The following is a 141,691-nucleotide window of genomic DNA, read 5'->3' on the forward strand; positions in this document are numbered from 1 at the left end:
GATCACACAGTTTCATTAGCTCAGCTATTTCGGTGCCAAGGATAACTAGGCAGATGTTTCTCGTCCTGGAATTCCTGGGATAAGGCCGTAACCACATCAATGCAGCTATTTCAGTACCAAGGACGTCTGACTTGATATATGTTTTCTTATCATGGGGTTCCCAGGACAAGGACCAAGGATATCTGTCTTGGCAGGTGTTTCTCTTCTGGAGTTCCCAGGACAAGGCTATAGCTATGTCAGCCTATAGCACAGCTGCATTCAGTACCAAGGACATCTCACTTCTATAGTGGTCAGTCAGCTTCCCAGAGATGTTTCCTGTCTTGTAATTGCCCTGCAGTAAATATGTTCTATACCCTCTGTTCTTATGGTCGGGCAGCTTCCTAGAGAGTGGGTGGGAATGTGCTTTCTGTACTTTCTGTTCTATTGTCTAATGTGTAGGGGCTAAGCGAGGGCCAGCTTAAAAGATTCTCATTCTTAAGAAATGGCTGTACTGATATATAAATGGGGATCTTTCATATCCACTTTCTTCCAAGTCTACCAGCCATCTCAGATTGTTGCTGTAATATGCCTGACAATCAAGGACACAGAAAAATAACTTCATACACAGCAAGGACATGGCAATCATATCCTGTGTCGTTATGTATGCTCTGGATGAGGTTTGTTAAAATGACAATGTTGCACAAAGCTTTAAATAGGACCCATCAAATTAAGGGTCACTATGCACTGTCATAGCTAAAATGGCCTGGTCAGAATCAGAAGTGACCACTGGATAACTCTTCTGTAACTTCACATGAGAGGCTCGTGCTTTTTGTGTTTTTTTATTTTTCTGTATTTTTTCTTATTTATTTATTTATTTATTTATTTATTTATTTATTTATTGCTTTATATGTTGTCCGGAAGATAGTTCAAGTCATGGAACTGCCCCCAAAATCTGAGCTTTGCCACTAATACTGTAAACAGTATTAGTGTATGCATTCAATAAAATAACTTGGTTTTTTTTTTAATATGATAGATGCTTTTGTGTTTTGTGGGGTGATCCATGAAACAGGAGTGAAGATGCTTGTTTCTTATTCTGTCCCCTGAGTTATGTCTCTAGGCTTGTCCTACTCCTTTGGCTGGACCCCCACACACACACACACATCTGCTGACTATTTTATTTTTCAGATGAAATCACACGTTATAGCTTAGAGAGGCCTGTAAGGAATCCTGCTTTGGTAACTTAAGTGCAAAGAGGAGAGCCCCACACTCAGCCTGAGGGTGCATTCACTTGTGGATCCAATATTTCAGTTTCCTCTGCTAACAGATCACCACATTGTTGCCAGGACCATAATGAATGCAATTCTTTCTCCTAAGGAATCTGGTGGCAACTGTCAAATGTTAAGCACAAAGCTTCAGGTTGTACCTATAACACACACCCACATCGCAACCTACCCGACAGGCTATTTCTGGGTGTGATTTCATGCACCTGCACATGATGAGACAGGAGACCTCTTTGGCTACTTATATTAACTGGTGTGATTTCTCAGTAATCTTTAATGGGTAATATTGCTGACTGAGGAGAATTTGAGGTAGGATGAAACATTTCTGTGCAGGGATTGGGGAGGAAACACTCATTTAGATACATAGCAATGACTTAGGTTTTTCCAATCAAGCCTAGAGTCAAATTTGGCTTTGGAAGCATGTGGTGCTCAGTGGCTATGCCACAGGGAAGTCTCCTGAAAAGGGCACATCAGCTTTTGCTCAGTACAGGGAGAACATTAGCAGGGAGGCAAAGTCTGTTCTCCGGGACATCAGCAGTCCCTTCGTGGACATTCTATTGTCTCCTAGAGAGACCTTGGAATCCCTGTGATGTCACCAGTATCGTTGTGACAACCAATTCCCTACTTTTTCTCTTAGTGTCCAAAGGATATATCCACAGGCATGTTTGCCCGTCTTTGTAGGCGCTTTGGGAGAGTTGATGTTGATAGAGAAGAGTCTAGAGTGAAGCAAACGAAACCTAAAAGTAATGATGGACACAGGACATGGGGAATGTGGAGTAAGTTCTGGGCAGAGTATGTTGAGCTTCCTGTCAGGGGTGTGTGTGGGGGTCTTCCGCTGGCCTTTTTAGTAATGGGCCACAACCACTGGAACATCTCCACAGATATTGAATTCCATGATTATCTCAATTCCTGAAAGTCAAGGTTTTCACATCATTAGTTTCTCCATAACCACATGGAGGATATGCCAATGCCTATGCTATTATTGGGTGAACTTCTAGTCTTTACTTTTACAGTGCATTCGGTATGTTAAATTGATATAATAACACCATCAGGAGGCATGGAGGGTATAACTTTTCTGAATTAAACAGGGCATCACTGTACTTCACTTTCATTGCTTCTTTAAATTCAGTGACTATCTGACAGTGGTAAGAGGGAGAGAACTGTGCTCCTGGCCATGACCTTATATTCTTAGAACTCCTCTGAATACCTCTGGCTGACAGGGCCAATCTTACCTTCATATATTAGAGGTTCTGTGTGGCAGATATTTTTCTACAGTAGCCAAACTATATGGAGCAGGTAGAGAAAGAGCCTGTAACCTATTGGCACTTCTGGGGCATTTGTCATTTCAGTAGGGGGAATTAATAAGTCTGTTGACCATGTCCTCCCCCTACATGACTTTTTAATGCAAAGTTATTGGACTAGAATAACAGTGTAGAATATCTGAGTATCCCTGATCAATCAAGTCATTGTGGATGCTGAATTGATGATCTGACTTCTGAAACCAGAGGGGTGAGGGTCCTGAAACCGGGTTGTAGCCTGCGTACCTGATAATAATCCTGGAGAAGGCATCTCTCTGGTACTTGTAAGCCTGTGTGGGCGGGCATAGGGAACACCTGGCTGCTTACATCTCTTGGTCTCTATATAGTAGTGGGGGAACTGTGATCCACTTAGGATGCCTCTTACACATAGACCAAACTCCTTGCAGTGACACTGGCTTCCAAGCATGTTCTCCTGTTTGGACCTCACTGTGGTCTGTGTATGCTCTATGCATTCGCCCCATGCGGGTTCACTTGTGTTCTTCTACCTACAGAGGCCTGCAGACAGACGTCATCCCCTGAAAATGTCCTAAACAAGGTGCAGGCCAACGAGGGAGAGGAGAGGCTGAATAGAGAACTGGAGCTAACTACCAAGGAGAGAAATGAGCTGACAGATCGCCTCCTTTATGTGACAGGTGGATCCATGAGCAAGAGGTATGCATTGCTCCAACCAAACGACCTTGTTCTAAACCTCATCTCCCATAGAGAGGAGATTCAGAACCTGACCCTTACTGAGGAGTGAGTTTGAAAATAGACTCTCTGATTCCGCCTGTTGAAAATCTGAACTTGCGATCTGAGTGAAGATTTCAGGGATAAAGTCACTGGAGCATGAGTTCCCAGTGTACAATTGGAAAGCCCTTGACAGGTGGTAGCTTTGCAAGGTTCTAGGTGCTGTGAGTTTGTGGAGAGTGTTTGTACTTGCTAGGAAGGTGACTGAATGCTATCATCTCATGGCAGCACCCTTAGGTGACAGGTCCCACATTGTTCATATCAATGCTTAACTAGAAGTTCTGAGGCTCTGGCCTGGTCCTTCTTGTCTGTGGGCCTTACACTCTGAGACAGTAATGGTGCATACATTTCTACTGATTCTCATTGTGCTCTTTCCATATTTGTCTCTCTTTCTCATTCTCTGAGTCTGTTTACTTTTCTTTTCTTGTGGGTGTGTCCCAGCTTGTGTGTCTGTGTGTGCACAGGTCTGCATGCATATGCACAACTTTTATATGTTTCTCTATCCCTCCCCCCTTGGAATTTAGGGGTCTGTTTTTTGACCTCAGGATTTACCCGTATAATAGTTTCATGGAGGTGTAAGTGCTTTATTTTGGAAGCCCCACTTTCAACAGCACAGTTCTTTGCCTGTGTGGTCACATTTGTCTATACATTTGTATGCCTTGGGCAGATTATAAGTTTGTGGCAATATCTGGTCTCATCTCCAGAACTATGTGTACTGTCTGCCTCTAGAATATTAGTTAATCGGCTTGTAGCATTCCACTTGTCAAAACAGGAAAAATGAAATCAGAGGTTTCTGAATGTGCATGCGTGTGTGTGTGTGTGTGCGTGTGTGTGTGTGTGTGTGTGTGTGTGTGTGTGTGTGTGGTTGGATAAGCTCTGTGGCCAAGGCTCTTGACAGCATAACAGGTTTGAATGCAGATCCAGCCCTCCTGATTGAAAAAAGTGAGCCAGGGAACCCTTTATCTGGGTGCTTAGCATCTGTTGTCCTGGGCACACAATTCCAAGTTTCTGAAGCTGAAGAAGATCCAAATATGTAGAATTCAGAAAGTGTCCTTCGAGGGCTGGGGTAGTAAAGGACACAGCCTGAGTTCATATAATCCTAAACCCCGATGTTCATTGGGTTCTATCTTCCTGGGGCCAGCCCCTACTTCAGGCCAAATCCATTTTATGAAAACTTGAAGATAAAGGAGAAAGAGGTCATGTCATTACTGCACAACTTAGACACAAAGAACATTGAACATCGTGAGAAATTTCAGGAGCTCAAGAAGGAGATTAACTTCTATCGGTAAGTACTGGTCAGAAGGCCCCATCACTTGTGGAATATCCATTGCTGCCTCTCTTTGTTCTGGACCGGAGTGTCTGCAGCTCTGGGCCCATCTCTTCTGCTGTTTAAATATCACTGTGCCGTGGGTCTTTTGGACTCACTTTCAGTTCCATAAGAGACTGTGACTTCTCAGCACAGTGTCTATGCATCTTTAGAAGGCTCTGGATAGAACTACACTGATTCAGGCATCAGAGTGTTATTAGGCCAACCTGCGGCTCTGGGGTCATACCAGGTTTAACAAAGCTCAATGTGTGGACCACATGGTTTGCATGACCTCCCTTGGTTCTACTGTCCTCTTGTGGTTATTTGCCGCCTACTAATTGATGTTGCCCCGATGCATTGGGCTCTCATGGGTAGTTGTAGATCCCTTGTTCTTTTGGACAGACATGGACTCTTATTAGTGCTTGGGTCACAGAAACAATTTATTTTTCCCTGGATTGGCCGTTTGCTGTTTGTGCAGCAGCCATACATGTATGGAGATGTATTCTATGAAGTCTTTATGGGTATCTGGGTCCTGGTGGAGTTTGTGGGATTTGGCAGTTGGAATGGGAGGAAGAGGCTTCAGGATCTTACTATGCAGAGTGTGTTTCCAGCAACCTGCACAGCCGGCTCCTGATGGACCAGGCATGTATGAAGAAGAAGTTGGTCACATTGAAGCAGGAGAGCAAGGAGTTACAGCGATATTTGTTTGAGTTGAACCCGAATAATGAAGACGAACAGGAGAATACCAGCAACCTCCAGACCCAGCAAAATGTGGTAGGAACAAGCAGCTGAGTCAGATTAACAATGTCTGATACCATTTGCCTATTGGATACAACTTTGTTTCCCCTATCATCTTTCTAATCTCCCCACACCCAGTCAGTCACCCACCTCATGTGATAGAGTTATTCATTGCTCTGTCTATGCACAAGTATTCTGGGATGTTAACCACTCTTCAGAAACTGAATTATGGGCAATTATACTTCTCTGCCCTTTTTGAAACTGCAGTCCAGAAATGGTGACAGAGGAATAACATATCACATGACTGCATCTCCCTATCACAGATTGGATGCTATGAAGAGTTTTGAACGAGTTCTTGGTCGTGTGACAAAGGTCATGCAGGGGTCATGTGATGGTTGGAAGCACCTTGTAGGGATAAGAACCAAGTGCAAATGGCAAATGAGTCCTGGTCATTGGCTTTGCTCTGGGTATCATGTGGCCTTCTCCTTTCTTCCTGCACCCCAATTAGGTCTCTCCCCATTTCCCCATTCTTGGTTTGCACTGGTAGAGTCTGAGGAGCAGCTTGTTCTCCCACAGTACTGTGAGGGTTGCTGGTGATGTTCCCCAGCCTGCATAGATATCAGCAATGATTTCAGTGAAAAGATCAGTGCTGTCTGTCCAATGCAGCTGAGGGGACAGAAGGCAGCAACTTGACAGCTGGTATGGGTGTCCCCACCAAATCCGTGTCTTAATAGCTGCCTTCTCCTCCCAGGTCTCAGGAACTGCAGGAGACATGGCATAGGATGGATCCCAGGAAGACAGCCCCCTGAGGAATGAGTTTCTCTCTCAGGAGTTCCCTGTGACGACAATCCTCACAGTCAAATACTTTTTTTGGGTGAATATTCTTCTTCTCAGATAATTTCCTCAATGTTTAGAGACCCTACATTTATGTATCCGTATGCCAGCCTGTCTGGTTGAGGTCTTTCTCCTTTCTCATACCGACAACACCATTTGAGAGACATCTGAGGGGACTGCTTGATGTCTTGTCCTAGAGGAGAAACAGCACTACAACTGTGTTTCTAAATGTTCATTAAGAAAATGCTGTTAAGAAATGTTTTTGGTTATGATTTTCATTGAAGTTTTCTTTTTGTTATTTCATAGTTATATATTCTTGTTACTGTTTTTCATTTTTATACCATTTTAGTTGTTCATTTTATGCCTGTTTTTTGTAAATTGTATTCCTTATGAATAAAAATTGATTTGTAACTCTTGACTCTTAAGACCTTCTTATTTAAGGGTCCTTTCCACTCCTGTAGACTTAGAACTGACAGCTGGGTATGGATCTTTGCATGGTCCAGGCAGCATGGGTAAATAGGGAATTCAAAGCCACCAAGGGGTACACATGGTGATAGTGTCTTTTGTGTGGATAATGTGACTTTTTTTATGGACACACACTTTATGATGTAATCACTGACATACTGTATCCATGCTGTCATGTGTTCTGCTCATCCTAGTCTATATCAGTCTACAACACACATTCCTTATTGACTGTGTGCACCAGATATTGAGTAACACACACTCATGCCTGTAGAGCTGCAGAAAAAATGACAACTCTCACAAAGGAATATAGAATAATCCTAATGGAGAACCATGTGCCTCAGTTTTTCTTACAATACAGCATTAGTATTAAACCACAAAGATAATGACCATCAACGTCATTTTGGGAAATAGGTTTTTATAGGTGCTGTTTCACTTGATCATTCATATGCTGTGTTTTTTATTGTTGCTGATTATATTTATTTTTATCATTTAACTCAATGGATCTTTTTTTTTCAAATGTATGTCTGGGCCACTCCTGAGTGCATTTCCCTCATGATCCAAAAGAGGGAATAGCATTCCCCATTGTAGATGATTGTTAGGGACCATGTGGTTCTTCTGAGAGAGCAGCAGATGCTCTAACCTGTGAGCCATCACCACAGCTCCTGTAGGTAGCTTTTGTCCTTCCAGGGCATGTGCTATACTAGATGGACGCCATCATCTCCCATTAAGTAGAGAGATCTCAGGAGATGTGTATGTACAGGTGGTTGAGCGGTGCCTGCTCAATGTGGTAGCCTGCTAGGCATCCACACCGGGCTCTGGTGCCTCCACTGCTCATTGTGCATTCAGGATCATCCTCCAGCATCACTCAGTTTCAATTCCAAACAGATCTTTCACTTACTATCGATGATTATATACATTAAGCACATCTGATAAAATACTGAAGAGACTAGCCTCCTTCTACAGGCCAACTTGGCATAATGAATTCTTTTGATAGAAAGCAAGATAATTATCTTAATCTATGCAGGTCAGGGAGGACCTCAAGAGCATCCATATTGAATGCAGACTGCAGCTGGGAACACATGTTTCTTTTCAGAGCACGTCTGTGCAAGCCCAGAGCTTAGGTGGGATAGTTCATGTTTCACCTTTTACATGGAAATCTGTGATTGTATTGAGAAAGTATATTTTCCACGTGACTCATTTCCAATTTATGGAATTAAACTGACTTACTGTGAGTGGAGGTGACTCAGAGAGATAAAGTGAAGAAGAATAATCCAGTATGTCTGCAAACAGATGCTGTCTCATTAGGGCTTTTCAATGCTCAGCAGCTGGAGAAGCAAGGGAGAGGCATTGGTGACTCTCAAGCTTAGGTCCTCTAGTCATTATAAGCTGAGCATGACACAAAAAGGGTCATAGGTATCACACTAGAATGTGGTAACTAGATTTAACCAACCTATCACATTAATGCTGTGTTTGGTGGTATTTTTTGCCCTCTTAGGACCTGGAAGAGACTTGGGGTTTTCTAATTCGACTCATAATTTATTATCCTTCCCAACACTATGTGCTTTGTTCTGTAAATGCTAACAGCGGCATCCAATACCTAGGATATTTTCTACTGACATGTGTGACGTGAGACAAAACAGTCCCTGTCATCCGTCACCTGAATAAACTTCCTTAGAGGACAGTGTAGTTGGAGGGTCCTTCTTTCCTCTCCAAGATCGAGAAACATTTCCAGTCTTCAGACAAGTGTGTCAGCCATTGTCCAGTGACTGTCCTGAGATGTCCACATTGTCAGCTGAGTGAGGGCAGGGCAGGGGATTGGGACAGAGTCCATGAGATGTCAGTAGGCAACAGGCCAGCTGGGGCTAGTGTGGGTACAGAGCTTCTAGTGTGGGTGTGAGAGGAGGAAATTAGGAATGGTCAGATTCTGATGCAGCATATAGGCGGGAAGGAGCTTAGACCATCTCAGTGCCATATAGGGACATTTAGACCCTGATGGGCAGTGTGGGGATGGTAGGGTCCCATATAGTGCTCTCTGCAGGTGTCAGGAGAGCATACAGTGGCTCTGTCAGACTTATGACAATCAGGCAGGCACTGGGTGCAAGTGAGAATCATGGGACAAGCCCTGGGTGCAGCCTGGTTTGGGGACATTCCCAGGTGCCCCATGGACTGCAAATTAAAGGCAAAGGACACAGGGAAGCCAGCAATTCCCATGCACATGACATAAATACCTGTAGATCTTTCTAGAATTTCCATAGACTATCTGTCACTAGTCCTCATTATAGAAGGCACCAACATTCTGCCCTCTACTTCAACTTGATGAGACAGCTATTCTAACTCCAGCAGGAAGGCCTCAGGGAAGACAGTAAGAACTCGCAGGTGACCCCTTTTACTATTGAAACAGGGTCTTCCTATGGAGCCCAGAGTGGCTGTAGGATACTAATGCTCCTGCCTCACAGTGACTAGAATTCCAATCCACCCTCAAGAGCAGTTGATTCATCACTAGATCAGACTAAGGACATGTGAGGCCCCAGGGTGCTAGGATTACCAGGGTCCTAGTAAGTTTCTCCAGCCTAAATTACAACCTGAGTCGGTGCTGCTATTTGGGACAACGCCTGATGCCCAGTGACATCACACCTTGGAACTCTTTGTCAAACATAAGCTGTTACGGGAATGAAGTACCCACACAATAAAAACTGGTCTGGATAGTCCTAGGTCAAGAATCCCCTGTTGAAAATGCCTTGGACCGCAAAATTTTAAATTCTATATCCTTCTGGCTTTTAGAAGATTTATAAATACAAAAAAAGAAAGATGGGCATAGTAATTTAAGCCTATCATCCCAGTCATGGGAAAATGAGTCAGGGTGATGGAAGACTGTAAGTTCCAGGGCAACCTGTGTTTCAAGAAAAAAAAAAAAGGCATGGTGAAGATTCCACTCAAGTAGAAAACAAAAGGGTTTCACATGGGCCCTGCCATCCACTGGTCAGCACTCTCATCACCACAGCCACAGGCAGACACTGGGGAACATTTCCCACTGTCTCTCTTTGGGATGCAATCCACCCCATGATTCTATGTGAGGAATCCCCCAAAGGTTGCATCATGTGAGGGACCTAGAAAGTTCCAGGATTGGGAGAATTTAGGAGTTTATAATTAGGGATGATCTACAGCTGTGGCAAAGCCTTTTCCCAGCACATGGCAGCCCTAGGTTTGTCCCCAACAGTAAAAATAAAATCCCCCAAAATAATTCAAACAAAATGTCGTGAAGCCTGAGCCCTGACCAGTCTCCTCAAAAGTGTGCAGGAACCTGGGTCCACATTTAGGACCCAGCACGACCTCTGTGACCCGTGAGAAGGGATCTAATATGGGAATTAGTACAGTATGACTTATCCTTGTGGATACCTTTAGTGACAATAACCACCTGACCCCTGAAAACCCATCTACCTGGGGGACTCAGCATCATGTCACCCAAAAAGTCCAGATCCTAGGGCCAGCATGGGCAGGTGGTGAAGAAAGTTTGTCTCTCGTGAACATCAGTTGCTGCTCCTGACCTGACTCTATCCTCAGGAGACAATGTCACCCCAGAAAGTGTGGGTGTCAACGGCTCTTCCCAGGCCAAGCCTGGGATACTGCTTAAGTTCCACAATGCACAGCAGTGCTCACTCTAGAGCTAAATGTTCTACAGCTGAAAGGGGTGGGTGCTCTGCTGGCCATGCCCCTCCCCTGCAGTGTTTAGTGCACTCAGAGTGGTGCTTCAGATGTGAGGGACTTCTTGAGGCTACTCCCATGGAGAATGGCAGATTCATCAGAACGGGGTACAGGGTGAGTTCAGAGCACAGCTGGGAGGAATTTAGGGATGCCAAGCCATGACTAAGACCAGATCCTGGGCTGACAGGCACTTGAGCTGGAGAACTGGCATCCAAAGTGTGACTGCCTGAATTCCTCTTAGACCAAAAGCCCTGGATCTGAGCTACTTTGGTGCGTGCTCCTAAGTGGGGTCCCAGACACAGCTCAGAATTGGGGCTGTGCATGGACTTTGGTGCTGGCAGCAGGTGGCTTAGCCATAAAGTGCCGAGCTTTCCCATCTGTGCCCACTCAAATTCCTCTGTTTCATTTTAGGTGTGTTTGGTATAGTTTTGAGACAGGGTATCTTGTAGCAGCCCAACTCGCTTTGAGCAACACTGTAACATAAAAATAACCTTGAATTCAAGATCCTCCGACCCCTCTGTCCCAAGTCCTGGAATTAAGACCTCCAGCTGTGACCATTTTACTGCAGCATAGGATCCATCTGTATTAGAGTGAGCTTTGGAAATACTGGAGCTCCGACTGTTCCTTAGAATTCAGGTTTCCTTAATTCTTAGCAGGAGTTTTGTGATGATGCTGATGAGAGAGTCAGGAGTTACACTGGGAGAGGTAACAGTCCTGGCAGCCCTGAGTGCGCAGTGAAAGTCAAGACAGAAGCCTGCTGATTAGCACCTGAGTGAAAGTGGGAGGATTCAGAGTTCAAGAACAGACTCAGTTACATTCCTAAGACCATATTGCAACATTTTTGTTTCATTTTTGGCTTGTTTTCTTTGAGACAAGGTGTTAATTTATAGCCCTGGCTGTCCTGGAACTCACAATGCCTCTACCTCCCAACGGATGGAATTAAAGGCAGGTGCCAACATGCACTGCCACTAATTAATTTTTAATTAAACATGCTGGCACAATCCAGTAATCCCAGTGCTTAAGAGGCCGAGGCAGGCAGATATCTGGCTTCCTGACAAGTCTGATCTACAGAGAGCCTGTCAGAATAGCCAGGGCCAAACAGAGAAACCCTGTCTCAAAAAACAAACAACAAAATGAATTTGTTTTAAAGAAGAGAGGAACGATTTAACAGAGAATTAGAGGCCAAGATCCAAATGATATTGGGTAGTACAGAGCCTAGCTTCTGAGATGAAACTGGACACCATGGGGTTAGGGTGGGGATTCTCATCTTGGACTGGGAGACAGAGGGTGACTTCAGGCATGGAAGGCTCAGTCAGTCATTAGTCAGGATTCTCAATCAAGAGGGTGTTGTAAGATCCAAAATGTGTGAGCAGTGTTCTGCATGAGACTAGAAGGTCCCACGAACCAATACAAAATAGCCAATAAAGAGTAATCACAAGCATACGTCTGGAGGTCCATGGAGAGGTTAATGTCCACCTTAGTGTGGATTCTTCAGAGCACAGGTGGAGAGAAATAGAAGAGCTGATGATGGCTGAGGCAGGAGAGGAGTTCAGGTGTGAATTTGAGCCAGTAAAGGAGCTTGTAGGTCGGGCAGAGCAATGAGAGGTCTAACAGCATAGCTGTTGAGATCCTTCAGATTAATTTGTCTTAAGAGCCTCATGCCATAGCCAAGGACAGGAGTAGATCTGACTATTGGGTGGGTGGGCTCACATAGCCCAACAGGTTTGGCCTTGCATCTGTGGGATTCCAAGTCTCTCCCTTTAGACACAGCCATGGAGAAGGTGTAGCAGTGAAGGTGGAGATGGCTTTGCAATGCTTGGCTTATGGTGTTGAGTACTTCATGCTCCACAGAGCTAGGAAATGTCCTAGAAGCCAGGGAGGCTGAGCATGAGGAAGACAGGTCTCCAGGAGAGAGAAATGATAACCAAAGTCACTAAGAACTTCCTGAATCTCAGTGTCTTTTAACCATATATTTTATATACTTATTTTTATGGGCCTGAGTGTTTCACCTAATAAATGCTTGTGCACCATGTGGTATGTGTGGTGCCCGTGAAGTCCAGACTGATTCCCTAGAATTGCAATTACAGGCTAATAGGAGCCACCATGTGGACACTGGGAACTGAACCTGGGTCTTCTGCTCTTAGCCACTAAACCAACCATCTCTTCAGCACCCCCCCCAATTGTATTGTCATTAAGATTTACCCATTTAGCCTTCAGTATTTGAATTAATACAGATGTGACAAGAATTATAGTTAACATGATGGTTCAGGCATAGACAGGGAGGCATCTCATTGTATACAAAATATGAATCCTTCCTTCCTTCCTTCCTTTCTTTCTTTCACTTCTTTCTTTCTTTCTTTCTTTCTTTCTTTCTTTCTTTCTTTCTGTCTGTCTGTCTGTCTGTCTTTCTGTCTGTCTTTCTTTCCTTCTGTCTTTCTTTCTTTCTGTCTTTCTGTCTGTCTTTCTTTCTTTCTGTCTTTCTTTCTTTCTTTTTGTTTTACTCTTGGAGACAGTGTTGTTTTTTGTGTAGCTGACCTGGAATTAGCTCTGTAGAGGAAGCTGGCCTAGAATTCAGAAATCTGTCTGCCTCTGCCTCCCAAGTGTTAGGATCAAAGGCATGTGCCACCACCACCACACATCCTTCTGTTTAAAGGAAAAATGTAGTCTTACAGGGCAGCATGAGTTTAGCCCCGGTATAGACATTTTCCTAGGCCTCAGGAGCTCTAGAGTTCATGAAGGATTTGCTGCCTTCCCCTTTAGCCTGGCTAACTATGAGAGCTCCACACACATGGGTGTTTGCTTCATTAGAGTCTGGAGGATGAGGTTCACAGGCTGATGTAACTGTGTAGAGCAAAGGATGCCTGGTGAAGGTCAAGTGGGTAAAATGCTGAAATGCTGAGAGAAGAGGCCTATGGTTGGCGCCTCCTACACCTGAGACTTCCAACCCAGAAAAGCAGGGGGTAGAGAGTGAGGATGCACAGTGCACACATGTCAGGAGAAGGCCATGTTCCTGAAGCCTCCATGAGTGGTGAGCAGGCTCTGGGGCACCATGAGGGACATCAGGAGCTCCTGCACTTTGTAGAATTACAGGGTTCCATGTTGTCTCATATGCCCATGATTTGCCCCCTACTGCAGGGAGAAGCCAACACTAGAAGCCTCCAGCTCCCAGCAATGCTTTTGCCATGTAGCTTTATCCAGAAGAGCTTGGAAGTCCCTGGACATGGAGTCTCAGGTGGTTGTGAGCCACCTGACCCGGGTGCTGGAGACTGAACTCAAGTCTTCTGCAAGAGCAGCAAAGACCCGTGCGCTGCCTGGCCCAGCCTGGGCTGTGAAAATGGTGTTTATTTTCATGCTGAACAAACCCAACAACAGTTTAGGTCCCTAGAAGCCACATAAACCTGGATACAGTAGTGTCTGTCATCCAGCCCTTCCCACAGGGAGATAGGAGCCTAAAGTGGACAGTCTCTAGGATTAGGGGGAAGGGCTAGCCTAGCATACACAGCCATGGACGAGAGGTAGAAGGTGAGGACCTGTGTTCAGGTTGTCCCTGACCTTTACACAGGCACACACACACCTGTACTCACAGAAACGCCATACAGACATACGTGAAAAAGGAAATAAAAACAAACAACATTGAAAATACAATATACTGGGGCTGGAGGGATGGCTCAGTGGTTAAGACCACTGACTGCTCTTCCAGAGGATCTGAGTTCAATCCCCAGCAACCACACTGTGTCTTATAACCATTTCTAATCTCATCTTCTACCCTCTACTGTTGTGTCTGAAAGCAGGGACAGTGTACTCACTCATATGGACAAAATAAATAGTTTTTTAAAATCCTTTTCTTAAAAAAAAAAAACTCTTCTGTGACACATGATCATTGTGTGATTCCAAATGTCGCTAAGTCAGTAAAGTCCTATTGCTACATGGTCACCAGTTGTGTCAGCCTTGGTAGTAGAATGGCACAGTTGAAAAGTTGCTGGTCACAGTGACCAGGCAGCCTAGAAAGCTCACCATGAGCAGAGAAGGCTGTGCTGTGTCCTAGTCCTCTACCCCACACTGCCCCTCATCCTACGAACAGAGCAAAAAGAACAGATGAGGAATGTTCCAGGATTCTTTCCTCTTTGATTGCCTTACTAAACTAGCCCTGTGCTACATGTAACCTTGTCACATCCTCTGTCCCATCCCTAAGCCCTCATAACTGTCAGATAAGACAGGGATCTTGCTTTGGGGGGAAGCTCTGGTCCCTCTCTGTCCTAAGAGGCCCTGAGCCATTGCTGAAAGAGAATCTTCTGAGGATTGAGGGACGTCCATAGCCAGTGCTCTGACTTCCAGGAAGGTTTGAGGAAGGTGGTCCTCTTCCTGTGGTGCCTCTAGTAGGAACAGCCCACACTTGGGCCCAGCTCCCACTGTCAGAAAAAGGCGGGTGGCTCTGGTCTTTGCACAGCTCTCCAGCTGAATGAACAGTGCATCTCTCCTCTCTCTTTTTCAGGAAGTCTCCAGTCACTGGTGCAGGTGCTGTTCCCAAGACAAAGGAAAGGAAAGTGCTAAGTGAGGGTTCCTGGGATCCTTTAAAACATTGTATGCATTGTCTTCATTAATGTTTCTGTTTAATTTTTTATCCCATGTGTATTGATCTCCTTGTAGGGGTGTGCATGCCAAAGCATGAGTGTTGAAGGTGGAGGAAAAGCCATGGGAGTCACTTTATCCTACCGTGCGGGGTCCCAGGCTCTGAACTGGGTCATTGAGCTTCTTTACAAAGAGCTTTCATGCTGAATTTCTTGCTGGCTCTGATTTCAGGGAGAGCATCTCATAGAGCCCAGACTGGCCAGTAAACTACTGATCATCCTGCCTCAAGTATTGCCATCTAGTTCATGAAAGGGTTGAGTTATTGACACAAGGAACTGGGCATGGGCAGAGGTGCATGACTGAGGCTATCTCTGCTCAGTGGCATGCCTTTGGGGACTGATAGTTTTAATCACTGAGGTGTCATTTGAGTGCAGTTCTCTTCTGGCGAGATGGAGTCTCTTTTGCCAGGGCATCAGGCTGTCCAGGCAGGACTTGAAGGTGGAGGTCTGGAGCCCAGGCCTGCATTCCTCTTCAGAAGCTGCAGTCCCCACTCTGGACAGTGCTATAGCACAGGGTCACATATCCAGTTCTACCCTGAGACCTGCTGAGTCACATGCAGTTTGTGCTGAGAAGCAAACTGGGGTCTCCTGCAAGGGCAGGGAGTGCCTCTCAACCACTTACTCATGCTTTCCTTAATTATACACTCGAAGTGGGGCGGGCATGACACATGTGGGGGTCAAACACAAATCAGGGGAGTTTTTTTCTCTTTTTGTATCAGAGAGGGCCTAAGGATCAAACTCAAGCCCTCAGGATTGACAGTGATGCCTGGACCTGGTGTGTTCAGGGTACGGGATGAGGGTTTAGTCCTAGAGATGGAGCCCAGGACCTCACATACGCTAGGCAAGTGCCTAATCACTGAGCTACATCCCCAGCAGATGTTGGTTGCAAGAGAACTTGGGCCCTCACAATGCCAAAGGAGCACTCTATCACTTAGTGGCCCCAGCCTGGTAGTCTTGTTTGTAACCTCTGTTGTGTTTGCATGCTGCCTGAGCTTATTAATATAGCCACATTCTCAGGGTGACAAAAACTTCATGGAGACTCCCACTGTCAGATACCTGAAGACAGGTTTCAAAGAGAACAGGTAACCAGTGCAGAAGTCTCACAGTGTTCATGTGAAGTACATGGAATATAAGTCCTAGATGACAGAATGCTCAGAACACTGGTGTCCCCACTGTTGGAAATAACCAGGACCACAGATCCCAGTCTTTCATCACACCTGAAGACCCCTAGCTGGCATGGTGGCATATACTTCTCATCCCAGCACTTGGGAGGCTTAGTCAGGAGAATCTCCTGAGAACAGGAGTAGGAGAACAGCCTGGCCAACCCATCAGGTGTTACCTGCAGGTCTAGTTCCAGACATAATCCTAGCATACAGTCATCCCCGGCCATGCAGGGAAAGCATCATGGCACACCAGGAAGCCAGTGAGGCCCATGTTGCTTGACTGGGCAGCTACTTGTTAGCCATAAGGACTAGGGCTCAGAGTGCCCAGAGGCTGTGAGACTGAGGGTTTCAAGGACCCAGCAGCAGGCCAGATGGTCTCAGCCTGGACTCGATACTGAAGAAGGAAGGAGCCCTGAGTCCTGGGCCAAAGCTGTTAGTAGCCCCATGACCTGGGCTGCTGGTGGCTGCTGGGGTCAGGAGCAGTGTCTTGGTGGGTCCTGCTGTGGTGAGAGAGAGCAGCAGAACTTCTGGAGGACAGAGAGGGAGCAAAATAGAACAGGAATCCAGTGTAGAGATCTTAGAGTGTTTTTGTGAAGCAGAGCTAGGAAGTGGGTTGCAGGGGCAGAGGAGCAGCAGGCTGTGCCTGTAGAGATGAGTCAGCCCAAGGGAGGAGTTGTCAGAGCCCAGCAGCATGAGGTGGGAGAGTATCTCAGGGGAGGGGCTCCTGTCCTTCCAGGACAGTCTCCATCAGAGACTGAAGGGCTGGGCCTGAGAGGCGAGGGGAATTAGGGATGAGGGAGAGACTGGAGAGATGTGGGAAAAGAATGCACCTAGGAGTGAAGCAGGGCCCCCAATGTGGGATGGCTGAGGCCTGACAGAGTTGGATGTTGCTGATCCTACATTAGGCCAGGCCAGAGGGCCGAAGCTCCAGCAGCCAGAAAGGAAGCCAAAGTGTCTGAGGAGGCCTGCATCAGATTGAGTCTCATGAGGGTCCCACCAATGGCCAAGGCAGGATTTGTTGAAAGCAAGGTTGTGGGTATAATTGTTCTCACCTCGGAAGGGAATAGGTGGCCATGGCTCTCACAGGTACTGACAGTGCAGGGACAGGAGACCTATGGACTGACCTTACTGCCACAGGGCGGCTGAAGGCTCTTGTTGCCTTCAGTTAGTTGTTGTATTAACCTGGTAGCTTCATTTCTTGAGAAGCTTGGGTGGATGAGGTGTAGAGGAACAAGGTCCAGCTGAGAGGAGGGATCTAGAGTGTACCGTGGTTGGCAAACAGGTTCTGAGATCAGGCCTGTGCACTCAGGCCAGTGTAACGGTTTGTCTTAGCTGCAGGCTCAAGAGGGTTGAACTGACCCAAGATCAAACACCACATGTGCCCTGTGTTTTCCAAGCTTTCTCATGGTTGCAAGCGCTGGGCGATCTCACATGGACTTTTCCATCATTCCCTGAGCTCTAGGTGACTCGGATGGATCATGGAGATATCTCTAAGCCTATGCCAGCACAGCAGTGACATCATGGCAGTGTCCTCCAGGGTTCCAGGACTGGATCTTTTTTTTTCTTTCTCTGCTGATATAAGGAATAAGACATCCTATAAAACAAGGCCAAGCTTTCCTAGAGTTGAAGCCCAGAACACACAAGACTCCCCCAGGGATGGACCCATCCAAGAAGGTGTGGGATGTTTTGTGGCTTAGGTTGTTTCACGGTGAGTGAGAAGTGTCTGAGACGCATACATGTAGCTGCTTGGGAGCTGGGGAGGTCATGGGACACCCTAGATCTGATTCTGCAGATGACTGTGAACATCCATGTGCTGGGATCTGAACTCTGGTCCTCAATCACTGAGCCATCCCACTGGCCCCTGGCTATCCCTTCCTAGAATGTTTCTGTATTTCCTCCTACTTGATGCCTTGATGCTGGCTCCTAGCCCAATGGCCTATATACAAGATGAATTCTATAAATGTCTTATAAACACTAAGTATCCTGTGAAGGGTACTAGTGCCCTGTTCATAACAGGAAGGCTGAGGAATCCAGTCTGCAACAAAGAGAAGGCCGGGTGCTTTTCCTGTCATTCAGCATGAAGGGCCAGTCCTGCTTTTCACTGCAGGGTCCTGGTTATGCAATGGGTGTTCCTGGTGCAGCAGTTGTATCCTATGACACACGATGTGTCTCCTGCAGGAGGAAGAGTGGTCAAGTCACAGTACCTGCAATATGACAATAAAACGAAAAAGGTGATGAAGACCTTGACTCCCAGAGCCACTGGGAGTGGGTGAGGTGGAGGGCAAGTAGGGAGACAGTGGAATCCTGGAGGACACTGTTGGGGCCTTTACCAGGTGCCTCTGTGACATCCAGACTTGGACACAGGGATAAGTCTGGGTAGTCTAGCATCAGCATATGTCAGTCTCCATGGTCTATGGCCCCTGCACCTCTTCACTGCTCCTCTTGCTTTGGGGACCTCAATTTTGCCAAGCCTTTTCTTCAGGACCATCCCCTGGATCATCCAGGTGGCTCCTAAGAGACAGGCACTGACAGCAGACATTTGGTATGGATCACAGGCGAAATTGTTATGGGGCTTTGTGCCATCCTACCCAGAATGCTGTGAAAGGCCCCACTTTGGTGGTGGTCAATTCTGGAATATCCTGTGTGATAGTTTCAGCTGTGAATAACAAGGCTAGCAGTTTCTACTGCTGCCCACACAGGCCTCCAGCACCCTGAAAGCTGCAGTGCTCACCTAGAAGGGAAGCACATTCAGGACAGGGAGAGCCCTGAGGAGCTCAGTCAGCTTCCTGGTCATCCCTGCAGGGACACCTCACCCCTGCAGTGTGGTCATCCCCGCAGTGACACCTCACCACTGCAGTGTGTGGTCATCCCCGAAGTGACACCTCACCCCTGCAGTGTGTGGTCATCCCCGCAGTGACACCTCACCCCTGCAGTGTGTGGTCATCCCCGCAGTGATGCCTCACCCCTGCACTGTGTGGTCATCCCTGCAGTGATGCCTCACCCCTGCACTGTGTGGTCATCCCTGCACTGACGCCTCACCCCTGCAGTTTGTGGTCATCCCCGCAGTGACGCCTCACCCCTGCAGTGTGTGATCATCCCTGCAGTGACGCCTCACCCCTGCAGTGTGTGGTCATCCCTGCAGTGACGCCTCACCCCTGCAGTGTGTGGTCATCCCCGCAGTGACACCTCACCCCTGCAATGTGTGGTCATCCCTGCAGTGATGCCTCACCCCTGCAGTGTGTGGTCATCCCCTGAGTGACGCCTCACCCCTGCACTGTGTGGTCACCCCTTTGGTGACACCTCACCCCTGCACTGTGTGGTCACCTCTGCAGTGACACCTCACCCCTGCACTGTGTGGTTATCCCCTGAGTGACGCCTCACCCCTGCACTGTATGGTCATCCCTGCGGTGACACCTCACCCCTGCAGTGTGTGGTCATTCCTGCAGTGACACCTCACTCCTGCAGTGTGTGGTCATTCCTGCAGTGACACCTCACCCCTGCACTGTGTGGTCATCCCTGCAGTGATGCCTCACCCCTGCAGTGCAGACCTTTGGGCCTGTGGCCTTCAGGTTCCGGATTATCTGTTAAACTCAGTTCATAATCAGAATGTTTTGTGTTCAGCCTCTGCCTGGACTGTACTCCAAGAAGAGTTAAAGGGTTTCTGTGTCAACATCTAGCGATTAAGCCTTAGCAAAAGGATTCCCACATCACCCTGCAGGCAGATTCCCATAGTCATCCCTAGTCCATTTAAGCTGCTGCTGAAGATGCCTTGAAGGCATAGCCACAGCGACCCCGTGTGTTCAGAGGTGATGTTTTCGTTCAGTAACCTGATGCTGAGTCTTCTCCTAACCCAGCAGGTGGTCCCTGCATCAGGCTGGAGTTTTGAGTTTCTGTGTTGTCCTGATACCACCTGCTGTGTTCTCCTGGGGCAGAATGGATCTCAGAAGGTCTGGGCCAGTCTCACTGGTTGAGGATTCTTGCAAGGCCTCATCTCCAATTCCTGAGGGAAGGTGTAGGTTAGGAGAATGCCTGGATTTGAAATTCAGTGTTTTCAGATTTCAGGATTGGATGAGGGGTACTCAGCATGTGCATGTGTCCATGTCTCTGTATGCATGCACATGCAGGCCAGGGATGGACACCAGCAACCTTCCTCAGTCACCCTACGCCTCTCACACAAAGGAGCTCTCACACAGAAGCTGTGGCTCACAGATGAGGCTGGTCAGGCTTAGAGTCCCAGAGATTCTTCTGCTGTGCTTCAAAACTTTGAATGTGTGTGTGTGTGTGTGTGTGTGTGTGTGTGTGTGTGAGAGAGAGAGAGAGAGAGAGAGAGAGAGAGAGAGAGAGAGAGAGAGAGTGAGAGAGAGATTCTACCAGCTTGTACAACCATGCATGCACATATGGATGCCAGAGGGAAATTTCCAGTGTCTTCCTTTTCGAACAGGGTCCTAATCAACTATCAGGTCTCTATATCTTAATATCTCGCAGGGGTCCCAGCGTGAGCATAGCCAGGGCATACACATGCTTGGCTGTCAGGCAGGCAAGAGGGAGAGATCTTGTTCTATTTTTCATGGTTAATGCTCTTAGTGCCCTTGAGGGCCTGGCGGACACCTGCCTGGAGACGGCTGGATCTGATGCTGGCCTAGACAGCCAGGGCTATTGATGATGGATGCCCAAAGTGGCCCTCATTCTTGGCAAACTTCTCTCTTCTAGTCCGAATATGCTTGAGTATTTAATGCAAGGACTGGGTTTTAGTTTTCCTCTTCCATCCTGCTGCCTCCTTGTTTTCTCCAGCGGGTCACCTGCCCTAGTGAGGAAAGAGAAGTGTGTGAACCACAGCACCACCCTCCCATGCTTCTGCTTGCTGGTCTGTGGTATCTGTTGATGGAGAACCGTTCCTGTGGCGGTCGGTCCTGTTGCTGTTTGTGAGTTTTGAGGATTTACGTCAGTGTCGTAATGTGCACAGTCATCCTGGGAAACACCACAGGAAGTTGGTCCCCAGGTTTCAGCACACAGAAGCACAGGCCAGAAGAGATGCCCAGGTGTTGAAGGAGGTCCAGTAGATGTGCTGTTAGTTTCCTGTGTCTGATGCATGATTGTCCCTTGCTTATTAAAATGTATACACAAAACTCTTTAAGTGTCCCACTGACCTCTGAGAAAGAACATCAATGGGAAGATGGCTTTGAACTCTTAACTCCCTGTTCCTTTCCTCATAACAGGTTTCTGTAGCAACCAAAGGAGAGAAGCCACCTGAGGGAAGGAAGTCCAAGACAGTGCCTAGGAGCAGAAGTAGGGTCTGGCTGTAGAGGGGACAAGTGGCTGGGTATAGGGACTCTAGGATCAGAAAAGAGGCTGTCTGGCATCTCCCACAGCAACGAAGACAGTCACGCATAGTCATGCTCAAAGGCCAGTCTGATCCAGACTGTCCCTCATTTCCCAGGCGATTATAGATGGTGTCAGGTAGCAGTTGAAAACTGCCCATCAGGGCATGATTCAAGTGTTTATTAAGGTATCATGGCATCAAGGGTTTATGAGGACATAGCCATATGTACACAGAACGACTTGCAGATCCAGAGAGCAAGGAGGGAATAGCCAGGAGCTCCTGCATGCTGCTGCCTTAGGGGTTCTACAGAAATCCAGTGGCACTTGGGAAGTGGAGGCCATATCAATTTGGGATTGTGGCCACATGGGGAGATTGAGGCCAACCATGTGCTGTGGCATCAGAACACTGACCAGCGATGACAAAATGGAACATAAAACACTGGTTGCTCAGCTTTGATACTGCTGACTGCTGGCGTGGCCAGGGGCCATCCGGTTCACCAAAGGCTCAGCCAACAGTTGTCTCTCCACTCAACAAAAGTCAAAGAGTGGCCCAGCTCCAGAACCAAATGTGTGCCCACATTGCAATGGCTCCGGTACTGTTTCACCTCAGCTGCGGAGATCTCAGGATCCTTGAGTGTCCAGCACGCACACACCCGAAAGAGACAGTCTTAGGGGTCTTAGGCAGCACTGAGGGTGGTGAGCCTCTGCCTCACGGCTGAACGGCCCTGACCTTAGCATTGTTTGGGCACAAGAGAGCAAAGTGATGGGGACAGACAACCTGCAGTCTACCATGCTGGAAGGGCATGACTAACACTGATTGATCACATCCATGTGACTACTGAAGCCAATCTGGCCTACAAGAAGCTAGTTTCTATTCTGTATTTTATCAGATGTGCATAATACATATGGTCATCATTGATATTAGGTGAAAGATCTGCTCTAATATGGACACTAAGTGATGCTGGAGGATGATGCTGCCCCACAATGAGCAGTGGGAACACCAGAGCCCTGTAGGGATGCCTGACAACCTAACACGTTGAACACGCACAGCTCAGTAAGTTCCCTGTGAACACACATCTCCTGAGATCTCTCTATTTAATTGGAGGTGATCCTGTCCACCTAATACAGCACCTCATGTGGAATAACAAAAGCTACCTGCAGGAGCTGTGGTGATGACTCACAGGGTAAAGCATCTGCTGCTCTCTCAGAAGAACCACATGGACCCTAACAATTGGGTAAAGCACGTCAGTGATTACATCACAAAGTGTGTGTCTGAGACACAGCCACATTATCCTCACAAAAGACACTATCACACTGGGTACCCCTTGGTGACTTTGAATTCACTTATTAGCCCAGGATCCATGGAACATGCAGAGATCCATCTGTAGCTGTCAGTTCTAGGTCCACAGGAGGGGACAGAACCATTGAGTAAGAATGATGGTCTTAAGAGTCAAGAGATAGAATTCAATTTTTATTCATAACAAATACATTTTTACAACAAAACAAGATTAACATGAATAAATATATTTAAAAATATTTGAAAGTAAAAATAGTAACAAGAACATATAAATATGAAACAACAAAAAGAAAACTTCAATTAAAATCATAACAAAAATATTTCTAAAAGCATATTCTTAACGAACATTTAGAAGCACAGACGTATTGCTGTTTCTCCTCTAGCACACATAATGAAAGGCGGTCCCCCAAGTTGTCTCTCAAGTGCTGTTTTCTGAGAAGAAAGTAAGACCTCAATCAGTCAGGCTGGCTTAGTGGTATATGAATTTAGGGTCTCTAAGAAATGACAAATTAACTCAGAGGATGAATACACATCCAAAAAATGTTGTTACCATTCAGGATGTTGGTCATCAGGGACTCCTGAGAAAGCAACTTATTCTTCAGGAAGCTCTCTTACTGGTGTGTGTCCAATTCCAGCTCTCTTGCACTTTCTGAGACCTGGGAGAGGAAGGCAGTTTTTCAGACACTGATTTGGTGGGGAAATGCAAGCCAGCTGTCAGAATGCTGCCTTCTACCACCTCAGTTCTATTGGATAGTCGACATGGACATTTTAAGTGATATCATTGTTGCTAACTCTGTGGGCAGGGCAAAATCTCCAGAGAGCCTCACAGTAAAGTGGGCTGCCAATATGGGACCCAGACTTATGCCAGTGCAAACCAAGAACAGGGCAATGGAAGGAACCTCATTGGGTTGCAGGAAGAAATGAGATGTCCATATGTCACCAAGGTTAAAGCCAATGACAAGTACTAATTTGACATTTGCACTTGGTTCTTATCCCGGAAAGGTGCTTCCTATACAAGAAGTCGCATGACCACAGAGTGTCATTTGTCAAAGAACCAAGAACTTGTTCAAAACTCTACATAGGATCCAATGTATCACATGGATATGCAATAATATGATATGTTATTCATCTGTCACCATTTCTAGACTGCAGCTTCAAAAAGAGCAGCAAAATATGCTTGCACAATAATTCAGTTTCTGAAAAGTGGTTAACTTCCCAGAATACTTGTGCATAGGCAGAGCAATGAACAATTCCATTACATGAGGTGGTTGGCTGGTTGTGAGTGTAAATTAGAAAGGTGGTAAGAGAAGCAAAGATGTATCAAATTGGCAAATTTTATCAGATATTGTTAAGCTAACACATCTGCTCGTCCCTACCTGATAATGCTGGTTCTGGCCGTTGATGGTCTTCATCTTTCTTGTTGAAGTCAACCAAATATTTCTGGTTCAGTGCACAATCAAGATGTACCTCCTTGCTCTCCTGCTTCAGTGGGACCAACTTCTTCCTACATGTGTTCTCCATCAGGAGCTGGCTGAGCAGGTTTCTGGAAATACAGTCTGCATAGTAAGATCATGCTGGCCCTTTCTCCCATTCCTACTCCCAAGTCCCACTAACTCTACCAGGTCCCACATACCCATGAAGACTTAATAAAATGCATCTTGATACATATAAGGCTGCTGCACAAAACATAAAGAGTTAATTCGGGGAAGAATAAATTGTTTGCTTGGCCTGACACCAATTAGTGTCCACATCTCTGAGAAAGAGCATGGATCTACAACTATCCATGAAAGCCCAATGCATGGGGGCAACATCAATTAGTACTGGGCCAACACCCTCAAAAGAGGTCAGTAGAACCAAGAGAAGGTCATGCTAACCATGTGGTCCACACACTGAGTTTTGTAAAACCTGGTGTGACACCATAGGTCCAGGTCAGCCTAATAACCTTCTGCTGACTTCAATCAGTACTGTTCTCTCTAGAGCCTTCTGAAGATGCCTAGACAATCCTGGGATGAGTAACAGTCTTTTATGGAACTGAAAACTGAGTCCTAATGACCCTGGAACACTGATGTGTAAACAGCACAAGAGATTGAACCAGAGCTGAAGACCGTCCAATCCAGAACAAAGAAAGTCAGAAATGGCCATTCCACAAGTGATAGCCTTTCTGACCAGGACTTACCTAGAGAAGGTAATCTCCTTCTTCAGTTTATGGCTGTTCTCATGGACCTCAGTGTTCTCCATCTCTAAGTTGTGCAGAATTGACATGACCGCCTCCTCCATTCTCTCCAGGTCTTCATAATATGGATTTGGCCTGAAGTGTGGCCTGGCCCCAAATGATAGAATACAATGAACATCGGCATTTAGGAATATATGAACTCAGGGTGGGTCCTATATTACCCCAGGCTGCTGCCTGGATCTTCCAGCACTCAGTCCCCTGCCTAGCAAGTACAGAGACTCACCATAAACTCACTGCAATTACAATCTTGCAAAGCCACCAGCTGTCAAGGGCTTTGCAAATGCACACTGGGAACTCACTCTCCCTGACTTTATCCCTGAATTCTTCATTCAGACCACAAGTTCTGCTTTTAAATAAATGGAAGCAGATGAGTCCATTTTCAATCTCACTCCTCAGGAAGGGTCAGGTTCTGAATCTCCACTATATGGGAGGTGAGGTTTAGCACAGGGTGGTTAGGGAGGCACAGCTTTCTAGAACCCAAAACCTTAATAGGATAAGAAAAAGGTGACCTTGCAGACCCAGGAATGAAACAAGAGCATTTGGAGCGATTCATACCTCTTCTTCATGGATCTCTCCGTCAGAAACCTCAGGCGATCTCTCAGGTCATTTCTCTCCTCGGTAATGAGCTGCAGCTCTTTAATCAGCCTCTCCTTTTCCTTCATGGCCTGATTCTTGCTTAGGTCAGTGTCAGGGGATGATGTTTCTCTCCCAGCGTCTGTAGGTAGAAGAACACAAGTGAACCTGCATGGGGAGAATGCATAGAGTGTTCATAGACCTCAGTGAGGCCTAAACAGGAGAACAAGCCAGGAACCCAGTGTCACTGCTAGGCGATTGGTCTATGCTTAAGAGGCCTCCTTAGTGGATCTCAGTTCTCCCACTACTCTATAGAGACCAAGAGACGTAAGCAGCCAGGTGTTCCCTATGCCAGACATCACGGGCTTACATGTACCATGGAGATGGCTTCTCCAGGATTATTATCAGCTGAACAGGGTACAGCTTGGTTTCAGGACCCTCACTCCTGTGGCTTCAGAACTCAGATGATAAATTCACCATCCACAAAACTTGAGTGATTGGAGACACTCAGATGTCCTACCCTGATACTCTAAGCCAACAACTTTGGATTTAAAACGCATTTCCAGGGAGGATATGTTCAACAGACTTATCAGTGTCCCTATGTGAAATACCAAAAGCCCCAGAAGTGCGAATAGGTTACAGGCTGAATCTTGGTCTACACATTCCAAATAGTTTTGGTATTGTAGAAAAATTTTTGTAACATACAACCTCTAATATATAAAGCAAACGATGACCCTGCCAGTTAGAAGAAATCAGAGAAGGTCTAAGAACATAAGGTTATTTCCTGGAGCACAATCTCTCCCTGTTAGTACTGTCAGATACCCACTGTATTTAAAGAAGCAATGATAGTGATATACATTGCTGCCCTGTCTAAACTCAGAAAAGGTGGACCCTCCATGACTACTGATGGTATTATTATATCAATGTAACAGAACAAATGAACTGAAAAGTAAAGACCAGAAGTTCACAGTATAATAGCATTGGCCTTACCATATCCTCCCAGTGGGGATGGGGAAACTAAAGTTCTGAAATCCTTGACTTTAAGGAATTGTGATATTCGTGGAAATTCAATTCCTTTTCAGATGCTCCAGTTGTTGTGGCCCATTGCTAGAAAGGTCAGCTTAAGCCTGCAGCCACCCTGGCAGGAAGCTCAAAATACACTGCCCAGAACTTACTCCACATTCCCCAGAAGTGCTGTCTTTCTCCATCATTACTTTGAGACGAAAGGCCAGACTCCTTCACTCTAGTCTCTCCACAATCGACGTTCCCCCTCCCAAAACGCTTGCGAAGACAGGAAAACATGTCTTAGCTTGTAACCGCCAGACTCAGACTGAGAGAAACTAGGGCACTGGTTGTCACTACAACACTGGTGACATCACAGAGGATGCCAAGAACTCTCTAGGAGACAATAGAATGTCCAAGAAGGGAAAGCAGATGTCATGGGGAGCAGACTTTGCCTCCCTGCTAATGTTCTCCCTGTACTGAGCATAAGCTGAGGTGCCCTTTCCAGGAGACTTTCCTGGGGCAGAGCCACTGAGCATCTCCTGCTTCCAAAGCCAAATTTTCCTCAAGGCTTGATTATAAAAACCTTAGTAATTCCTATGCATCTAAATGAATGTTTCCTGTCAAATCTTGCCCAAAAAATGTCTCATCCTAACTCAAATTGTCCACATTCACCAATGTTAGCCATTAAAACTTCCTGAGATTTCACACCAGCTTGAATATGCAGTCAAAAGTTCTCCTGTCTCATTCTGTACAGGTGCTTTAAATCACATCAAGAAATAGTCTGCATGGTAGGTTACAACATGGGTGTGTGTTAGGGGAACACTCATGAAGTCATGTGCTTAGCAATCGACAATTGCCAGAAAATTCCTTAGGAGAAAGAGTTGAAGTCTTTAAGGTGCTAGGAAAAGTGTGGAGACCAGTTGGCAGACAAAAGTGCAATATTGGAGCCACCAATGAAGGGAACCTCATGCTGCTTGTGGGGTTCTGCTCTTTGCACCAATGTCGCCAAAGGAGCACTGCTCACAGGCCTGAGTAAGATATACCATGAGCTTTTATCAGAAAAATAAAATACACAAGAGATATAGAGGGTAGCACAGAAACGTCTAAAATGAGGCTATAAACATCATTAAGTGGATAGAGCAAGGTCCCAGCACCTGTACACTGGGAAATGGCCACCCCACCAAACACAGAAGCATCTATCATAGTAAAAAATGAATACTTTATAGAATGCACCCACTAACACTGATTGATCACATCTGTAGTTCAAATTTTGGGGACAAATTCATGGCCTTAACTATCTTTGTCTCAACTTATATAGCAAAAAATAAGAAAGAACGAGAAAAGAAAAAGTCAAAACTAAAAGCTCAAGCTTCTCATATGAGGATTGCAGGAAGTGTTATATGGGAGTCAGTTCTGATTAGGCCATTTTAGATAGAACAGTGCATAGTGACCCTTAATGTGATGGGCCCTATATAAGGCTTTTTGCAATATTGGAATTTTAACAAACCTCATCCAGAACGTACGGAAGAGGCAAAGATGTGATCACCATGTCCTTACTCTGTATCAGGTTATTTTTCTGCATCTTGATTGTCAGGCATATAACAGCAACAATCTGAAATAGCTGGTAGACATGGAAAAACATGGCTAAAACTATAGTTGTGGGTTACACACCTCAACTGTGAAAGGCTAACGCTGTCCGCACAGTACTTCGAGGCCATTCTTATAAGCCTATTTATTACAAAGTGAAAGGAGGTTTATCTGAGCTCAAAGTGATCCTGGCCAGCCAGGTAGAGGGCAACATGTGATACTTGAGACCCTGTTTTAAACCAGCACAGAAATCCACATTTCATTCAAAGCATCATCTACGAATTCTCGATTATTTACCATTCTCTCCCTACCAGTCATTCTGTTTGGAATGGTAGAAAACAACTGGAACTGATCTTTCTATTTTAAGGACCTTGATCTCTCTTTTTTTAGGTCCACATTAAGAGTGCATACAAATGGACATCACCATCTGAACATCTTAGTATTATCTACTCTGTATATATAGCATAATACTGCGCCTATGAAAATCTTAAGCTTCCTTGAGTGTAGTTGCCCCATCAAGAAGTATGAAGTTCTGAGTTCAAACCCTAGTGATGCTTTAAAGGGACTAGAAGAAAGCCATCAGAGATACTCCACTTCTTTGTCCTTAGATTAAATCAAGTTGACACAATGTGAACCTGGTGGGCTATTTAACCATGCATCGTTCTCCCAACCCCACTTCCACGAGTTCAGTCCATGGCAGAATTCATCCCCCACCATCCTAGATATTTCTTTGTATATTTCTACAAGAGCCAGGTTTCTTTTTTTTAATAGAATTAGTTGTAGTCAATCAACTGCTGCCCTATGTGAGAAATGATTAGTATCTATTGCAACTTACCACAGTGTATTTGTGTATACAAGTACATTATTGGAAATCCAGCACTACTGAGGGATTGGAAACCAGTGCTGTGGCCTTGCCTTTCTGTGCCTCTTCCTGGCTCACAGGCAGCAGGGGGCAGACCTTGAGTTCCTCTTCAGGGACAGAGTGATGTTGAATGGGCACTGAGCAGGCAGAGAAACAAAGCTGAGGCAGCTCCTTTCAGTTATCAAACAAATCATCTCCTTCCCATCTTAAGGGCTACTGCTGAGGTCTTGCCCCCGTACCTACCTTAATAGCAGCGAATTTGTTACACAGCAGCCAGCTCTTTCCTATTGTTCTGTAATACGCCTCCACATCATGGATGCCAAGAAAAACACTAACAAAGAACAAAAAACTCTGACGTTGAACTGTGTGGTGCTGGTCACATACCCTGTTATGTTCTGTATGTTATGAGGTTTGTTAATCTTAACAAGTTCCCCAAGTGTATTCTTCACATAGGACCCAATAGATTCAAGGAAAATTGGAACAATTATGTGTAAAATGGCCTGAGTCAGGGCCCATAGACCGAAGCATTTCCAACACTTGTGCATGAGCCCATGTGGATTTTGCAATGAGCAGGGCCTAGCAATGTCCAGTACACAGTTGTGAGCTGTTGCTCTGGTTGAACTGTATTGGTGTGTGCATTAATAAACTACACCTATTTAAATGAATTCAGTGTTCCTGTGGTTTGAATCCAGACCCCTTGACACCAGATCTTCCCTTCTGCAGCACTTGGGAAAAAGGCTAAGTTTAGGAAAGGTGACGTCTTGTCATAAGTTATGTGACAAGAGGGATGGTGAATGATCCCTTGAGATAAGAATCAAGGTTTCCTCTGTGGTATTTAGGTCTATACTGGCCCTGTGCAACAGCTTCAAGAACCCATTTGTGATTTTCCTTGGGATTCCCGTGATGATGCACTCAGACAGGATTGGAAACAACCAAAACGGTGGTCAGACTTGATTTATAAAATGTAGGTAACATTGCAAACTTATGTTGTAGGATATTTGATCATATTGTCATCCCCAATATTGTGTTATTTACTTAGAAAAATACCTTCTGGCTGTGTAGTTCAGCACTAGCACCAATATTTAACCCTAGAGCTATTTTTGTTTGTTTGTTTGTTTGTTTTTTGTTTTTGTTTTTGGATGAACAAGTACTTTCCTATTTTGTGGCCCAGCCCTATCTCTTACTTCTTTGCACAGTCATAGAGAGCCCTCAAATATATACTCAACAAAGCCAGGGGAGTGTATAAAAGGGCCTAAGGCAATACCACATAATGACATTGAAAGTGGGCTCTCTTCTTCATGCACGCCTCCAGCTCTCCTGACATCTACAGGAATTATAACTCCTAATGCAGTGTAAATAATGTCTGCGCTATTGCTGAAGGAATCATGAGAATAACAACTGTAAACATTCCACCATGGATAGAATTTGTGGAAAGAGGTGACTGGCAGCCAATGAGAGGGCTCTACAGTTAAAGGGGCTTGCTGTCAAGTCTGATGAGCTTGACTCAATCCCCAGGACCCACGTGGTAAAAAGGAGAGAAACAAGGGCCAAGCTGTCCTCTGGCTTCCACTCATGTGCTTACATGTATGTGAGTATATATGTATATGTCTGTATGTACGTGTGGATATGAATGTGTGTATGCATGTATGTGTATACGTGTATATGTATATGTGTGTATATGTCTGTCTATATGTGTGTATAGGTGTATTTGTATGTGTGTATATGTATTGTATGTGTGTGTATGTATGTATGTATATGTGTATGTGTGTATGCATGTATGTGTGTATGTGTGTGTATGTGTGTATGCATGTAGGTGTGTATATATGTGTGTGTGAGCATGAATGTGTATAGTCATGTATATGCATGTGTTTTAATGTACATGTATTCGTGTATATGTACGAATGTATGTGTGTATATGTATGTATGGACACACAAAAACACAAAATGTTAAAACATAAAAAGCTCCTTGGAGTATTCACCGTGCCTGGATAAGTGGTGACCATGTGGGGGAAACACAGGTCCATGTAAGCACACCTGTTCACATGTGCTGAGCAATGCCCAGCCTGGTCTTGAGCTCACTACCTGCCCAACGATGAGTTTCTGCCCACCTGGTCTTCTCAGAGCCAGGCGACGATTGTTCCTGCCATTCCAGTTCCAGTTTCTCATGCCACAAACCTTCTAGCTTGAATCTCACCTACTGACACAGGAACCTAACAGCCTCCAACCCAGTGAAGTAAGTAAACTTCTTCCTAACATCCTCAGGCTTGGTGTCCCCCATGAGTCACAGGGAGAAAGGATGGCATGCAGCAAGAAGGGCCATGTGCAAGGAAGACAGGAAACATAAGTCAGTCATCACTGACACCAGCAAAGTGTGTGCTTCAGAGCTGGCTCTGCTCACTCTTGCCCCAGTGGCAGGACTTAAGAGTGGTGCATACCTGTCACCCAGCACTCAGAGACGTCTGAGGCATGAGAACCAGGAGTTCATGGCCATCTTAACTAATGGTGAGATCAAAGCCAGCCTGGGCTGCATAAGACTCAGTTTCAAAGCAGGCAAGGAGGAACTTGCTATATTTGAGCAAGGAAGCTGGCATCCTCCTGGGTTCTAAACATTCACTGCAATACAGAAAGATGCTAGGGCTAGTGTGGCAGAAAGTAGGAGACAGAGAAGCCAGGTTAACCCTCCCTAATCTTCTCATGCTGTGTGAGCTATGAGTAGATGGTGCCCTATACACTGTGGACAGGATGGTCTCTCAGACGGTTCAGAAAGCCATGGAGGACTTCAATAATTCTCCACTTGGGTGTCACTTGAGTCTTATATGTGTGTGTTTACAAGCCAAAATATAAGATCCATAGGTGACTGTGTAAATTCAATATGGCACAGCCATGTGCTGGAATATTATTCAGCCTTACATAGGATTCAGATTCTGACCCTTGAACAGGAATGAGAATGGTAGCCATTCTCCTAAGTCAGACCTCCAGGCAGTGCAAAGACAAACTAACACTGTATGACACCACTGAGGGCTGCAGTGTCACCAATTACATAAAGACAGAAAACAGGAAGGTTTACAGAGCCCCAGGGGTGACATGGAGTGGGGAGGTTGGAGGGTAGGTGTGTAAGTGGGACTGAGCCTCAGAGGAATCAGACATGGCTGCAGAATATGCATGTGGCTGCCTCCCATACCTGTGGGTGCTGCCTCCTCAGAAAGGCAAATACAGCAAAAGAAAGGACCAGAGGGGACAGGCTCTGACCTCCTGTAGACACACACAAATGACGTGACAGAATGTGCACACTGCTGCCTTGCTGCAGGAGCAGTTGAGCTTCCAGAAGGGTTGAAAGAGGCTAGAAGGGCTGAGCATGGCACTGAGTTCAAGGACATAGCTTTAGGTCCTGGGGAACCTATGGTGCCCAGGCCCCATCCTGCTGATACTGATGGACACAGCTGACATTCAGGGTGATGGCTGGGCTGGGCTGGGGAATAGGTGTCCACTCTCACCTGCTCCAGCTTGAAGGTGTGCTGGATGAAGTAGGACTGCAACTGCTTGTTGGATTCATTGATGCAAATCTGCTGGAAGCTATTCTGTTCAAAGTCCTCAAATCTGAATATGGCCAAGACACCAATGGGCAAGCACTGGGAGACAAGGTTTGGTTATAGCTGGGGCCTCCTGGAAAGACTAGCCCTCCTGAGAGGAGTTGCAGCAGAGGGGGTGTGTTTTCCTGACCTGTTTGGTACCCAGTGTTTTTTGCCAAGGGTCCCTTTATTACTTCTTGATGGAACCAGGCCTGCACATATCCAGGAAGCATTGGGGTGGAACCTGGGCTTGGTGCCCACATGCTGGCATCGCTGAGGGTGAAGCCTAGCCTATCACACTCCCAGACACCGAGTGCAGATGCCTGGGTTCCTATAGAATGGCGGTTCTTACCCTTCCTAATGCTGTGACTCTTTATTTCAGTTCCTCATGTTGTGATCCCAACCATAAACTTATTGGAGAGCTACTTCATGAGTGTAACTTTGTTACTGTGAGGAACTGTAATGTAAATGTCTGGTGTGCAGGAGCTCTGAGGTAGAACCCACAGATTGAGAGCAGCTGCTGTAGAGGATCAGAGTCCCCTGCCAGCCCTGGTGTTTGCAGAGATCCCCTGGGTTCCTAGTCTCCATGGCTTTCCCAAGGACAGGGTTTATTCTTGGCCGTCTCAGGGCCCGGGACCTCACAGAAACAGCCTCTCCCATGTCCTTCCTGTTGAGGAGAGCGTGGTTGGTCCTCAGCACAGACCAGTCAAACAGGGCGCTGTATAGACACTTGGCCAGGGGTCTCCTGCAGTTATGGCCTCTGGACAGAGGGGTTTCTTACCTGGGGTGGGGCAACCATGCCAGGTACAGGCAGTGATGCTCAGAGTCAAGACCTAGTTTTGTCTTATTTTAATAGACAAAGTTGCCCAGGCTGGCCTCGAACTTGCCGTGTAGCCAAGGATAATTAAACAACTGATCCTACTGCCTCTACCCCCCATGGCCTGGCATTGCAGATGAGTGTCACCAGAGCTGGCTTGTCACAGCTGCTGTACGGCTCTAAGTCAGGGGCCTCATGTGCAGGAGTGTTATGACTGTGCCATCCCCACCCTGCAACCAGGGTTTTCACCTTTCTCCTGCTGAAGTCTGCTTAATCCTACCCTGGACCCAGGACACAGCAGGTGTGGGAGACTCAAAGCCTGGGGCTTCAGCACAGCATGGGTACACAGCATGGCATGCAGCCTACACGGCTGTGAAAAAGCCAAGGAAGTGCTTCTCAGCTCACCCCCTGTAGGAGTGTCTAGTCCATCCTTCTCTCCATGGACACAGACATCTGCTTCCAACTGCCCGACATGTCCCTCTGGTTTTGACTTTCCTGGATGCCATGTCAATGCCACCACACAGAGTGCTGCCTCTACTGGGGACACACACACAATCTCTCTGGGGGACATCTGAGCCAAGCAGGGATTGGGTGCACTGCAGAGAGGTCAAGTCATGTAGTGAAGTACCTTGTCCCACAAAGGCTCACTGTTCAGGGAGTTGACTGGAAAAGTAAGCTTATGCCCCTGGGCAGGGTCCCCATAGGGAGTGTCCCACACCCTGCTATCAGGTCTATTCCTGGTGCCATGCAAATTCAATTTGCAAGACCAATGCTCTGGAAATGTCAAGAGCTAACGGAAATGTACCAGGAAGTGCACACCATAGCAAAGGGAGAGGATGGCACAGAGACCTATGCTATGGGTTAAGGGGCACGGAAAGGCCACCTCGAGCACAGGGGTCAGTCACCTCTTTCACAAACAAGGCTAATGGTCAATGCTCTCAGCTCTGGGAGCCTAAAGGGCTCTGTGGCTCCTAATCCCTGCAGCTGCAGCCAGAAGCAGCACTGAACAGGATGTAAATGCTGAGGATGGTGATGTCAATAAAACTTTATTTACAAAACCAAATTGGTGGTGGTGGTGGTGGTGGTGGTGGTGGTGGTGGTGGTGGTGGTGGTGGTGGTGGTTCCGGACTGGTTCATTTCAAAGCATGCTGGAGTGGCATGGCCACTGAGCATCGGGAAACACAGAAAGGAATGAGACCGGACGCATGGCTCCCAACTCCCTAGACGTCGACCTATGGCACTGGAACAGGGTCCCTGAAGGTAAGTCTGGACAGTCAGATAAGGTAAGTACATTTTATTACAAGGAAATGGGACAAGATAAATCTTCTCTTCATCTCGCTATGCTTAAGCATCTTTAAGAGTTCAGGGAATTCATGTCTCGTAGTCTGGTTTAGAAAAGTGTTTAGAGACAGCAAGAGTAAACTCCATGATTCCCTGACGAGGGTTCCAGGGATTCTGATATCTGGGTCAAAGTGAAAGTTAAGGTGAAAAAGGCTGTCAGGCAGGGCAAAAAGATTTCAATTTCTGGTCTCTTTGGGCTGTAATTTTTACTGTGTTCAAGGCCATGAATGCAGACAGGGTAATAACGAATACAGAACAAGAAGCTAGAGCTTCATTAAGACAAAACGAAAGTAAAAGTTTTGCCCTCTGCACCACTGCCTGAAGCAGGTTTTTCTAAGTCGTTTCCCGAGGATGGCATGTTGACCATTAGATTCACAAGATGATGATGACAAATTCACCTGCTTTTTCTTTTCCTATAATTAGGCCAGCATTGATTCAAGGTGTGGCCCAACCGACTTATTATAAAGGATGATACTGGTTGGTTGAAAAAGGTAGTAGCTTTCTATGAACCATATATTAAGTTTTTATGTATATTAAAATTAACATTGGAAAGAACAATGGTAGGAGAGGTAGCTGGAGGACAACTGCTGCAAATGCTTGCTTTTGAAAATGCTAATGAAGAGTACAGGAGAGCATTATTACCTATAAAGGAGGCTGGGGATATTAATGCTTATATGAAGGCATGCAAGGGTGTCTTTTCTGAAAATGGAAAGATGCATATTTGGCATGTATTGATCCAGATAGAGTTATTAAATTATATGTTTAAATACTCTTGAATATCCTACAGGCACTTTCGCTCAGGATGAGTTGCCTTTAGAATGGATATAAATTAAATAAAACTTTAACCAAACATTAACAAATTATGAGGAACAAATTTCTTTAATTATTCAGCAAGGCATACAAAGACCTGTTACACTGTGGGGATATGATTGTGCTGCTATTGTTTTCCCATTAAGGAAAGATAAAGTGGAATATTTAATGCAGATGTCTGAGGTTTTTCAATTAGCCATGATTTCTTACACTGGAAATATTGAATTTCATCCTCCCCATAGTAAATTGTGGGATTGCTTTACTGTAGTAATTTTTTTTTCTTTTCTTTTGGAGCTGGGGATCGAACCCAGGGCCTCGTGCTTGTTAGGCAAGCGCTCTACCACTGAGCTAAATCCCCAACCCCGGGATTGCTTTAAAAAACCAAAAAAAATTTGATAAATACACTAATTTCTGTTGATCCATTACCATCAGCCTTTACTGTGTTTACAGATGGTTCTAACACCAAGATGGCTTATTGGACCAAAGATTAATTTTGGGGACAAGAATCTTCTTTTGGGTCAGTACAACAAAATGAATTATTAGCGGTAATTAATGTATTCCAGGATTTTACTCATGATGTAAAAATATTATAGCTGAGTCCGCTTATGTTGTAGGAGTAGTACAGAATATTGCGACTGCTGTTGTTTCTACATCTAGGCCTATATTAAATGTTATTCTCACATATTAAAGGACTATTGTTATTATGAAACTCTAGAATATTCATTACACATACTAGATCACATTCAAAATTTCCAGAATCTTTAACACTTGGCAATCATATGGTAGATCAATTAGTGGCATTTGCTACCCCAGAAGAACACAGTCATAATCATGCCAATACAGGATATTTACATATTAAATATAAGCTTCCCTATTCTTAAGCCAAACAAATTATTGCTAATTGTCCTATGTGTTAGTCTTCACGTATAAAATGTGTTCCATCTCAAATTAATCCCAGAAGGATGCAACTTAATACATCGTGTCAGATCGATATAACCCATATTTCTGAGTTTGGTCGCCTTTCACATATAGATGTAAGCATAGATAATTTTTCAAAATTTGTGTGGGCTACACCATTGCCAGGAGTACGCACTGCTCATGTTATACAGCATCTATTGGAAACTTTTGCTGTTATGGGACTGCCTTCTAAAATTAAAATTGATAATGGACCAACATATATTTCTTATCAATATAAACAATTTTGTCAATGATATCATATTGTACATATTACTGGTACAGAACACAATAAACAAGGACAAGCTTTTGTTGAAAGAATTCACCATACCCTGAAATGACAAATTATAAAATTAAAAAGGGGGAAAAGAGATGGCCTTATGCAACCTGAATGGAGTTTGCAGACCAGTCCCAGGGCTATATTGGCACAAGCATTATACGTTATTAATTTTCTTAATTTACCACAAGGTGAAGTTATATCAAAAGCCGATAGACACTTTGTTGAACTTCCCCCAAGAAGGCATGGAACCGACAGTATGGATAAAAATTGCCCGGGATGCTGAATGGCAGGAAGGGACATCATTGTATATAGGGGAGAGGGTTTTGTCTCATTACAGGATGGGAGACTATTCTGGTTACCCGGGAGATGGATCCAAGCACAGAATAATAAGAACTGCTCCCTACCCTCAAAGGAATCCAGTTAAACCAGCTACATTTTCTCCTGATGGATGTTCTCAGGAGATGAGGAGGTGTCCTCCATTACTGAGGCCCTGGCTTCTCTTAGTGTCCACAAACAACAATGGATAAGGATCCGTGCAGTGACAACCCTATTACCTATGTGGGGTCAGGTGAAGCGATTAAGCACTGAAAGGAATAATTTTGTCTCCTTCAGGAAAGTCCTTTACTGCTGAGCACTTATTCTTAGCAATGTGTGTTTTACTCATGGTTTCTTCTGCTGCGAACAATGCCAGTTATCGGGCTTATATTGCTTATCCTGATGAAATCCTACTACTTGTCTGTTAATAAATATATGGATAATGACACAGAACATGATTGGAAGTTAATTCAAGCCTATTTAGAGGGTAATGAAAGTGCTTCAAAAGTAATTAATGCCTTGAAATATGATGTTTGAATGTCTTCTGGTAAACAGCTGGAAGATACTACCCCTATGGAAATAGCGAAATTATTGGCTGATCAATTGACAGGATTAGATCCCAAGGCTTGGCTTCAAAGGATTTTCCATAGCATGGGAGGAACTAGTTTTGCCATAATCTTATGTACATTATGTATTATGTTGCTTTATTTTTACATGACTAAACCCCTACAAGGACCTTTAGCTATGTTATGTAAAGTGTTACTTTAAAACAAAAGAAAAAAGAAGGAATTGTTAAGACATAGAGATGCAGCTCCCAGGCAGGGTCAAGAAAGGCCTGGTGACAGATTCAAGTAGGGGCTGGAATGCCGCCCTGGAGAAGAAAATGTTTTTCTCACTTGGCCTTAAATTATGTTCTGCTGTGTCCCGTTTCTATGGAAGTGGTTCTAACGCTCTCTTGGTAATGGTGAGTATATTTTGATTATAATAAGAGAGGTTATTTGTTATATGAATATTTTTAGAAGAAGCTTTTGTTTATTCGTCTTTCTTTGTTTAATCTTCCCTCATTGTTCCTGGTATCCTGGGAATAATAATCTTATGGTATCTTGACACAATGAAAATTGTAGTGATGCATATTCTTAGCTTAATAAGGATTAATAAAGCTTGCAACTGCATGCAGTTTCTTATGCCTTTGCTCTGCACCCCCTGTGTCCTGGGGTATGCGACCATACCCAGGGCCCCAACTCACTAGACATTGACAATGGGTCACCCCACAAAACACAGAAGCATCTACCTTAGTCAAAAATGGACATTTTATTGAATGCATACACTAACACTGATTGATCACATCCATAGCAGAGATACTAGGGGCAGGTCCGTGGCCCAGAATACATTCCTCTAAACCTATAAAGCAAAGAAAGAAAGAAAGAAAGAAAGAAAGAAAGAAAGAAAGAAAGAAAGAAAGAAAGAAAGAGAGAGAGAGAGAAAGAAAGAAAGAAGGAAAGAAAGAAAGAAAGAAAGAAAGAAATAAAGGAAGGAAGGAAGGAAGAACAAAAAACTTAAGCTTCTCATATGAACTTCGCAGGAAGTGTTGTCTGGCGGTCAGTTCTGATTAGGCCATTTTAGATAGAACAGTGCATAGTGACCCTTAATGTGATGGGCCCTATATAAAGCTTTTTGCAATATTGGAATTTTAACAAACCTCATCCAGAACATACAGCAGAGGCAAGGATGTGATCACCATGTCCTTGCTCTCTATCAGGTTATTTTTATGTGTCCTTGATTGTCAGGCATAGAACAGCAACAATCTGAAATAGCTGGTAGACATGGAACAAAGTGGCTAAAACTATAGTTGTGGGTTGCACACCTCAACTGTCAATGGCTAATGCTGTCCTCAGAGACCTCGGAGGCCCCTCTTGTAAGACTGTCTATTGGAAATGGAAGCACTGACTTCAAAGTGAACCGGGCCAGCCAGGGAGAGGGCAACATGGATGCGTGAGACCCTGTCTAAAACCAGCACAGAAACCAACCCTTCATTCAAAGCATCATCTATTAATTCTTTATTATTTACCACTTTCTCCCTACCAGCCTTTCAGTCTGGAATGGTAGAAAAGGACTGGGAATGTCCCTTCTATTCTAAGGACCTTGATCTCTCTTTCCTTAGGTCCACATTAAGAACACATGCAAATGGATATCACCATCTGAACAACTTAGTATCATCTACTCAGTATATCTAGCCTAACACTGTGCTATGACAATCTCAAGCTTCCTTGAGTTTCGCTGACCTAGCAAGAAGTATGAAGTACTGAGGCCACACCCCAGTGATCCTTTCAAGGGGTTAGAAGAAAGCCGTGAGAGATACTCCACTTCTTCGTCCTTAGATTAAATCACATTGACACAATGTGGGTGGACTATTTAACCAGACATGTTTCTCCCAACCCCACCTTTCTGAGTTCAGACCATGGCAGAATCCATGCCCCACCACCCTAGATATTGAGTTTAGTGATATGTAATTATTATTTAAACCTATGTATTAAATTTTGTCATTTTGTTAATTTTTGTGGTTTTCACAGTCTTCTTTGATTAACTTTCCTAGTTTTATTAATTTATCCCCTGTGTTCTCTGGTATTTTGTCCTTCCCTTCAAACTAAAGTAATCCTTTTAGGATCCTCTACAGAGCTGTCTTACTGGTTATACATATTTTGTTAAATTTATTTTAGTGTACATTAGTCAGCACAGTAGCTGGGCAGCTGCCTGCCCTCCATGGTATCAGATCTACTTTCCAAACAATAATGCTCAACTCTTACTGGCTGTGTAGCATCTTGGCTGCTCTTTGTTCCACTTGGACAGCCCTCAGGACCAGGCTCTCCTCTCCCTTAACCATGGCTGCTGTCCTCTTCCTCTCTCCTCTCCATCACACACGTTCTTCCTTTATTCTATGGCAGCTTCTTCTTCCTTCTTCCCTCCTCATGATCCTCTCTAGCAAAGCCCTCAAAGTTCACCTCCCCCATCTCTCTGCTGTTGGCTGTTGGCTTCTTTATAATCACAGTTAACTGGGAACAGGGTCAGTTATTTGGGGTTAACCAGTCTTGAGTTCTCCAAATTAGCATTAAAATACAAGCAGCATTAGGCCAATCCACCACAGGGATTTTTGTTTGTTTGTTTGGTTGGTTTGGTTTCATTTTCATTTACCTTTTTACTTATTTTATTTTTGGCTATTTTTATTAATTGGTTATTTTATTTATTTACATTTCAACTGTTGTCCTGCTTTCCAGCCTCCCCTCATCAAACCTTACATCCCGTTTCTGCTCAGCTTTGCCTATGTGACAGTGCTCCTGCACCCACACATATCCATCCCCACCTCACACCTCTAGGATCTGCCTTTGGTGGGGCAACAGGACTCACCTAGAACCATAGAGCATCCTTGCATACACTTTGGCTGGCAGTTTGGCCCCTGGGAGCTCGGGGATTAGGGAAAGAGGATCTGGTCAGATATTAAAGCCAATGATTGCTGCATTCTCTTCTTTTTCTGGTTATAGGTGAAATTATGTTTGTGTGCTTCTCTTTTTTTAAATTATTGAGAGAAGATTAATTTCTTGGTTTTTCTTGGGTATAGTTTAGTTCATTGTCTTGAAGTTTTCCTCCTATTAGCCTCTGTTGTGCTTTCTTACAGAAAAGAATTCTGAAATCCATGACCTTCAGGAATTGTGATATTCATGGAAATTCAATTCCTTTGCAGATGCTCCAGTTGTTGTGGCCAATTGCTAGAAAGGTCAGCTTAAGCTTGCAGGACCCCCACCATCCCTCCCCCTGCCTCAACAGAAAGCTCAAAAGACACTGCCCAGAACTTACTCCACATTCCCCAGAACCACTTTCTTTGTCCATCATTTCTTTGAGACGAAAGGTCAGACACCTTCACCCTAGTCTCTCCACAATCGACATCCCCCCTCCCAAAACACTTCTAAGACTGGAAAACATGTCTTAGGATGTATCTGCCAGACTCGTAGTGAGAGAAACTAGGGCACTGGTTGTCACTACAACATTGGTGACATAGCAGAGGACGCCAAGAACTCTCTAGGAGACAATAGAATGTCCAAGAAGGGACAGCTGATGTCATGGGGAACAGACTTTGCCTTCCTGCTAATGTTCTCCCTGTACTGAGCATAAGCAGAGGTGCCCTTTCCAGGAGACTTTCCCGGGGCAGAGCCACTGAGCATCTCCTGCTTCCAAAGCCAAATTTTCCTCAAGGCTTGATTATAAAAACCTTAGTAATTCCTATGCATCTAAATGAATGTTTCCTTCCAAATCCTGCCCAAAAATGTCTCATCCTAACTCAAATTATCCTCCTTCACCAATATTAGCCATTAAAAATTCCTGAGAAATAATACCAGTTTGAATATGCAGTCAAAATGTTCTCCTGTCTTATTATGTACAGGTGCTTGAAATCACATCAAGAAATAGCCTGCATGGAAGGTTGCAACATGGGTGTGTGTTAGGGGAACACCCATGAAGCCTTGTGCTTAGCATTCAATGGTTGCCACAAAATTCCTTAGGAGGAAGACTTGAAATCATTATGGTGCTAGAAACAGTGTGGAGGCCAGTTGGCAGAGGAAAGTGAAACATTAGAGCCACCATTGAAGGCTCCTGTTGGGCCCTACCTTGGTGTTTCCCTCCCCCCTAGCTGAGCCTTTCAGCCTGCTCTAGCAAGAAATTGTTTACACCTTTGACAGCTGCTCTTAGCACCTGATTTGGGCTGGGATTTTCCATGGCACCCTTTCTCCCCACTGAGCTTTCCTGCTTCTTGTTTTTAAGAAGCTGTTTATGCCCCTGAGTGGGCTGGAACTTTCACCACACAGACTTGTCCTATTATCCTGGTTGGGGATTTTCACCTGCCTTGTTGTTTTTCCACAGCTATTGCCTCTGGTATATAAGGAGATCTCAGTAAAGCCTTGGTGGCACTGGCTAAAAAGGGGTGACCCGTGTACGTGTTTTCTTTCAACCCCACAAACCTACACCCGATATTCACACACTGTTGGCGCAGGCACTGACAATAGGTATCACAATAGAAACTAGTAACTAGATTTAACCAAACTATCCCATTAATACTGTATTTCGTGGTATTTTTTTTTTTTTTTGCTCTCCTAGAACCTGGAAGAGGCTTGGGGTTTTCTAATCCTACTCATAATTTATTAATCTTCCCAACACTATGTGCTTTGTTCTGTTAATGCTAACAGCGGCATCCAATACCTAGGATATTTTCTACTGACATGTGTGACGTGAGACAAAACAATCCATGTCATCCCTCACCTGAATAAACTTCCTTTGAGGACAGTGTAGTTGGAGGGTCCTTCTTTCCTCTCCAAGATCAAGAAACATTTCCAGTCTTCAGACAAGTGTGTCAGCCATTGTCCAGTGACTGTCTTGAGATGTCCACATTGTCAGCTGAGTGTCGTCATCCAGCCTGCCCTGTAATTGTTGTAGACGATTAATAGGGTTCCAGCCCTAGGATTTAATTCAGTGCTACAGTACTTGCCGAATACACTCAAAGCCCTAGCTGCCACCCTAGTCCTGTGTGCTCTAGAGAAAGAAAATAAAGAACCACATTGTCTATCAAGTTTCTCCTCCAATAGAAGGAGAATCTGCATCCGGTCTTTTAAGTAACTCTAAGCCCCAGCTTCCCCATAGCTCCCTCCTTCGATTCCATTATTGGTGCATTTTCAGTAATGCTCACTTTATTTTTGGTGTGCAAAGAATATGCACCATGTCAGTAAAGTGTGTGTGTGTGTGTGTGTGTGTGTGTGTGTGTGTGTGTGAGTGTGTGTTCATCCATGAACTCACTATAAATTATTATTAAATGACCCAGAAGACCGTGTAGAAACCTGTCGATATGCATGCAGAATTATGTTACTATCATTCTATGGCACCTTACAGGGAACACTGAAATAGTGGGCTGCTTTAATAGAGCCTAAAACCAGGCTATGCATGGTTTTCAGTGAGATTGTGATGTGCAACACCACAACAGAGATCCGCAGAAGCTTCATTTATTCCATGCTGCTGTTACCAAGAGGAGGCAAAGCCTCATCCCATAGAGAGTCTGGTAGGATCTGATGAAGGGCAATAAACTCAGGGTTGAAATCAAGCCTTTAGAAACAAAGAGAAAAATACAAAGTCAAGGAACGCAAGAGCTGTCTTTTTCTTTTCTTCCTCTTTTTTTTTTTTTGAGAAGATCCACAAGAGAGACAACCACTTCCTCAAACTAACAATGCACAAGAGAGACAATACATGAATTAAAAATCAGAAATGAAATGAGGGACATAACAATAGACACCGAGCAAATTCCAAAATCATTAGTTATTACTCCCGTGGACTTTACGCCAGAAAACTGGAATATTTATTCGATATTGTTGATTTTGTAGATAGATAACAATTACCAAAGTTAAATCCAGATCTGGGAAGGTATCTGAAAAATACCCCTAAGAAAATAGATACACTCATTAAAGGTTGCATACATTATATATTATATTGCTTTCTTTTTGCATGATTAAACCCCTTCAAGGACATTTAGCTATGTTATAGAAAGTGTTACTTTTAAAACAAAAGGACAAAGAGAGAAATTGTGGAGTCACTGAGAGACACTTCCCAGACAGGATCAAGGAAAGACGGCTGAGAGATGCAAGCAGGTGGCTGGAATGCTGCCCTTGAGAAGAAAATGTTTTTCTCACTTTACCTTACACTATGCTGTACTGTGTCCCTTTTTTGTGGAAGCGGCTCTCATGCTCTCTGGGTTATGACAAGTATATTGTGATGCTAGGAAGAGGGATGATTTGCTATACAGATATATTAGGGAGAAGCCTTTGCTCAGTCTCACATCTTTGCCTAGTCTTGCCTTAGTCGTTCCTGGTATCATGGGAATAACGATCTTATTATATCTTGCCAAAAGGGAAAGTGAGGTAATCCATATTCATGCCTATATAAGGGTTAATAAACTTGCAGCTGCATGCAGTTGCATCTGCCTTTGCTCTGCATCCCCTGTGTCCTGGTTATTTGTGACCATACCTGGGCCCCCAACACACTAGATGTTGACAGGCATCACCCTTCTCAGTGTCAGGTTTATTTTCTTTCTTTTTTGAAATCTATGATGTGGAGGCGTATTACAGCAACAATAGAAATAGCAGGCGGGCATGTATGAAAATTGCTGTGTTTAAGCTAGGTGTGGGGACAAGTCCTCAAAAGGAGCTGTTAAGATGGGAAACAAATAATGCATTTGTTGCTGGAATTGAGTTGCCTCAGCTGTGTTGCTCTGCCTGCTCAGTGTCCATTCACCCTCACTCTGTTTCTACAGAGGAACTCAAGGTTTGCCCCAGCCGCCTGTGAGCTGTGATATGGGCAGAGAAAGGCCAGGACACAGTGGTGATTTCCCACTCCTCAGTTATGCTGAATTTTCCACTACTGTACTTGTAGTACAGTGTGGTCAGTTATTATTGATATTTGTCATTTCTTACAGAGGGCAATTATGATTGACTACACCCAATTCTATAAAAAACAAAACTCAGGAAACCTGGCGCTTGGCAGCAATGAATCAAGAAATATCTAGGATGGGGGGCATGAATTCTGCCAAGCAATGACCTCAGATAGGTGGGGTTGTGAGGAAGATGTATGGTTGAATAGCACACTAGATTCACGTTGTATCATCTTGATTTAATCTAAGGACACTGAAGTGCAGTATCTCTGATGGCTTTCTTCTAACCCCTTGAAAGGTTCACTGGGGTTTGACCTCAGTTCTTCATTCTTCTTGCTGGGGCAGCAACACTCAGGGAAGCTTGAGATTCCATTGGCACAGTATTAGGCTAGAAATGCTGAGTAGGTGATACTAAGTTATTCAGATGGTGATACCCATTTCATTTGTTCTTAACGTGGACCTAAGGAAAGACAGATCAAGGTCCTTAGAATACAAAGATCTTTTCCAGTTCTTTTCTACCTTTCCTGAATGAAAGACTGGTTGGCAGAGAATGGTAAAAATTCAAGAATTGGTAGATGATGCTTTGAATGAAGGGTGGGTTTCTGTGCTGGTTTTAGACAGGATCTCAATTACCCCATCTTGTTCTCTACGTTGCTCGTCAGGTTCACTTTGAACTCAAATAAAGCTGCTTCCACTTTCCAACAGGTAGTCTTACAAAGGGGCCTCCAAGGACTGTGAGGACAGCATTAGCCAATGAGAATTGAGGTGTGTAACCCACAACTATAGCTTTATCTGAAAGACCCTCAGACAGAGGAGACTCTCGCTCCAGTCCTGAGGACAATCACCACCCCATGAACACACAGGACTCAGTCTTGATGTAAAAACAAGAGGTTTACTTTGGGACACCAATGCACTGGGGCTCGACACGGTCCTCACGCTGGAGGGATGTGAGGAACCTCGAACTACAGAAATGTACAGCTTAAACAGTCATTTACGATCACACAGTTTCATTAGCTCAGCTATTTCGGTGTCAAGGATAACTAGGCAGATGTCTCTCGGCCTGGAATTCCTGGGATAAGGCCATAACCACATCAATGCAGCTATTTCAGTACCAAGGATGTCTGACTTGATATATGTTTTCTTATCCTGGGGTTCCCAGGACAAGGACCAAGGATATATGTCTTGGCAGGTGTTTCTCTTCTGGAGTTCCCAGGACAAGGCTATAGCTATGTCAGCCTATAGCACAGCTGCATTCAGTACCAAGGACATCTCACTTCTATAGTGGTCAGTCAGCTTCCCAGAGATGTTTCCTGTCTTGTAATTGCCCTGCAGTAAATATGTTCTATACCCTCTGTTCTTATGGTCGGGCAGCTTCCTAGAGAGTGGGTGGGAATGTGCTTTCTGTACTTTCTGGTCTAATGTCTAATGTCAAGGGGCTAAGCGAGGGCCAGCTTAAAAGATTCTCATTCTTAAGAAATGGCTGTACTGATATATAAATGGGGATCTTTCATATCCACTTTCTTCCAAGTCTACCAGCCATCTCAGATTGTTGCTGTAATATGCCTGTCAATCAAGGACACAGAAAAATAACTTGATACACAGCAAGGACATGGCAATCATATCCTGTGTTGTTATGTATGTTCTGGATGAGGTTTGTTAAAATGACAATATTGCACAAAGCTTTATATAGGACCCATCAAATTAAGGGTCACAATGCACCGTCATAGCTAAAATGGCCTGGTCAGAAGTGACCACTGGATCTCTCTTCTGTAACTTCACATGAGAGGCTCGTGCTTTTTGTGTTTTTTTATTTTTCTGTTTTTTTTCTTATTTATTTATATATTTATTGCTTTATATGTTGTCAGGAAGATAGTTCAAGTCATGGATCTGCCCCCAAAATCTGAGCTTTGCTACTAATACTGTAAACAGTATTAGTGTATGCATTCAATAAAATAACTTGGTTTTTTTTTTTTTTTAGTACGATAGATGCTTTTGTGTTTTGTGGGGTGATCCATGAAACAGGAGTGAAGATGCTTGTTTCTTACTCTGTACACTGAGTTATGTCTCTAGGCTTGTCCTACTCCATTGGCTGCACCCCCTCACACACACACATCTGCTGACTATTTTATTTTTTCAGATGACCTTACACGTTATAGCTTAGAGAGGCCTGTAAGCAATCCTGCTTTGGTAACTTAAGTGCAAAGAGGAGAGCCCCACACTCAGCCTGAGGGTGCATTCACTGGTAGATCCAATATTTCAGTTTCCTCTGCTAACAGATCACCACATTGTTGCCAGGACAATAATGAATGCAATTCTTTCTCCTAAGGAATCTGGTGGCAACTGTCAAATGTTAAGCACAAAGCTTCAGGTTGTACCTATAACACACACCCACATCGAAACCTATCCTACAGGCTATTTCTGGGTGTGATTTCATGCACCTGCACATGATGAGACAGGAGACCTCTTTGGCTACTTATAGGAACTGGTGTGATTTCTCAGTAATCTTTAATGGGTAATATTGCTGACTGAGGAGAATTTGAGGTAGGATGAAACATTTCTGTGCAGGGATTGGGGAGGAAGCACTCATTTAGATACATAGCAATGACTTAGGTTTTTCCAATCAAGCCTAGAGTCAAATTTGGCTTTGGAAGCATGTGGTGCTCAGTGGCTATGCCACAGGGAAGTCTCCTGAAAAGGGCACATCAGCTTTTGCTCAGTACAGGGAGAACATTAGCAGGGAGGCAAAGTCTGTTCTCCGTGACATCAGCCGTCCCTTCGTGGACATTCTATTGTCTCCTAGAGAGACCTTGGAATCCCTGTGATGTCACCAGTATCGTTGTGACAACCAATTCCCTACTTTTTCTCTTAGTGTCCAAAGGATATATCCACAGACATGTTTGCCCGTCTTTGTAGGCGCTTTGGGAGAGTTGATGTTGATAGAGAAGAGTCTAGAGTGAAGCAAACGAAACCTAAAGGTAATGATGGACACAGGACATGGGGAATGTGGAGTAAGTTCTGGGCAGTGTATGTTGAGCTTCCTGTCAGGGGTGAGTGTGGGGGCCTTCCGCTGGCCTTTTTAGTAATGGGCCACAACCACTGGAACATCTCCACAGATATTGAATTCCATGATTATCACAATTCCTGAAAGTCAAGGTTTTCACATCATTAGTTTCTCCATAACCACATGGAGGATATGGCAATGCCTATGCTATTATTGGGTGAACTTCTAGTCTTTACTTTTACAGTACATTCGGTATGTTAAATTGATATAATAACACCATAAGTAGTCATGGAGGGGATAACTTTTCTGAATTAAACAGGGCATCAATGTACTTCACTTTCATTGCTTCTTTAAATTCAGTGACTATCTGACAGTAGTAAGAGGGAGAGAACTGTGCTCCTGGCATGACCTTATATTCTTAGAACTCCTTTGACTACCTCTGGCTGACGGGGCCAATCTTACCTTCATATATTAGAGGTTCTGTGTGGCAGATATTTTTCTACAGTAGCCAAACTATATGGAGCAGGTAGAGAAAGAGCCTGTAACCTATTGGCACTTCTGGGGCATTTGTCATTTCAGTAGGGGGAATTAATAAGTCTGTTGACCATGTCCCCCCCCTACATGACTTTTTAATGCGAAGTTATTGGACTAGAGTAACAGTGTAGGATATGTGAGTATCCCTGATCGATCAAGTCATTGTGGATGCTGAATTGATGATCTGACTTCTGAAACCAGAGGGGTGAGGGTCCTGAAACCAGGTTGTAGCCTGCGTACCTGATAATAATCCTGGAGAAGGCATCTCTCTGGTACTTGTAAGCCTGTGTGGGCGGGCATAGGGAACACCTGGCTGCTTATATCTCTTGGTCTCTATATAGTAGTGGGGGAACTGTGATCCACTTAGGATGCCTCTTACGCAGACCAAACTCCTTGCAGTGACACTGGCTTCCAAGCATGTTCTCCTGTTTGGACCTCACTGTGGTCTGTGTATGCTCTATGCATTCGCCCCATGCGGGTTCACTTTTGTTCTTCTACCTACAGAGGCCTGCAGACAGATGTCATCCCCTGAAAATATCCTAAACAAGGTGCAGGCCAACGAGGAAGAGGAGAGGCTGAATAGAGAACTGGAGCTAGCTACCAAGGAGAGAAATGAGCTGACAGAACGCCTCCTTTATGTGACAGGTGGATCCATGAGCACGAGGTATGCATTGCTCCAAACAAACGACCTTGTTCTAAACCTCATCTCCCATAGAGAGGAGATTCAGAACCTGACCCTTAGTGAGGAGTGAGTTTGGAAATGGACTCTCTGATTCCGCCTGTTGAAAATCTGAACTTGTGATCTGAGTGAAGAATTCAGGGATAAAGTCACTGGAGCATGAGTTCCCAGTGTACAATTGGAAAGCCCTTGACAGGTGGTAGCTTTGCAAGGTTCTAGGTGCTGTGAGTTTGTGGACAGTGTTTGTACTTGCTAGGAAGGTGACTGAATGCTATCATCTCCTGGCAGCACCCTTAGGTGACATGTCCCACATTGTTCATATCAATGCTTAACTAGAAGGCCTGAGGCTCAGGCCTGTTCCTTCTTGTCTGTGTGCCTTAAACACTGAGACAGTAATGGTGCATACATTTCTACTGATTCCCATTGTGCTCTTTCCATATTTGTCTCTCTTTCTCATTCTCTGAGTCTGTTTACTTTTCTTTTCTTGTGGGTGTGTCCCAGTTTGTGTGTCTGTGTGTGCACAGGTCTGCATGCATATGCACAACTTTTATATGTTTCTATGTCCCTGCACACTTGGAATTTAGGGGTCTGTTTTTTGACCTCAGGATATACCTGTATAATAGTTTCATGGAGGTGTAAGTGCTTTATTTTGGAAGCCCCACTTTCAACAGTACAGTTCTTTGCCTTTGTGGTCACATTTGTCTATACATTTGTATGCCTTGGGCAGATTATAAGTTTGTGGCAATATCTGGTCTCATCTCCAGAATTATGTGTACTGTCTGCCTCTAGAATATTAGTTATTCGGCTTGTAGCATTCCACTTGTCAAAACAGGAAAATTGAAATCAGAGGATTCTGGATGTGTTTGTGTGTGTGTGTGTGTGTTTGTGTGTGTGTGTATGGGTTTGTGTTTGTGTGTGTGTGTGTGTGGTTGGGTAAGCTCTGTGGCCTAGGCTCTTGACAGCATAACAGGTTTGAATGCAGATCCAGACCTCCTGATTGAAAAAAGTGAGCCAGGGAACCCTTTATCTGGGTGCTTAGCTTCTGTTGTCCTGGGCACACAATTCCAAGTTTCTGAAGCTGAAGAAGATCCAAATATGTAGAATTCAGAAAGTGTCCTTCCAGGGCTGGGGTAGTACAGGACACAGCCTGAGTTCATATAATCCTAAACCTCAATGTTCATTGGGTTCTATCTTCCTGGGGCCAGCCCCTACTTCAGGCCAAATCCATTTTATGAAAACTTGAAGATAAAGGAGAAAGAGGTCATGTCATTACTGCACAACTTAGACACAAAGAACACTGAACATCGTGAGAAATTTCAAGAGCTCAAGAAGGAGATTAACTTCTATCGGTAAGTACTGGTCAGAAGGGCCCATCACTTGTGGAATGGCCATGTCTGCCTCTCTTTGTTCTGGACCGGAAAGTCTGCAGCTCTGGGCCCATCTCTTCTGCTGTTTAAATATCACTGTGCCGTGGGTCTTTTGGACTCAGTTTCAGTTCCATAAGAGACTGTGACTTCTCAGCACAGTGTCTATGCATCTTTAGAAGGCTCTGGATAGAACTACACTGATTCAGGCATCAGAGTGTTATTAGGCCAACCTGCGGCTCTGGGGTCATACCAGGTTTAACAAAGCTCAATGTGTGGACCACATGGTTAGCATGACCTCCCTTGGTTCTACTGTCCTCTTGTGGTTGTTTACTGCCTACTAATTGATGCTGTCCCGATGCATTGGGCTCTCATGTGTAGTTGTAGATCCCTTGTTCTTTTGGACAGACATGGACTCTTATTGGTGCTTGGGTCACAGAAACAATTTATTCTTCCCTGGATTGGCCGTTTGCTGTTTGTGCAGCAGCCTTACATGTATGGAGATGTATTCTTTGAAGTCTTTATGGGTATCTGTGTCCTGGTGGAGTTTGTGGGATTTGGCAGTTAGAATGGGAGGAAGAGGCTTCAGGATCTTACTATGCAAAGTGTGTTTCCAGAAACCTGCACAGCCGGCTCCTGATGGACCAGGCATGTATGAAGAAGAAGTTGGTCACATTGAAGCAGGAGAGCAAGGAGTTACAGCGATATTTGTTTGAGTTGAACCCGAAGGATGAAGACGAACAGGAGAAGGCCAGCAACCTCCAGACCCAGCAAAATGTGGTAGGAACAAGCAGCTGAGTCAGATTAACAATGTCTGATACCATTTGCCTATTGGATGCATCTTTGCTTCCCCTATCATCTTTCTAATCTCCCCACACCCAATCAGTCACCCTCCTCATGTGATAGAGTTATTCATTGCTCTGTTTATGCACAAGTATCCTGGGAAGTTAACCACTCTTCAGAAACTGAATTATGGGCAAGTACACTTCTCTGCCCTTTTTGAAACTGCAGTCCAGAAATGGTGACAAAGGAATAACATATCACATGACTGCATCTCCCTATCACAGATTGGATGCTATGAAGAGTTTTGAATGAGTTTTTGGTCGTGTGACAAAGGTCATACAGGGGTCATGTGATGGTTGGAAGCACCTTGTAGGGATAAGAACCAAGTGCAAATGGCAAATGAGTCCTGGTCATTGGCTTTGATCTGGGTATCATGTGGCCTTCTCCTTTCTTTCTGCACCCCAATGAGGTCTCTCCCCATTTCCCCATTCTTGGTTTGCACTGGTAGAGTCTGAGAAGCAGCTTGTTCTCTCACAGTACTGTGAGGGTTGCTGGTGATGTTCCCAGCCTGCAGAGATATCAGCAATGATTTCAGTGAAAAGATCAGTGCTGTCTGTCCAATGCAGCTGAGGGAACAGAAGGCAGCAACTTGACAGCTGGTATGCATGTCCCCACCAAATCAGTGTCTTAATAGCTGCCTTCTCCTCCCAGGTCTCAGAAACTGCAGGAGACATGGCATAGGACGGATCCCAGGAAGACAGCCCCCTGAGGAATGAGTTTCTCTCTCAGGAGTTCCCTGTGACGACAATCCTCACAGTCAAAGACTTTTTGGGGGAATATTCTTCTTCTCAGATAATTTCCTCAATGTATAGAGACCCTAAATTTATGTATCCGTATGCCAGCCTGTCTCATTGAGGTATTTCTCCTTTCTCATACTGACAACACCATTTGAGAGACAACTGAGGGGACTGCCTTGACATCTCACGTCCTAGAGGAGAAACAGCACTACAACTGTGTTTCTAAATGTTCATTAAGAAAATGCTGTTAAGAAATGTTTTTGGTTATGATTTTCATTGAAGTTTTCTTTTTGTTATTTCATAGTTATATATTCTTGTTACTGTTTTTCATTTTTTATACCATTTTAGTTGTTCATTTTATGCCTGTTTTTTGTAAATTGTATTCCTTATGAATAAAAATTGATTTGTAACTCTTGACACTTAACACCATCTTATTCAAGGGTCCTTTCCCCTCCTGTAGACTTAGAACTGACAGCTGGATATGGATCTTTGCATGATCCAGTGAATTCAAAGCCACCAAGCTGTACACGGGGTGATAGTGTCTTTTGTGTGGTTAATGTGACTTTTTTTATGGACACACACTTTATGATGTAATCACTGACATACTGTATCCATGCTGTCATGTCTTCTGCTCATCCTAGTCTATATCAGTCTACAACACACATTCCTTATTGACTGTGTGCACCAGATATTGAGTAACACACACTCATGCCTGTAGAGCTGCAGAAAAAATGACAACTTACACAGAGGAATATAGAATAATCCTAATCGAGAACCATGTGCCTCAGTTTTTCTTACAATACAGCATTATTATTAAACCACAAAGATAATGACCATCAACTCATTTTGGGAAATAGGTTTTTATAGGTGCTGTTTCACTTGATCATTCATATGCTGTGTTTTTTATTGTTGCTGATTATATTTATTTTTATCATTTAACTCAATGGATCTTTTTTTTTCAAATGTATGTCTGGGCCACTCCTGAGTGCATTTCCCTCATGATCCAAAAGAGGGAATAGCATTCCCCATTGTAGATGATTGTTAGGGACCATGTGGTTCTTCTGAGAGAGCAGCAGATGCTCTAACCTGGGAGCCATCACCACAGCTCCTGTAGGTAGCTTTTGTCCTTCCAGGGCATGTGCTGTACTAGGTGGACACGATCACCTCCCATTTAGGAGAGAGATCTCAGGAGATGTGTATGTACAGGTGGTTGAGCAGTGCCTGCTCAATGTGGTAGGCTGCTAGGCAACCAACTGAACCCCAGCCCTGCTCCACCTGCATTCTTCGAGGCAGAGTTTCTATAGCCCAGGATGGTCTAGAATGCATCATCTGCCTATGTCTTTTTTCCACTAATGCTAGGATGAGGAGCATATGTCCTCCACACCCTTCTTTCCAAACAATGAACATGCTCATGGTCTGGTTATCACATGGCCATGAGGGAGGTAAATAACACTCAGCCAAAACAGAGGCGCATTCCACAGTCACACAGACAGCCTGGACAGATCTGACACGATCAGCACCAGGTTTGACTGCCACTACTTGAAGCAAGGTCCTCCAGTGTTAGGACAACCATTCAAACAGCAAAGAATGAACCTGTTCCCAGCATCCGAGGAGTGGGAGACCCAGGAACCCATGTGTCAATGTGGCCATTTGGAAAATGGAAGTGGGGAGGCAGGGAAGCAGGCAGAACTGGACACAGTTGCAGGGACCCAGGCAAAGAGGGAATATTGGGGCAGAGTCCATGAGATGTCAGTAGGCAACAGGCCAGCTGGGACTAGTGTGGGTACAGGGCTTCTAGTGTGGGTATGAGAGGAGCAAAAGTAGCAATGGTCAGATTCTGATGCAGCATAAAGATGGGAAGGAGCTTAGACCGTCTCAGTGTCGTATAGGGACATTATAGACACTGATGGGCAGTATGGGGATTGCAGGGTCCCTTATAGTGGTCTCTGCAGGTGTCAGGGCTCTGTCAGACCTATGACTATCAGGCAGGCTCTGAGTGCAAGTGAGAGTCACGGGACAGGCCCTGTGTACAGCCTGGTTTGGGGACATTTCCAGGTGCCCCATGGACTGCAAAATAAAGGCAAAGGACACAGGGAAGCCAGCAGTTCCCATGCACAGGACATAAATACTTGTAGACCTTTCTAGAATTTCCATAGACCATCTGTCACTAGTCCTCACTATAGAAGGCACCAGCATTCTGCCCTCTACTTCAATTGGTGAGACAGCTAGTCTAACTCCAGCAGTAAGGCCTCAGGGAAGACAGTAAGAACTCACAGGTGACCTCTTTTACTATTGAAACAGGCTCTTCCTATGGAGCCCAGAGTGACTGTAGGGTCCTAATTCTCCTGCCTCACAGTGACTGTAAATTCAAATCTACCTTCAAGAGCAATTGATTAATAGCACAGGGGGGAAGATCAGATTAAGGCTATCTAAAGGCCCCAGGGTGGTAGGATTACCAGGGTCCTAGTAAGTTTCTCCAGCCTTAATTACAACCTGAGTCAGTCCTGCTGTATGGGATATCACCTGCTGCCCAGTGATATCACAACTTGGAATTCTTTGTCAAATATAAGCTGTTATGGGAATGAAGTAGCCACACAATAAACACTGGTCTGGATACTCCTAGGTCAAGAATCCCCTGTTGGAAATGCCTTGGACCGCACCATTTTACATTCTGGATCCTTCTGGCTTTTTAGCAGATTTATAAATACAAAAAAGAAAAATGGGCATAGTAATTTAAGCCTATGATCCCAGTCATGGGAAACTGAGTCAGGGTGATGGAAGACTGTAAGTTCCAGGGCAACCTGTGTTTCAAGAAAAAAAAAAGGCATGGTGAAGATTCCACTCAAGTAGAAACCAAAAGGCTTTCACATGGGGCCTGCATTCCACTGGTCAGCACTCCCATCGTCACAGCCACAGGGAGACACTGGGGAATTTTTCCCACTGTCTCTCTTTGGGATGCAGTCCACCCCATGATTCTATGTGAGGAATGCCCCAAAGGTTGCATCATGTGAGGGACCTAGATAGTTCCAGGATTGGGAGAATTCAGGAGTTTATTATTAGGGATGATCTACAGCTTTGGCAAAGCTTTTCCCTCCACATGGCAGCCCCAGGTTTGGCCCCAACAGTAAAAATAAAATCCCCCCAAAATAATGCCAACAAAATATCACGAAGCCTAAATGTCTGACCAGTCTCCTCAAAAGTGCACAGGAACCTGACTCCACATTTAGGACCCACTATGGCCTCTGTGACCTGTGAGAAGGGATCTAATATGGGAATTAGTACAGTATGACTTATCCTTATGGATATCTTTGGTGACAAGCACCACCTGACCCCTGAAAACCCATCTACCTGGGAGGCTCAGCACTCATGTCACCAAAAAAGCCCAGATCCTAGGGCCAGCATGGGCAGTAGGTGAAGAAAGTTTGTCCCTCGTGAACATCAGTTGCTGCTCCTGGCCTGACTCTATCCTCAGGAGACAATGTTGCCCCAGAAAGTGTGGGTGTCAATGGCTATTCCCAGGCCAAGGCTGGGATACTGCTGGTCATCCCCGCAGTGACACCTCACCCCTGCATTGTGTGGTCATCCCCGCAGTGACACCTCACCCCTGCAGTGTGTGGTCATCCCCGCAGTGACACCTCACCCCTGCAGTGTGTGGTCATCCCTGCAGTGACACCTCACCCCTGCAGTGTGTGGTCAGCCCCGCAGTGACACCTCTCCCCTGCATTGTGTGGTCATCCCCGCAGTGACACCTCACCCCTGCACTGTGTGGTCATCCTCGCAGTGACACCTCACCCCTGCAGTGTGTGGTCATCCCTGCAGTGACATCTCACCCCTGCAGTGTGTGGTCATCCCCACAGTGACATCTCACCCCTGCAGTGTGTGGTCATCCCTGCAGTGATACCTCACCCCTGCAGTGTGTGGTCATCCCTGCAGTGACACCTCACCCCTGCAGTGTGTGGTCATCCCCGCAGTGACACCTCACCCCTGCAGTGTGTGGTCATCCCTGCAGTGACTCCTCACCCCTGCAGTGTGTGGTCATCCCTGCAGTGACTCCTCACCCCTGCACTGTGTGGTCTTCCCTGCAGTGATGCCTCACCCCTGCAGTGCAGACCTTTGGGCCTGTGGCCTTCAGGATCCGGATTATCTGTTAAACTCAGTTCATAATCAGAATGTTTTGTGTTCAGCCTCTGCCTGGACTGTACTCCAAGAAGAGTTCAAGGTTTTCTGTGGCAACATCTAGCGATCAAGCCTGAGCAAAAGGATTCTCACATCACCCTGCAGGCAGATTCCCATAGTCATTTCTAGTCCATTTAAGCTGCTGCTGAAGATGCCTTGAAGGCATAGCCACAGCGACCCTGTGTGTTCAGAGGTGATGTTTTCCTTCAGGAACCTGATGCTGAGTCTTCTAACCCAGCAGGCGGTCCCTGCATCAGGCTGGAGTCTTGAGTTTCTGTGTTGTCCTGATACCACCTGCTGTGTTCTCCTGGGGCAGAATGGATCTCAGAAGGTCTGGGCCAGTCTCACTGGTTGAGGATTCTTGCAAGGCCTCATCTCCAATTCCTGAGGGAAGGTGTAGGTTAGGAGAATGCCTGGATTTGAAATTCAATGTTTTCAGATTTCAGGATTGGATGAGGGGTACTCAGCATGTGCATGTGTCCATGTCTCTGTATGCATGCACATGCAGGCCAGGGATGGACACCAGCAAACTTCCTCAGTCACCCTACCCCTCTCACACAAAGGAGCTCTCACACAGAAGCTGTGGCTCACAGATGAGGTTGCTCAGGCTTAGAGTCCCAGAGATTCTTCTGCTGTGCTTCAAAACTTTGAGAGAGAGAGAGAGAGAGAGAGAGAGAGAGAGAGAGAGAGAGAGAGATTGATTCTACCAACTTGTACAACCATGCATGCACATATGGATGCCAGAGGGAAATATCCGGTGTCTTCCTTTTCGAACAGGGTCCTAATCAACTATCAGGTCTCTATATCTTAATATCTAGCAGGGGTCCCAGCGTGAGCATAGCCAGGGCATACACATGCTTGGCTGTCAGTCAGGCAAGAGGCAGAGATCTTGTTCTATTTTTCATGGTTAATGCTCTTAGCACCCTTGAGGGCCTGGCGGAAAGCTGCCTGGAGACTGCTGGATCTGATGCTGGCCTAGACAGCCAGGGCTATTGATGATGGATGTCCAAAGTGGCCCTCATTCTTGGCAAACTTCTCTCTTCTAGTCTAAATGTGCTTGGGTGTTTAATGCAAGGACTGGGTTGTAGTTTTCCTGTTCTATCCAGCTGCCCCCTTGTTTTCTTCAGCGGGTCACCTGCCCTAGTGAGGAAAGAGAAGTGTGTGAGCCACAGCACCACCCTCCCATGCTTCTGCTTGCTGATCTGTGGTATCTGTTGATGTAGAACCGTTCCTGTGGCAGTCCTGTTGATGTTTGTGAGTTTTGAGGATTTACGCCAGTGTAGTAATGTGCATAGTCACCCTGGGAAACCCCACAGGAAGTTGGTCCCCAGGTTTCAGCACACAGAAGCACAGGCCAGAAGAGATGCCCAGGTATTGAAGGAGGTCCAGTAGATGTGCTGTTAGTTTCCTGTGTCTGATGCATGATTGTCCCTTGCTTAATAAAATGTATACACAAAACTCTTTAAGTGTCCCACTGACCTCTGAGAAAGAACATCAGTGGGAAGATGGCTTTGAACTCTTAACTCCCTGTTCCTTTCCTCATAACAGGTTTCTGTAGCAACCAAAGGAGAGAAGCCACCTGAGGGAAGGAAGTCCAAGACAGTGCCTAGGAGCAGAAGTAGGGTCTGGCTGTAGAGGGGACAAGTGGCTGGGTATAGGGACTCTAGGATCAGAAAAGAGGTTGCCTGGCATCTCCCACAGCAACGAAGACAGTCACGCATAGTCATGCTCAAAGGCCAGTCTGATCCAGACTGTCCCTCATTTCCCAGGCGATTATAGATGGTGTCAGGTAGCAGTTGAAAACTGGCCATCAGGGCATGATTCAAGTGTTTATTAAGGTATCATGGCATCAAGAGTATATGAGGGAATAGCCATATGTACACAGAACGACTTGCAGATCCAGAGAGCAGGGAGGGAATAGTCAGGAGCTCCTGCTTGCTGCTGCCTTAGGGGTTCTACAGAAATCCCAGTGGCACTTGGGAAGTGGAGGCAATATCAATTAGGGATTGTGGCCACATGGGGAGATTGAGACCAGCCATGTGCTGTGGCATCAGAACACTGACCAGCGATGACAAAATGAAACATAAAACACTGGTTGCTCAGCTTTGATACTGCTGACTGCTGATGTGGCCAGGGGCCATCCGGTTCACCAAAGGCTCAGCCAACAGTTGTCTCTCCACTCAATAAAAGTCAAAGAGTGGCCCAGCTCCAAAACCAAATGTGTGCCCACATTGCAATGGCTCCGGTACTGTTTCACCTCAGCTGCGGAGATCTCAGGATCCATGAGTGTCCAGCACGCACACACCCAAAAGAGACAGTCTTAGGGGTCTTAGGCAGCACTGAGGGTGGTGAGCCTCTGCCTCACGGCTCAACGGCCCTGACCTTGGCATTGTTTGGGCACAAGAGAGCAAAGTGCTGGGGACAGACAACCTGCAGTCTACCATGCTGGAAGGGCATGACTAACACTGATTGATCACATCCATGTGACTACTGAAGCTTTTCCTGCTCTCTGTAGTGGTGACCTTACAGAAACCATGCACACACGGTTTAGACTGTATTAAAGTAGCCACCATTTCAGGGTTCCCTGCAAGGTGCCATGGGACAGTAGTAGCATGAGTCTGCATGTATCTCGACAGTTTTCACTAGGGACTACACACACACACACACACACACACACACACACACACACACACACACACACACAAACACACACATACACACACACTTACTGACATGGTGCACATTCTTTGCACACAGAAGAAAGTGAGTAGTAGTGAAAACACACCAATCATGGAATTGATGGAGGGAGCTGTGGGCAGAAGCTGGGGTTTAGAGTTACTTAAAGGCCCTATGCAGGCTCTCCTTTTGTTGGATGAGAAACTTCAACTGCAATGTGGTTCTTTATTTTCTTTCTCTAAAGCACAGAGGGCTAGGGTGGATCTCAGGGCTTTGAGCATGTTCGGCAAGTGCAGTCACACTGAATTAAATCCTAGGGCTGGAACCCTATTAATCTTCTACAGAATTATAGAGCAGCCTGGATGAAGACTCTCAGCTGAAAATGTGGACAACTCAAGACAGGTACTGGACAATGGCTGTCAGACTTGACTGAAGACTGGAAATGTTTTGCTATCTCACAGGAAAAGAAGGCCCCTTCCACTACACTGTACTCTAAGGACATTTTATTCAGGATAGGATGACATGAACTATTGTCTCATGTCACAGATGTCAGCACAAAGTATCCAAGGTATTGTATGCCAATGGTAGCATCAACAGAACAAAGCACACAGTGTCATGAAGACATAAATTATGAGTTTGTGTAGCAAGACCCAGGCCTCTTCCAGGTTCTTAGATAGTAACTGAGAACCTCAAATACGGTAGTGATGTGATAGTGTGGTGTAAATCTAGTTACAACTAGTTTTGACACAGATGACACTTTTTGTGTCATGGTCAGCTTATAGTGAATGACTAGACCTAAGCATGAGAATAACCAAATACTACATTGCTTCTCTAGCTGCTGAGCTTCTAAAAGCCCTGGGGTGACAGCAAGCTTTTGTGGACACACTGGATTGGTTCTTCTGTACTTTAACTCTCTGAGTCACCTGCACTCTGAGCAAGTTAGATGAATTCCACAAATTGGAAATCAGTCACCTGGAAAAAATACATTCTCAATACGATCCCAGATTGGCCATGGAAAAAGGGTAGCTTGAACTGTCCCACCTAGGTTGGGCTTGCACAGGCCTGCTCTCCAAAAGAAACCTGTGTTCACAGCTGCAGGCTGCATTCACTATGGATGCTCTTGAGGTTCCTCCCTAAACTGCTTAGATTACAATAATTTTCTTGCTAACAATCAAAAAACTGATTATGCCAACCTGGCCTACAAGAAGCTAGTTTCTATTCTGTATTTTATCAGATGTGCAGAATACATATGGTCATCATTGATAACAGGTGAATGATCTGCTCTAATATGGACACTAAGTGATGCTGGAGGACGATCCTGACCCACAATGAGCAGTGGGGACACCAGAGCCCTGTAGGGATGCCTGGCAACCTAACACGTTGAGCACGCACAGCTCAGTAAGTTCCCTGTGAACACACATCTCCTGAGATCTCTCTATTTAATCATAGGTGATCCTGTCCACCTAATACAGCACCTCATGTGGAATAACAAAAGCCACCTGCAGGAGATGTGGTGATGACTCACAGGGTAGAGAACCTGCTGCTCTCTCAGAATAACCACATGGACCCTAACAATTGGGTAAAGTGTGTCAGTGATTACATCATAAAGTGTGTGTCCGAGGAACAGCCACATTCTCCACACAAAAGACACTGTCACACTGAGTACCCCTTGGTGACTTTGAATTCACTTATTAGCCCAGGATCCATGGAACATGCAGAGATCCATGTGTAGCTGTCAGTTCTAAGTCCACAGGAGGGGACAGAACCCTTGAGTAAGAATGATGGTCTTAAGAGTCAAGAGATAGAATTCAATTTTTATTCATAACAAATACATTTTTACAACAAAACAGGATTAAAATGAATAAAAATATTTAAAAATATTTGAAAGTAAAAATAGTAACAAGAACATATAAATATGAAACAACAAAAAGAAAACTTCAATTAAAATCATAACAAAAATATTTCTAAAAGCATATTCTTAAGGAACATTTAGAAGCACAGATGTATTGCTGTTTCTCCTCTAGCCCACATAATGAAAGGCAGTCCCCCAAGTTGTCTCTCAAGTGCTGTTTTCTGAGAAGAAAGTAAGACTTCAATCAGTCAGGCTGGCTTAGTGGTATATAAATTTAGCGTCTCTAAGAAATGACAAATTAACTCAGAGGATGAATACTCATCCAAAAAATGTTGTTACCATTCAGGATGTTGGTCATCAGGGACTCCTGAGAAAGCAACTTATTCTTCGGGAAGCTCTCTTACTGCTGTGTGTCCAATTCCAGCTCTCTTGCACTTTCTGAGACCTGGGAGAGGAAGGCAGTTTTTCAGACACTGATTTGGTGGGGAAATGCAAGCCAGCTGTCAGAATGCTGCCTTCTACCACCTCAGTTCTATTGGACAGTCGACATGGACATTTTAAGTGATATCATTGTTGCTAACTCTGTGGGCAGGGCAAAATCTCCAGAGAGCCTCACAGTAATGTGGGCTGACAATATGGGACCCAGACTTATACCAGTGCAAAACAAGAACAGGGCAATGGCAAGAGACCTCATCAGGTTGCAGGAAGAAAGGAGATGTCCATATGTCACCAAGGATAAAGCCAATGACAAGTACTAATTTGACATTTGCACTTGGTTCTTATCCCAAAGGTGCTTCCTACACAAGAGATCACATGACCACAGAGTGTCATTTGTCAAAGAACCAAGAACTTGTTCAAAACTCTACATAGGATCCAATGTATCACATGGATATGCAATAATATGATATGTTATTCATCTGTCACCATTTCTAGACTGCAGCTTCAAAAAGAGCAGCAAAATATGCTTGCACAATAATTCAGTTTCTGAAAAGTGGTTAACTTCCCAGAATACTTGTGCATAGGCAGAGCAATGAACAATTCCATTACATGAGGTGGTTGGCTGGTTGTGAGTGTAAATTAGAAAGGTGGTAAGAGAAGCAAAGATGTATCAAATTGGCAAATTTTATCAGATATTGTTAAGCTAACAGGTCCCTACCTGATAATGCTGGTTCTGGCCGTTGATGGTCTTTATCTTTCTTGTTAAAGTCAACCAAATATTTCTGGTTCAGTGCACAATCAAGATGTACCTCCTTGCTCTCCTGCTTCAGTGGGACCAACTTCTTCCTACCTGTGTTCTCCATCAGGAGCTGGCTGAGCAGGTTTCTGGAAATACAGTCTGCATAGTAAGATCATGCTGCCCCTTTCTCCCATTCCTACTCCCAAGTCCCACTAACTCTACCAGGTCCCAGATACCCATGAAGACTTAATAAAATGCATCTTGATACATATAAGGCTGCTGCACAAAACATAAAGAGTTAATTCGGGGAAGAATAAATTGTTTGCTTGGCCTGACACCAATTAGTGTCCACACCTCTGAGAAAGAACATGGATCCACAACTATCCATGAAAGCCCAATGCATGGGGGCAACATGAATTAGTACTGGGCCAACACCCTCAAAAGAGGTCAGTAGAACCAAGAGAAGGTCATGCTAACCATGTGGTCCACGCACTGAGTGTTGTAAAACCTGGTGTGACACCATAGGTCCAGGTCAGCCTAATAAACTTCTGCTGACTTCAATCAGTGCTGTTCTCTCTAGAGCCTTTTGAAGATGCCTCGACAATCCTGGGATGAGGAACAGTCTTTTATGGAACTGAAAACTGAGTCCTAATGACCCTGGAACACTGATGGGTAAATAGCACAAGAGATAGAACCAGAGCTGAAGACCGTCCAATCCAGAACAAAGAAAGTCAGAAATGGCCATTCCACAAGTGATAGCCTTTCTGACCAGGACTTACCTAGAGAAGGTAATCTCCTTCTTCAGCTTATGGTTGTTCTCATGGACCTCAGTGTTCTCCATCTCTAAGTTGTGCAGAATTGACATGACCGCCTCCTCCATTCTCTCCAGGTCTTCATAATATGGATTTGGCCTGAAGTGTGACCTGGCCCCAAATGATAGAATACAATGAACATCGGCATTTAGGAATATATGAACTCAGGGTGGGTCCTAAATTACCCCAGGCTGCTGCCTGGATCTTCCAGCACTCAGTCACCTGCCTAGCAAGTACAGAGACTCACCATAAACTCACTGCAATTACAATCTTGCAAAGCCACCAGCTGTCAAGGGCTTTGCAAATGCACACTGGGAACTCACTCTCCCTGACTTTATCCCTGAATTCTTCATTCAGACCACAAGTTCTGCTTTAAAATAAATGGAAGCAGATGAGTCCATTTTCAATCTCACTCCTCAGGAAGGGTCAGGTTCTGAATCTCCACTATATGGGAGGTGAGGTTTAGCACAGGGTGGTTAGGGAGGCACAGCTTTCTAGAACCCAAAACCTTAATAGGATAAGAAGGTGACCTTGCAGACCCAGGAATGAAACAAGAGCATTTGGAGCGATTCATACCTGTTCTTCATGGATCTCTCTGTCAGAAACCTCAGGCGATCTCTCAGGTCATTTCTCTCCTCGGTAATGAGCTGCAGCTCTTTAATCAGCCTCTCCTTTTCCTTCTTGGCCTGATTCTCGCTTAGTTCAGTGCCAGGGGATGATGTTTCTCTCCCAGCGTCTGTAGGTAGAAGAACACAAGTGAACCTGCATGGGGAGAATGCATAGAGTGTTCATAGACCTCAGTGAGGCCTAAACAGGAGAATAAGCCAGGAACCCAGTGTCACTGCTAGGCGATTGGTCTATGCTTAAGAGGCCTCCTCAGTGGATCTCAGTTCTCCCACTACTCTATAGATACCAAGAGACATAAGCAGCCAGGTGTTCCCTATTCCGGACATCACGTGCTTACATGTACCACGGAGATGGCTTCTCCAGGATTATCATCAGCTGAACAGGGTACAGCTTGGTTTCAGGACCCTCACTCCTGTGGCTTCAGAACTCAGATGATAAATTCACCATCCAGAAAACTTGAGTGATTGGAGACACTCAGATGCCCTACCCTGATACTCTAAGCCAACAACTTTGGATTTAAAACGCATTTCCGGGGAGGATATGTTCAACAGACTTATCAGTGTCTCTATGTGAAATACCAAATGCCCCAGAAGTGCGAATAGGTTACAGGCTGAATCTTGGTCTACACGATCCAAATAGTTTTGGTATTTTAGAAACATGTTTGTAACACACACTCTAATATATAAAGCTAACGATGACCCTGCCAGTTAGAAGAAATCAGAGAGGTCTAAGAACATAAGGTTATTGCCTGGAGCACAATCTCTCCCTGTTACTACTGTCAGATACCCACTGTATTTAAAGAAGCAATGATAGTGAAATACATTGCTGCCCTGTCTAAACTCAGAAAAGGTGGACCCTCCAAGACCACTGATGGTGTTATTATATCAATGTAACAGAACAAATGAACTGAAAAGTAAAGACCAGAAGTCCACAGTATAATAGCATTGGCCTTACCATATCCTCCCAGTGGGGATGGGGAAACTAAAGTTCTGAAATCCTGACTTTCAGGAATTGTGATATTCATGGAAATTCAATTCCTTTTCAGATGCTCCAGTTGTTGTGGCCCATTGCTAGAAAGGTCAGCGTAAGCCTGCAGCCACCCTGGCAGGAAGCTCAAAATACACTGCCCAGAACTTACTCCACATTCCCCAGAAGTGCTGTCTTTGTCCATCATTACTTTGAGATGAAAGGCCAGACTCCTTCACTCTAGTCTCTCCAGAATCGACGTTCCCCCTCCCAAAACGCTTGCGAAGACAGGAAAACATGTCTTAGCTTGTAACTGCCAGACTCAGACTGAGAGAAACTAGGGCACTGGTTGTCACTACAACACTGGTGACATCACAGAGGATTCCAGAACTCTCTAGGAGACAATAGAATGTCCAAGAAGGGACAGCAGATGTCATGGGGAGCAGACTTTCCCTCCCTGCTAATGTTCTCCCTGTACTGAGCATAAGCAGAGGGGCCCTTTCCAGGAGACTTTCCTGGGGCAGAGCCACTGAGCATCTCCTGCTTCCAAAGCCAAATTTTCCTCAAGGCTTGATTATAAAAACCTTAGTAATTCCTATGCATCTAAATGAATGTTTCCTTTCAAATCTTTCCCAAAAAATGTCTCATCCTAACTCAAATTGTCCTCATTCACCAATGTTAGCCATTAAACCTTCCTGAGATTTCACACCAGCTTGAATATGCAGTCAAAAGTTCTCCTGTCTCATTATGTACAGGTGCTTTATATCACATCAAGAAATAGTCTACATGGTAGGTTACAACATGCGTGTGTATTAGGGGAACACTCATGAAGTCATGTGCTTAGCAATCGACAATTGCCAGAAAATTCCTTAGGAGAAAGAGTTGAAGTCTTTAAGGTGCTAGGAAAAGTGTGGAGACCAGTTGGCAGAGGAAAATGCAATATTGGAGACACCAGTGAAGGGAACCTCATGCTGCTTGTGGGGTTCTGCTCTCTGCACCAATGTCGCTAAAGGAGCACTGATCACAGGCCTGAGTAAGATGTACCATGAGCTTCTATCAGAAAAATAAAATAAACAAGAGATATAGAGGGTGCACAGAAATGTCTAAAATGAGGCTATAAACATCATTAAGTGGATAGAGCAAGGTCCCAGCACCTGTACACTGGGAAATGGCCACCACACCAAACACAAAAGTAGTAACACATTTATCATAGTAAAACACATTTATAATAGTAAAAAATGAATACTTTATAGAATGCACCCACTAACACTGATTGATCACATCCGTAGTTCAAATTTTGGGGGCAAGTTCATGGCCTTAACTACCTTTGTCTCAACTTATATAGCAAAAAATAAGAAAGAACGAGAAAAGACAAAGTCAAAACTAAAAGCTCAAGCTTCTCATATGAGGATTGCAGGAAGTGTTATATGGGAGTCAGTTCTGATTAGGCCATTTTAGATAGAACAGTGCATAGTGACCCTTAATGTGATGGGCCCTATATAAAGCTTTTTGCAATATTGGAATTTTAACAAACCTCATCCAGTATGTACGGAAGAGGCAAAGATGTGATCACCATGTCCTTACTCTGTATCAGGTTATTTTTCTGCATCCTTGATTGTCAGGCATAGAACAGCAACAATCTGAAATAGCTGGTAGACATGGAAAAACATGGCTAAAACTATAGTTGTGGGTTACACACCTCAACTGTGAAAGGCTAATGCTGTGTGCACAGTCCTTGGAGGCCACTCTTTTAAGCCTAATTATTTCAAACTGAAAGGAGGTTTATCTGAGCTCAAGGTGATCCTGGCCAGCCAGGTAGAGGGCAACATGTGATACTTGAGACCCTGTTTTAAACCAGCACAGAAATCCACACTTCATTCAAAGCATCATCTACGAATTCTCGATTATTTACCATTCTCTCCCTACCAGTCGTTCTGTTTGGAATGGTAGAAAACAACTGGAACTGATCTTTCTATTTTAAGGACCTTGATCTCTCTTTTTTTGGGTCCACATTAAGAGTGCATACAAATGGACATCACCATCTGAACATCTTAGTATTATCTACTCTGTATATATAGCATAATACTGTGCCTATGACAGTCTTAAGCTTCCTTGAGTGTAGTTGCCCCATCAAGAAGTGTGAAGTTCTGAGTTCAAACCCCAGTGATGCTTTAAAGGGACTAGAAGAAAGCCATCAGAGATACTCCACTTCTTTGTCCTTAGATTAAATCAAGTTGACACAATGTGAACCTGGTGGGCTATTTAACCATGCATCTTTCTCCCAACCCCACTTCCACGAGTTCAGTCCATGGCAGAATTCATCCCCCACCATCCTAAATATTTCTTTATATATTTCTACAAGAGCCAGGTTTCTTTTTTTTTTAATAGAATTAGTTGTAGGCAATCAACTGCTGCCCTATGTGAGAAATGATTAGTATCTATTGCAACTTACCACAGTGTATTTGTGTATACAAGTACATTATTGGAAATCCAGCATTACTGAGGGATTGGAAACCAGTGCTGTGGCCTTGCCTTTCTGTGCCTCTTCCTGGCTCACAGGCAGCTGGGGGCAGACCTTGAGTTCCTCTTCATGGACAGAGTGATGTTGAATGGGCACTGAGCAGGCAGAGAAACACAGCTGAGGCAGCTCCTTTCAGTTATTAAACACATCATCTCCTTCCGATCTTAAGGGCTATTGCTGAGGTCTTGCCCCCATACCTACCTTAATAGCAGTGAATTTGTTACACAGCAGCCAGCTCTTTCCTATTGCTCTGTAATACGCCTCCACATCATGGATGCCAAGAAAAACACTAACAAAGAACAAAAAACTCTGACGTTGAACTGTGTGGTGCTGGTCACATACCCTGTTATGTTCTGTATGTTATGAGGTTTGTTAATCTTAACAAGTTCCCCAAGTGTATTCTTCACATAGGACCCAATAGATTCAAGGAAAACAGGAACAATTATGTGTAAAATGGCCTGAGTCAGGGCCCACAGACCGAAGCATTTCCAACACTTGTGCACCAGCCCATGTGGATTTTGCAATGAGCTGGGCCTAGCAATGTCCAGTACACAGTTGTGAGCTGTTGCTCTGGTTGAACTGTATTGGTGTGTGCATTAATAAACTACACCTATTTAAATGAATTCAGTGTCCTGTGGTTTGAATCCAGACCCCTTGACACCAGGTCTTCCCTTCTGCAGCACTCGGGAAAAAGGCTAAGTTTAGGAAAGGTGACCTCTTGTCATAAGTTATGTGACAAGAGGGATGGTGAATGATCCCTTGTGATAAGAATCAAGGTTTCCTCTGTGGTATTTAGGTCTATACTGGCCCTGTGCAACAGCTTCAAGAACCCATTTCTGATTTTCCTTGGGATTCCCGTGATGATGCACTCAGACAGGATTGGAAACAACCAAAACGGTGGTCAGACTTGATTTATAAAATGTAGGTAACATTGCAAACTTATGTTGTAGGATATTTGATCATATTGTCATCCCCAATATTGTGTTATTTACTTAGAAAAATACCTTCTGGCTGTGTAGTTCAGTACTAGCACCAATATTTAACCCTAGAGCTATTTTTGTTTGTTTGTTTGTTTTTTGTTTTTGTTTTTGGATGAACAAGTACTTTCCTATTTTGTGGCCCAGCCCTATCTCTTACTTCTTTGCACAGTCATAGAGAGACCTCAAACATATACTCAGACAAAGCCAGGGGAGTGTATAAAAGGGCCTAAGGCAATACCACATAATGACATTGAAAGTGGGCTCTCTTCTTCATGCACGCCTCCAGCTCTCCTGACATCTACATGAATTATAACTCCTAATGCAGTGTAAATGATGTCTGCGCTATTGCTGAAGGAATCATGAGAATAACAACTGTAAACATTCCACCATGGATAGAATTTGTGGAAAGAGGCAACTGGCAGCCAATGAGAGGGCTCTACAGTTAAAGGGGCTTGCTGTCAAGTCTGATGAGCTTGACTCAATCCCCAGGACCCACGTGGTAAAAAGGAGAGAACCAAGGGCCAAGCTGTCCTCTGGCTTCCACTCATGTGCTTACATGTATGTGAGTATATATGTATATGTCTGTATGTACGTGTGGATATGAATGTGTGTATGCATGTATGTGTATACGTGTATATGTATATGTGTGTATATGTCTGTCTATATGTGTGTATAGGTGTATTTGTATGTGTGTATATGTATTGTATGTGTGTGTATGTGTGTATGTATATGTGTATGTGTGTATGCATGTATGTGTGTATGTGTGTATGTGTGTGTATGTATGTGTGTATGCATGTAGGTGTGTATATATCTGTGCATGAGCATGAATGTGTATAGTCATGTATATGCATGTGTTTTCAGGTACGTGTATTCGTGTTTATGTACGAATGTATGTGTGTATATGTATGTATGGACACACAAACACACACAATGTTAAAACATAAAAAGCTCCTTGGAGTATTCACCATGCCTGGATAAGTGGTGACCATGTGGGGGAAACACATGTCCATGTAAGCACACCTGTTCACGTGCACTGAGCAATGCCCAGCCTGGTCTAGAGCTCACTACCTGCCCAACGATGAGTTTCTGCCCACCTGGTCTTCTCAGAGCCAGGCGACGATTGTTCCTGCCATTCCAGTTCTGTTCCAGTTTCTCATGCCACAAACCTTCTAGCTTGAATCGCACCTACTGACGCAGGAACCTAACAGCCTCCAACCCAGTGAAGTAAGTAAACTTCTTCCTGACATCCTCAGGCTTGGTGTCCCCCATGAGTCACAGGGAGGAAGGATGGCATGCACCAAGGAGAAGGGCCATGGGCAAGGAAGACAGGATCATAAGTCAGTCATCCCTGACACCAGCAAAGTGTGTGCTTCAGAGCTGGCTCTGCTCACTCTTGTCCCAGTGGCAGGACTTAAGAGTGGTGCATACCTGTCACCCAGCGCTCAGAGACGTCTGAGGCATGAGAACCAGGAGTTCATGGCCATCGTAACTAATGGTGAGATCAAAGCCAGCCTGGGCTGCATGAGACTCAGTCTCAAAGCAGGCAAGGAGGAACTTGCTATATTTGAGCAAGGAAGCTGCCATCCTCCTGGGTTCTAAACATTCACTGCAATACAGAAAGATGCTAGGGCTAGTGTGGCAGAAAGTAGGAGACAGAGAAGCCAGGTTAACCCTCACTAATCTTCTCATGCTGTGTGAGCTATGAGTAGATGGTGCCCTATACACTGTGGACAGGATGGTCTCTCAGACAGTTCAGAAAGCCATGGAGGACTCCAGCAATTCTCCACTTGGGTGTCACTTGAGTCTTATATGTGTGTGTTTACAAGCCAAAACATAAAATCCATAGGTGACTGTGTGAATTCAACATGGCCCAGCCATGTGCTGGAATATTATTCAGCCTTACATAGGATTCAGATTCTGACCCTTGAACAGGAATGAGAATGGTAGCCATTCTCCTAAGTCAGACCTCCAGGCAGTGCAAAGACAAACTAACACTGTATGACACCACTGAGGGCTGCAGTGTCACCAGTTATATAAAGACAGAAAGCAGGAAGGTTTACAGAGCCCCAGGGGTGACATGGAGGGGGGAGGTTGGAGGGTAGGTGTGTAAGTGGGACTGAGCCTCAGAGGAATCAGACATGGCTGCAGAATATGCATGTGGTTGCCTCCCATACCTGTGGGTGCTGCCTCCTCAGAAAGGCAAATACAGCAAAAGAAAGGACCAGAGGGGACAGGCTCTGACCTCCTGTAGACACACACAAATGACGTGACAGAATGTGCACACTGCTGCCTTGCTGCAGGAGCAGTTGAGCTTCCAGAAGGGTTGAAAGAGGCTGGAAGGGCTGAGCATGGCACTGAGTTCAAGGACATAGCTTTAGGTCCTGGGGAACCTACGGTGCCCAGGCCCCATCCTGCTGATACTGAGGGACACAGCTGACATTCAGGGTGATGGCTGGGCTGGGCTGGGGAATAGGTGTCCACTCTCACCTGCTCCAGCTTGAAGATGTGCTGGGTGAAGTAGGACTGCAACTACTTGTTGGATTCATTGATGCAAACCTGCTGGAAGCTATTCTGTTCAAAGTCCTCAAATCTGAAAATGGCCAAGACACCAATGGGCAAGCACTGGGAGACAAGGTTTTGATATAGCCGGGGCCTCCTGGGAAGACTAGCCGTCCTGAGAGGAGTTGCAGAAGAGGGGATGTCTTTTCCTGACCTGTTTGGTACCCAGTGTTTTTTACCAAGGGTTCCTTTATTACTTCTTGATGGAACCAGGCCTGCACATATCCAGGAAGCATTGGGGTGGAACCTAGGCTTGGTGCCCACATGCTGGCATCGCTGAGGGTGAAGCCTAGCCTATCACACTTCCAGCAATGAGTGCAGATGCCTGGGTTCCTATATAATGGCGGTTCTTACCGTTCCTAAAATTGTGACTCTTTATTTCAGTTCCTCATGTCGTTGTCATCCCAACATAAACTTATTGGAGAGCTACTTCATAAGTGTCACTTTGTTACTGTGAGTAACTGTAATGTAAATGTCTGGTGTGCAGGAGCGCTGATGTAGAACCCACAGATTGAGAGCAGCTGCTGTAGAGGATGAGAGTCCCCTGCCAGCCCTGGTGTTTGCAGAGATCCCGTGGGTTCCTAGTCTCCATGGCTTTCCCAAGGACAGGGTTTATTCTTGGCCGTCTCAGGGCCTGGGACCTCACAGAAACAGCCTCTCCCATGTCCTTCCTGTTGAGAGTGTGGTTGGTCCTCAGCACAGTCCAGTCAAACAAGGCGCGGTATAGACACTTGGCCAGGGGTCTCCTGCAGTTATGGCCTCTGGACAGAGGGGTTTCTTACCTGGGGTGGGGCAACCGTGCCAGGTACAGGCAGTGATGCTCAGAGTCAAGACCTAGTTTTGTCTTATTTTCATAGACAAAGTTGCCCAGGCTGGCCTCGAACTTGCCGTGTAGCCAAGGATAATTAAACAACTGATCCTACTGCCTCTACCCCCCATGGCCTGGCATTGCAGATGAGTGTCACCAGAGCTGGCTTGTCACAGCTGCTATACGGCTCTAAGTCAGGGGCCTCATGTGCAGGAGTTTTATGACTGTGCCATCCCAACCCCGCAACCAGGGTTTTCACCTTTCTCCTGCTGAAGTCTGCTTAATCCTACCCTGGCCCCAGGACACAGCAGCTGTGGGAGACTCAAAGTCTGGGGCTTCAGCACAGCATGGGTACACAGCATGGCATGCAGCCTACACGGCTGTGAAAAAGCCAAGGAAGTGCTTCTCAGCTCACCCCCTGTAGGAGTGTCTAGCCCATCCTTCTCTCCATGGACACAGACATCTGCTTCCAACTGCCCGACATGTCCCTCTGGTTTTGACTTTCCTGGATACCATGTCAATGCCACCACACAGAGTGCTGCCTCTACTGGGGACACTCACACAACCTCTCTGGGGGACATCTGAGCCAAGCAGGGATTGGGTGCACTGCAGAGAGGTCAAGTCATGTTGTGAAGTACCTTGTCCCACAAAGGCTCACTGTTCAGGGAGTTGACTGGAAAAGTAAGCTTATGCCCCTGGGCAGGGTCCCCATAGGGAGTGTCCTACACCCTGCCATCAGGTCTATTCCTGGTGCCATGCAAATTCAATTTGCAAGACCCAATGCTCTGGAAATGTCAAGAGCTAACGGAAATGTACCAGGAAGTGCACACCACAGCAAAGGGAGAGGATGGCACAGAGACCTATGCTATGGGTTAAAGGGCACGGAAAGGCCACCTTGAGCACAGGGGTCAGTCACCTCTTTCACAAACAAGGCAAAGGTCAATGCTCTCAGCTCTGGGAGCCTAAAGGGCTCTGTGGCTCCTAAGCCCTGCAGCTGCAGCCAGAAGCAGCACTGAACAGGATGTAAATGCTGAGTATGGCGATGTCAATAAAACTTTATTTACAAAACCAAATTGGTGGTAGTGGTGGTGGTGGTGGTGGTGGTGGTGGTGGTGGTGGTGGTGGTGGTGGTAGTGGTGGTGGTGGTGGTGATGGTGGTGGTGGTGTCGGCGGACTGGTTCATTTCAAAGCATGCTGGAGTGGCATGGCCACTGAGCATCGGGAAACACAGAAAGGAATGCGACCGGACGCAGGGCTCCCAACACCCTAGACGTCGACCTATGGCACTGGAACAGGGTCCCTGAAGGTAAGTCTGGACAGTCAGATAAGGTAAGTACAATTTATTACAAGGAAATGGGACAAGATAAATCTTCTCTTCATCTCGCTATGCTTAAGCATCTTTAAGAGTGCAGGGAATTCATGTCTCTCAGTCTGGTTTAGAAAAGTGTTTAGAGACAGCAAGAGTACACTCCATGGTTCCCTGACGAGGGTTCCAGGGATTCTGATATCTGGGTCAAAGTGAAAGTTAAGGAGAAAAAGGCTGTCAGGCAGGGCAAAAAGATTCCAATTTCTGGTCTCTTTGGGCTGTAATTTTTACTGTGTTCAAGGCCATGAATGCAGACAGGGTAATAACGAATACAGAACAAGAAGCTAGAGCTTCATTAAGACAAAACGAAAGTAAAAGTTTTGCCCTCTGCACCACTGCCTGAAGCAGGTTTTTCTAAGTCTTTTCCCGAGGATGGCATGTTGACCATTAGATTCACAAGATGATAATGACGAATTCACCTGCTTTTTCTTTTCCTATAATTAGGCCAGCATCGATTCAAGGTGTGGCCCAACCGACTTATTATAAAGGATGATACTGGTTGGTTGAAAAAGGTAGTAGCTTTCTATGAACCATATATTAAGTTTTTATGTATATTAAAATTAACATTGGAAAGAACAATGGTAGGAGAGGTAGCTGGAGGACAACTGCTGCAAATGCTTGCTTTTGAAAATGCTAATTAAGAGTACAGGAGAGCATTATTACCTATAAAGGAGGCTGGGGATATTAATGCTTATATGAAGGCATGCAAGGGTATCTTTTCTGAAAATGGAAAGATGCATATTTGGCACGTATTGATCCAGATAGAGTTATTAAATTATATGTTTAAATACTCTTGAATATCCTACAGGCACTTTCGCTCAGGATGAGTTGCCTTTAGAATGGGTTTATATTAAATAAAACTTTAACCAAACATTAACAATTAATGAGGAACAAATTTCTTTAATTATTCAGCAAGGCATACAAAGACCTGTTACTCTGTGGGGATATGATTGTGCTGCTATTGTTTTCCCATTAAGCAAAGATAAAGTGGAATATTTAATGCAGATGTCTGAGGTTTTTCAATTAGCCATGATTTCTTACACTGGAAATGTTGAATTTCATCCTCTCCATAGTAAATTGTGGGATTGCTTTAAAAAACAAAAAAAATTTGATAAATACACTAATTTCTGTTGATCCATTACCATCAGCCCTTACTGTGTTTACAGATGGCTCTAAGACCAAGATGGCTTATAGGACCAAAGATTAATTTTGGGGACAAGAATCTTCTTTTGGGTCAGTACAACAAAATGAATTATTAGCGGTAATTAATGTATTCCAGGATTTTACTCATGATGTAAAAATATTATAGCTGAGTCCGCTTATGTTGTAGGAGTAGTACAGAATATTGCGACTGCTGTTGTTTCTACATCTAAGCCTATATTAAATGTTATTCTCACATATTAAAGGACTATTGTTATTATGAAACTCTAGAATATTCATTACACATACTAGATCACATTCAAAATTTCCAGAATCTTTAACACTTGGCAATCATATGGTAGATCAATTAGTGGCATTTGCTACCCCAGAAGAACACATTCATAATCATGCCAATACAGGATATTTACATATTAAATATAAGATTCCCTATTCTCAAGCCAAACAAATTATTGCTAATTGCCTATGTGTCAGTCTTCACGTATAAAATGTATTCCATCTCAAATTAATCCCAGAAGGATGCAACTTAATACATCGTGTCAGATCGATATAACCCATATTTCTGAGTTTGGTCGCCTTTCATATATAGATGTAAGCATAGATAATTTTTCAAAATTTGTGTGGGCTACACCATTGCCAGGAGTACGCACTGCTCATGTTATACAGCATCTATTGGAAACTTTTGCTGTTATGGGACTGCCTTCTAAAATTAAAATTGATAATGGACAACATATATTTCTTATCAATATAAACAATTTTGTCAACGATATCATATTGTACATATTACTGGTACAGAACACAATACACAAGGACAAGCTTTTGTTGAAAGAATTCACCATATCCTGAAATGACAAATTATAAAATTAAAAAGGGGGAAAAGAGATGGCCTTATGCAACCTGAATGGAGTTTGCAGACCAGTACCAGGGCTATATTGGCACAAGCATTATACGTTATTAATTTTCTTAATTTACCACAAGGTGAAGTTATATCAAGAGCCAATAGACACTTTGTTGAACTTCCCCCAAGAAGGCATGGAAAAGACAGTATGGATAAAAATTGCCCGGGATGCTGAATGGCAGGAAAGGACATCATTGTATATAGGGGAGAGGGTTTTGTCTCATTACAGGATGGGAGACTATTCTGGTTGCCCGGGAGATGGATCCAAGCACAGAATAATAAGAACTGCTCCCTACCCTCAAAGGAATCCAGTTAAACCAGCTACATTTTCTCCTGATGGATGTTCTCAGGAGATGAGGAGGTGTCCTCCATTACTGAGGCCCTGGCTTCTCTTAGTGTCCACAAACAACAATGGATAAGGATCCGTGCAGTGACAACCCTATTACCTATGTGGGGTCAGGTGAAGCGATTAAGCACTGAAAGGAATAATTTTGTCTCCTTCAGGAAAGTCCTTTACGGCTGAGCACTTATTCTTAGCAATGTGTGTTTTACTCATGGTTTCTTCTGCTGCGGACAATGCCAGTTATCGGGCTTATATTGCTTATCATGATGAAATCCTACTACTTTTCTGTTAGTAAATATATGGATAATGACACAGAACATGATTGGAAGTTAATTCAAGCCTATTTAGAGGGTAATGAAAGTGCTTCAAAAGTAATTAATGCCTTGAAATATGATGTTCGAATGTCTTTTGGTAAACAGCTAGAAGATATGGAATAGCGAAATTATTGGCTGATCAATTGACAGGATTAGATCCCAAGGCTTGGCTTCAAAGGATTTTCCATAGCATGGGAGGAGCTAGTTTTGCCATAATCTTATGTACATTATGTATTATGTTGCTTTATTTTTACATGACTAAACCCCTACAAGGACCTTTAGCTATGTTATGTAAAGTGTTACTTTAAAACAAAAGAAAAAAGAAGGAATTGTTAAGACATAGAGATGCAGCTCCCAGGCAGGGTCAAGAAAGGCCTGGTGCCAGATTCAAGTAGGGGCTGGAATGCCGCTCTGGAGAAGAAAATGTTTTTCTCACTTGGCCTTAAATTATGTTCTGCTGTGTCCCGTTTTGTGGAAGTGGTTCTAACGCTCTCTTGGTAATGGTGAGTATATTTTGATTATAATAAGAGAGGTTATTTGTTATATGAATATTTTTAGAAGAAGCTTTCGTTTATTCGTCTTTCTTTGTTTAATCTTCCCTCATTGTTCCTGGTATCCTGGGAATAATGATCTTATGGTATCTTGACACAATGAAAATTGTAGTAATGCATATTCTTAGCTTAATAAGGATTAATAAAGCTTACAACTGCGTGCAGTTTCTTATGCCTTTGCTCTGCACCCCCTGTGTCCTGGGGGTATGCGACCATACCCAGGGCCCCAACTCACTACACATTGACAATGGGTCACCGCACAAAACACAGAAGCATCTACCTTAGTCAAAAATGGACATTTTATTGAATGCACACACTAACACTGATTGATCACATCCATAGCTAAGATACTAGGGGCAGGTCCGTGGCCCAAAATACATTCTTCTAAACCTATGAAGCGAAAGAAAGAAAGAAAGAAAGAAAGAAAGAAAGAAAGAAAGAAAGAAAGAAAGAAAGGAAGGAAGGAAGGAAGGAAGGAAGGAAGGAAGAAGAAAAAACACAAAAAACTTAAGCTTCTCATAGGAACTTCGCAGGAAGTGTTGTCTGGCGGTCAGTTCTGATTAGGCCATTTTAGATGAAACAGTGCATAGTGACCCTTAATGTGATGGGCCCTATATAAAGCTTTTTGCAATATTGGAATTTTAACAAACCTCATCCAGAACATACAGCAGAGGCAAGGATGTGATCACCATGTCCTTGCTCTCTATCAGGTTATTTTTATGTGTCCTTGATTGTCAGGCATAGAACAGCAACAATCTGAAATAGCTGGTAGACATGGAACAAAGTGGCTAAAACTATAGTTGTGGGTTACACACCTCAACTGTCAAAGGCTAATGCTGTCCTCAGAGACCTCGGAGGCCCCTCTTGTAAGACTATCTATTGGAAAGTGGAAGCAGGTTTATCTGAGTTCAAAGTGAACAGGGCCAGCCAGGGAGAGGGCAACATGGGATACTTGAGACCCTGTCTAAAACCAGCACAAAAACCAACCCTTCATTCAAAGCATCATCTATTAATTCTTTCTTATTTACCACTTTCTCCCTACCAGCCTTTCAGTCTGGAATGGTAGAAAAGGACTGGGAATGTTCCTTCTATTCTAAGGACCTTGATCTCTCTTTCCTTAGGTCCACATTAAGAACACATGCAAATGGATATCACCATCTGAACAACTTAGTATCATCTACTCAGTATATCTAGCCTAATACTGTGCTGTGACAATCTCAAGCTTCCCTGAGTTTCGCTGAACTAGCAAGAAGTATGAAGTACTGAGGCCACACCCCAGTGATCCTTTCAAGGGGTTAGAAGAAAACCATGAGAGATGCTCCACTTCTTTGTCCTTAGATTAAATCACATTGACACAATGTGGGTGGACTATTTAACCAGACATGTTTCTCCCAACCCCACCTTTCTGAGTTCAGACCATGGCAGAATTCATGCCCCACCACCCTAGATATTGAGTTTTGTGATATGTAATTATTATTTAAACCTATGTATTAAATTTTGTCATTTTGTTAATTTTTGTGGTTTTCCCAGTCTTCTTTGATTAACTTTCCTAGTTTTATTAATTTATCCCCTGTGTTCTCTGGTATTTTGTCCTTCCCTTCAAACTAAAGTATTCCTTTTAGGATCCTCTACAGAGCTGTCTTACTGGTTACTCATATTTTGTTAAATTTATTTTTAGTATGCATTCGTCAGCACAGTAGCTGGGCAGCTGCCTGCCCTCCATGGTATCAGATCTACTTTCCAAACAATAACGCTCAACTCTTACAGGCTGTGTAGCATCTTGACTGTTTTTGTTCCACTTGGACAGCCCTCAGGACCAGGCTCTCCTCTCCCTTAACCATGGCTGCTGTCCTCTTCCTCTCTTCTCTCCATCACACATGTTCTTCCTTTATTCTCTGGCAGCTTCTTCTTCCTTCTTCCCTCCTCATGATCCTCTCTAGCAAAGCCCTCAAAGCTCCCCTCCCCCATCTCTCTGCTGTGCAGCTGTTGGCTGTTGGCTTCTTTATAATCACAGTTAACTGGGAACAGGGTCAGTTATTTGGGGTTAACCAGTCCTGAGTTCCACAAATTAGCATTAAAATACAAGCAGAATTAGGCCAATCCACTACAGGGATTTTTGTTTGTTTGTTTGGTTGGTTTGGTTTAATTTTCATTTACCTTTTTACTTGTTATTTTATTTTTGGCTATTTTTTATTAATCGGTTATTTTATTTATTTACATTTCAACTGTTGTCCTGCTTTCCAGACTCCCCTCATCAAACCTTACATCCCGTTTCTGCTCAGCTTTGCCTATGTGACAGTGCTCCTGCACCCACACATATCCATCCCCACCTCACATCTCTAGGATCTGCCTTTGGTGGGGCTCCAGGCCTCACCTTGAACCATAGAGCATCCTTGCATACAGTTTGGCTGGCAGTTTGGCCCCTGGGAGCTTGGGGATTAGGGAAAGAAGATCTGTTCAGATATTAAAGCCAATGTTTGCTGCATTCTCTTCTTTTTCTGGTTATAGGTGAAATTATGTTTGTGTGCTTCTCTTTTTTTAAATTATTGAGAGAAGATTAATTTCTTGGTTTTTCTTGGGTATAGTTTAGTTCATTGTCTTGGAGTTTTCCTCCTATTAGCCTCTGTTGTGCTTTCTTACAGAAAAGAATTCTTTAATTTGGTTTTGTCATGAAATATCCTGGTTCCTCCTTTTATGGTGATTGATGATTATGCTGGATATAGGAGCCTGTGTCTGTATTACATCTGCCCAAGATTTTCTGACTTTTAGAATCTCTGTTGAGAAGTCTGGTGTAATTCAGATACGTCTCAATTTATTTGTTACTAGATATTTATACCTTACCCCTTTTAATGTTCTTTCTTGATCTGTGCATTTAGCGTTTTAATTATTATGTGAATGGAGGAATTTTTCTGGTACAAGTAGTTTGATGTTCTGTAGGCTTGTTGTACCTTTATTGCCTTTTCTTTCTTTACCTTATGAAAGTTTGCTGCTATGATTTGTTGAAGGTGTTTACTGGATCTATGAACTAGAAATCTTAATTCTCTTCTCTATCTATTATCCTTAGGTTTCAACATTTAATTGTGTCCTGAAATTCATGGATGTTTTGGATTCAGTAAACCATACATGTTTATCTGAGATGGGTGTTTTGTGCTTTGTGGGATGACCTCCTTGACCCCAGGCTGCATGAAGAATCTCAGCTGACAATGGGGACATAAATCATGAGTTTGTGTAGCAAGACCCAGGCCTCTTCCAGGTTCTTAGATATTAACTGAGAACCTCAAATACAGTAGTAATGTGATAGTGTGGTGTGAATCTAGTTACTCTTCTCTATTTTGATATAGATGACTCTTTTTGTGTCATGGTCAGCTTATAATGACTAGAAGACCTAAGCTTGAGAATAACCAAAGACTACATTGCTTCTCTAGCAGCTGAGCTTTTAAAAGCCCTGGTGTGACAGCAACTTTTGGTGGACATTCTGGATTATTCCTTCTGTACTTTAACTCTCTGTGTCACTTCCACCATGAGTAAGTTAGTTCAATTCCATAAATTGAAAATCCATCACCTGGAAGAAATACTCTTTTTTTTAAAGATTTATTTATTTATTTATCATATACAAGTACACCGTGACTGTCTTCAGACACACCAGAAGAGGGCATCAGATCTCATTACAGATGGTTGTGAGCCACCATGTGGTTGCTGGGATTTGAACTCAGGACCTCTGGAAGAGCTGTCAGTGCTCTTAACCACTAAGCCATCTCTTTAGCCCAAGAAATACTTTCTGAATATGATCTGAGATTGGCCATGGAAAAAGGGTAGCTTGAACTGTCCCACCTAGGTTCTGGGCCTGCACAGGCCTGCTCTCCAAAAGAAACCTGTGTTCACAGCTGTTGGCTGGCTAAGAAAGATTTCACGAGACATGATACACAGCCCTCGGACTTCTGCTCCAGTCATCTGCACAATTTTTCCCGGACGATATCCTCATACCTCCAGCAGGCGGGTGATGAAGCTGTCCACTCTCAGCTCCCCTTCAGCCATCTTGTGGGCACCAGACTCTCCTCCCTGCAGCAGGAACAAAGGCTTCTCCATGGTGGCTGCAGCAGCAGTGGTGGTTTGGCATTCTCACCTAGGAGGCCCTATGCCTTTCTACCCCAGTTCCAACTCACCTCAGGCCCGGGCCTTCCCCCCATCCACTTCCCACGGAGCAGGGAGAGCAGCACCCACTAGAAATAAAAGGGAAGCCCTTGGTCCTGCCAAGAGTGAACCCCCAGTGAAGGGGCTTGTTGGGGGGGGGGAGGGTGGTAATGGTGGGAGGATGAGAAGGGGAACACCCATATAGAAGGGGAGGGGGAGGTGTTAGGGGGATGTTTGCCTGGAAACCCACAAAGGTAATAACAATTGAAATGTAAATAAGATATACCCAATTTAATAAAGATGGAGAAAAAAATAGAAAGAAAAGGCACACATTTAAAACAGAAGAATATGGACCCTAATTTTAAACCACAGCTCTGTCAATTAACTATACCTTAAGGAAGCTCAGAAAAGCAGGCCAAACAATTAATATTTTCTCGGTTTAAGTAAATAATAATGTCCGCTTCTTGCTATTGTGGAGGGAATTAAATAGATAATATGTAATCATGGAAGTTTTGAAGTACCATCCATTTTTCTGTTCATTAAATCAATCTTACTCATTTCATTGATGAAATATGTATGTTTTCCGTTTCACAGTTATATGTATAATAAAACCAGTATAAAAACCTTCAGAATATTCAGTTATTATAGATATTTGTCATTTCTTACAGAGGGCAACTATGATTGACTACACCCAATTCTATAAAAAACAAAACTCAGGAAACCTGGCCCTTGGCAGCAATGAATCAAGAAATATCTAGGATGGTGGGGCATGAATTCTGCCAAGCAATGACCTCAGATAGGTGGGGTTGTGAGGAAGATGTGTGGTGGAATAGCACACTAGATTCACGTTATATCATCTTGATTTAATCGAAGGACAAAGAAGTGCAGTATCTCTGATGGCTTTCTTCTAACCCCTTGAAAGGTTCACTGGGGTTTGACCATAGAACTTCATTCTTCTTGCTGGGACAGCAACACTCAGGGAAGCTTGAGATCGCCATAGGCACAGTATTAGGCTAGAAATGCTGAGTAGGTGATACTAAGTTATTCAGATGGTGATACCCTTTTCATTTGTTCTTAACGTGGACCTAAGGAAAGACAGATCGAGGTCCTTAGAATACAAAGATCATTTCCAGTTCTTTTCTACCTTTCCTGAATGAAAGACTGGTTGGCAGAGAATGGTAAAAATTCAAGAATTGGTAGATGATGCTTTGAATGGAGGGTGGGTTTCAGTGCTGGTTTTAGACAGGGTCTCAATTACCCCATCTTGTTCTCTATGTTGCTCGTCAGGTTCACTTTGAGCTCAAATAAAGCTGCTTCCACTTTCCAACAGGTAGTCTTACAAAGGGGCCTCCAAGGACTGTGAGGACAGCATTAGCCAATGAGAGCTGAGGTGTGTAACCCACAACTATAGCTTTATCTGAAAGACCCTCAGACAGAGGAGACTCTCGCTCCAGTACTGAGGACAATCACCACCCCATGAACACACAGGACTCAGTCTTGATGTAAAAACAAGAGGTTTACTTTGGGATACCAATGCACTGGGGCTCGACACGGTCCTCACGCAGGAGGGATGTGAGGAGCCTCAAACAACAGAAATATACAGCTTAAAATGTCAGTTAAGATTACACAGTTTCCTTAGCTCAGCTATTTCGTGCCAAGGATAACTAGGCAGATGTTTCTCATCCTGGAATTCCTGGGATAAGGCCGTAACCACATCAATGCAGCTATTTCAGTATGAAGGACGTCTGACTTGATATATGTTTTCTTATCCTGGGGTTCCCAGGACAAGGACCAAGGATATCTGTCTTGGCAGGTGTTTCTCTTCTGGAGTTCCCAGGACAAGGCTATAGCTATGTCAGCCTATAGCACAGCTGCATTCAGTACCAAGGATATCTCACTTCTATAGTGGTCAGTCAGCTTCCCAGAGATGTTTCCTGTCTTCTAATTGCCCTGCAGTAAATATGTTCTGTACCCTCTGTTCTTATGGTCCGGCAGCTTCCTAGAGAGTGGGTGGGAATGTGCTTTCTGTACTTTCTGGTCTATTGTCTAATGTGTAGGGGCTAAGCGAGGGCCAGCTTAAAAGATTCTCATTCGTAAGATATGGCTGTACTGATATCAAACGGGGATCTTTCATATCCACTTTCTTCCAAGTCTACCAGCCATCTCAGATTGTTGCTGTAATATGCCTGACAATCAAGGACATAGAAAAATAACTTGATACACAGCAAGGACATTGTGATCATATTCTGTGTTGTTATGTATGTTCTAGATGAGGTTGGTTAAAATGACAATATTGCACAAAGCTTTATATAGGACCCATCAAATTAAGGTTCACTATGCACTGTCATAGCTAAAATGGCCTGGTCAGAAGTGACCACTGGATCACTCTTCTGTAACTTCACATGAAAGGCTTGTGCTTTTTGTGTTTTTTTATTTTTCTGTTTTTTCTTATTTATTTATTTATTTATTTATTTATTTATTTATTTATTTATTTATTGTTTTATATGTTGTCAGGAAGATAGTTCAAGTCATGGATCTGCCCCCAAAATCTGAGCTTTGCTACCAATACTGTAAACAGTATTAGTGTATGCATTCAATAAAATAACTTGTTTTTTTTTTAGTAGGATAGATGCGTTTGTGTTTTGTGGGGTGATCCATGAAACAGGAGTGAAGATGCTTGTTTCTTACTCTGTCCACTGAGTTATGTCTCTAGGCTTGTCCAACTCCTTTGGCTGTACCACCCCCCACACACACACATTGCTGACTATTTTATTTTTCAGATGAAATCAGACGTTATAGCTTAGAGAGGCCTGTAAGCAATCCTGCTTTTGTAACTTAGGTGCAGAGAGGAGAGCCCCACACTCAGCCTGAGGGTGCATTCACTGGTGGATCCAATATTTCAGTTTCCTCTGCTAACAGATCACCACATTGTTGCCAGGACCATAATGAATGCAATTCTTTCTCCTAAGGAATCCGGTGGCAACTGTTAAATGTTAAGCACAAAGCTTCAGGTTGTACCTATAATACACACCCACATCGCAACCTACCCTACAGGCTATTTCTGGGTGTGATTTCATGCACCTGCACATGATGAGACAGGAGACCTCTTTGGCTACTTATAGTAACTGGTGTGATTTCTCAGTAATCTTTAATGGGTAATATTGCTGACTGAGGAGAATTTGAGGTAGGATGAAACATTTCTGTGCAGGGATTGGGGAGGAAGCACTCATTTAGATATATAGCAATGACTTAGGTTTTTCCAATCAAGCCTAGAGCCAAATTTGGCTTTGGAAGCATGTGGTGCTCAGTGGCTATGCCACAGGGAAGTCTCCTGAAAAGGGCACATCAGCTTTTGCTCAGTACAGGGAGAACATTAGCAGGGAGGCAAAGTCTGTTCTCCGTGACATCAGCAGTCCCTTCGTGGACATTCTATTGTCTCCTAGAGAGACCTTGGAATCCCTGTGACGTCACCAGTATCGTTGTGACAACCAATTCCCTACTTTTTCTCTTAGTGTCCAAAGGATATATCCACAGACATGTTTGCCCGTCTTCTCAGGCGCTTTGGGAGAGTTGATGTTGATAGAGAAGAGTCTAGAGTGAAGCAAACGAAACCTAAAGGTAATGATGGACACAGGACATGGGGAAGGTGGAGTAAGTTCTGGGCAGTGTATGTTGAGCTTCCTCTCAGGGGTGAGTGTGGGGGCCTTCAGCTGGCCTTTATAGCAATGGGCCACAACCACTGGAACATCTCCACAGATATTGAATTCCATGATTATCACAATTCCTGAAAGTCAAGGTTTTCACATTATTAGTTTCTCCATAACCACATGGAGGATATGGCAATGCCTATGCTATTATTGGGTGAACTTCTAGTCTTTACTTTTACAGTGCATTCGGTATGTTAAATTGATATAATAACACCATAAGTAGTCATGGAGGGTATAACTTTTCTGAATTAAACAGGGCATCAATGTACTTCACTTTCATTGCTTCTTTAAATTCAGTGACTATCTGACAGTAGTAAGAGGGAGAGAACTGTGCTCCTGGCATGACCTTATATTCTTAGAACTCCTGTGACTACCTCTGGCTGACGGGGCCAATCTTACCTTCATATATTAGAGGTTCTGTGTGGCAGATATTTTTCTACAGTAGCCAAACTATATGGAGCAGGTAGAGAAAGAGCCTGTAACCTATTGGCACTTCTGGGGCATTTGTCATTTCAGTAGGGGGAATTAATAAATCTGTTGACCATGTCCTCCCCCTACATGACTTTTTAATGCAAAGTTATTGGACTAGAGTAACAGTGTAGGATATCTGAGTATCCCTGATCAATCAATTCATTGTGGATGCTGAATTGATGATCTGACTTCTGAAACCAGAGGGGTGAGGGTCCTGAAACCAGGTTGTAGCCTGCGTACCTGATAATAATCCTGGAGAAGGCATCTCTCTGGTACTTGTAAGCCTGTGTGGGCGGGCATAGGGAACACCTGGCTGCTTACATCTCTTGGTCTCTATATAGTAGTGGGGGAACTGTGATCCACTTAGGATGCCTCTTACACATAGACCAAACTCCTTGCAGTGACACTGGCTTCCAAGCATGTTCTCCTGTTTGGACCTCACTGTGGTCTGTGTATGCTCTATGCATTCACCCCATGCGGGTTCACTTGTGTTCTTCTACCTACAGCGGCCTGCAGACAGACGTCATCCCCTGAAAATGTCCTAAACAAGGTGCAGGCCAACGAGGAAGAGGAGAGGCTGAATAGAGAACTGGAGCTAACTACCAAGGAGAGAAATGAGCTGACAGATCGCCTCCTTTATGTGACAGGTGGATCCATGAGAAAGAGGTATGCATTGCTCCAAACAAACGACCTTGTTCTAAACCTCATCTCCCATAGATAGGAGATTCAGAACCTGACCCTTACTGAGGAGTGAGATTGAAAATGGACTCTCTGATTCTGCCTGTTGAAAATCTGAACTTGCAATCTGAGTGAAGATTTCAGGGATAAAGTCACTGGAGCATGAGTTCCCAGTGTACAATTGGAAAGCCCTTGACAGGTGGTAGTTTTGCAAGGTTCTGGGTGCTGTGAGTTTGTGGAGAGTGTTTGTGCTTGCTAGGAAGGTGACTGAACGCTATCATCTCCTGGCAGCAGCCTTAGGTGACAGGTCCCACAGTGTTCATATCAATGCTTAAGTAGAAGGCCTGAGGCTCTGGCCTGCTCCTTCTTGTCTCTGTGCGTTACACTCTGAGACAGTAATGGTGCATGCATTTCTACTGATTCTCATTGTGCTCTTTCCATATTTGTCTCTCTTTCTCATTCTCTGAGTCTGTTTACTTTTCTTTTCTTTTTCTTTTTTTTTTTTTTTGGTTCTTTTTTTCGGAGCTGGAGACCTTACTTTTCTTTTCTTGTGGGTGTGCCCCAGCTTGTGTGTCTGTGTGTGCACAGCTCTGCATGCATGTGCACAACCTTTATATGTTTCTCTATCCCTCCACCTTTGGAATTTAGGGGTCTGTTTTTTGACCTCAGGATTTACCTTTATAATAGTTTCATGGAGGTGTAAGTGCTTTATTTTGGAAGCCCCACTTTCAACAGCACAGTTCTTTGCCTGTGTAGTCACATTTGTCTATACATTTGTATGCCTTGGGCAGATTATAAGTTTGTGGCAATATCTGGTCTCATCTCCAGAATTATGTGTACTGTCTGCCTCTAGAATATTAGTTATTCGGCTTGTAGCATTCCACTTGTCAAAACAGGAAAAATGAAATCAGAGGTTTCTGGATGTGTGTGTGTGTGTGTGTGTGTGTGTGTGTGTGTGTGTGTGTGTGTGGTTGGGTAAGCTCTGTGGCCTAGGCTCTTGACAGCATAACAGGTTTGAATGCAGATCCAGCCCTCCTGATTGAAAAAAGTGAGCCAGGGAACCCTTTATCTGGGTGCTTAGCTTCTGTTGTCCTGGGCACACAATTCCAAGTTTCTGAAGCTGAAGAAGATCCAAATATGTAGAATTCAGAAAGTGTCCTTCCAGGGCTGGGGTAATACAAGACATAGCCTGAGTTCATATAATCCTAAACCTTGATGTTCATTGGGTTCTATCTTCCTGGGGCCAGCCCCTACTTCAGGCCAAATCCATTTTATGAAAACTTGAAGATAAAGGAGAAAGAGGTCATGTCATTACTGCACAACTTAGACACAAAGAACATTGAACATCGTGAGAAATTTCAGGAGCTCAAGAAGGAGATTAACTTCTATCGGTAAGTACTGGTCAAAAGGGCCCATCACTTGTGGAATATCCATTGCTGCCTCTCTTTGTTCTGGACTGGAGAGCCTGCAGCTCTGGGTCCATGTCTTCTGCTGTTTAAATATCACTGTGCCGTGGGTCTTTTGGACTCAGTTTCAGTTCCATAAGAGACTGTTACTTATCACCACAGTGTCTATGCATCTTTAGAAGGCTCTGGATAGAACTATACTGATTCAGGCATCAGAGTGTTATTAGGCCGACCTGGGCCTCTGGGGTCATACCAGGTTTAACAAAGCTCAATGTGGGGACCACATGGTTAGCATGACCTCCCTTGGTCATACTGTCCTCTTGTGGTTGTTTACTGCCTACTAATTGATGTTGCCCAGATGCATTGGGCTTTCATGGATAGTTGTAGATTCCTTGTTCTTTTGGAGAGACATGGACTGTTAGGTGCTTGGGTCACAGAAACAATTTATTCTTCCCTGGATTGGCCGTTTGCTGTTTGTGGAGCAGCCTTACATGTATGGAGATGTATTCTATGAAGTCTTTATGGGTATCTGGGTCCTGGTGGAGTTTGTGGGATTTGGCAGTTGGAATGGGAGGAAGAGGCTTCAGGATCTTACTATGCAGAGTGTGTTTCCAGCAACCTGCACAGCCGGCTCCTGATGGACCAGGCATGTATGAAGAAGAAGTTGGTCACATTGAAGCAGGAGAGCAAGGAGTTAGAGCGATATTTGTTTGAGTTGAACCCGAATGCTGAAGACGAACAGGAGAAGACCAGCAACCTCCAGACCCAGCAAAATTTGGTAGGAACAAGCAGCTGAGTCAGATTAACAATGTCTGATACCATTTGCCTATTGGATACATCTTTGCTTCCCCTATCATCTTTCTAATCTTCCCACACCCAATCAGTCACCCACCTCATGTGATAGAGTTATTCATTGCTCTGTCTATGCACAAGTATTCTGGGATGTTAACCACTTTTCAGAAACTGAATTATGGGCAAGTACACTTCTCTGCCCTTTTTGAAACTGCAGTCCAGAAATGGTGACAGAGGAATAACATATCACATGACTGCATCTCCCTGTCATAGATTGGATGCTATGAAGAGTTTTGAACGAGTTCTTGGTCGTGTGACAAAGGTCATACAGGGGTCATGTGATGGTTGGATGCACCTTGTAGGGATAAGAACCAAGTGCAAATGGCAAATGAGTCCTGGTCATTGGCTTTGATCTCAGTATCATGTGGCCTTCTACTTTCTTCCTGCAATCCAGTTAGGTCTCTTCTCCTTTCCCCGTTCTTGGTTTTCACTGGTAGAAGTTTGAGGAGCAGCTTGTTCTCCCACAGGACTGTGAGGGTTGTTGGTGACTTTCCCCAGGCTGCAGAGATATCAGCAATGATTTCAGTGAAAAGATCAGTGCTGTCTGTCCAATGCAGCTGAAGGGACAGAAGGCAGCAACTTGACACCTGGTATGCGTGTCCCCACTAAATCAGTGTCTTAATAGCTGCCTTCTCCTCCCAGGTCTCAGGAACTGCAGGAGACATGGCATAGGACAGATCCCAAGAAGACAGCCCCCTGAAGAGTGAGTTTCTCTGTCAGGAGTTCCCTGCTGACGACAATCCTCAACAGTCAAAGACTTTTTTGGGGAGAATATTCTTCTTCTCAGTTAATTTCCTCATTGTATAGAGACCCTAAATTTATGTATCCGTATGCCAGCCTGTCTCATTGAGGTCTTTCTCCTCTCTCATACCGACAACACCATTTGAGAGACATCTGAGGGGACTGCCTTGACATCTCCCTAGAGGAGAAACAGCACTACAACTGTGTTTCTAAATGTTCATTAAGAAAATGCTGTTAAGAAATATTTTTGGTTATGATTTTCATTGAAGTTTTCTTTTTGTTATTTCATAGTTATATATTCTTGTTACTGTTTTTCATTTTTTATACCATTTTAGTTGTTCATTTTATGCCTGTTTTTTGTAAATTGTATTCCTTATGAATAAAAATTGATTTGTAACTCTTGACTCTTAAGACCATCTTATTCAAGTGTCCTTTCCCCTCCTGTAGACTTAGAACTGACAGCTGGATATGGATCTTTGCATGGTCCAGGCAGCATGAGTAAATAGGGAATTTAAAGCCACCAAGCTGTACACAGGGTGATAGTGTCTTTTGTGTGGATAATGTGACTTTTTTTATGGACACACACTTTATGATGTAATCACTGACATACTGTATCCATGCTGTCATGTGTTCTGCTCATCCTAATCTATATCAGTCTACAACACCCATTCCTTATTGACTGTTTGCCCAGATATTGAGTAACACACACTCATGCCTGTAGAGCTGCAGAAAAAATGACAACTTTCACAAAGGAATATAGAATAATCCTAATCGAGAACCATGTGCCTCGGTTTTTCTTACAATACAGCATTAGTATTAAACCACAAAGATAATGACCATCAACGTCATTTTGGGAAATAGGTTTTTATAGGTGCTGTTTCATTTGATCATTCATATGCTGTGTTTTTTATTGTTGCTGATTATATTTATTTTTATCATGTAACTCAATGGATCTTTTTTTTTCAAATGTATGTCTGGGCCACTCCTGAGTGCATTTCCCTCATGATCCAAAAGAGGGAATAGCATTCCCCATTGTAGATGATTGTTAGGGTCCATGTGGTTCTTCTGAGAGAGCAGCAGATGCTCTAACCTGTGAGCCATCACCACAGCTCCTGTAGGTAGCTTTTGTCCTTCCAGGGCATGTGCTATACTAGATGGACGCCATCTTCTCCCATTAAGGAGAGAGATCTCAGGAGATGTGTATGTACAGGTGGTTGAGGGGTGCCTGCTCAATGTGGTAGCCTGCTAGGCATCCACACCGGGCTCTGGTGCCTCCACTGCTCATTGTGCATTCAGCATCATCCTCCAGCATCACTCAGTTTCAATTCCAAACAGAGCTTTCACTTACTATCGATGATCATATAGATTATGCACATCTGATAAAATACAGAAGAGACTAGCCTCCTTCTACAGGCCAACTTGGCATAATGAATTCTTTTGATAGAAAGCAAGATAATTATCTTAATCTATGCAGTTTAGGGAGGTCCTCAAGAGCATCCATAGTGAATGCAGACTGCAGCTGTGACCACATGTTTCTTTTGCAGAGCAGGTCTGTGCAAGCCCAGAACTTAGGTGGGATAGTTCATGTTTCACCTTTTACATGGAAATCTGTGATCGTATTGAGAAAGTATATTTTCCTCGTGACTCATTTACAATTTATGGAATTAAACTGACTTACTGAGAGTGGAGGTGACTCAGAGAGATAAAGTGCAGAAGACTTATCCAGTAAGTCTGCAAACAGATGCTGTCTCATTAGGGCTTTTCAATGCTCAGCAGCTAGAGAAGCAAGGGAGAGGCATTGGTGACTCTCAAGCTTAGGTCCTCTAGTCATTATAAGCTGAGCATGACACAAAAAGTCATAGGTATCACACTAGAATCTAGTAACTAGATTTAACCAACCTATCACATTAATGCTATGTTTGGTGGTATTTTTTGCTCTCTTAGGACCTGGAAGAGGCTTGGGGTTTTCTAATCCTACTCATAATTTATTAATCTTCCCAACACTATGGGCTTTGTTCTGTTAATGCTAACAGCGCCATCCAATACCTAGGATATTTTCTACTGACATGTGTGACGTGAGACAAAACAGTCCCTGTCATCCGTCACCTGAATAAACTTCCTTAGAGGACAGTGTAGTTGGAGGGTCCTTCTTTCCTCTCCAAGATCGAGAAACATTTCCAGTCTTCAGACAAGTGTGTCAGCCATTGTCCAGTGACTGTCTTGAGATGTCCACATTGTCAGCTGAGTGTCGTCATCCAGCCTGCCCTGGAATTGTTGTAGATGATTAATAGGGTTCCAGCCCTAGGATTTAATTCAGTGCTACAGTACTTGGCAAACACACTCAAAGCCCTAGCTGCCACCCTAGTCCTGTGTGCTCTAGAGAAAGAAAATAAAGAACCACATTGTCTATCAAGTTTCTCCTCCAATAGAAGGAGAATCTGCATTGGGTCTTTTAAGTAACTCTAAGCCCCAGTTTCCCCACAGCTCCCTCCATCGATTGCACTATTGGTGCATTTTCAGTAATTCTCACTTTATTTTTGGTGTGCAAAGAATATGCACCATGTCAGTAAAGTGTGTGTGTGTGTGTGTGTGTGTGTGTGTTCATCCATGAACTCACTATAAATTATTATCAAATGACCCAGAAGACCGTGGAGAAACCTGTCGATGTGCATGCAGAATTATGTTACTACTGTTCCATGGCACCTTGCAGGGAACACTGAAATAGTGGGCTGCTTTAATAGAGCCTAAAACCAGGCTATGCATGGTTTTCTGTGAGATTGTGATGTGCAACACCACAACAGAGATCAGCAGAAGCTTCATTTATTCCATGTTGCTGTTACCAAGAGGAGGCAAAGCTTCATCCCATAGAGAGTCTGTAGGATCTGATCAAGGGCAATAAACTCAGGGTTGAAATCAAGCCTTTAGAAACAAAGAGAAAAATACAAAGTCAAGGAAAGCAAGAGCTGTGTTTTCTTCCTCTTTTTTTTTTTTTGAGAAGATCCACAAGAGAGACAACCCCTTCCTCTAACTAACAATGCAGAAGAGAGACAATACATAAATTAAAAATCAGAAATGAAATGAGGGACATAACAATAGACACCGAGCAAATTCCAAAATCATTAGTTCTTACTCCCGAGGACTTTACGCCAGAAAACTGGAATATTTCTTCGATATTGTTGATTTTGTAGACAGATAACAATTACCAAAGTTAAATCCAGATCTGGGAAGGTATTTGAATAATACCCCTAAGAAAATAGATACACTCATTAAAGGTTACATACATTATATATTATATTGCTTTCTTTTTGCACGATTAAACCCCTTTGAGGACATTTAGGTATGTTATAGAAAGTGTTACTTTTAAAACAAAAGAACAAAGAAAGAAATTGTGGTGTCACTGAGATACACTTCCCAGACAGGATCAAGGAAAGACAGCTGAGAGATGCAAGCAGGGGCTGGAATGCTGCCCTTGAGAAGAAAATGTTTTCTCACTTTACCTCACACTATGTTGTACTGTGTCCTATGTTTGTGGATGCGGCTCTCATGCTCTCTGGCTTATGACAAGTGTATTGTGATACTAGGAAGAAGGGTGGTTTGCTATACAGATATTTTAAGAAGAAGCCTTTGCTTAGTCTTACTTCTTTGCCTAGTCTTGCCTCAGTCGTTCCTGGTATCATGGGAATAACGATCTTATTATATCTTGCCAAAAGGGAAAGTGAGGTAATGCATATTCATGCCTATATAAGGGTTAATAAACTTGCAGCTGCATGCAGTTGCATCTGCCTTTGCTCTGCATCCCCTGTGTCCTGGTTATTTGTGACCGTACCTGGGCCCCCAACGCACTAGATATTGACAAGCATCACCCTTTTCAGTGTTAGGTATATATTTTTTTGAAATCTATGATGTGGAGGCGTATTACAGCAACAATATGAAATAGCAGGCTAGCATGTATGAAAATTGCTGTGTTTAAGCTAGGTGTGGGGACAAGTCCTCAAAAGGAGCTGTTAAGATGGGAAACATATAATGCGTTTGTTGCTGGAATTGAGTTGCCTCAGCTGTGTTGCTCTGCCTGCTCAGTGTCCATTCAACATCACTCTGTTTCTACACAGGAACTCAAGGTTTGCCCCAGCCGCCTGTGAGCTGTGATATGGGCAGAGAAAGGCCAGGACACAGTGCTGGTTTTCCACTACTCAGTTATGCTGAAATTTCCACTACTGTACCTGTATACACAAGTACAGTGTGGTCAGTTATTATAGATATTTGTCATTTCTTACAGAGGGCAACTATGATTGACTACACCCAATTCTACAAAAAACAAAACTCAGGAAACCTGGCCCTTGGCAGCAATGAATCAAGAAATATCTAGGATGGTGGGGCATGAATTCTGCCAAGCAATGAACTCTGATAGTTGGGGTTGTGAGGAAGATGGATGGTTGAATAGCCCAATAGATTCATGTCGTATCATCTTGATTTAATCTAAGGACAAAGAAGTGCAGTATCTCTGATGGCTTTCTTCTAACCCCTTGAAAGGTTCACTGGGGTTTGACCTCAGTTCTTCATTCTTCTTGCTGGGGCAGCAACACTCAGGGAAGCTTGAGATTGCCATAGGCACAGTATTAGGCTAGAAATGCTGAGTAGGTGATACTAAGTTGTTCAGATGGTGATACCCATTTCATTTGTTCTTAACGTGAACCTAAGGAAAGACAGATCAAGGTCCTTAGAATACAAAGATCATTTCCAGTTCTTTTCTACCTTTCCTGAATGAAAGACTGGTTGGCAAAGAATGGTAAAAATTCAAGAATTGGTAGATGATGCTTTGAATGAAGGGTGTGTTTCTGTGCTGGTTTTAGACAGGTTCTCAATTACCCCATCTTGTTCTCTACCTTGCTCGTCAGGTTCACTTTGAGCTCAAATAAAGCTGCTTCCACTTTCCAACAGGTAGTCTTACAAAGGGGCCTCCAAGGACTGTGAGGACAGCATTAGCCAATGAGAGCTGAGGTGTGTAACCCACAACTATAGCTTTATCTGAAAGACCCTCAGACAGAGGAGACTCTCGCTCCAGTCCTGAGGACAATCACCACCCCATGAACACACAGGACTCAGTCTTGATGTAAAAACAAGAGGTTTACTTTGGGATACCAATGCACTGGGGCTCGACACGGTCCTCACGCAGGAGGGATGTGAGGAGCCTCAAACAACAGAAATATACAGCTTAAAATGTCAGTTAAGATTACACAGTTTCCTTAGCTCAGCTATTTCGTGCCAAGGATAACTAGGCAGATGTTTCTCGTCCTGGAATTCCTGGGATAAGGCCGTAACCACATCAATGCAGCTATTTCAGTATGAAGGACGTCTGACTTGATATATGTTTTCTTATCCTGGGGTTCCCAGGACAAGGACCAAGGATATCTGTCTTGGCAGGTGTTTCTCTTCTGGAGTTCCCAGGACAAGGCTATAGCTATGTCAGCCTATAGCACAGCTGCATTCAGTACCAAGGACATCTCACGTCTATAGTGGTCAGTCAGCTTCCCAGAGATGTTTCCTGTCTTCTAATTGCCCTGCAGTAAATATGTTCTGTACCCTCTGTTCTTATGGTCCGGCAGCTTCCTAGAGAGTGGGTGGGAATGTGCTTTCTTTACTTTCTGGTCTATTGTCTAATGTGTAGGGGCTAAGCGAGGGCCAGCTTAAAAGATTCTCATTCGTAAGAAATGGCTATACTGATAGCAAACGGGGATCTTTCATATCCACTTTCTTCCAAGTCTACCAGCCATCTCAGATTGTTGCTGTAACATGCCTGACAATCAAGGACATAGAAAAATAACTTGATACACAGCAAGGACATTGTGATCATATCCTGTGTTGTTATGTATGTTCTAGATGAGGTTGGTTAAAATGACAATATTGCACAAAGCTTTATATAGGACCCATCAAATTAAGGTTCACTATGCACTGTCATAGCTAAAATGGCCTGGTCAGAAGTGACCACTGGATCACTCTTCTGTAACTTCACATGAAAGGCTTGTGCTTTTTGTGTTTTTTTATTTTTCTGTTTTTTCTTATTTATTTATTTATTTATTTATTTATTTATTTATTTATTTATTGTTTTATATGTTGTCAGGAAGATAGTTCAAGTCATGGATCTGCCCCCAAAATCTGAGCTTTGCTACCAATACTGTAAACAGTATTAGTGTATGCATTCAATAAAATAACTTGTTTTTTTTTTTAGTAGGATAGATGCGTTTGTGTTTTGTGGGGTGATCCATGAAACAGGAGTGAAGATGCTTGTTTCTTACTCTGTCCACTGAGTTATGTCTCTAGGCTTGTCCAACTCCTTTGGCTGTACCCCCCCCCCACACACACACATTGCTGACTATTTTATTTTTCAGATGAAATCAGACGTTATAGCTTAGAGAGGCCTGTAAGCAATCCTGCTTTTGTAACTTAGGTGCAGAGAGGAGAGCCCCACACTCAGCCTGAGGGTGCATTCACTGGTGGATCCAATATTTCAGTTTCCTCTGCTAACAGATCACCACATTGTTGCCAGGACCATAATGAATGCAATTCTTTCTCCTAAGGAATCCGGTGGCAACTGTTAAATGTTAAGCACAAAGCTTCAGGTTGTACCTATAATACACACCCACATCGCAACCTACCCTACAGGCTATTTCTGGGTGTGATTACATGCACCTGCACATGATGAGACAGGAGACCTCTTTGGCTACTTATAGTAACTGGTGTGATTTCTCAGTAATCTTTAATGGGTAATATTGCTGACTGAGGAGAATTTGAGGTAGGATGAAACATTTCTGTGCAGGGATTGGGGAGGAAGCACTCATTTAGATATATAGCAATGACTTAGGTTTTTCCAATCAAGCCTAGAGCCAAATTTGGCTTTGGAAGCATGTGATGCTCAGTGGCTATGCCACAGGGAAGTCCCCTGAAAAGGGCACATCAGCTTTTGCTCAGTACAGGGAGAACATTAGCAGGGAGGCAAAGTCTGTTCTCCGTGACATCAGCCGTCCCTTCCTGGACATTCTATTGTCTCCTAGAGAGACCTTGGAATCCCTGTGATGTCACCAGTATCGTTGTGACAACCAATTCCCTACTTTTTCTCTTAGTGTCCAAAGGATATATCCACAGACATGTTTGCCCGTCTTCTCAGGGGCTTTGGGAGAGTTGATGTTGATAGAGAAGAGTCTAGAGTGAAGCAAACGAAACCTAAAGGTAATGATGGACACAGGACATGGGGAATGTGGAGTAAGTTCTGGGCAGTGTATGTTGAGCTTCCTCTCAGGGGTGAGTGTGGGGGCCTTCAGCTGGCCTTTATAGCAATGGGCCACAACCACTGGAACATCTCCACAGATATTGAATTCCATGATTATCACAATTCCTGAAAGTCAAGGTTTTCACATTATTAGTTTCTCCATAACCACATGGAGGATATGGCAATGCCTATGCTATTATTGGGTGAACTTCTAGTCTTTACTTTTACAGTGCATTCGGTATGTTAAATTGATATAATAACACCATAAGTAGTCATGGAGGGTATAACTTTTCTGAATTAAACAGGGCATCAATGTACTTCACTTTCATTGCTTCTTTAAATTCAGTGACTATCTGACAGTAGTAAGAGGGAGAGAACTGTGCTCCTGGCATGACCTTATATTCTTAGAACTCCTGTGACTACCTCTGGCTGACGGGGCCAATCTTACCTTCATATATTAGAGGTTCTGTGTGGCAGATATTTTTTTACAGTAGCCAAACTATATGGAGCAGGTAGAGAAAGAGCCTGTAACCTATTGGCACTTCTGGGGCATTTGTCATTTCAGTAGGGGGAATTAATAAATCTGTTGACCATGTCCTCCCCCTACATGACTTTTTAATGCAAAGTTATTGGACTAGAGTAACAGTGTAGGATATCTGAGTATCCCTGATCAATCAATTCATTGTGGATGCTGAATTGATGATCTGACTTCTGAAACCAGAGGGGTGAGGGTCCTGAAACCAGGTTGTAGCCTGCGTACCTGATAATAATCCTGGAGAAGGCATCTCTCTGGTACTTGTAAGCCTGTGTGGGCGGGCATAGGGAACACCTGGCTGCTTACATCTCTTGGTCTCTATAGAGTAGTGGGGGAACTGTGATCCACTTAGGATGCCTCTTACACATAGACCAAACTCCTTGCAGTGACACTGGCTTCCAAGCATGTTCTCCTGTTTGGACCTCACTGTGGTCTGTGTATGCTCTATGCATTCACCCCATGCGGGTTCACTTGTGTTCTTCTACCTACAGCGGCCTGCAGACAGACGTCATCCCCTGAAAATGTCCTAAACAAGGTGCAGGCCAACGAGGAAGAGGAGAGGCTGAATAGAGAACTGGAGCTAACTACCAAGGAGAGAAATGAGCTGACAGATCGCCTCCTTTATGTGACAGGTGGATCCATGAGCAAGAGGTATGCATTGCTCCAAACAAACGACCTTGTTCTAAACCTCATCTCCCATAGATAGGAGATTCAGAACCTGACCCTTACTGAGGAGTGAGATTGAAAATGGACTGTCTGATTCTGCCTGTTGAAAATCTGAACTTGCAATCTGAGTGAAGATTTCAGGGATAAAGTCACTGGAGCATGAGTTCCCAGTGTACAATTGGAAAGCCCTTGACAGGTGGTAGTTTTGCAAGGTTCTGGGTGCTGTGAGTTTGTGGAGAGTGTTTGTGCTTGCTAGGAAGGTGACTGAACACTATCATCTCCTGGCAGCAGCCTTAGGTGACAGGTCCCACAGTGTTCATATCAATGCTTAAGTAGAAGGCCTGAGGCTCTGGCCTGCTCCTTCTTGTCTCTGTGCCTTACACTCTGAGACAGTAATGGTGCATGCATTTCTACTGATTCTCATTGTGCTCTTTCCATATTTGTCTCTCTTTCTCATTCTCTGAGTCTGTTTACTTTTCTTTTCTTTTTCTTTCATTTTTTTTTTTTTGGTTCTTTTTTTCGGAGCTGGAGACCTTACTTTTCTTTTCTTGTGGGTGTGCCCCAGCTTGTGTGTCTGTGTGTGCACAGCTCTGCATGCATGTGCACAACCTTTATATGTTTCTCTATCCCTCCACCTTTGGAATTTAGGGGTCTGTTTTTGACCTCAGGATTTACCTTTATAATAGTTTCATGGAGGTGTAAGTGCTTTATTTTGGAAGCCCCACTTTCAACAGCACAGTTCTTTGCCTGTGTAGTCACATTTGTCTATACATTTGTATGCCTTGGGCAGATTATAAGTTTGTGGCAATATCTGGTCTCATCTCCAGAATTATGTGTACTGTCTGCCTCTAGAATATTAGTTATTCGGCTTGTAGCATTCCACTTGTCAAAACAGGAAAAATGAAATCAGAGGTTTCTGGATGTGTGTGTGTGTGTGTGTGTGTGTGTGTGTGTGTGTGTGTGTGTGTGTGTGTTTGGGTAAGCTCTGTGGTCTAGGCTCTTGACAGCATAACAGGTTTGAATGCAGATCCAGCCCTCCTGATTGAAAAAAGTGAGCCAGGGAACCCTTTATCTGGGTGCTTAGCTTCTGTTGTCCTGGGCACACAATTCCAAGTTTCTGAAGCTGAAGAAGATCCAAATATGTAGAATTCAGAAAGTGTCCTTCCAGGGCTGGGGTAATACAAGACATAGCCTGAGTTCATATAGTCCTAAACCTTGATGTTCATTGGGTTCTATCTTCCTGGGGCCAGCCCCTACTTCAGGCCAAATCCATTTTATGAAAACTTGAAGATAAAGGAGAAAGAGGTCATGTCATTACTGCACAACTTAGACACAAAGAACATTGAACATAGTGAGAAATTTCAGGAGCTCAAGAAGGAGATTAACTTCTATCGGTAAGTACTGGTCAAAAGGGCCCATCACTTGTGGAATATCCATTGCTGCCTCTCTTTGTTCTGGACTGGAGAGCCTGCAGCTCTGGGTCCATGTCTTCTGCTGTTTAAATATCACTGTGCTGTGGGTCTTTTGGACTCAGTTTCAGTTCCATAAGAGACTGTGACTTCTCAGCACAGTGTCTATGCATCTTTAGAAGGCTCTGGATAGAACTATACTGATTCAGGCATCAGAGTGTTATTAGGCCGACCTGGGCCTCTGGGGTCATACCAGGTTTAACAAAGCTCAATGTGGGGACCACATGGTTAGCATGACCTCCCTTGGTTCTACTGTCCTCTTGTGGTTGTTTACTGCCTACTAATTGATGTTGCCCAGATGCATTGGGCTTTCATGGATAGTTGTAGATTCCTTGTTCTTTTGGAGAGACATGGACTGTTAGGTGCTTGGGTCACAGAAACAATTTATTCTTCCCTGGATTGGCCGTTTGCTGTTTGTGGAGCAGCCTTACATGTATGGAGATGTATTCTATGAAGTCTTTATGGGTATCTGGGTCCTGGTGGAGTTTGTGGGATTTGGCAGTTGGAATGGGAGGAAGAGGCTTCAGGATCTTACTATGCAGAGTGTGTTTCCAGCAACCTGCACAGCCGGCTCCTGATGGACCAGGCATGTATGAAGAAGAAGTTGGTCACATTGAAGCAGGAGAGCAAGGAGTTAGAGCGATATTTGTTTGAGTTGAACCCGAATGCTGAAGACGAACAGGAGAAGACCAGCAACCTCCAGACCCAGCAAAATTTGGTAGGAACAAGCAGCTGAGTCAGATTAACAATGTCTGATACCATTTGCCTATTGGATACATCTTTGCTTCCCCTATCATCTTTCTAATCTCCCCACACCCAATCAGTCACCCACCTCATGTGATAGAGTTATTCATTGCTCTGTCTATGCACAAGTATTCTGGGATGTTAACCACTTTTCAGAAACTGAATTATGGGCAAGTACACTTCTCTGCCCTTTTTGAAACTGCAGTCCAGAAATGGTGACAGAGGAATAACATATCACATGACTGCATCTCCCTGTCATAGATTGGATGCTATGAAGAGTTTTGAACGAGTTCTTGGTCGTGTGACAAAGGTCATACAGGGGTCATGTGATGGTTGGACGCACCTTGTAGGGATAAGAACCAAGTGCAAATGGCAAATGAGTCCTGGTCTTTGGCTTTGATCTCAGTATCATGTGGCCTTCTACTTTCTTCCTGCAACCCAGTTAGGTCTCTTCTCCTTTCCCCGTTCTTGGTTTTCACTGGTAGAAGTTTGAGGAGCAGCTTGTTCTCCCACAGTACTGTGAGGGTTGTTGGTGACTTTCCCCAGGCTGCAGAGATATCAGCAATGATTTCAGTGAAAAGATCAGTGCTGTCTGTCCAATGCAGCTGAAGGGACAGAAGGCAGCAACTTGACACCTGGTATGCGTGTCCCCACTAAATCAGTGTCTTAATAGCTGCCTTCTCCTCCCAGGTCTCAGGAACTGCAGGAGACATGGAATAGGACAGATCCCAAGAAGACAGCCCCCTGAAGAGTGAGTTTCTCTGTCAGGAGTTCCCTGCTGACGACAATCCTCAACAGTCAAAGACTTTTTTGGGGAGAATATTCTTCTTCTCAGTTAATTTCCTCATTGTATAGAGACCCTAAATTTATGTATCCGTATGCCAGCCTGTCTCATTGAGGTCTTTCTCCTCTCTCATACCGACAACACCATTTGAGAGACATCTGAGGGGACTGCCTTGACATCTCCCTAGAGGAGAAACAGCACTACAACTGTGTTTCTAAATGTTCATTAAGAAAATGCTGTTAAGAAATGTTTTTGGTTATGATTTTCATTGAAGTTTTCTTTTTGTTATTTCATAGTTATATATTCTTGTTACTGTTTTTCATTTTTTATACCATTTTAGTTGTTCATTTTATGCCTGTTTTTTGTAAATTGTATTCCTTATGAATAAAAATTGATTTGTAACTCTTGACTCTTAAGACCATCTTATTCAAGGGTCCTTTCCCCTCATGTAGACTTAGAACTGACAGCTGGATATGGATCTTTGCATGGTCCAGGCAGCATGAGTAAATAGGGAATTTAAAGCCACCAAGCTGTACACAGGGTGATAGTGTCTTTTGTGTGGATAATGTGACTTTTTTTATGGACACACACTTTATGATGTAATCACTGACATACTGTATCCATGCTGTCATGTGTTCTGCTCATCCTAATCTATATCAGTCTACAACACCCATTCCTTATTGACTGTTTGCCCAGATATTGAGTAACACACACTCATGCCTGTAGAGCTGCAGAAAAAATGACAACTTTCACAAAGGAATATAGAATAATCCTAATCGAGAACCATGTGCCTCGGTTTTTCTTACAATACAGCATTAGTATTAAACCACAAAGATAATGACCATCAACGTCATTTTGGGAAATAGGTTTTTATAGATGCTGTTTCACTTGATCGTTCATATGCTGTGTTTTTTATTGTTGCTGATTATATTTATTTTTATCATGTAACTCAATGGATCTTTTTTTTTCAAATGTATGTCTGGGCCACTCCTGAGTGCATTTCCCTCATGATCCAAAAGAGGGAATAGCATTCCCCATTGTAGATGATTGTTAGGGTCCATGTGGCTCTTCTGAGAGAGCAGCAGATGCTCTAACCTGGGAGTCATCACCACAGCTCCTGTAGGTAGCTTTTGTCCTTCCAGGGCATGTGCTATACTAGATGGACGCCATCATCTCCCATTAAGGAGAGAGATCTCAGGAGATTTGTATGTACAGGTGGTTGAGGGGTGCCTGCTCAATGTGGCAGCCTGCTAGGCATCCACACCGGGCTCTGGTGCCTCCACTGCTCATTGTGCATTCAGCATCATCCTCCAGCATCACTCAGTTTCAATTCCAAACAGAGCTTTCACTTACTATCGATGATCATATAGATTATGCACATCTGATAAAATACAGAAGAGACTAGCCTCCTTCTACAGGCCAACTTGGCATAATGAATTCTTTTGATAGAAAGCAAGATAATTATCTTAATCTATGCAGTTTAGGGAGGTCCTCAAGAGCATCCATAGTGAATGCAGACTGCAGCTGTGACCACATGTTTCTTTTGCAGAGCAGGTCTGTGCAAGCCCAGAACTTAGGTGGGATAGTTCATGTTTCACCTTTTACATGGAAATCTGTGATCGTATTGAGAAAGTATATTTTCCACGGGACTCATTTACAATTTATGGAATTAAACTGACTTACTGAGAGTGGAGGTGACTCAGAGAGATAAAGTGAAGAAGAATAATCAAGTATGTCTGCAAACAGATGCTGTCTCATTAGGGCTTTTCAATGCTCAGCAGCTAGAGAAGCAAGGGAGAGGCATTGGTGACTCTCAAGCTTAAGTCCTCTAGTCATTATAAGCTGAGCATGACACAAAAAGGGTCATAGTTATCACACTAGAATCTAGTAACTAGATTTAACCAACCTATCACATTAATGCTGTGTTTGGTGGTATTTTTTGCTCTCTTAGGACCTGAAAGAGGCTTGGGGTTTTCTAATCCTACTCATAATTTATTAATCTTCCCAACACTATGGGCTTTGTTCTGTTAATGCTAACAGCAGCATCCAATACCTAGGATATTTTCTACTGACATGTGTGACGTGAGACAAAACAGTCCCTGTCATCCCTCACCTGAACAAACTTCCTTAGAGGACAGTGTAGTTGGAGGGTCCTTCTTTCCTCTCCAAGATCGAGAAACATTTCCAGTCTTCAGACAAGTGTGTCAGCCATTGTCCAGTGACTGTCTAGAGATGTCCACGTTGTCAGCTGAGTGAGGGCAGGGCAGGGTAGGGCAGCGGATTGTGGCAGGGCAGGGCAGGGCAGGGCAGGGCAGGGCAGGGGATTGTGGCAGGGCAGGGCAGGGCAGGGCATTGGGACAGGGCAGGGCAGGGCAGGGGTTTGGGGCAGGGCACAGCAGGGCAGGGCAGGGCAGGGCAGGGCAGGGCAGGGCAGGGCAGGGGATTGGGGCAGAGTCCATGAGATGTCAGTAGGCAACAGGCCAGCTGGGGCTAGTGTGGGTACAGGGCTTCTAGTGTGGGTGAGAGAGGAGGAAATTAGGAATGGTCAGATTCTGATGCAGCACATAGGCCGGAAGCAGCTTAGATCATCTCAGTGCCATATAGGGACATTGTAGACACTGATGGGCAGTGTGGGGATGGTAGGGTCCCATATACTGCTATCTGCAGGTGTCAGGTGAGCATACAGTGGCTCTGTCAGACTTATGACAATCAGGCAGGCACTGGGTGCAAGTGAGAATCATGGGACAAGCCCTGTGTGCAGCCTGGTTTTGGGACATTCCCAGGTGCCCCATGGACTGCAAATTAAAGGCAAAGGACACAGGGAAGCCAGCAATTCCCATGCACATGACATAAATACCTGTAGAACTTTCTAGAATTTCCATAGACTATCTGTTACTAGTCCTCATTATAGAAGGCACCAACATTCTGCCCTCTACTTCAACTTGGTGAGACAGCTATTCTAACTCCAGCAGGAAGGCCTCAGGGAAGACAGTAAGAACTCGCAGGTGACCCCTTTACTATTGAAACAGGGTCTTCCTATGGAGCCCAGAGTGGCTGTAGGATACTAATGCTCCTGCCTCACAGTGACTAGAATTCCAATCCACCCTCAAGAGCAGTTGATTCATCACTAGATCAGACTAAGGACATGTGAGGCCCCAGGGTGCTAGGATTACAAGGGTCCTAGTAAGTTTCTCCAGCCTAAATTACAACCTGAGTCAGTGCTGCTATTTGGGACACTGCCTGATGCCCAGTGACATCACACCTTGGAACTCTTTGTCAAAAATAAGCTGTTATGGGAATGAAGTAGCCACACAATAAACACTGGTCTGGACACTCCTAGGTCAAGAATCCCCTGTTGGAAATGCCTTGGACCGCAAAATTTTAAATTCTAGATCTTTCTGGCTTTTAGAAGATTTATAAATACAAAAAAAGAAAGATGGGCATAGTAATTTAAGCCTGTGATCCCAGTCATGGGAAACTGAGTCAGAGTGATGGAAGACTGTAAGTTCCAGGCCAACCTGTGTTTCAAGAAAAAAAAAAAAGGCATGGTGAAGATTCCACTCAAGTGGAAACCAAAAGGGTTTCACATGGGCCCTGCCATCCACTGGTCACTACATCCACTCTCATCACCACAGCCACAGGCAGACACTGGGGAACATTTCCCCCTGTCTCTCTTTGGGATGCAATCCACCCCATGATTCTATGTGAGGAATCCCCCAAAGGTTGCATCATGTGAGGGACCTAGAAAGTTCCAGGATTGGGAGAATTTAGGAGTTTATAATTAGGGATGATCTACAGCTGTGGCAAAGCCTTTTCCCAGCACATGGCAGCACTAGGTTTGCCCCCAACAGTAAAAATAAAATCCCCCAAAATAATTCAAACAAAATGTCCTGAAGCCTGTGCCCTGACCAGTCTCTTCAAAAGTGCTAGGAACCTGGGTCCACATTTAGGACCCAGCACGACCTCTGTGACCCATGAGAAAGGATCTAATATGGGAATTAGTACAGTATGACTTATCCTTGTGGATACCTTTGGTGACAATAACCACCTGACCCCTGAAAACCCATCTACCTGGGGGGCTCAGCACTCATGTCACCCAAAAAGCCCAGATCCTAGGGCCAGCATGGGCAGGTGGTGAAGAAAGTTTGTCTCTCGTGAACATCAGTTGCTGCTCCTGACCTGACTCTATTCTCAGGAGACAATGTCACCCCATAAAGTGTGGGTGTCAAAGGCTCTTCCCAGGCCAAGGCTGGGATACTGCTTAAGTTCCACAATGCACAGCAGTGCTCACTCTAGAGCTAAATGTTCTACAGCTGAAAGGGGTGGGTGCTCTGCGGGCCACGCCCCTCCCCTGCAGTATTTATTGCACTCAGAGTGGTGCTTCAGATGTGAGGGACTTCTTGAGGCTACTCCCATGGAGAATGGCAGATTCATCAGAACGGGGCACAGGGTGAGTTCAGAGCACAGCTGGGAGGAATTTAGGGATGCCAAGCCATGACTAAGACCAGATCCTGGGCTGACAGGCAGTTGAGCTGGAGAACTGGCATCCAAAGTGTGACTGCCTGAATTCCTCTTAGACCAAAAGCCCTGGATCTGAGCTACTTTGGTGCGTGCTCCTAAGTGGGGTCCCAGACACAGCTCAGAATGGGGGCTGTGCATGGACTTTGGTGCTGGCAGCAGGTGGCTTAGCCATAAAGTGCCGAGCTTTCCCATCTGTGCCCACTCAAACTCCTCTGTTTCATTTTAGGTGTGTTTGGTATAGTTTTGAGACAGGGTATCTTGTAGCAGCCCAACTCGCTTTGAGCAACAATGTAACATAAAAATAACCTTGAATTCAAGATCCTCCAACCCCTCTGTCCCAAGTCCTTGAATTAAGACCTCCAGCTGTGACCATTTTCTGTAGCATAGGATCCATCTGTATTAGAGTGAGCTTTGGGAATACTGGAGCTCCGACTGTTCCTTAGAATTCAGGTTTCCTTAATTCTTAGCAGGAGTTTTGTGATGATGGGGATGACAGAGTCAGGAGTTACACTGGGAGAGGTAACAGTCCTGGCAGCCCTGAGTGCTCAGTGAAAGTCAAGACAGAAGCCTGCTGATTAGCACCTGAGTGAAAGTGGGAGGATTCAGAGTTCAAGAACAGACTCAGTTACATACCTAAGACCATATTGCAACATTTTTGTTTCATTTTTGGCTTGTTTTCTTTGAGACAAGGTGTTAATTTATAGCCCTGGCTGTCCTGGAACTCACAATGCCTCTACCTCCCAACGGACGGAATTAAAGGCATGTGCCAACATGCACTGCCACTAATTAATTTTTAATTAAACATGCTGGCACAATCCAGTAATCCCAGTGCTTAAGAGGCCGAGGCAGGCAGATATCTGGTTTCCTGACAAGTCTGATCTACAGAGAGCCTGTCAGAATAGCCAGGGCCAAACAGAGAAACCCTGTCTCAAAAAATAAACAACAAAATGAATTTGTTTTAAAGAAGAGAGGAACTATTTAACAGAATTAGAGGCAGAGAACCAAAAGGTAATGGGCAGTGCAGAGTCTAGCTTCTGAAATGAAACTGGACACCAGGGGTTAGGGTGGGGATTCTCATCTTGGACTGGGAGACAGAGGGTGACTTCAGGCATGGAAGGCTCAGTCAGTCATTAATCAGGATTCTCAATCAAGAGGGTGTTGTAAGATCCAAAATGTGTGAGCAGTGTTCTGCATGAGACTAGAAGAACACGCCTACCTATACAAAACAGCCAATGAAGAGTAATCACAAGCATACGTCTGGAGGTCCACAAGAGGTTAACGTCCACCTTAGTGTGGATTATTCAGAGCACAGGTGGAGAGGAGTAGAAGAGCTGATGGTGGCTGAGGCAGGAGAGGAGTTCAGGTGTGAATTTGAGCCAGTAAAGGAGCTTGTAGGTCGGGCAGAGCAATGAGAGGTCTAACAGCATAGCTGTTGAGATCCTTCAGATTAATTTGTCTTAAGAGCCTCATGCCATAGCCAAGGACAGGAGTAGATCTGACTGTTGGGTGGCTGGGCTCACATAGCCCAACACGTTTGGCCTTGCATCTGTGAGATTCCAAGTCTCTCCCTTTAGACACAGCCATGGAGAAGGTGTAGCAGTGAAGGTGCAGATGGCTTTGCAATGCTTGGCTTATGGTGTTGAGTACTTCATGCTCCACTGAGCTAGGGAATGTCCTAGAAGCCAGGGAGGCTGAGCATGAGGAAGACAGGTCTCTGGGAGAGAGAAATGATAACCAAAGTCACTAAGAACTTCCTGAATCACAGTGTCTGTTAACCATATATTTTATATACTTATTTTTATGGGCCTGAGTGTTTCACCTAATAAATGCTTGTGCACCATGTGGTATGTGTGGTGCCCGTGAAGTCCAGACTGATTCCCTAGAATTGCAATTACAGGTTAATAGGAGCCACCATGTGGACACTGGGAACTGAACCTTGGTCTTCTGCTCTTAGCCACTAAACCAACCATCTCTTCAGCACCACCCCCCAATTGTATAGTCATTAAGATTTAACCATTTGGCCTTCAGTATTTGAATTAATACAGATGTGACAAGAGTTATAGTTAACATGGTGGTTCAGGTATAGACAGGCAGGCATCTCATTGTATACAAAATATGAATCCTTCCTTCCTTCCTTTCTTTCTTTCACTTCTTTCTTTCTTTCTTTCTTTCTTTCTTTCTTTTTTTCTTTCTTTCTTTCTCTTTTTGTTTTACTCTTGGAGACAGTGTTGTTTTTTGTGTAGCTGACCTGGAATTAGCTCTGTAGAGGAAGCTGCCTTGAATTCAGAAATCTGTCTGCCTCTGCCTCCCAAGTGTTAGGATCAAAGGCCTGTGCCACCACCACCACACATCCTTCTGTTTAAAGGAAAAATGTAGTCTTACAGGGCAGCATGAATTTAGCCCCGGTATAGACATTTTCCTAGGCCTCGGGAGCTGTAGAGTTCATGAAGGATTTGCTGCCTTCCCCTTTAGCCTGGCTAACTATGAGAGCTGCACACCCATGGGTGTTTGCTTCACAAGAGTCTGGAGGATGAGGGTCACAGGCTGAGGTAACTGTGTAGAGCAAAGTATGCTTGGTGAAGGTCAAGTGGGTAAAATGCTGAAATGCTGAGAGAAGAGGCCTATGGTAGGCGCCTCCTACACCTGAGACTTCCAACCCCAAAAAGCAGGGGGTAGAGAGTGAGGATGCACAGTGCACACAGGTCAGGAAAAGACCATGTTCCTGAAGCCTCCATGTGTGGTGGACAGGCTCTAGGGCACCATGAGGGACATCAGGAGCTTCTGCACTTTGTAGAATTACAGGATTCCATGTTACCTCACATGCCCATGATTTGCCCCCTACTGCAGGGAGAAGCCAACACCAGAAGCCTCCAGCTCCCAGCCCTGCTTTTGCCATGTAGGTTTATCCAGAAGAGCTTGGAAGTCCCTGGACCTGGAGTCTCAGGTTGTTGTGAGCCACCTGACTCGGGTGCTGGAGACTGAACTCAAGTCTTCTGCAAGAGCAGCAAAGACCTGTGTGCTGCCTGGCCCAGCTAGGGCTGTGAAATGGTGTTTATTTTCATGCTGAACAAGCCCAACAACAGTTTAGGTCCCTAGAAGCCACATAAACCTGAATGCAGTAGTGTCTGTCATCCAGCACTTCCCACAGGGAGATAGGAGCCTAAAGTGGACAGTCTCTAGGATTAGGGGGAAGGGCTAGCCTAGCATACACAGCCATGGAGGAGAGGTAGAAGGTGAGGACCTGTGCTCAGGTTGTCCCTGACCTTTACACAAGCACATGAGTACCTGTACTCACAGAAACGCCATACAGACATAGGTGAGAAAAGAAATAAAAACAAACAATATTGAAAATACAATATACTGGGGCTGGAGGGATGGCTCAGTGGTTAAGACCACTGACTGCTCTTCCAGAGGATCTGAGTTCAATTCCCAGCAACCACACTGTGTCTTATAACCATTTCTAATCTCATCTTCTACCCTCTACTGTTGTGTCTGAAAACAGGGACAGTGTACTCACTCATATGGACAAAATAGTTTTTGTTTTAATCCTTTTCTAAAAAAAGAAACCCATCTGTGACACATGATCATTGTGTGATTCCAAATGTCCCTAAGTCAGTACAGTCCTATTGCTACATGGTCCACCAGTTGTGTCAGCCTTGGTAGTAGAATGGCACAGTTGAAAAGATGCTGGTCACAGTGACCAGGCAGCCTAGAAAGCTCACCATGAGCAGAGAAGGCTGTGCTGTGTCATAGTCCTCTACCCCACACTGCCACCTCATCCCTACGAATAGAGCAAAAAAGAACAGATGAGGAATCTTCCAGGTTTCTTTCCTCTTTGATTTCTTTATTAACCTAGCCCCTGTGCTACATGTAACCTTGTCACATCCTCTGTCCCATCCCTAAGCCCTCATACCTGTCAGATAAGACCGGGATCTTGCTTTGGGGGGAAGCTCTGGTCCCTCTCTGTCCTAAGAGGCTCTGAGCCATCACTGAAAGAGAGTCCTCTGAGGATTGAGGGAAGTCCATAGCCAGTGCTCTGACTTCTAGGAAGGTTTGAGGAAGGTGGTCCTCTTCTTGTGGTGCCTCTAGTAGGAGCACCCCACACTTGGGCCCAGTTCCCACTATCAGAAAAAGGCGGGTGGCTCTGGTCTTTGCACAGCTCCAGCGGAATGAACAGTGCATCTCTCCTCTCTCTCTTGCAGGAAGTCTCAGCCTCTGGTGCAGGTGATGTTCCCAAGGCAAAGGAAAGGGAAGTGCAGAGTGAGGACTCCCAGGATCCTTTAAAACCTTGTCTGCATTGTCTTCATTAATTTTTCTGTTTAATTTTTATTCCATGTGTATTGATCTCATTGTAGGGGTGTGCATTCCAAAGCATGAGTGTTGAAGGTAGAGGAAAAAGCATGGGAGTCACTTTATCCTACCGTGTGGGGTCCCAGGCTCTGAACCGGGTTGTTGAGCTTGGCTACAAAGAGCTTTCATACTGAATTTCCTGCTGGCTCTGATTTCAGGGAGAGTGTCTCATAGAGCCCAGATTGGCCAGTAAACTACTGATCATCCTGCCTCAAGTATTGCCATCTAGTTCATGAAAGGGTTGAGTTATTGACATGAGGAACTGGGGATGGGCAGAGGTGCATGACTGAGGCTATCTCTGCTCAGTGGCATGCCTTTGGGGACTGATAGTTTTCATCACTGAGATGTCATTTGACTGCAGTGCTCCTCTGGAGAGAAGGAGTCTCTTTTGCCAGGGCATCAGGCTCTCCAGACAGGCCTGGAAGGTGGAGGTCTAGAGGCCAGGCCTGCATTCCTCTTCAGAAGCTGCATTTACCACTCTGGACAGTACTGTAGAACAGGGTCACATATCCAGTTCTACCCTGAGACCTGCTGATAAAGAATGTCTATCCTGGGACAATGTCTATCATCGGTTCAAGGTGTGGCCCAACCAACTTATTATAAAGGATGATAGTGGTTGGTTGAAAAAGGCAGTAACTTTCTATGAACCATATATTAAGTTTTTATGTATACTAAAATTAACATTGGAAAGAACAATGGTAGGAGAGGAAGCTAGAGGACAACTGCTGAAAATGCTTGCTTTTGAAAATGCTAATGAAGAGTATAGGAGAGCATAATTACCTATAAAGGAGACTGGGGATATTAATGCTTATATGAAGGCATGTAAGTATATCTTCTCTGAAAATGGAAAGATGCATTTTTGGCACGTATTGATCCAGATAGAGTTATTAAATTATACATTGAAATACTCTTGAATATCCTATAGGCACTTTAGCTCAAGATGAGTTGCCTTTAGAATGGATATATATTAAATTTAACTTTAACAAAACATTAACAATATATGAGGAACAAATTTCTTTCATTATTCAGCAAGGCATACAAAGACCTGTTACACTGTGGGGATATGATTGTGCTGCTTTTGTTTTCTCATTAAGCAAAAATAAAGTGGAATATTTAATGCAGACGTCTGAAGTTTTTCAATTAGCCATGATTCCTTACACTAGAAATACTGAATTTCATTTTCCCCATAGTAAATTCTGGGATTGCTTAAAAACACAAAAAAAAATGTAATAAATACACTAATTTCTGTTGATCCATTACCATCTGCCGTTACTGTGTTTACAGATGGCTCTAAGACCAAAGATCTAAGACAGATGGCTTATTGGACCAAAGATAAATTTTGGGGGCAAGAATCTTCTTTTGGGTCAGTTCAACAAAATGAAGTATTAGCAGTAATTAATGTATTGCCGGATTTTACTCATGATGTAAAAATATTATAGCCGAGTCAGCTTATGTTGTAGGAGTAGTACAGAATATTGCAACTGCTGTTGTTTCTACATCTAAGCCTATATTAAATGTTATTCTCACATATTAAAGGACTATTGTTATTCTGAAACTCTAGAATATTTATTACACATATTAGATTACATTCAAGATTGCCAGCATCTTTAACACATGGCAATCATATGGTAGATCAATTAGTGGCATTTGCTACCCCAGAAGAAAACAGTCATAATCATGCCAATGCAGGATATTTGCATATTAAATATAAGGTTCCCTATTCTGAAGCCAAACAAATTATTGCTAATTGTCGTATTTGTGAGCCTTCACTTATAAAATGTATTGCATCTGAAATTAATCCCAGAAGAATGCAACCTAATACATCGTGGCAGATGGATGGAACCCATATTTCTGAGTTTGGTCGCCTTTCATATATCCATGTAAGCATAGATAATTTTTCAATATTTGTATGGGCTACACCATTGCCAGGAGTACGCACTGCTCATGTTATACAGCATCTATTGGAAACTTCTGCTGTTATGGGACCGCCTTCTAAAATTAAAACTGATTATGGACCAACATATATTTCTTATCAATTTAAACAATTTTGTCGGCTCTTCCAGGAAAATGGCGACTCCTGCACGTGCTCCAGAGTTGCCGCAGCCACGGAGCCTGCGACCTCCATGGGCCCTGCTGGGGAACCCTGCCTGCGGGGCCAGCCTCAGCCCATGCACAATGTGCTCCCTACCCCGAGGCTTCGAGCCCCCGGTTCCTGAGGACGTGGGGCGGCAGAGTTTGGCGGAGCTGCGGGAGAGGTTGAGGCGCCAGGAGAGACTTTTGGGCAAAGAAAAATTCATTTGCAAATTGCCCGACAAAGGTAAAAAGATCTCAGACACCACTGCCAAACTGAAAGCTGCCATTTCAGAAAGTGAAGAGGTCAGAGGGAGAACTGAACTACTTCATCCTGTTAGTGATGACTGTAAGCTAAGGCATAAAGCAACCACAAGAGTTGATACCGACATAGACAAGGCCCAGAATTCTGACCTGATGCTTGATACTTCATCATTAGTTCCTGAATGTTCGTCAGTAGACATTGAATCATCTAAAACAACCTCAGAAACTCAGGGACCTACACAGCTCACTCACAAAGGCAATGAAGAGACTTTGGAGACTGGCTGCACAGTGAGTACCAGCCCGTCTGTCCGCATCACAGCCCAGGCTCCCCCATCTGAAGTTAATGAACATCTCCCCCAGCATTCAAGTCAAGCGGAAGAGGTTTCCAGCAGCGTCGACAGTCTGTTTATCACTAAATTGCAAAAGATCACAACTGCAGACCAGACTGAACCCTCAGAAGAAAACACCAGCACTGAGAACTTTCCAGAACTGCAGAGTGAGACTCCTAAGAAGCCTCATTACATGACAGTGCTAGAAATGCGAGCTAGAAACCCAGTGCCCCCTCCTCATAAGTTTAAGACCAATGTGTTACCCACACAACAGAGTGACTCAACAAGTCATTGTCAGAGGGCTCAGTCTCCTGCTTCCTCAGAAGAGCAGAGACGCAGGGCTAGGCAGCATCTTGATGATGTCACAGCAGCTCGCCTTCTTCTGCTCCACCCCCTGCCTGCACAGCTGCTCTCCATAGAAGAGTCTCTGGCTCTGCAGAAAGAGCAGAAGCAGAATTATGAGAAGATGCGGGCAAAGCTCGCAGCACAGAAACTAGCTGAGAGACTGAATATTACAATGCAGAGCTACAATCCAGAAGGGGAGTCTTCAGGGAGATACCGAGAAGTGAGGGATGAAGATGATGCCCAGTCCTCGGACGAATGCTGAAAATGAGCGCTGGGAGATCCCGGGAGTTGACTGTTGAGCTTAAATTGTCTCATCCAACTTCCTAACAAGTACCAAGACAGTGTCAGACCTTGTTGAGGGACAGCAGTTGAAGTTACACAAAGGTAGCTACAAAATAAGAACCCAGTTTGTCTTTCAGGAGATGATCTTCACATGCTTGAACAGTTCAATATTTGAACATTGTGTTTGGCCGTATTGTGTTACAGTTTTGCAGTATATTGTGCATTGGTCTGATATTTTAGTGTGAGTAGAACACACGTTTTCTTTAAGATATCTGCTTTTTCCTTCTTCGTATTCTTATCAGATAGCACTGCTTACACCCCTTCTGGTGAAATACTTTGTTATTCCAGGCACCTAAAGTGAATTAGGAAGGCCTGGTCCCCTCACTCAAGAAATTAGGGGAGCAGTCTAAAGAATGGTACGCATGCTTGCATGGACACGTTCCTGAGACGCTGGATATGAAATGCCGCACACAACACTCGGGAACCACCACCACTGTGTCTGCTGCTCTGTCCTCTCTTGGGGCGACTGCTGTCACCTGTGATGAGGTTAAGGAGCACTTGGAAGAAGTGCTAGGTGGGGAGGGTCTTCTGAGCTGGTGTGGGGAGCTGCTACTGGCTGCCCTAGGCTTGAACTCATTGCCATCTGGGATGATAGGTCCCTGTAGAGGACACTCGTGCTTGGTAAGGAAACCGGTGTTTTTCTAAGAGTTACAGTTGAATTGTCAGTTAATTGCTTTTTTTCCTTGTTAAACCCACAGAGGTGTTTACAGGCTGCAGAAACCTCAGTCCTGTATGTGCACATTTGTGCTGTTTCAAATGATTATATGATCATTTCCAGCAAAGTTAACAATGTTATCAAAAAGCCTCTTTCTATTATGTGGAATTTGTAAAGGAGAAATAAAATACCAATCAGAGCAAAAATAAAAACCATTTTGTCAATGATACCATATTGTACATATTACTGGTATAGAATACCATCCACAAGGACAAGCGTTTGTTGAAAGAGTTCACCATACCCTGAAATGACAAATTATAAAATTACAAAGGAAAAGAGATAACCATACACAGCCTGAATGGAGTTGGCATACCAGTCCCAGAGTAATATTGGCATAAGCATTATTTTTTATTAATATTCTTAATCTTAAATTTCATAATTAAAGCTTCATGTAGGACCAATAAAATTAAAGGTCCATATGAGGGCTGCAGACATGACTCCATGGTTAAGAGCACTGACTTCTCTTCCAGAGGTCCTGAGTTCAAATCCCAGCAACCACATGGTGGCTCACAACCATCTGTAATGAGACCTGATGCCCTCTTCTGGTGTGTCTGCAGACAGCTACAGTGTACTTATATATAAATAAATAAATCTTTAAACAGATAAAAAGTCAGTATGAACCTTTGTTGTCTAAAATGGCTTGAGTCAGGGCTGACAACCAGACAGCCCTTCCAGCACCTGCCTATGAGCTCACAGATTTAGGCTTTATAAGCTGACATAGAAAAATGTCCAGGGTCGTAGCCTGACAAATTCTCAGCTACGTCTCTGATGATCAGTCTTAGGGTGAGCATTCAAAAAACCATCCCTCTCTAAGTGAGGTCAGAGTTTGTGTGGTTTATGGGGCAACTCCTGGACCCCATAAGGCTGGATATTTCAGCTGCTCTTCAGTACATGCAGGAATCCTGAAGAAGTAGGCAAATTAATATAGCAAACTTCCTTCTTCCATGTCCTTGATATGAGCTGCCAGCAGAAGGTGTGGTCCAAACAACAACCAACGGATTGGGTAAAGATCTTTACCAATCCTACAACAGATAGAGGGCTTATATCCAAAATATACAAAGAACTCAAGAAGTTAGACCTCACGGAGACAAATAACACTATTTAAAAAATTGGGCTCAGAGCTAAACAAAGAATTCACAGCTGAGGAATGCCGAATGGCTGAGAAACACCGAAAGAAATGCTCAACATCTTTAGTCACAAGGGAAATGCAAATCAAAACAACCCTTAGATTTCACCTCACACCAGTCAGAATGGCTAAGATCAAAAACTCAGGTGACAGCAAATGCTGGCCAGGATGTAGAGAAAGAGGAAAACTCCTCCATTGTTGGTGGGATTGCAGACTGGTACAACCATTCTGGAAATCAGTCTGGAGATTCCTCAGAAAATTGGACATTGAACTACCTGAGGATCCAGCTATACCTCTCTTGGGCATATACCCAAAAGATGCACCAACATTTAACAAAGACACATGCTCCACTATGTTCATAGCAGCCTTATTTATAATAGCCATAAGCTGGAAAGAACCCAGATGCCCTTCAACAGAGGAATGGATACAGAAAATGTGGTACATCTACACAATGGAATATTATTCAGCTATCAAAAACAATGACTTTATGAAATTCATAGGCAAATGGATGGAACTGGAAAATATCATCCTGAGTGAGGTAACCCAATCACAGAAAAACACACATGGTATGCACTCATTGATAAGTGGATATTAGCCCAAATGCTCGAATTACCCTAGATGCACAGAACACATGAAAATCAAGAAGGATGACCAAATGCAGATGCTTCACTCCTTCTTTAAAAGGGGAACAAGAATACCCTTGGCAGGGAATAGGGAGGCAAAGTTTAGAACAGAGGCAGAAGGAACACCCATTCAGAGCCGGCCCCACATGTGGCCCATACCTATACAGATATTAGATAAGATGGATGAAGCAAAGAAGTGCAAGCCGACAGGAACTGGATGTAGATCTCTCCTGAGAGACACAGCCAGAATACGGCAAATACGTAGCTGAATGCCATCATTAAACCACTGAACTGGGAATGGGGCCCCCTTTGAAGTAATCAGAGAAAGGACTGGAAGAGCTTGAAGGGGGTTAAGACCCCATATGAACAACAATTCCAACCAAAGCCACTACCCAAAGACTATACATGGACTGACCCTGGACTCCAACTCCATACCTAGCAATGAATAGCCTAGTAAGAGCACCAGCAGAAGGGGAAACCCTTGGTCCTGCCAAGACTGAACTCCCAGTGAACATGATTGTTGGGGGGAGGTCGCTAATGGGGGAAGGATGGGGAGGGGAACACCCGAATAGAAGGGGAAGGGAAAGGGTTGAGGGATGTTGGCCTGGAAATCGGGAAGGGGAATAACAATCGAAATGTAAATAAGAAATACTCAAGTTAATAAAGATGAAAAAAATAAAAAGAAAAAAGATGGTGTGGTCCAGATTAGAGGTGGGCCTTTCCATCTCAAAAGATCTGAATTAAAGCTTTATCTTCTGATCTCCAAGATTTGGATTACAAGTAGGTCTTCTTGCTTCAGAAAATTTAATTAAGAAAAAAAATCCAATGGTGCTTATGCCTTTAGCATCAGCATCCAGGAGGTAGAGGCAGGTGGATCTCTGAGTTCAAGGCCAGCCTGGTCTACAAAATGAATTCCAGGTCAGCCAGAGCTACACAGGGAAACCCTGTCTCAAAAAAACCAAAGAAGAGGAGGAGGACCAAAAGGAGGGGGTTGAAGAGAGGAAAACAGAAAGAAGGAAGGAGAGAGAGAGAGAGAGAGAGAGAGAGAGAGAGAGAGAGAGAGATCTTCCCCTCACAGGGCATCAAGCCATTTGGCATTAGTTAATTCCAGGTACACTCAAGTTGACAGCCAAGAACAGCAATCACATTACCCGTGGTTGTGATCTCACCCTGGTAGGCTCCTGAGTAGGAGGCTGAAGCAGGAGAATTGCCATAAGACTGATGCCAGCATGAACTACACACGTGTTCCAAGCCAAGCCAATCTCAGCTACAGTTTGAGATTCTGTCTGAAAAATATGAAAGAGAAAGAAAACATAATTTCCTAGTGCAGTGTTTCTCAACCTTCCTATGGCCTCAACCCTTTAGAACAGTTCCTCATGCTGTGGGGATTCCAACTACAAAATTATTTTGTTGCTACTTCACAACTGTAAATTTGCTACTGTAATGAATCTTTATTGTAGTGTAAACTATCTGCTAGGAGACCCTGTGTGGGTCACGACCCACAGGCTGAGGGCCTTTGCCCTAGAGGTGGTCTTGGCCTAGATTATATAGTTCATACTATAATGGGCTCTCTCAGTTTTTGAAGGTCAAGTATATTCACTTGTACCATCAAAACTTAAAAATTCAGTTGAGCTGCTGGCTGGTACGGTGTGACATCCCCCAGAATACCTTTGCCATTTTGTTCCATGCCTGCCAGCCATTTCATATTGTTGCTGTAACAGGCCTGCTGTCACTGACGAGGAGAAGGGACTTGGCTCAAGGACATGCTGACCACACACCTTGTTTTGTTCTGAATGTTCTGTATGCGGTTTGCTAATCTAGAGAAATTCTACACCTGAAGGATTGGTTCCCTGAAGTGGACACAGGTGAAAGGCTAAGGCAGATGTGTGAAGGAATGTTTCACTGAGGCAGATGCAGGTAAAAGGATGTTCTGCTAAAGCACGCATGTGAAAGGACATGTGATGAAGGGTTCTGCACTAAGGACACACATGCATTTGTCTGCCTTGCATTCTGTAGTTGAGCTGCATTTGTTGGGACTTCATAGAACCACAGCAAAAACCCTTCTGGTGGGCTGTGTGGTTTCTCGCTGTTTCCTTGGGCTCGGGCTGATGGGCAGAGTGATGTCAGCTGAGACAGACACATGTGCTGACGCAGGACACACGCTGAGGCCAGGCCCATGGAGGACCCGGGATATTGAGAGGGAGTTTGGATAGAGTTATGCTTGAGTAGCTTGTTGGTCTGGGGTCTCTGCTGATCTCTGCTCGCCTGAGAGCTGCTCTTACTGACTGTGTAGCATCTTGACTGTTTTTGTTCCCCTTGGACAGCCCTCAGGACCAGGCTCTCCTCTCCCTTAACCATGGCTGCTGTCCTCTTCTTCTCTCCTCTCCATCACACATGTTCTTCCTTTATACTATGTCAGCTTCTTCCTCCTCCTTCCCTCCTCATGATCCTCTCTAGCAAAGCCCTCAAAGCTCACCTCCCCCATCTCTCTGCTGTGCAGCTGTTGGCTGTTGGCTTCTTTATAATCACAGTTAACTGGGAGCAGGGTCAGTTATTTGGGGTTAACCAGTCTTGAGTTCTACAAATTAGCATTAAAATACAAGCAGCATTAGGCCAATCCACTACAGGAGTTTTTGTTTGTTTGTTTGTTTGGTTTGGTTAAATTTTCATTTACCTTTTTACTTGTTATTTTATTTTTGGCTATTTTTTATTAATTAGTTATTTTATTTATTTACATTTCAAATATTGTCCTACTTTCCACACTCCCTTCATCAAACCTTACATTCCATTTCTGCTCAGCTTTGCCTATGTGACAGTGCTCCTGTACCCACACATATCCATCCCCACCTCACACCTCTAGGATCTGCATTTGGTGGGGCAATAGGCCTCACCTTGAACCATGGAGCATCCTTGCATACACTTTGGCTGGCAGTTTGGCCCCTGGGAGCTTGGGGATTAGGGAAAGAGGATCTGGTCAGATATTAAAGCCAATGATTGCTGCATTCTCTTCTTTTTCTGGTTATAGGTGAAATTATGTTTGTGTGCTTCTCTTTTTTGAAATTATTGAGAGATGATTAATTTCTTGGTTTTTCTTGGGTATAGTTTAGTTTATTGTCTTGGAGTTTTCCTCCTATTATCCTCTTTTGTGCTTTCTTAGAGAAAAGTATTGTTTATATTTGGTTTTGTAGGGTTGGGGATTTAGCTCAGTGTTAGAATGCTTACCTGGCAAGCTCAAGGCCCTGGGCTCGGTCCTCCGCTCCGGAAAAAAAAAATTATTCATTAAATTTGTTTTGACAAGAAATATCTTGGTTTCTCCATTTATGGTGATTGAGGATTATGCTGGATATAGGAGCCTGTGTCTGCATTAGCTCTGCCCAAGATTTTCTGACCTTTAGAGTCTCTGTTGAGAAGTCTGGTGTAATTCAGATACGTCTGAATTTTTTTTGTTACTGGATGTTTATACTGAAAGAACCACAAATTTGGTGAGACTCTCGCTCCAGTCTCCTTATGGCTTGCCCCAGGAAACACGCATAGCCGATCTTGATGTAACAACAAGAGGTAGCTTTATTAACAAGATCTCGGGACGACACGTATCTCACGGAGCCGACCTCGAGCCTCTAAAGGCAGGGGTTTATATAGGGAAAGCCAGGGGATTTCGCGCTGTTACACATGATTGGCTGATTCAAATGGTGCACAGTTACTTTTAGTGCGGAGTTACATCAGCAAAGAATACGTGTAATCTAGCATCTCAGCAATGTGGGTAGGGTGACTCATCTCACTCAGCAGGGGGATGACTCATCCTCAGGGAGTGAAGGAAGGGGAGGGGGTGGCTCCAGATGGCCAGTGTCCTTGGGGGCTGATAGCCGGGTCGGTGAACCCTATCTCAAATTCTCTCAGGCATGTAAGCACTTTGTTTGTGACTGACTTTTTGAAATTTAGCTCTTCAATACCTTACCCCTTTTAATGTTCTTTCTTTGATCTGTGCATTTAGTGTTTTAATTATTGTGTGAATGGAGGAATTCTTTCTGGTATAATTAATTTGATGTTCTGTAAGCTTGTTGTACCTTTATGGTCTTTTCTTTCTTTACCTTATGGAAGTTTTCTGCTATGATTTGTTGAAGGTGTTTACTGGACCTATGAACTAGAAATCTTAATTCTCTTCACTATCTATTATCCTTAGGTTTCGACATTTAATTGTGTCCTGAAATTCATTGATGTTTAGATTCAATGAACCATACATGTTTATCTGAGATGGGTGTTTATGCTTTGTGGGTGACCTCCTTTACCCCAACTGTTCTATTTAGTAGCACGTTGGATAATGAAACATGGTCAGCAATGGTGACCTCTTCCCATAAACTATATGAAAATAGGGAGGGGAATTGATGTGTGTCAAGTATCCGTAGTCTCCTGGGTGGTTTTGATTCCCAGTTGGCCACATGCAACAGTTTCAAAAGCCCAGGTTTGATGTTCCTTGGGATTCCCATGATGATGTACTCAGATATGACAGAAAAAGACCAGAATACACATGTGAGAACTTGATTTCTATAATAGAGAGAACATTACTAAGTTATGTTACAAAATATTAGATCACACGGTGATCTCTATGAATGTATTATTTAGTGAAAAACTAGTGTGTGGTATAGCATTGCCATGGCACAGACATTTAAAGAAAAATTTGTTTGTTTACTGCAAACATGGACTTTATTACCATATGACTCACCTACTACACACCTTCATTGCAAAGGTAAAACGTGCACTTAGGTCCAGAGGAGATCAAGGCATATCTTGAAAGGAAATGAAGATGACTAATGCAATGGAAAGTCTTTGAATTGAAGGATTTTTAAGAAAGTGTGCAGAGGGAACAAGAATGCTCTTCTTCTGAGAGGTCAGTGAATTAGGAAGGATAGTTGGGAGCTTTACTTGACTTCAGCATCTGATTCCTGAGACTTCATTGGTAAACTTAATGTCTGGAATTTTGTGTTGTAAAACAACACATTGGCTCTGCAGCTTTTGGGAAGGCCCATGGACAGAGAGATCACACCCGCTGGGAACCATTTGTGTGGCCATCACATTTTGGAAAGACACTTGAGAAGTCCTCAAGGAGAAAATAATGAAAAACTAAATGTCTTCACAGGAATTACCTCAATTCTGACTATGATTTTTTCATATTAGTAATTTATACTTGATTCTTTCTTTTTTAATTTAAAACAAGAGCCTTCAGTTTTAATCTGTGGTGGTCGTAGAGTCACAAAATGCTTACAATACCTGTATGACACCGGTGTCGTCTCTGTCTCCATCCTGCAGATAGGAGAGACACCACGAAGTTCTTCTCAAAGCAGTTTATTCAGCATTTATTTCTTTCTGCATGCAAGCAGCAATCTCCTACCCCCAAGGACACTCCCTACTAAAAAACCAGTAACCACGCCCCATCAGTCCAGTCTACATAGTCTCAGTTCATAGGTCCACGCCAAATGGCCTGATCTTGTGTCATGGTGCGCCTGCGCAGCTCACACGATGGGCGTGGCTTACTTTTGGATGTATGAGGAAGTCAGGTGCTAGTCATAAGACTTGGCAGCAGTCCCGGGCGCCATCTTGGGATTGCCGCCACACCTGCTCCCCACAACCCGGGATCTAACACTATGGGGCTAGAGATTCTTCTTTTAAATGCATCACCATGAACAACTTCCATTTAACCAGCAGGGTCCATGCCAGGCAGACACTGAGCAGGTTGTATGTTCTGTTAATCTCCACAACAACCCAATTCAGCAGAAACACGTCCATTTTACAGGTGAAGAAACCACAGCTCAAAGCAAATGAGTATCAGGGTCCCCTCAGTCTCACTGGCTGTCACTCAGACCCACATCCTTCTCTGTAAAGGGAAGCCATGGGCCTGATGTGGGCTGTGCAAGCTGACTCTGCTGAGATGATCAATGCTATTCTTGACCCTGGAAGAATTTAAGACAAGGTGACCCACAGACTCCTGGGGTAGATTCTGCCTCTGGGTTCTAGGGTGGGACACAGTATCACTTGTCGTGGGTCTCTACTCATCTGAGGAGTCTGTTCCCATCTGTCAGCTTCTATGGCAGTGGCTCAAATCACTCCTAATGATGCAACCCTTTAATGCAGCTCTTCATGCTGTGGTCACCCCCACCATAAAATTATTTCATTACGACTTTGTAACTAATATTGCTGTTCTTGTAAGTCATAATATGCAACTTATCTGATAGGCAAAGTATCAGAAAAAAAGGGCCTGGGAAGGGGTCTCGACCCACAGGTTGAGAAACATTGCTCTGTGAAATACTTTTTTTTTTTATTTTTTATTTTTATTAACTTGAGTATTTTTTATATACATTTCAAGTGTTATTCCCTTTCCCGGTATCCGGGCAAACATCCCCCTCCCCCCTCCCCTTCCTTATGGGTGTTCCCCACCCAACCCTCCTCCCATTGCCGCCCTCCCCCCAACAGTCTAGTTCACTGGGGGTTCAGTCTTAGCAGGACCCAGGGCTTCCCCTTCCACTGGTGCTCTTACTAGGATATTCATTGCTACCTATGGAGAAAGAGTCCAGGGTCAGTCCATGTATAGTCTTTAGGTAGTGGCTTAGTCCCTGGAAGCTCTGGTTGCTTGGCATTGTTGTTCATATGGGGTCTCGAGCCCCTTCAAGCTCTTCCAGTTCTTTTTCTGATTCCTTCAATAGGGGACCTATAGTGGTTTGCTGCTGGCATTCGCCTCTGTATTTGCTGTATTCTGGCTGTGTCTCTCAGGAGCGATCTACATCCGGCTCCTGTCGGTCTGCACTTCTTTGCTTCATCCATCTTGTCTAATTGGGTGGCTGTATATGTATGGGCCACATGTGGGGCAGGCTCTGAATGGGTGTTCCTTCAGTCTCTGTTTTAATCTTTGCCTCTCCCTTCCCTGCCAAGGGTATTCTTTTTCCTCATTTAAAGAAGGAGTGAAGCATTCACATTTTGATCATCCGTCTTGAGTTTCGTTTGTTCTAGGGATCTAGGGTAATTCAAGCATTTGGGCTAATAGCCACTTATCAATGAGTGCATACCATGTATGTCTTTCTGTGATTGGGTTAGCTCACTCAGGATGATATTTTCCAGTTCCAACCATTTGCCTACGAATTTCATAAACTCGTTGTTTTTGATAGCTGAGTAATATTCCATTGTGTAGATGTACCACATTTTCTGTATCCATTCCTCTGTTGAAGGGCATCTGTGAAATACTTTTAAAGTAAGGCCTTCTTCTCAGGAGAACCCGGAACAGTTGTCAGACCAGAGATGCCCTGAACTAGTTACATGTTTTAGCAGGCCTTAAGGACAACAGAGATTCCTGGCTAAAGGCACAATCTGAAATCACTGTCCCCAGGACATTTCTTGCCTCAGGTTTTCCCCATAACAATGTGAGTCTGCTTGAACATGTCTGTCCAGGAAGCCAGTCCCTGTAGACTGTTATACAGACAGAATGCTAAAGTTAAGAATGGTTTCCCTCTGACGGCCCATAGTCACTTCTCTAGAAGTAAGTTCAAGTCCCCTGTGTGTAAAGTCACATAGTGTGTGAGACTTGAAATGTCATCCGTTTGAGTTGACAAAAAACAATTCTCACTTCAGATTTACAGCTGACCAACAGTTATTTTCAGGAGAACACAGAGGGTGGCCAGGCCTGCAGAGTCAGATCCCCTCCCTGCTTGGGACAATCCCACCCACAGTAGACTTCTGCTTCTCCTAACAGTGTTATCAGAAAATGTGACCTTAAGGTTCTGAAGTACACACTATGAACAAACCCTAAAGTTGTTAGATGGCCGATATGGGGCTTTTCTCTGCTTTAAGATCATTCTGGCCTCTCCTCTCCCCTGGACTGCATTCTGTTCTCTCTGGTCCGTTGATCTTTAAGTACCTGGGTTCAACTCAAGGCCTGGGTGGGGAGAAGGACCTTTTCTTGTAGGAATGAGCATGGATCAAGAATGTATCCCCACTGTGACTGGGCAACAAAGTACCAGAAAATCTCCTCCAATCACAGAACTGGGTCATGTGGGAGCCACCACTGTTTCAAAGGGACAGCTGGTTGCTTTCTCCTGGAAGAAGCACTTGGGGGTTGACTGTCACTTCTGAGCCTTCTGTTCTAAGTCACTTCTCAGAAGAAACACTTTGCTCTAAGTCCTTTGGGGGACTCACCCAGCACTGGGGCTGGAGGATCCTATGGTGTTGCAGCTCTAAGCTGGGAGGGGGAGCTCGCACACTGACTTGAAGAAGCCTGTTTTCACAGCTGATCTATGTCTGAGGAACAGGTGCTTTTAAAGAAGCATGTGAAAGCATATCCTGCAGGAGAACCCATTCTGCAGGGAAAGTCACACAGGACATCCAAAAGTGGATTCCCACCTTCCACAGGGTGGGTGAACCAGGGAGGGCGCTGGATGGTCAGAGAGTTTGAGAAAAGCCTGGATTTTCTGAAAGACTTCCAGCACTTTACATCCCACCACTATCCCAGGCTCACATGTGAGGCTCAGCAACGAGCGCCACCTGCTGGGGTCCCTGAAAACTAAACTTGGAGTGGAGAACTGTGGAATACACCTCTGGGTAGGGGGAGATGCAGGACTCCAGGGCCAGGCCTGGGGTCTGTCCCTTTGGGTCTCCTTGCTTCCCAGAGGCTCTGAGTGCAGGGCCAGAGAGCCCAAATCTCAAATTCTTTGGCCTAAGTAGTGAGAGTCAACAGGGCAGGGCAAGGCAGGGCAGGGATGGGCAAAGGAGGGCCAGGCACAGGAAAGCCAAGCCCAGCCAGCCAGTGGATAGGCTCTGGGCATGAGGGACTGGGGACAGCAGGACCGACCCTCACTCTCCAGTCTGGGCATGGCACCCCAGCAGGGATGTGGAGAGTCCTGGAACCGACAGCCCCTTGTCCTCTGGCTGCATCTGACAGTGCATGGAGGGCTAGAATTCAGAGAGGTTCCTGGGATCCCCCGATTTCCTAATCACATTGTGCTCACAAGAACACTATTAATCTTCTACAAAATTACAGAGCAGGCTGTATGAAGACTCTCAGCTGACAATGTGGACATAAATTATGAGTATGTGTAGCAAGACCCAGGTCACTTCCAGGTTCTTAGATAGTAACTGAGAACCTCAAACACGGTAGTGATGTGATAGTGTGGTGTTAATCTAGTGACAACTAGTTTCTATTGTGACACAGATGACTCTTTTTGTGTCATGGTTAGCTTATAATGAGTAGAAGACCTAAGCTTGAGAATAACCAAAGACTACATTAGTTCTCTAGGTGCTGAGCTTTTAAAAGCCCTGGGGTGACAGCAACTGTTTGTGGACATTCTGGATTATTCCTTCTGTACTTTAACTCTCTGAGTCACCTCCACTCTCAGTAAGTTAGTTCAATTCCATAAATTGGAAATCAGTCACCTGGAAGAAATACTTTCTTAATGTGATCTGAGATTGGCCGTGGAAAAAGGGTAGCTTGAACTGTCCCACCTAGGTTCTGGGCTTGCACAGGCCTGCTCTCCAAAAGAAACCTGTGTTCACAGCTATAGGCTGCATTCACTATGGATGCCCTTGAGGTTCCTCCCTAAACTGCTTAGATAAAGATAAGTTTCTTGCTAACAATCAAAAGAATTCATTATGCCAAGCTGGCCTAAAGGAAGTTAGTTTCTATTCTGTATTTTATCAGATGTGAATAATATACATGGTCCTCATTGGTAATAGGTGAAAGATCTGCTCTAATATGGAAACTAAGTGGTGCTGGAGGATGATCCTGACCAACAATGAGCAGTGGGAACACCAGAGCCCTGTACGGATGTCTGGCAACCTAACACGTTGAGCACGCACGGCTCAGTAAGTTCCCTGTGAACACACATCTCCTGAGATCTATTTAATTGGAGGTGATCCTGTCCACCTAATACAGCACATGCCCTGGAAAGACAAAAGCCACCTGAAGAAGCTGTGGTGACGACTCAGAGGTTAGAGCATCGGCTGTTCTCTCAGAGGAACCACGTGGTCCCTAACAATAATATACAACGGGGAATGGGATTCCTTCCTTTGGACTATGAGGGAAATTCACCCAGGACAGGCCACAGACAGACTGTAGAAAAAAAGACCCATTGACATAAATGATAAAAGTAAGTCTAATCTACATCAATAAAAACACAGCATACTTCTGGTCAAGGACAAGACCATCTGTCAAAACCTGTTTCCCAGCATGACATTGAAGGTCATAATCTCTGGGGTAAATATCGATGCTGTATTGCAAGAAAAGCTGAAGCACATGGTTCTCCATTAGGATGACTTCTGTATTCCTTTGAGAATGTTGTCAATTTTTCTGTAGCTGTACAGCAATGAGTGTATATTACTCAATATGTGGGGCACAGGGTCAACAATGAATGTGAGATGCAGACTGTTATATGTTAAGGTGAGCAGAACACATGACAGTATGGGTAAAGTATGGCAGTGATTACATAGTAAAGTGTGCATCTGAGAGACAGCCACATTATCCACACAGTAGACACTTCACACTGGGTACACCTTGCTGGCTTTGAATTCACTATTTAGCCCAGGCTCCCTGGAACATGCAGAGATCCATCTCCAGCTGTCAGTTCTAAGTCCACAGGAGCAGAAAGAACCCTTGAATAAGAATGATGGTCTTAAGAGTCAAGAGATTAAAATCAATTTTTATTGATAAGAAATACAATTTACAACAAAACAGGATTAAAATGAATTAATATAAATATTTAAAAGTATTTTAAAAATGAAAAATAGTAACAAGAGCATATAACTATGAAACAACAAATAGAAAACTTCAATGAAAATCATAACAGAATATTTCTAAACATCATATTCTTTTTTTTTTTTTTTGGTTCTTTTTTTCGGAGCTGGGGACCGAACCCAGGGCCTCGCGCTTCCTAGGTAAGCGCTCTACCACTGAGCTAAGTCCCCAGCCCCTAAACATCATATTCTTAACGAACATTTAGAAGCACAGATGTATTGCTGTTTCTCCTCTAGCACACATAATGAAAGGCGGTCCCCCAAGGTGTCTCTTAAGTGGTGATTTCTAAAGAAGAAAGTGAGTAAGACCTCAGTAAGTCAGGCTGGCTTAGTGATATATAAATTTAGGGTCTCTAAGCAATGACAAATTAACTATGAGGAAGAATATTCATCCAAAAAATGTTGTTAATAGTCAGGATGTTTGTCAGCAGGGGACTCCTGAGAAAGCAACTTATTCTTCAGGAAGCTCTCTTACTGGGGTGTGTCCAATTCCAGCTCTCTTGCACTTTCTGAGACCTGGGAGAGGAAGGCAGTTTTTCAGACACTGATTTGGTGGGGAAATGCAAGCCAGCTGTCAGAATGCTGCCTTCTACCACCTCAGTTCTATTGGACAGTCGAGATGGACCTTTTAACTGATATCATTGTTGTTAACTCTGCGGGCAGGGAAAATCTCCAGCAAGCATCACAGTAATGTGGCCTGCCAATCTGGGACCCAGACTTATACCAGTGCAAACCAAGAACAGGGCAATGGGAAGAGACCTCATTGGGTTGCAGGAAGAAAGGAGATGTCCACATGTCACCAAGATAAAAAAAAAAGTCAATGACAAGGATGAATTCGACATTTGCAATTGGTTCTTATCCCACAACGGTGCTTCCTACCTAGGAGGTCACATGACCACAAAATGTCATTTGTCACAGGACCAAGACCTTGTTGAAAACTCTACATAGCATATCACACAGTCATGCCATAATGAGGTATGTTATTCATCTGTCACCATTTCTGGACTGCAGCTTCAAAAAGAGAAGCAAAATATACTTGCCAATAGTTCAGTTTCTGAAAAGTGGTTACCTTCCCAGAATACTTGTACATAGACAGAGCAATGAACAATTCCATTACAGGCCATGATTGGCTCGTTGGGAGTGTAAATTAGAAAGCTTGTAGGGGAAAGCAAAGATGTATGAAATTGGAAAATGGTATCAGATATTGTTAAGCTCACACAGCTGCTTATTCCTACCAGATATTGCTGGGGTCTGGCGGTTTCTGGTCTTCTCCTATTCATATTTATCGTTCTGTTCAATTCAATCAAATATTTCTGTATCAGTGCACAATCAATCTGTACCACCTTGCTCTCCTGCATAGATGTGACGAAGTTCTTCATACATGTGTTCTCCATCAGGAGCGGCTGAGCAGGTTACTGGAAATACATTCTGCATAGTAAGATCTTGCTGCCCCTTTCTCCCATTCCTACTTCCAAGTTCCACTAACAACCCTAGAACCCATATACCCATGAAGACGTAGAATACATCTTGATACATATAAGGCTGCTGCAGAAACAGGAAAGAGCCAATTCAGGGAAGAAGAAAATTTTTATGGCCCAAGCATCAAATAGGGTCCAAATCTCTCAAAAAGAACATGGATCTACATCTATCCATGAAAGCCCAATGCATGGGGGCAACATCAATTAGTACTGGGCCAACACCCTCAAAGGAGGTCCGTAGAACCAAGAGAAGGTCATTCTAACCATGTGGTCCACGCACTGAGTTTTGTAAAACCTGGTATGACCCCAGAGGCCCAGGTCAGCCTAAAACCTTCTTCTGACTTCAATCAGTGCTGTTCTATCTAGAGCCTTCTGAAGATGCCTAGACAATCCTGGGATGAGTAACAGTCTTTTTTGGAACTGAAAACTGAGTCCTAATGACCCTGGCACACTGATGTGTAAACAGCACAAGAGATAGAATCACAGCTGAAGACCATCCAATCCAGAACAAAGAAATCAGAAATGGCCATTCCACAGGTGATAGCCTTTCTGACCAGGACTTACCTAGAGAAGGTAATCTCCTTCTTCAGCTTGTGGCTATTCTCATGGATCTCAGTGTTTTCCATCTCTAAGTTGTGCAGAATTGACATGACCACCTCCTCCATTCTCTCCAGGTCTTCATAATATGGATTTGGCCTGAAGTGGGGTCTGGCCCCAAATGATAGAATACAGCAAACATCAGCATTTAGGAATATATGAACTTAGGGTGGGTCCTGTACTACCCCAGCCCTGGAAGGACACCTTCTGAATTCTATATATTGGGATCTTCTTCAGCTTCAGAAACTTGTTATTCTGGGGCCAGGACACCGGAAGCTCAGCATCCAGATGGAGGGTTCCATGGCTCCCTTTGTTCAATACAGAAGACTGGACCTGGAGTCAAGACAGTTATGTTATCAAAAGCCTCAGCCACAGCTCTTCCGGGTACTCCCCTACACACCCAGAAAATGTGATTTGATTTTTCCTGTTTTGACAACAGGAATTATTCATTCTGAATAACTAATAGTGTAGAGACAGGCATTACACATAATTATGGAGTTGAGATCACATCTGGCCACAAAATAATAATCTGCCCAATGGATACAACTGTACAGACAAATGTGACCACACAGTCAAAGAACTGTGCTGTTGACAGTGGGGCTCCCAGAACAAAGCACTCACATCTCCACGAAAGTGTAGCATGGGTAAATACTCAGGCTAAGACATAGACCCGTAGACTCAAATTTGGAGGGAAATATAAACATATAAATGTTATACATATGCATTTGAATGTGTGCACATGCACATACACAGACTGAGACACAGCCACAAATAAAGAGAAATGTAAACAGAGAAAGAGAAATATGGAAACAGAGAGCACTGTGAGAACCAGGAGAAATGCATGCACCATTGCTGTCTCAGAGGGCAAGACACACAGACAAAAACAAACAGGCCTGAGCCTGAGACCTTCTAGTCAAGCATTGAGATGAACCCCCTCAGGCTGCTGCCTGGATCTTCCACCACTCAGTCCCCTGCCTAGCAAGTACAGAGACTCACCATAAACTGACTGCAATTACAATCTTGCAAAGCCACCAGCTGTCAAGGGCTTTGCAAATGCACACTGGGCACTCACTCTCCCTGACTTTATCCCCGAATTCTTCATTCAGACCACAAGTTCTGCTTTTCAATAAATGGAAGCAGATGAGTCCATTTTCCATCTGGCTCCTCAGGAAGGGTCAGGTTCTGAATCTCCTCTATATGGGAGGTGAGGTTTAAAAAGGGGTCGTTACAGAGACACAGCTTTCTAGAACCCAAAACCTTAAAAGGATAAGATGAAGGAGACATTGAACACCCAGGAATGGAACAAGAGCGTTTGGAGCGATTCATACCTGTTCTTCATGGATCTCTCTGTCACAAACATCAGGCAATCTCTCAGGTCGTTTCGCTCCTCTGTAATGAGCTGCAGCTCTTTAATCCACCTCTTATTTTCCTTCTTGGCCTGCTTCTTGCTTAGCTCAGTTCCAGTGGATGATGTTTCTCTCCCAGCGACTGTAGGTAGAAGGACACAGTGAACCTGCATGGGGAGAATGCATAGAGTGTACATAGACCACAGTGAGGCCTAAACAGGAGAACAAGCCTGGAACCCAGTGTCACTGCTAGACGATTGGTCGATGCTTAAGAGGCCTCCTCAGGGGATCTCAGTTCTCCCACTACTCTATAGAGACCAAGAGATGTAAGCAGCCAGGTGTTCCCTATGCCGGACATCACGTGCTTACATGTACCACGGAGATGGCTTCTCCAGGATTATTATCAGCTGAACAGGGTACAGCTGGTTCAGGACCCTCACCCCTGTGGTTTCAGAACTCAGATGATAAATTCACCATTCACAAAACTTGAGTGATTGGAGACACTCAGATGTCCTACCTTGATACTCTAGGCCAATATCTTTGGATTTAAAACGCATTTCCAGGGAGGACATGGTCAACAGACTTATCAATTCCCCTGTTTGAAATACCAAACCCCGAAGTGCCATTGGGTTACAGGCTGAATCTTGGTCTACACATTCCAAATAGTTTTGGTATTTTAGAAAAATGTTTGTAACACACAACCTCTAATATATAAAGCTAACGATGACCCTGCAATTAGAAGAAATCAGAGAAGGTCTAAGAACATAAGATTATTGCCTGGAGCACAATTCTCCCCGTGTTCCTACTGTCAGATATCCACTGTATTTAAAGAAGCAATGATAGTGAAATACATTGCTGCCCTGTCTAAACTCAGAAAAGGTGGACCCTCCATGACTCCTGATGGTGTTATTATATCAATGTAACATAACAAATGAACTGAAAAGTAAAGACCAGAAGTTCACAGTATAATATCATTGGCCTTACCATATCCTCCCAGTGGGGATGGGGAAACTAAAGTTCTGAAATCCTGACTTTCAGGGATTGTGATATTCATGGAAATTCAATTCCTTTTCAGATGCTCCAGTTGTTGTGGCCCATTGCTAGAAAGGTCAGCTTAAGCCTGCAGCACCCCCTGACAGGAAGCTCAAAATACACTGCCCAGAACTTACTCAACATTCCCCAGAAGTGCTGTCTTTGTCCATCATTACTTTGAGACGAAAGGCCAGACTCCTTCACTCTAGTCTCTCCACAATCGACGTTCCCCCTCCCAAAACGGTTGCGAAGACAGGAAAACATGTCTTAGGGTGTAACCGCCAGACTCAGACTGAGAGAAACTAGGGCACTGGTTGTCACTACAACACTGGTGACATCACAGAGGATGCCAGAACTCTCTAGGAGACAATAGAATGTCCAAGAAGGGACAGCAGATGTCATGGGGAGCAGACTTTGCCTCCCTGCTAATGTTCTCCCTGTACTGAGCATAAGCAGAGGTGCCCTTTCCAGGAGACATTCCTGGGGCAGAGTCACTGAGCATCTCCTGCTTCCAAAGCCAAATTTTCCTCAAGGCTTGATTATAAAAACCTTAGTAATTCTTATGCATCTAAATGAATGTTTCCTTCCATATCTTGCCCCAAAATGTCTCATCCTAACTCAAATTGTCCTCATTCACCAATGTTAGCCATTAAAACTTCCTGAGATTTCACACCAGCTTGAATATGCAGTCAAAAGTTCTCCTGTCTCATTCTGTACAGGTGCTTTAAATCACATCAAGAAATAGTCTGCATGGTAGGTTACAACATGCGTGTGTATTAGGGGAACACTCATGAAGTCATGTGCTTAGCAATCGACAATTGCCAGAATATTCCTTAGGAGAAAGAGTTGATGACTTTATGGTGCTAGGAAAAGTGTGGAGACCAGTTGGCAGAGGAAAGTGCAATATTGGGACCACGAGTGAAGGGAACCTCATGCTGCTTATGGGGTTCTCTTCTCTTTACCAATGTTACCAAAGGAGCATTGCTCACAGGCCTGAGTAAGATACATCATGTGCTTTTATCAGAAAAATAAAATAGTCAAGAGATATAGGGGATGCACATAAACGGCTAAATGGTGCTTATCCTTTAAGTGGATAGAGCAAGGTCCCAGCACCTGTACACTGGGAAATGGCCACCCCACCAAACACAAAACCATCTATCATAGTAAATAATGAATACTTTATAGAATGCACACATTAACACTGATAGATCACTTCCGTAGTTCAAATTTTGGGGGCAAATTCATATAGCAACTTATATAGCAAAAAATAAGAAAGAAAGAGAAGAGAAAAAGTCAAAACAAAAAGCTCAAGCTTCTCTCTCATATGAGGACTGCAGGAAGTGTTATATGGTAGTCAGTTCTGATTAGGCCATTTTAGATAGAACAGTGCATAGTGACCCTTAATGTGATGGGCCCTATATAAAGATTTTTGCAATATTGGAATTTTAACAGACCTCAACCAGAACATACAGAAGAGGCAAGGATGTGATCACCATGTCCTTGCTCTCTATCAGGGTATTTTTCTGTGTCCTTGATTGTCAGGCATCTAACAGCAACAATCTGAAATAGCTGGTAGACATGGGAAAACGTGGCTAAAACTATAGTTGTGGGTTACACACCTCAACTGTCAAAGGCTAATGCTGTCCTCACAGTCCTTGGAGGCCACTCTTGTAAGCCTATGTATTGGAAAGTGGAAAGAGGTTCATCTGAGCTCAGAGTGAACCTGGCCAGCCAGGGAGAGGGCAACATGTGATACTTGAGATCCTGTCTAAAACCAGCACAGAAACCCACACTTCATTCAAAGCATCATCTACTAATTCTCGATTATCTACCATTCTCTCCCTACCAGCCGTTCAGTTTGGAATGGTAGAAAAAAAAACTGGAACTGATCTTTCTATTCTAAGGACCTTGATCTCTCTCTTTCCTTAGGTCCACATTAAGAGTGCATACAAATGGATACCACCATCTGAACATCTTAGTATTATCTACTCTGTATATGTAGCATAATACTGTGCCTATGACAGTCTCAAGCTTCCTTGAGTGTTGTTGCCCCATCAAGAAGTGTGATGTACTGAGGCCAATCCCCAGGGATCCTTTCAAGGGATTAGAAGAAAGCCATCAGAGATACTCCACTTCTTTGTCCTTAGATTAAATCAAGTTGACACAATATGAACCTGGTGGGCTATTTAACCATGCATCTTTCTTCCAACCCCTCTTTTCTGAGTTCAGTCCATGGCAGAATTCATTCCCCACCACCATAGATATTTCTTTGTATATTTCCACAAGAGCCAGGTTTCTTTCTCTTTTCTTAAATAGAATTAGTTGTAGTCAATCAACTGCTGCCCTATATGAGAAATGATTAGTATCTTTTGCAACTTACCACACAGTATTTGTGTATACAAGTACATTATTGGAAATCCAGCATTACTGAGGGATTGGAAACCAGCACTGTGGCCTTGCCTTTCTGTGCCTAGTCCTGGCTCACAGGCAGCAGGGGGCAGACCTTGAGTTCCTCTTCAGGGACAGAGTGATGTTGAGTGGGCACTGAGCAGGCAGAGAAACACAGCTGAGGCAGTTCCTTTCAGTTATCAAACACATCATCTCCTTCCCATCTTAAGGGCTACTGCTGAGGTCTTGCCCCCATACCTACCTTAATAGCAGCAAATTTGTTACACAGCAGCCAGCTCTTTCCTATTGTTCTGTAATATGCCTCCACATCATGGATGCCAAGAAACAAACTAAGAAAAACAAAAAAATCTGACATTGAACTGTGTGGTGCTGGTAACATACCTTCTTATGTTCTGTATGTTATGAGATTTGTTAATCTTAACAAGTTCCCCAACTATGAGTTTCACGTAGGACCCATTAGAATCCAAGAAAATAATAACCCTGAGTCAGGGCCATAGACAGCAGCATTTCCAGCACTTGTGCATGAGCCCATGTGGATCTTGCAATGAGCTGGGCCATAGCAATGTCCAGTACACAGTTGTGAGCTGTTGCTCTGGTTGAACTGTATTGGTGTGTGCATTCAATGAACTACACCTATTTAAATGAATTCAGTGTTGGTGTGGTTTGAATCCAGAACCCTTGACACCAAATCTTCCCTTCAGCAGCATTTAGGAGAAGAAGCTAAGGTCAGGAGAGGTGACATCTTGCCATAAGTTATGTGACAAGAGGGATGGTGAATGATCCCTTGTGATAAGAATCAAGGTTTCCTCTGTGGTACTTAGGTCTATACTGGCCCTGTGCAACAGCTTCAAGAACCCATTTCTGATTTCCCTTGGGATTCCCTTGATGATGCACTCAGACAGGATTGGAAACAACCAAAATGGTAGTCAGACTTGATTTAAAAAGTGTAGGGAACACTGCAAACTCACGTTTCAGGATATTTGATTACATTGTAAGCCCCATGATTTTGTTATTTACTTAAAAGAAAATATATGTCTGGTGGTGTAGGTCAGCACTAACACAAACATTTACCTCTAGAGCTTGTTGGTTTTTATTGATAGAGAAACTGCACAGAATTGCTATAGGGACCTGTGTCTTAGGTCTGTTTCCCTAGTATATCCTCTACATCTCTCATGATGGTGATCCTGTTTCTGGCTAACTGTATGTCTGTTTACTGGGGAATTGAGTTTAGTGACATGCAAATATTATTTTTTTTTTTTTTGGTTCTTTTTTTCGGAGCTGGGGACTGAACCCAGGGCCTTGTGCTTCCTAGGTAAGCGCTCTACCACTGAGCTAAATCCCCAGCCCCCGATTATTTAAAACTATGTATTAAATTTTGTCATTTTGTTAATTTTTGTGGTTTTTATTGGCTTCTTTTGATTGACTGTCACAGTTTTATTAAATTATTTCCTGTTTCCTCTGGCATTTTATCCTTCCCTTCAAACTAAAGTAATCCTTTTAGGATCCTCTACAGCGCTGTCTTACTGGTTATACACATTGTGTTAAATTTATGTGTACTATGCCCTAATCAGCACAGTAGCTGGGCAGCTGCCTGCCCTCCATGGTATCAGATCTACTTTCCAAACAATAACGCTCATCTCTTACTGACTGTGTAGCATCTTGGCTGCTCTTTGTTCCACTTGGACAGCCCTCAGGGCCAGGCTCTCCTCTCCCTTAACCCATGGCTGCTGTCCTCTTCCTCTCTCTTCTCCATAACACTCGTTCTTCCTTTATTCTTTGGCAGCTTCTTCTTCCTTCTTCCCTCCTCATGATCCTCTCTAGCAAAGCCCTCAAAGCTCACCTCCCCCATCTCTCTGCTGTGCAGCTGTTGGCTGTTGGCTTCTTTATAATCACAGTTAACTGGGAGCAGGGTCAGCTTCTTTGGGGTTAACCAGTCTTGAGTTCCACAAATTAGCATTAAATACAAGCAGAATTAGACCAATACACTACAGGGATTTCTTTAGTTTTGTTTTGGTGTCAGTTTTCTTTTACCTTTTCACTTTCTATTTTATTTTCGGCTATTTTTTTATTAATTGGTTATTTTATTTATTTATATTTCAAATGTTTTCCCTCTTTCCAGACTCCCCTCATCAAATCTTACATCCCATTTCTGCTCAGCTTTGCCTATATGACAGTGTTCCCCCACCCACACATACCCATTCCCACCTCACACCTCTAGGATCTCCTTTTGGTGGGGCAACAGGCCTCAGGGTAGTCAATGGCCTCCCACCACATGGATTCCACTTAAGTCACTCCTCTTCTACACAGTTACCTAGAACCATAGACCCATCCTTGTATGCACTTTGGCTGGCTGTTTTGTCCCTAGGAGCTGGGGGGTTGGTAACAGAGGGTCTGGTTAGATATTAAAGACCAATAGTTGCTGCTTTCTCCTCTTTTTCTGGTTTTGGGGAAATTATGTTTGTGTGCTTCTCTTTTTTTTTTTAAATTATTGTGAGGTGATTAATTTCTTGGTTTTGTTCTTGGGTATAGTTTAGCTCATTTTCTTGGAGTTTTCCTCCTATTGTCCTCGGTTATGCTTTCTTAGAGAAAAAATATTGTTTAAATTTGGATTTGTCATAAAATGTCTTGGTTTCTCCATTCGTGCTGATTGCGAATTATGCTGGGTATAAGAACCTGGGTCTGCATTACATCTGTCCAGGATTTTTGGCTTTTTGAGTCTCCGTTGTGCAGTCTGGTGTAAATCAGATAGGTCTGAATTCATTTGTTACTGGATATTTATACCTTACCCCGTATTATATTCTTTCTTTTATGTGTGCATGTAGTGTTTTAATTATTATGTGAATGGAGGAAATTTTTCTGGTTAAATTAATTTGCGTTCTGTAGGCTTGCTGTACCTTTATGGCCTTTTATTTCTTTACCTTATGGAAGTTTTCTGCTATGATTTGCTGAAGATGTTTACTGGACCTATGAACTGGAAATCTCAATTCTCTTCTATGTCTCTTATCCTTATGTTTGGACTTTTAATTGTGTCCTGACATCCATGGATGTTTGAATTCAAAAAATCATACATATTTATCTGAGATGGGTGTTTTGTGCTTTGTTAGTGACCTCCTTGACCCCAACTCTTCCATTTAGGAGCACGTTGGATAATGAGACATGGTCAGCAATGGTGAATTCTTGCCATAAACTATATGAAAATAGGGAGGTGACTTTATGTGTGTCAAGTATCAGTAGTCTCCTGGGTAGTTTTGGTCCCCGGTTGGCTGTATGCAACAGTTTCAAAAGCCCAGGATTGATGTTCCTTGGGATTCCCATGGTGATGAACACAGACATGACAGAAAAAGACCAGAATACACAGGATAGTACTTGACTTATGTAATAGAGAGAACATTACTAAGTTATGTTACAAAATATTTGATCACACTGTGATCACCCTGAATGTATTATTTAATGAAAAAGTATTGTGTGGTATAGCATCGCCAGGGCACAGACATTTAATGCAAGAGCTCTTTGTTTACTGTGAACATGGACTTTATTACTGTTCAGCTCACCTACCTCACACCTTTACTGCAAAGCTAAAGGGCACTTAGGTCTAGAGCAGATCAAGGCACAACTTGATAGGAAATGAAGATAAGTAGGGCAATGGAAAGTCTTTGAGTTGAAGGATTTTTAAGAAAGCGTGCAGAGGGAGCTACAATGCCCTTCTTCTGGGGGAACAGTGAATTAGGAAGGACAGTTGGGAGCTTTACGTGAATTCAGCATCTGACTCCTGAGACTTCATTGGTAAAATTGATGTCTGGAAATTTTGTGTTGTAAAACAACACATTGGCTCTGCAGCTTTTGGCAATGCCCATGGACAGAGAGATCACAGCAGCTGGGGACAATCTGAAAGGAAATCAGGTTTTCTTAAGTCACCTGAGAAGTCCTCAAGGAGACAGGAAAGAATGGGTAGCACCATAAGAGAAGGTTTTAGGATCTCGTACAGTGCTACTCTAGATGCCTTGAAAATAGAAGCAGAAAATGTAAAACTAAATGACTTCCAGGAATTAGCTCATTTCTGTTTATGATTATTTCATATTGGCACTTTATACTTGATTTTTTTTAATTTAAAACAAGATCCTTTGGTTTTAATTCAAGGCTCTCTTGGAATCACAAAACCCTTACAACCCCTGTATGTCTCCTGACATCTAACACTATGGGGCTCGAGATTCTACTTTTAAATGCATCACCATCGAGAGCTTCCATTTAACCAGCAGGGTCCATGCCAGGCAGACACTGAGCAGGTTGTATGTTCTGTTAATCTCCACAACAACCCAATTCAGCAGAAACACCCCCATTTTACAGGTGAAGAAACCACAGCTCAAAGCAAATGAGTATCAGGGTCCCCTCAGTCTCACTGACTGTCACTTAGACCCACATCCTTCTCTGTACAGGGAAGCCATGGGCCTGATGTGGCTGTGCAAGCTGACTCTGCTGAGATGATCAATGCTATTCTTGACCCTGGGAGAATTTAAGACAAGGTGACCCACAGACTCCTGGGATAGATTCTGCCTCTGGTTCCTAAGGTAGGACACAGTATCCCTTGCCATGGGTCTCTACTCACATGAGGAGTCTGCTCCCATGTGTCAGCTTCTATGGCAGTGGTTCAAATCCCTCCTACTGATGCAACCCTTTAATACAGCTCTTCATGCTTGGTGACCCCCAGCACAAAATTATTCCATTACTACTTCATAACAAATATTGCTACTCTTATAAATTATAATATCTGATATAAATTTGTGAGTGGTTTCACCCCACAGGTTTAGAAACATTGCTATATATATATATATATATATATATATATATATATATATATATAATTTTTTTTTGAGAAGCCTTCATCTGAGGAGGACCTGATGCAGGTGTGAGAGCAGAGACATCCTGACATAGTGACAAGTTTAGGAGGCCCAAGGCTGCTTGACTTAATGGCAACAGAGATTTTTGGCTGAAGGCACAATCTGAAATCACTGTCCCCAGGACATTTCTTACCTCAGTTTTCCCCCATTACACGGTGTGTCTGCTTGGACATGTCTGTCCAGGAAGCCAGTCCCCGTCGTCTCTGATACAGACAGAATGCTAAAGGTGAGAATGCTTTCCCTCTGTTCGCCCCAGTCACTTCTATAGAAGTGAGTTCAAATCCCCTGTGGGTAAATGTGTGTCTCACATAGTGTGTGAGACTTGAAATTCATCCATTTGAGTTGACAAAAAACAACTCTCACTTCAGATTTACAGCTGACCAACACTTAGTTTCAGGAGAATGAAGAAGCTGGCCAGGCCTGCAGAGTCAGATCCCCTCCCTGCCTGGGACAACCCCACCCACAGCAGACTTCATCTTCACCAGCAGCTGTTATCAGAAAATCTGACCTTAAGGTTCTGAAGTCCACATATGCACAAACCCTAACGTTGTTAGATGGCGGATATGGGGTTTTTCTCCCATTTAAAATTATTCGGGCCTCTTCTCTCCCCTGAGATGCACTCTGTTCTCTCAGGTCTGTTGGTCCTGGAAGGACCTCGGTTCAACTGAAGGCCTGGGAGGGAGGAGGAGGACCTTTTGTTGTAGGAATGAGCATGGATCAAGAATGTAGCCCCATTGTGACAGGGCAACTAAGCTCCAGAAAATCTTTCCCAGTCACAGACCTGGGTCATGTGGGAGCCTACACTGTTTCATAAGAAGAGCTGGTTGCTTTCTCCTGGAAGAAGCACTTGGGGGTTGACTGTCACTTCTGAACCTTCTGTTCTAAGTCACTTCTCAGAAGGGGCACTTTGCTCTGACTTCTCCATGGGACCCACACAGCATTGGGAGTGGAGGATCCTATGGAGTTGCAGCTCTGAGCTGGGAGGGGTAGCTCTCACACTATCTTGAAGAAGCCTGTTTTCACAGCTGATCTGGATCTGAGGAACAGGTGGTTTTAAAGAAGCATGTGAAAGCATCTCCTGCAGGAGAGCTCACTATGCAGGGAAAGTCACACAGGATAGGGAAAAATGGCTTCCCAACTTCCCCAGGGCACTCAAACCAGGGAGGATTGTTGAATTTGTTCGTTGTCTATTGTTATATCCCCCTTTTATTTCTAATTTTGTCATTTAGGTATTGTCTCTCTGGTGTATAGTTTGTTTGAGGAAGAGGTTGTCTCTCTGGTGGACCTTCTCAACAAAAAAAAAAAAAAAAAAAAAAAAGCAAGCAAGCAAACAAACAAACAAACAAAAAACCAACACACAGCTCGTGGTTCCCTTGACTCTTTGTATTTTTCTCTTTGTTTGTAATTGATTGATTTGATTTGAGCCTTGAATTTATTTCCTGCTGTCAAATCCTACCAGACACTCTATAAGATGAGGCTTTGCCTCACCTTGGTAAAATTAGCATGTAATAAATGAAGCTTTTGCTGCTCTCTCCAGTGGGGATGACATCACAATCTCACTGCAAACCATGCACACCCGGTTTAGGTTGTATTAAAGTAGCCACCATTTCAGTGCTCCCTGCAAGGTGCCATGGGGCAGTAGTAACATGAGTCTGCATGCAGCTGGACAGTTTCTACTATGGACCCTTCCCCATACAAACACACACACACACACACACACACACACACACACACACACACTTTACTGACATGGTGCATATTCTTTGCACACCAAAAATAAAGTGAGCTATAATGAAAACAGATCAATAATTGAATCAATGGAGGGAGCTGTGGGGAAGCTGGGGCTTAGAGTTACTTAAAGGCCCTATGCAGGCTCTCCTTTTGTTGGGGGAGAAATTTCAAGTGCAATTTCGTTCTTTATTTTTTTTTCTCTAAAGCACAGAGGGCTAGGGTGGATCACAGGGCTTTGAGCATGTTCGGCAAGTGCAGTCACACTGAATTAAATCCTAGGGCTGGGACCTATTAATCTTCTACAGAATTACAGAGCAGCCTGGATGAAGACTCTCAGCTGAAAAGGTGGACATCTCAAGACAGGCACTGGACAATGGCTGACAGACTTGACTGAAGACTGGAAATGTTTTGCTATCTCATAGGAAAAGAAGGCCCCTCATACCACATTGTACTCTAAGGACAGTTTATTCAGGTTAGGCATGACATGAACTATTGTCTAAGGTCACAGATGTCAGCACAAAGTATCCAAGGTGTTGTATGCCAATGGTAGCATCAACAGAACAAAGCACACAGTGTCATGAAGACATAAATCATGAGTATGTGTAGCAAGACCCAGGCCTCTTCCAGGTTCTTAGATAGTAACTGAGAACCTCAAATACGGTAGTGATGTGATAGTGTGGGGTGAATCTAGTTACAACTAGCTTCTATATTGACACAGATGATTCTTTTTGTGTCATGTTCAGCTTATAATGAATGACTAGACCTAAGCATGAGAATAACCAAATACTACATTGCTTCTCTAGCTGCTGAGCTTTTAAAGCCCTGGGGTGACAGCAAGTTTTTGTGGACATTCTGGATTGCTCCTTCTGTACTTTAACTCTGTGAGTCACCTCCACTCTCAGTAAGTTAGTTCAATTCCATAAATTGGAAATCAGTCACCTGGAAAAAATATATTCTCAATATGATCCCAGTTTGGCCATGGAAAAAGGGTAGCTTGAACTGCCCAACCTAGGTTCTGGGCCTGCACAGGCCTGCTCTCCAAAAGAAACCTGTGTTCACAGCTATGGGAAGCATTCACTATGTATGCTCTTGAGGTTTCTCCCTAAACTGCTTAGATTAAGATACGTTTCTTGCTATCAATAGAACACAATATGCCAAGCTGGCTTACAGGATCTAGTTTCTATTCTGTATTTTATCAGATGTGCATAATACATATGGTCATCATTGATAACAGGTGAAAGATCTGCTCTAATATGAAAACTAAGTGGTGCTGGAGGATGATCCTGACCCACAATGAGGAGTGGGAACACCAGAGCTCTGTAGGGATGCCTGGCAAGCTAACACATTGAGCATGTCGGCTCAGTAAGTTCCCTGTGAATACACATCTCCTGAGATCTCTCTATTTAATCATAGGTGATCTTGTCCACCTAATACAGCACCTCCTGTGGAATAACAAAAGCCACCTGCAGGAGCTGTGGTGATGACTCACAGGGTAGAGCATCTGCTGCTCTCTCAGAAGAACCACAAGGACCCTAACATTTGGGTAAAGCATGTCAATGATTACATCATAAAGTGTGTGTCCGAGGAACAGCCACATTCTCCACACAAAAGACACTGTCACACTGGGTACACCTTGGTGACTTTGAATTCACTTATTAGCCCGGGCTCCATGGAACATGCAGAGATCCATCTGTAGCTTTCAGTTCTAGGTCCACAGGAAGGGACAGAACCCTTGAGTAAGAAAGATGGTCTTAAGAGTCAAGAGATAGAATTCAATTTTTATTCATAACAAATACATTTTTACAACAAAACAGGATTAAAATGAATAAAAATATTTAAAAATATTTTAAAGTAAAAATAGTAACAAGAACATATAAATATGAAACAACAAAAAGAAAACTTCAATTAAAATCATAACAAAAATATTTCTAAAAGCATATTCTTAAAGAATATTTAGAAGCACAGACGTATTGCTGTTTCTCCTCTAGCACACATAATGAAAGGCGGTCCCCCAAGTTGTCTCTCAAGTGCTGTTTTCTGAAGAAGAAAGTGAGTAAGACCTCAATCAGTCAGGCTGGCTTAGTGTTATATAAATTTAGGGTCTCTAAGAAATGACAAATTAACGCAGAGGATGAATACTCATCCAAAAAATGTTACCATTCAGGATGTTGGTCATCAGGGACTCCTGAGAAAGCAACTTATTCTTCAGGAAGCTCTCTTACTGGGGTGTGTCCAATTCCAGCTCTCTTGCACTTTCTGAGACCTGGGAGAGGAAGGCAGTTTTTCAGACACTGATTTGGTGGGGAAATGCAAGCCAGCTGTCAGAATGCTGCCTTCTACCACCTCAGTTCTATTGGACGGTCGACATGGACCTTTTAACTGATATCATTGTTGCCTACTCTGCAGGCAGGGCAAAATCTCCAGCAAGCCTCACAGTAATGTGGGCTGCCAATAGGGGACCCAGACTTATACCAGTGCAAACCAAGAACAGGGCAATGGCAAGAGACCTCATCGGGTTGCAGGAAGAAAGGAGATGTCCATATGTCACCAAGGATAAAGCCAATGACAAGTACTAATTTGACATTTGCACTTGGTTCTTATCACAAAGGCGCTTCCTACACAAGAGGTCACATGACCACAGAGTGTCAAAGGTTCAAGAACCAAGAAATTGTTCAAAACTCTACATAGGATACAATCTATCACATGGATATGCAATAATGAGATATGTTATTCATCTGTCACCATTTCTAGACTGCAGCTTCAAAAACAGGAGCAAAATATGCTTGCACAATAATTCAGTTTCTGAAAAGTGGTTAACTTCCTAGAATACTTGTGCATAGGCAGAGCAATGAACAATTCCATTACATGAGGTGGTTGGCTGGTTGTGAGTGTAAATTAGAAAGGTGGTAAGAGAAGCAAAGATGTATCAAATTGGCAAATTTTATCAGATATTGTTAAGCTAACACATCTGCTCGTCCCTACCTGATAATGCTGGTTCTGGCCGTTGATGGTCTTTATCTTTCTTGTTGAAGTCAACCAAATATTTCTGGTTCAGTGCACAATCAAGATGTACCTCCTTGTTCTCCTGCTTCAGTGGGACCAACTTCTTCCTACATGTGTTCTCCATCAGGAGCTGGCTGAGCAGGTTTCTGGAAATACAGTATGCATAGTAAGATCATGCTGGCCCTTTCTCCCATTCCTACTCCCAAGTCCCACTAACTATACCAGGTCCCAGATACCCATGAAGACTTAATAAAATGCATCTTGATACATATAAGGCTGCTGCACAAACCATAAAGAGTTAATTCGGGGAAGAATAAATTGTTTGCTTGGCCTGACACCAATTAGTGTCCACACCTCTGAGAAAGAACATGGATCTACAACTATCCATGAAAGCCCAATGCATGGGGCCAACATCAATTAGTAGTGGGCCAACACCCTCAAAGGAGGTCAGTAGAACCAAGAGAAGGTCATGCTAACCATGTGGTCCACGCACTGAGTTTTGTAAAACCTGGTGTGACACCATAGGTCCAGGGCAGCCTAATAACCTTCTGCTGACTTCAATCAGTACTGTTCTCTCTAGAGTCTTCTGAAGATGCCTAGACAATCCTGGGATGAGGAACAGTCTTTTATGGAACTGAAAACTGAGTCCTAATGACCCTGGCACACTGATGGGTAAATAGCACAAGAGATAGAACCAGAGCTGAAGACCATCCAATACAGAACAAAGAAAGTCAGAAATGGCCATTCCACAAGTGATAGCCTTTCTGACCAGGACTTACCTAGAGAAGGTAATCTCCTTC

At 43.9% G+C, this 141,691-nt stretch overlaps 7 protein-coding genes, 1 long non-coding RNA gene, 1 other non-coding gene and 1 pseudogene across 27 annotated transcripts in view; 5 read left to right on the top strand and 5 right to left on the bottom strand.

The window, feature by feature from the left end:
• Positions 1–6,600, top strand: part of LOC134483206 (disks large homolog 5-like) — a 36,784-nt gene extending 30,184 nt beyond the window's left edge. The window contains exons 1-5 of one of the 2 annotated variants that reach the window (XM_087596419.1): positions 1,860–2,002; positions 3,070–3,229; positions 4,446–4,589; positions 5,222–5,384; positions 6,100–6,600. In XM_087596419.1, the coding sequence (XP_087452545.1) occupies positions 1,921–2,002; positions 3,070–3,229; positions 4,446–4,589; positions 5,222–5,384; positions 6,100–6,129 (579 nt within the window). In that variant the 5' untranslated portion in view covers positions 1,860–1,920 and the 3' untranslated portion in view covers positions 6,130–6,600. Of the gene's footprint in view, positions 1–1,859; positions 2,003–3,069; positions 3,230–4,445; positions 4,590–5,221; positions 5,385–6,099 lie in introns of those variants that run through there. The other variant, XM_087596420.1, reaches the window with a different exon arrangement.
• Positions 6,601–22,917: 16,317 nt separating this feature from the next.
• Positions 22,918–26,894, bottom strand: LOC147999252 (disks large homolog 5-like). The gene is made up of 6 exons (XM_087596285.1): positions 26,738–26,894; positions 25,545–25,704; positions 24,933–25,076; positions 24,133–24,299; positions 23,307–23,412; positions 22,918–23,188 (listed from the first exon to the last, which is right to left on the bottom strand). Exons 1-5 carry the CDS (start codon positions 26,862–26,864, stop codon positions 23,348–23,350), a joined length of 663 nt encoding a protein of 220 aa, XP_087452411.1. The 5' UTR covers positions 26,865–26,894; the 3' UTR covers positions 22,918–23,188; positions 23,307–23,347.
• Positions 26,895–34,253: 7,359 nt separating this feature from the next.
• On the top strand, positions 34,254–52,487 carry LOC147999253 (disks large homolog 5-like). Of its 7 annotated transcripts, XM_087596221.1 has the most exons (9): positions 34,621–34,662; positions 35,167–35,234; positions 36,004–36,070; positions 40,773–40,871; positions 47,428–47,533; positions 48,598–48,757; positions 49,978–50,121; positions 50,754–50,916; positions 51,631–52,138. In XM_087596221.1, the coding sequence occupies exons 4-9, from the start codon at positions 40,791–40,793 to the stop codon at positions 51,658–51,660; spliced, it is 684 nt and encodes a 227-aa protein (XP_087452347.1). In that variant the 5' UTR covers positions 34,621–34,662; positions 35,167–35,234; positions 36,004–36,070; positions 40,773–40,790; the 3' UTR covers positions 51,661–52,138. The 7 variants fall into 7 exon arrangements, with proteins under 7 accessions (XP_087452352.1, XP_087452348.1, XP_087452350.1 ...); XM_087596220.1 differs by lacking the exon at positions 35,167–35,234 and having other exon boundaries at positions 34,501–34,662; XM_087596226.1 differs by lacking the exons at positions 40,773–40,871; positions 47,428–47,533 and having other exon boundaries at positions 34,254–34,662.
• Trnav-aac (transfer RNA valine (anticodon AAC)) lies at positions 35,841–35,913 on the bottom strand. The gene has a single exon. It is a non-coding gene; the product is annotated as a tRNA-Val (tRNA).
• A 7,880-nt stretch (positions 52,488–60,367) lies between the features above and the next one.
• LOC147999255 (disks large homolog 5-like) lies at positions 60,368–110,829 on the bottom strand. 7 transcript variants are annotated; one of them, XM_087596328.1, is made up of 8 exons: positions 110,768–110,829; positions 89,593–89,751; positions 79,485–79,559; positions 62,986–63,145; positions 62,377–62,520; positions 61,577–61,743; positions 60,760–60,865; positions 60,368–60,641 (listed from the first exon to the last, which is right to left on the bottom strand). In XM_087596328.1, the coding sequence occupies exons 4-7, from the start codon at positions 62,994–62,996 to the stop codon at positions 60,801–60,803; spliced, it is 387 nt and encodes a 128-aa protein (XP_087452454.1). In that variant the 5' UTR covers positions 62,997–63,145; positions 79,485–79,559; positions 89,593–89,751; positions 110,768–110,829; the 3' UTR covers positions 60,368–60,641; positions 60,760–60,800. The 7 variants fall into 7 exon arrangements, with proteins under 7 accessions (XP_087452454.1, XP_087452451.1, XP_087452452.1 ...); XM_087596325.1 differs by lacking the exon at positions 79,485–79,559 and adding an exon at positions 89,165–89,262; XM_087596326.1 differs by lacking the exon at positions 79,485–79,559 and adding an exon at positions 100,632–100,729.
• Positions 71,959–87,883, top strand: LOC147999256 (disks large homolog 5-like). Of its 4 annotated transcripts, none has more exons than XM_087596370.1 (7): positions 71,959–72,176; positions 73,403–73,469; positions 83,144–83,249; positions 84,316–84,475; positions 85,735–85,878; positions 86,509–86,671; positions 87,388–87,883. In XM_087596370.1, the coding sequence occupies exons 3-7, from the start codon at positions 83,168–83,170 to the stop codon at positions 87,415–87,417; spliced, it is 579 nt and encodes a 192-aa protein (XP_087452496.1). In that variant the 5' UTR covers positions 71,959–72,176; positions 73,403–73,469; positions 83,144–83,167; the 3' UTR covers positions 87,418–87,883. The 4 variants fall into 4 exon arrangements, with proteins under 4 accessions (XP_087452496.1, XP_087452495.1, XP_087452494.1 ...); XM_087596368.1 differs by lacking the exon at positions 73,403–73,469 and adding an exon at positions 80,962–81,021 and having other exon boundaries at positions 72,000–72,176; XM_087596369.1 differs by lacking the exon at positions 73,403–73,469 and having other exon boundaries at positions 71,994–72,176.
• LOC147999257 (disks large homolog 5-like) lies at positions 94,572–99,350 on the top strand. Of its 2 annotated transcripts, XM_087596436.1 has the most exons (5): positions 94,627–94,710; positions 95,777–95,936; positions 97,202–97,345; positions 97,976–98,138; positions 98,855–99,350. In XM_087596436.1, exons 1-5 carry the CDS (start codon positions 94,629–94,631, stop codon positions 98,882–98,884), a joined length of 579 nt encoding a protein of 192 aa, XP_087452562.1. In that variant the 5' UTR covers positions 94,627–94,628; the 3' UTR covers positions 98,885–99,350. The 2 variants fall into 2 exon arrangements, with proteins under 2 accessions (XP_087452563.1, XP_087452562.1); XM_087596437.1 differs by lacking the exon at positions 97,202–97,345 and having other exon boundaries at positions 94,572–94,710.
• Positions 108,826–111,181, top strand: LOC147999258 (DNA-directed RNA polymerase II subunit GRINL1A pseudogene; annotated as a pseudogene). The gene has a single exon (XR_015643887.1). The product of XR_015643887.1 is annotated as a DNA-directed RNA polymerase II subunit GRINL1A pseudogene (transcript).
• Positions 111,182–125,645: 14,464 nt separating this feature from the next.
• Positions 125,646–129,095, bottom strand: LOC147999259 (uncharacterized). Its single transcript, XR_015643916.1, has 3 exons — positions 128,991–129,095; positions 126,443–127,988; positions 125,646–125,815 (listed from the first exon to the last, which is right to left on the bottom strand). It is a non-coding gene; the product is annotated as an uncharacterized LOC147999259 (long non-coding RNA).
• A 10,562-nt stretch (positions 129,096–139,657) lies between these two features.
• Positions 139,658–141,691, bottom strand: part of LOC147999260 (disks large homolog 5-like) — a 3,960-nt gene continuing 1,926 nt past the window's right edge. The window contains exons 3-6 of the mRNA XM_087596348.1: positions 141,671–141,691; positions 140,871–141,037; positions 140,046–140,151; positions 139,658–139,925 (exon numbers count right to left, since the gene is read on the bottom strand). The exon at positions 141,671–141,691 is cut by the window's right edge and continues 123 nt beyond it. Coding sequence (XP_087452474.1) covers positions 140,087–140,151; positions 140,871–141,037; positions 141,671–141,691 — 253 coding nt within the window. The 3' untranslated portion in view covers positions 139,658–139,925; positions 140,046–140,086. The remainder of the gene's footprint in view (positions 139,926–140,045; positions 140,152–140,870; positions 141,038–141,670) is intronic.

The sequence above is a fragment of the Rattus norvegicus genome, chromosome 19 (assembly GCF_021556685.1).
Source record: "Rattus norvegicus strain SHRSP/BbbUtx chromosome 19, alternate assembly SHRSP_T2T, whole genome shotgun sequence".
Taxonomy (NCBI): domain Eukaryota; kingdom Metazoa; phylum Chordata; class Mammalia; order Rodentia; family Muridae; genus Rattus; species Rattus norvegicus.

Excerpts from the sequence above, each read along its gene's own strand:
- LOC147999256 (XM_087596368.1), top strand. Across the intron at positions 85,879-86,508 it reads AAGGAGATTAACTTCTATCG|CAACCTGCACAGCCGGCTCC; the intron begins GTAAGTACTGGT and ends GTGTGTTTCCAG. Across the intron at positions 86,672-87,387 it reads TCCAGACCCAGCAAAATTTG|GTCTCAGGAACTGCAGGAGA; the intron begins GTAGGAACAAGC and ends TTCTCCTCCCAG.
- LOC147999253 (XM_087596220.1), top strand. The coding sequence starts at position 40,791 with ATGACCTTCAGGAATTGTGATATTCATGGAAATTCAATTCCTTTGCAG. Across the intron at positions 40,872-47,427 it reads TGTGGCCAATTGCTAGAAAG|TGTCCAAAGGATATATCCAC; the intron begins GTCAGCTTAAGC and ends TTTTTCTCTTAG. Across the intron at positions 48,758-49,977 it reads GGTGGATCCATGAGCACGAG|CCCCTACTTCAGGCCAAATC; the intron begins GTATGCATTGCT and ends TCCTGGGGCCAG.
- LOC147999257 (XM_087596436.1), top strand. The coding sequence starts at position 94,629 with ATGTTTGCCCGTCTTCTCAGGGGCTTTGGGAGAGTTGATGTTGATAGA. Across the intron at positions 97,346-97,975 it reads AAGGAGATTAACTTCTATCG|CAACCTGCACAGCCGGCTCC; the intron begins GTAAGTACTGGT and ends GTGTGTTTCCAG. Across the intron at positions 98,139-98,854 it reads TCCAGACCCAGCAAAATTTG|GTCTCAGGAACTGCAGGAGA; the intron begins GTAGGAACAAGC and ends TTCTCCTCCCAG.
- LOC147999255 (XM_087596322.1), bottom strand. The coding sequence starts at position 64,301 with ATGTTTTCCTGTCTTCGCAAGCGTTTTGGGAGGGGGAACGTCGATTCT. Across the intron at positions 61,744-62,376 it reads AAGGAGATTACCTTCTCTAG|AAACCTGCTCAGCCAGCTCC; the intron begins GTAAGTCCTGGT and ends CTGTATTTCCAG. Across the intron at positions 60,866-61,576 it reads GCCAGAACCAGCATTATCAG|GTCTCAGAAAGTGCAAGAGA; the intron begins GTAGGGACCTGT and ends TTCCTCTCCCAG.
- LOC147999252 (XM_087596285.1), bottom strand. The coding sequence starts at position 26,864 with ATGTTTTCCTGTCTTCGCAAGCGTTTTGGGAGGGGGAACGTCGATTGT. Across the intron at positions 24,300-24,932 it reads AAGGAGATTACCTTCTCTAG|AAACCTGCTCAGCCAGCTCC; the intron begins GTAAGTCCTGGT and ends CTGTATTTCCAG. Across the intron at positions 23,413-24,132 it reads GCCAGAACCAGCATTATCAG|GTCTCAGAAAGTGCAAGAGA; the intron begins GTAGGGACGAGC and ends TTCCTCTCCCAG.